At 32.6% G+C, this 111,500-nt stretch overlaps 1 protein-coding gene across 1 annotated transcript; it reads left to right on the forward strand.

The window, feature by feature from the left end:
* The first annotated feature begins 333 nt into the window (after positions 1-333).
* On the forward strand, positions 334-110,985 carry LOC126887990 (cytochrome P450 6k1-like). Its single transcript, XM_050655964.1, has 7 exons — positions 334-450; positions 46,856-47,233; positions 48,815-49,010; positions 72,784-73,071; positions 83,527-83,733; positions 101,135-101,383; positions 110,797-110,985. The coding sequence occupies exons 2-7, from the start codon at positions 46,856-46,858 to the stop codon at positions 110,958-110,960; spliced, it is 1,482 nt and encodes a 493-aa protein (XP_050511921.1). The 5' UTR covers positions 334-450; the 3' UTR covers positions 110,961-110,985.
* Positions 110,986-111,500: the final 515 nt, after the last annotated feature.

Consider the following 111,500-nt stretch of genomic DNA (forward strand, 5'->3'; position numbering starts at 1 on the left):
CAATTATTATTACTGAAGGTGTCACCTAACTTTATGTGCAAAAATCCGAATGTCACCTCTCACATCCAAAAATAGACGTTTTTTCGCAGATCGTGACTGGTCTATTATAGCAAATAAATAATATCTGCTGATTTTATTATTGTAATAATTTCAAGACTTTTTGAACAAAGTCTGATTTTTTTTGTAAATATTGCGTCAAGGAAGTTAACGGTTCAAATTTAGAATTTAGATATTAAAAAATTACCACATATGAAATCTAAAAAAAGTCATCTGTAATAAATCTCTACTCTCTGCAAGGTCATCCAAATTCCATTTTGAAGATTTTGTAATTATTATCTTGTTAGTATACAATCGGATATTTGTTGAAGAAGTTGACATTCGTTTTTTGTTAGAAATATACAAATTTTTTAAATATTTTTGAAAATAATTTGGTGATAATAATACTTAAAGGTAAGTTAAAGGAATTAACTGAGTATTCATGCATTTTTACTATAAGTTGTGTAATATTAGGAAGTGGATTATTAATAATTTTAAAACAACTATACTTATTGCTATGAACTACGCTTGTTAGGCTTGACTAGCTGACAGGTGCTTCGGATATTGAATTTTTAGATCTACCATTTAATACCACACTCGAACCCACTTATTGGAATAGCGCTCGTGCCAAGCAAGAGTATTTCTATAACCGGGATATTCTAATAACCGATTATTGGTGGTTAGTAAAGACGTTTCTGGACCTCAAATTTTTATTCCTTTAACCGGGATCCGTGATATTCTTATAATCGGTATTCTAATAAACGACTTTGACTGTATATCCAATACAGGGTAGGCAGATGAACCAGAACAGAATCGTGAAAATCGGAATTGGGATTTTGAAGAGTTCATCTATTTGTTACTTCCGGTTATACCGGAAGTTGCCTATAATCGTTATTTTAAATGGGACACCCTGTATATTTTTACATTTTTGGATTCTCATCGATGGATTCTTTCTTAAAATATGAGATTTTGTAATATAGAGGGTAGTTTAAAAGAAAATTACGTTTTATATTAATTTCATAGCAATATTCACACCCTGTAGAATTGTACTGATTTGGCATCAAACTCTCGATTTATGTTCAAATGATTGTTAGTTTAATATTGTTAAAAATTATTAATATAGCGAAATAATATTTAATTAGTGTGCACAGAGTTGTCGAAACTCCGAATGAATATTTTCTTAAATGAGTAATTTATTATTGTAACAAAATGATATTTTATGGTACTTTTTTATTTCATAAGGGGAACCGAGCAAAATGCAAAATTTTGACGCATGTTAAAATTTTCAATGTGTTTTAAATCTATTCATTTTTTTCGAATCATGAGAAAACTAATCAGTATTTTTTTAAAATTTAAACGCAGAATTAAAGACTACTTTATTATCGAGGGCCGAAAGTTCCTTAGAATAAATAAAAAGTTTCTTTTGAATAAAACATTTGCAATTAAAAATAACAGTAAATTTTCTTTTTTATTTTTACCCCTGTAGTTTATTAAAATAAACATTATAGAAGTTTCCAGGGACTTTCGAACCTCGGCAATAATGAAATCTTTCATTCTGCGTTTATATTTTTCAAAAATATTTATTATGCCTCAGGATTTAGTTTTATGAGGATTCAAAAAAGTTAGTACATTTAAAACACATTGAAAATTTTGACATGCGTCAAAATTTTGCATTTTGCTCCGTTCCTTTTAAGCATTCCCTCTACCTAACTGCTTTAATTTGTGAGTTATTCATGATCATTTAAGCCAAACATTAATTTCAAATTACGTTAAATTTTATTAGGTTGGTCAAAAATAAGCTTACGAACATAAATAGGTACATATTAATCCAGATTGAACCCTAACTTATTAATATTATATATCAAAATGCCTAGGCTATTGAGGTGGTTGGTGCGTAAAATATTAATAAAAACATGCGATATTCTACATTGTTCGTAGGTAATGCCTTTGATACTAAACTTGCTTACACACTCGACGTTATATTATTTTTATAGTTCCAGTTGCTTTGTTACCATTACTAATATAAATTTTTGTAATGGGGAACTGATTAGTAAAGTTTTTGTTCTAGGAGAGTATCATAAAAATGTGCTACTCGCAATAAGAATTTACCATCAGCAATTAGCTGATAGACAACCAAGAAGAGAAACTTTTCAACGTTTTCTAGAACGGTTTCGACGGACTAGATACTTAGATTACGAGAACGTTCTTACTAATATGCAGATTCTGATTGACACTAATTATTACATTAAATTTATTTCAATCATCTATAATAGTTTACGTTTGATAAAATTTCTCGTAATCTAATTGTTCAGTCCGTTGAAACGGTTCTAGTAAACTAAGAAAAGTTTTTCTTATTGGTTGTAGTTTGTCACGGAATTGCTGATGATCAATTCTCATTGCTAGTATGGATGGCGGTTGTTGACAAAACATCGGTTTCCCGTTTACAGGTTTTTTTACCTACGGTTTAACCTACAGGTTATGACCGGTCAAAAAAACCGGTTGTTTCAAAAACCAGTGTTCGGTTTTTTTAGTCACAGCCAATACCCAATAGGTTACATTTACATTGCGCTTCAGTTTGCGATACTCCATTCGAATGGATATCAGTCCATATCGGTATAGCAATCAGTCATCAATGTTGTAAAATCGGTTTAAGTCAGCTTAAAATTTCTCATTATTTTAGCGCGGTGGGTGAAAATTTTTCACATTTTTTCTCTGAATTCAGTATTTTTTCCACTTACCCGGTTTTCACCGGTTATTACTTTAAAAAGAAAAAACCGGTTATAACCGTGACAAAAAACAACCGGAAAAACCGATTATTGCAGAAGAAAAAAAAGCGGTTTTAGGTTATAACCGGTAGGTTTTCCCATCCCGAATTGCTAGTAGCACGTTTTTGTTATATCTTCCTAGCAGGAAAACCATATGCATCAGATCCTCATTAGAAAAATTCATATTAGTGATGGTAAAAAAGCAACTGGAACTACAAAAAATAAGACAATGTCAAATGTTTAAGGGCATAGGCGCCAAATGTCACCTGACAATATATTCAATGTGTTTTAAAAGTATTAATTTTTTTCGAATCCTGAAAAAACTAATAAATATTTCTGAAAAATATAAACGCAAAATGAAAGATTACAATATTAGATACTTAGGGCAAAAGTTCCTGAAAACTTCTATGTTTATTTTAATAAGTTACAGGGGTGAAAATAATAGAGAAAATTTAGTGTGATTTTTAATTGCAAATATTTCATTCAAAAGAAATTTTTTATTTATTCTAAGGGACTTTCGGCATTCGATAATAATGTAATCTTCCATTAGGTTTTTAAATTATTTAAAAGTACTTATTAGTTTTCTCAGGATTCCAAAACATTGAATACAAAACACATTGAAAATTGTATGTGTTTATTAATATTTTACGCACCAACAATTTGAACAACGTAGGTATTTTGATATATTATCCAATATTAATAAATTAAGGATAAGTCTAGACTAATATGTATTTATTTTCATAAAATTATTTTTGATTGAACATTTTCACGGCCAACCTAATAAAATTTCAGGTAATTTTTGTTCCAATTAATTATAAATGTTTGGATTAGGCAATCACAAATAACTCATAAATTAAAGCAACTAGGTATACGAGATGCTTAAGGAATAAAAAAGTACCATAACATATTATTTCATTACAATGCGAAAATGCAGGGTGATTTAAGAAAACTGAGAAAATACCCATTCCGAGTTTCGACCAACCCTGTATACTAAAATTAAACATTTAGTTGTATTAATAATTTTTAACAATAGCAGACTATATTAAAAATTAGTTGAACATAAATAGAGTTTTTGATGTCAAATCAGTACTATTTTCCCTTAGACCAGTGCTTTTCAATCTTTTTGATTTTGCGACCCCTTTACAGGTTGAAATATTCTGGCGACCCCCTGGTGTCATAAAAAGCCAAAGAAATAATTTAATTAAAAACTACATACGTTAGGTAATCATTTTTTCCTATTTTGGTATATTTATCTTTATTCACGCGGGCCGAAAATTAAAGAACAGCCAATATTTTGCTTTGCAGTTTGACAAATCTACAGGTGTTTCCGACTGTGCACAGTTTGCAGTATTTGTGCGCTTTGAAGCAGATGACAATATAATGGAAGAAATCTTATTTTGCAAAGCACTTCCTGCAAACACTACTGATATGACCAATGTTTATACGATATGTTTTTAGAAAGCACTTGCAACTACAATATTGATTGGGAAAATATATCGGTATTTGTAGCGATGGCGTTAAAACTATGAATGGCAAAAATAGCGGATATTGCAAAATAAAATCGATAATGCCAAACATATCCTGGATAAACTGTTTTCTTCATCGACAGGCTCTAAGGTAGTACTTTTGGATATAAATAACGTCCTGCAAACACTACTGATATGACCAATGTTTGTACGATATGTTTTTAGAAAGCACTTGCAACTACAATATTGATTGGGAAAATATATCGGTATTTGTAGCGATGGCGTTAAAACTATGAATGGCAAAAATAGCGGATATTGCAAAATAAAATCGATAATGCCAAACATATCCTGGATAAACTGTTTTCTTCATCGACAGGCTCTAAGGTAGTACCTTTGGATATAAATAACGTGCTCAATGAGGTAATAAAAATTGTTAATTCTATCAAAGATAAAGCTTTGCAAACCCGGCTATTCAGAATCGTTTGTGGAAATATATCGACTCGCCTCATCAAAATCTCCTTTATCACACAGAGGTCAGTTGGCTATCCAAAAGAAAGTTGTTGACAAGGGCTCTGGAACTGAGAACTGAATTGTTAATATTCTCACAAGATGCAAAATCTAAATATGCTTACGGTTTTTCTGACCAAATTGGCTCTTCAATTTAGCATTTTGGCAGATCTTTTTAGCCACCTTAACAATTTGAACAAGAACCTTCAAGGAAGAGAACAGAATATTTTAACAGCTAAAGATAAAGTAAAAGCACTTTACGTAAAACTTCGTTTGTGGTCAACCTCTCTGCAAAACAAAATTTTTGAGTCTTTTCCATGTGTTCAGAAGATTGATGAAGATAATGCAACAGACCAAAATTTTGCAGAATATGCTCACATTCCTTGCATTATACAGAATTTACAAGAGCAACAACTTTTGACATACTTTCCAGAGTTGCACTCTGAAGCTGACAATAGGCATAGATGGATTTTAAACCCTTTGTTGGACACATCAATAGATCTGACTGATGTCAACAAAAAAATTAAATAATGTTGATCTTTTAGATTTAGCTGCTGATGGCATGGTAAAAATGAAATTTTTTTGGATAAAAATAAAACACCAATATTCACAGCTGGCAAGGGAAGCTTTTAAATTATTAGTGCAATTTGCCACTTCATACCTGTGTGACATTTTCTTCAATAGTAGACATTAACTAAAAAGAAAAATAGACTGCAATTAGAAAATTATTTGATTAGTAACCTTTCAAAAATAGTACCATAATTCGATAAACTCTTGAAAACCAAACAAGCACCTCCTCCCACTAAAATTGTATTTTAAGAACCTCAACTTTTTCTTTCAGTCGACGGCTCCCCGAGTAAGGCTTCGTGACTCCTCTGGGGGTCGCGACCCACAGATTGAAAAACACTGCCTTAGACAATTTTTCCTGCCAGGGTCAGGCAAGAGAAGACACTCGAGGCTCCAAAATCTGTGGAAGTGGTTAGTACCATGTGCCCATACCATATAAATTGTCAATATTCTTTCAGTTGCCCTCTGTAGTCGAGTGGTGTGTCGCGGGTTTTATTTTTCGGTATGTGCTCTAGTTAAGATATTCGACACAGATATTCCGCATATGGATTCATATGCATATGGATAAAAAATTCATTTCAACTGCGTCTACTTTTTTCTTTGCCTTTTCCGTCATCTGCCAGTATTATGATCTGGCCCTATAACTGCTCTGTAGATTGTCAATTTTGTATTAATGGAAATTAGATTAAACTAAAATAAATAATTAAAATATATATTTATACTTTTTTGTGCCTGTCGAAATCTGCGTCACATATCACAATTAGATGAATTTTGATTTTAATATTGCCCAAATATACAGGGTGTCCCGAAAAGATTGGTTATAAATTGTACCACACAGTCTGGGGTCAAAAATAGTTCGATTGAACCTAACTTACATTAGTATAAATGTGCTCATAAAAAAAGTTACAGCCCTTTGAAGTTACAAAATGAAAATCGATTTTTTTCAATATATCGAAAACTATTAGAGATTTTTTATTGAAAATGGACATGGGGCATTTTTATGGCAGCAACATCTTAAAACAAAATTATAGTGAAATTTACCCACCCCATAAAAAATTTATGGGGGTTTAGTTCCCTTAAAGCCCCCCCCCCCCCCCAAACTTTTGTGTACGTTCCAATTAATTCATTATTGCGGTACCATTAGTTAAACAACGTTTCTAAAACTTTTTTTTCCTTGGTATTTTTTAGATAAGTCAGTTTTTATCGGGATGCGGCTTCATTTTTAATATGTTTTCATAAAAAATTTATAGAGTTTTGTTCCTTTAAACCCCCCAAATGTTTGTGTACGTTCCAATTAAACTATTATTGTGGTACCATGAGGTAAACACAGTGTTTTTAAAACTTTTTGCCTCTTAGTCTTCTTTTGATAAGTCACCTTTTATCGAGATGTGGCTTCTTTTTCAAAATATACCTAAAAATGTAAATTATAAATAAATTTTCAAATATTAACAGATCTCTATAATCGTACTTAACCATATACAAAAATATGTGGTGGATTCGACAAATATTCAAAATATCTCGATAAACACTGGCTTATCGGAAAAGTACTGAGAGGCAAAAAAGTTTTAAAATATTGTGTTTACCTAATAATGCAACAGTAATAATCTAATTGGAACGTACACAAAAGTTTGGGGGGGTTTAAGGGAACAAAACCCCCATAAAATTTTCATGGGGTGAAGAAATTTCACTTTAATTTTTTTTAAGATGTTACTACTATAAGAATGCCACATGTCCATTTAAAATAAAAAATAATGATAAAAAATAATAAATAATAAATAAAAAATAAGTGAATTAATGTATGATAGAAATTGGTCAAGTTGTCTGTTATTTCCTGTATATTGGTGGAGATACGTGGATGATATACTAGTATGCTTTACAGGAACTAACAGACAACTTGACCAATTTCTATCATACATTAATTCACTTCATAGTAATATTGAGTTTACAATAGAAACAGAACAGAATACTTCCATAAACTTTCTAAATGTAACGAATACCAGACTACACAACAAACATGAGTTCTCCGTATATCATAAACCTACCCATACTGACACAACTATACACAATTCATCATCCCATCCTACACAACACAAATTAGCAGCCTACCATAGCATGATACAACATAGACTGACAGAAATTCCTATGACAAAAAATAACTTCGAGATAGAACTAAACATAATTAAACAAATAGCAGTAAACAACGGCTATAACGAACAAACAGTTAACAAAATTTTAAATCAAAAACTCCATAAGAAAGCCCTAAAATTAGTGTATCCACCACCACAGAAAGAACCCACTACCTTCTGCTCTCTCACATATACTGGCAAGATAACAACAAACATAGTACTCTGGGCTAATTAGCAAAATACAAGGAAAAGTTATTTACCAGTAATTTTATTGCTGGAATCGAATCTTATTATTGTATGTATTAATAATATAGGTATGCAAAGTCTGCAGATAGTGTGCTACTTTTTTTATAAACAATATGGCGCCCGAAAATCGTGTTTTTTTTTCAATTTTTGCTCTATAACTCCAAAGATTTTAACTTTACACCAAAAATACCCAAATAAAAATTCACCGCAATTAAATTCTGCATAGAGACGTGTTTCTCCCGATTCACTTCGACGAAAACTTTCCCCGGAAAAAGCGGGTTTTTCCAACAAAATCTTTAATTTTGAACTAAAATTTTAGATAAGTAATAATTAATCAATAATTAAGGCAGCCACAAAATATAACAATAGGAGAATACAACATTGAGGGGGTAAAAAACTTTACATACTTGGGATCCCTAGTCACATCTGATAATAACGTAGCAGAGGAAGTGAAGAGGCGAATATTTATTGCCAATAAAAGTTATCATGGCTTAATTCGGCAACTAAGATCAGACAACGTCGCAAGGAAAACAAAATGCCAAATATACAAAACCCTAATAAGACCGGTACTCACATACGGCTCAGAAACCTGGACACTCACTAAAAGAGAGGAAACATTGCTAGCCACCTTTGAAAGAAAAATCTTGCGACACATATATAAGGGCACAAAAGAAAATGGAATTTGGCGAAGAAGGTACAACTTTGAACTATACGAAATATACCAGGATCCAGATATCATAACATTCATTAAAATAGGACGGCTGCGTTGGATGGGACATGTAGAAAGAATGGAAGAAGGCGAAATACCAAACAAAATATTCAAACAGATGCCAGTAGGAAAAAGAACAAGAGGAAGACCGAAGCTGAGATATTTAGAACAAATAGAAAATGATATAAAAACCTTAAAAATAAAAAAACTGGAGAAAAAAAGCACGAAACAGATCAGAGTGGAGAAGAATCCTGGAACAGGCCAAGACCCAGAAAGGGCTGTCGAGCCAATGATGATGATGAATCAATAATTAAATAACTTGGTAGTGTAAAAAAACTTTTCATATAGACTATAATTCCAGAAGCCGATGGAAATTGAATAAACAGTTTAGCAACAATTGAATTTTTAATTAAAAATTTACGGTCGCTATAATAACGACAATAATTATGATGCACAAGAATAACTATGATTTTTTCATAAAAAAAAAACACTATACCTATTTAATGTACTTTACAGAATTGAAATTGGACTATTTAAGCGGCCTCAGGAATATTTTAAAATTATAAACAATTTTTTGGCTTATAAACAAATAGAATATCTCGGGAAATATTAAACTAAGTTAAATTGTGAAAACGGTATTTGAAAAACAGTAGCAGGACGCTTCTTTTAAAAGAAAAAACGTTTAATTACGACGAGTGATTCTTGAGATACAACCGGTGAAAGTTGACCGGAATTTACGGCAAAGATATAAACAATAGGATTATAATTTTCAAACCATCACCTTTTTATTTTTGTCCTCTTTCTGCACACCAATTTTCATATCCTTAAAATACTCATAACATATATTATTATAATAAAAACTATCGATAATACGTGTGAAAATTGCCAAAAATAGCAAAATTCCAATCAAAAATTAGGTTGGAGAAAATGTAACCCTCAAAGTTCAAAATCGGTATACGTTAAAAAAATGCATTTTCTCGGCTTCCCATGGAGCAATTTCCTTCATTCTTTTTTTGTTCCCTAATAGCTCGAGTAGAGCCATCGAACTAACTCATTATTAAATGTCAAACTTGCTTTTGTTTTGTTATAATAGATTAATTTATTTAGAAGAACAGATAAATACATATTTTTCCAGTTGTAGGCTTTTTTTTAGATAAACTTACTACAAGTGTACCTTTTAAAGTTAAAAATATAAATATTCTCATTTGAAAGCTGTATAATTATTAAACAATTTTTATTTAAACAAATTAAAATTTTGTGTTATAATAAATAAATTAACTTATTATAACAAAACAAAAGCAAGTCTGACATTTAATAATGCATTAGTTCCATGGCTCTACTCGAGTTACTTGGGAACAAAAAAAGAATGAAGGAAATTGCTCCATGGGAAGCCGAGAAAATGCATTTTTTTAAAGTATACCGATTTTGATCTTTGAGGGTTACATTATCTCCAACCTAATTTTTGATTGGAATTTTGCTATTTTTGGCAATTTTCACACGTATTATCGATAGTTTTTATTATAATAATATATGTTATAAGTATTTTAAGGATATGAAAATTGGTGAGGAGAAAGAGGACAAAAATAAAAAGGTGATGGTTTGAAAATTATGATCCTATTGTTTATATCTTTGCCGTAAATTCCGATCAACTTTCACCGGTTGTATCTCAGGAATCACTCATCGTAGTTAAACGTTTTTTCTTTCAGAAGAAGCGTCCTGCTGCTGTTTTTCGAATACCGTTTTCATAATTTAATTTAGTTTAATATTTCCCGAGATATTCTATTTGTTTATAAGCCAAAAAATTGTTTATAATTTTAAAATATTCCTGAGGCCGCCTAAATAGTCCAATTTCAATTCTGTAAAGTACATTAGATAGGTATAGTGTCTTTTTATGAAAAAATCATAGTTATTATTATGCATCATAATTATTGTCGTTATTATAGCGACCGTAAAGTTTTAATTAAAAATTCAATTGTTGCTAAACTGTTCATTCAATTTCCATCGGCTTCTGGAATTATAATCTATATGAAAAAGTCTTTTACACTTCGAAGTTATTTAATTATTGATTAACAATTACTTATCTAAAATTTTAGTTGAAAATTAAAGATTTTGTTGGAAAAACCCACTTTTTCCGGGGAAAGTTTTCGTCAAAGTGAATCGGGAAAAATACGTCTCTATGCAGTATTTAATTGCGGTGAATTTTTATTTGGGTATTTTTGGTGTAAAGTTAAAATGTTTGGAGTTATAGAGCAAAAATTGAAAAAAACACGATTTTCGGGCGCCATTTTGTTTATAAAAAAAGTAGCACACTATCTGCAGACTTTGCATACCTATATTATTAATACATACAATAATAAGATTCGATTCCAGCAATAAAATTGCTGGTAAATAACTTTTCCCAAAAATGGCCTCTTCTCCGATAATCAACCCAGACTATAGCCAGATACATAAAAAAGAAAGGAATAATACCAGCTCTAAGAACTAACAACAACTTAAGCAAATATATTAAGAACAATAAAAGTCGAAAGAGAAAGCAACTACAGAGTGGGGTGTACAAATTAACTTGCGGTGACTGTCCGAAAACGTACATCGGTCAAACTGGCAGAACTTTTAACAAACGGAAAGCAGAACACAAAAGGGCTTTCAACTATAGAAAAACAGACACTTCTACATACGCACTTCACCTTCTAGATCATAATCATTCTTTCAGTGAAGAGTTTCAAATTCTGCATATCCAAAATAAAGGCCTTAAGCTATCTTTTTTAGAATCTATGGAAATTAATAAACTGAAAAATACAGATATAATTCTGAATGACCAACTCGAGACAAACAGCTCCCCACTCCTCAACCTCTTCAGTTAGAGACTTAAAAAGGCAAACACATTGTAAATTATATCACTTGAGAAAGGCACTCTGCCGAAACAGCTGTAGTCACATAGTTGTAAATAATAAATTTTGTGTAAGTATAGAAAACAAAAGTTTTCAGTGATTTATTGTGAAACAGTTGTACATTTTTATTTGTATTAGTTTTACTTACTGAGTACGGGGATCAATCTTTCGTTGGAACTTTTCGCGCTGAGCAGTTGGGACGTGAATTGCAAATTTTAGAATTCCCTCGATTTCTTTAGTTTCAGTACCTATATAAAATGATATTTTAAATTTTGTTTCAAGTGCTATTAGATTAAAACTTATAGTTTTTGTATTAAAATAAAACTTCTATTGAGACAAATTTTCGAATAACGCCCTCGCGGTTTTTATAATTTGCAAACCATACTAATTCTGAGGCACAGAAGGTTAGGGGAGATCTATGAATTACATCTCACTTCCTGCCTGCTTAGAGTACCACATATAGTCCAAGCTGTGGGTGAAAAATAGGTCGATTTCAGGATATAATTCAGGAATTTTTGAAACCTATCAGTTGTTGTAAAGGACGATGCCAGGAATAACTTCTACTAAAATGTAACCAAAAATTTTGTGCGGTTTTTTATTTATGACGATTTTCATTTGATAAATTTGCAATTTTTCAAGATTTTTAATTTTGCAGCTTAGGATATTCACTTTAGAGAAAAAGTTTTAAATAGAAAATTGTAGTAAATTAAAAACCTACAATTTAAGATATTGCAAGTTGTTTTGACTTTTAGGAAAACCAAATGGAAAAAATTTAATAATAATAACTTACCGAGATTTTCTTAGATTTTCTTCGTGTTGTTAAATGTTGAAGCACTATTTTCGGTGGCATTAAGGAAAATGAAGGATGGGATAAAAGAAGGGAACTTACCGAAAATATGTTGTCTGGTATCGTCAATTTGTCTCACGGAAAACACACACAAAATCAAATTAAAATTGTCAAAGTGTACTATATGTTCCGACCGTATGTCTGTTAACGACTGACTGACTTAACATAAAGGACAGAAGATTATGCTTACTTAGAACTGTGTTGCCAAGACATTCCCAAATTAAAATAAATTAAATATATATTCATATTGGCGCAAACATAGCCCCCGCCCTGAAAAACCCATTTTTCAGCCAAATCTGTATGCAATTTGTGCCGAAAACACAATAAAAAAAACTAGTTCCAAATAAATACTCAAAGGACCAGGCATAAATTAATATACCAAAATTTTCAGAGTTAATTACCGTAACTCAAAAAAAATAATCGAAAAAAATAAATAAATTCTAATGAAAAATACCTATAACTATATACAAAAGATATTACTGTAAATTTATTGATTCGGAAGAGGGCATAACTTCAAAACTGGTCGTGTAAATGTCCCTTTCGAAGTTTTTACAGTAACATTTCTAACAACTCCGTCTTTACCCGGATGAACCTCAGTAACAATGGCCAACGGCCAACAAAGTGTAGGTACATTGTCTACCTTTAAAATAACAACCGTTCCGATTTTAACATTAGGCAAATCTATATTCCATTTTTCTCTAGTTTGTAAGGTAGTCAAATATTCCAAACGCCACCTTTTCCAGAAATCTTGCACCATTCGATCGATTAACTGGAACCTATCTAACCGGTTTATATTTAAATCTGTTAAATCGTCGGCCGGCAAACTTCCTAACGGTGTTAAATTTAAAAAATGTGATGGAGTTAATACCGATATTTGAGATGAATCAGTTGGTCGACGACAAAGAGGTCTCGAATTTAAGATTGCCTCTATTTGAATTAATAGAGTATTTAACTCTTCATATGTTAACAACTGATCCCCTATGACCTTATAGAGATGCGACTTAGCGCTGTTTACATTACTTTCCCAAAGACCCCCGTGACTCGGACTTTGTGGACTTATAAATTTCCATTCCACACCGTTCAAATTTAATTCACATAACAGTGCATTTTGATATTCTTCCGAACTAGCAAACCGATTAATTTCACTTAAAACCGTTTTCGCACAAACAAAAGATGATCCCTGATCAGAATACAAAACCTTGCATGGGCCCCTTCTTGCTAAAAGTCTTTTAAATGCTTGCATAAAATGTGGTGTGCTTAAAGAACTCACCAATTCTAAATGAACCGCTTTTGTGCTTAAACAAACCGCTAATAAACAATACGATTTATGAACCGCCGCATTACGTTTTTTACCTAATGTAATATTTATTGGCCCAAAATAGTCAACCCCTACGTGTAAAAAGGGTTTAGTAGCAGTAACCCTCGATACCGGTAAATCTGCCATGAGCGGTGTCAAAATTTTCGGTTTATTTCTAAAACAACGATTGCATTTAAAAACCCGATTTCTTATAAGATTTCTTGCCCCAAGAATCCAATACTTTTGACGCAATAAAGCTTCAAGCAAATATGCCCCCGTATGCATATAAATTATATGATAAAAATCAACAATCCGTTCAACTAACGTTTCTTTTCCCGATAAAATTAGTGGATGTTTTCCCGAAAAACTAAGGGATGAATTATTAAGTCGTCCCCCCACCATAAGTAAACCGTCTTGTAAAAATGGCCGTAATTTCTTAAGCTGTGTTTTACATTGTTTGTTTTCTTTTATCATTTTTATTTCAGTTTCAAAATGTTTTAACTGAATTAACTGAATTAAATAACATTCTGCTGTTCTTAGCGCAGTAGCCGTAATTAATTTTTGCACAGGAATTAATTTTAACAACATTAAAACCCGAACCGTAATCCGTAAAATTTTATGCCAGCTAGAATGACGTTCAACCAATTCAAGTAAGGGATGCATTTTTTCACCCTGCTTCTCCTCCTCAATAACCAAAACCTTAACCTCCGAAATATCCGATTCTAATATTGAAGAAGGCCAGTCCGATTCCCGTAATTTTATCCAACTAGGACCTTGTAACCAAAGTTCATGATTTATTAATTGTGAGGGTGTCAACCCTCTTGACAAGCAGTCCGCGGGATTATTTTTACCTTCAATATGTTGCCATGAAATATTAGGAAGGTTTTCTTTAATTTGCTGCACTCGATTAGCTACAAAAATATCTTTGGTATTTGCCGAAGTTAACCAACTCACCACCGTGGTCGAATCAGAATACGCAACTAGTTGTGAAATATGAGTAAGTTTGCTATAATTTTCAAATATTAATTTCAGCAAAGATGATAACAACAAAGCCGCGCATAATTCTAGCTTCGGAATGGTCATGGTCTTTTTTAAAGGTGCACATCTCGATTTTGCAGCAACCAGTCTCACACTCACTTCAGCGCTAGAATTTACAACCCTTAAATAAACTACCCCACAGTAACCGTCTTGACTTGCATCCGCAAACCCCAAAATCATAATCGGAACATCCCTCATGGCTCCTACATGTCTAGGGACCTCAAATTTTGAAAAATCTTGCCATTCATTGCATACCTTTTCCCATGATTTTTTAATCGTATCCGGGGGTGAGTCATCCCAACCCAATTTTAGTTGCCATAACTCCCTGATCATTAACTTTAAATGCAAAATAAATGGAGCAATCAGACCAATAGGATCATAACATTTTGCAGTAAGAGATAAAATCTTACGTTTTGTACAATTTTTATCGGGGGTGGTTAACCTATAGTTCAAAACATCCCTCTGCGGATCCCATTGCATCCCTAAAACTTTAGTCTCCGATTTAAGTGTAACCGAATTTTGTAAACGTTTTCCCAGCGGAATTTCTGATAACAAATTGTCCAAATTAGTCGACCATTTAACTAAGTCAAAACAACCACCTTTGAAGAGCTTTACCGATTGATTATATAATTCTTTAGCTTCAATTTCGTCCGGAACACTCGTTAAAAAATCATCCATATATAGCCCCGAAGAAATATATTTTTTAGCTAAAGGATAATCTTTGCCATCTTCATTTATCAATTGCTGAACCGTCCGTAGCGCTAAAAAAGGTGACGACCTTAAACCGAACGCAACCACCGTAAATTCATACGTTTTTATTTCCTCGTTTGGATCAAATCTCCATAATATTCTTTGAAACCGCCAGTGATCTTGTACTAATTTTATTTGTAAAAACATCTTTTTTAAATCCGAACTCAATGCTACTGGAAAAAGCCGAAAATTTATTAATAAAGTGCATATGTCCGCCTGCAGTTTAGGCCCGCTATGCAATAAATCATTCAAGGAGACATCAGTGTCTGAAGGGCAAGATGCATCCAATACGATACGTATAGGTGTACTTAAACTCTCTAATTTTATTACAGGGTGATGACTAATATAATAGGATAAGTCACAATCTTCTTTTTCCAATAATTTTAAGTATCCTTGATCCAAAAAATCCTGCATAATTTTATTGTAATCCGCACGCAAGCTGTCCGATTTTGTTAACCGTTTTTCCAAGGTTTTTAACCGATTTTCCGCCGAAACCCTTGAATTTCCCAAATTTTTTGGTGAACTTTTAAAAGGTAATGCAACAGTAAACCGGCCCGATATATCCCTGGAAACCGTGGTTTTATAAATATTTTCACATTCTATAGCGTCTAAATCCGGAATTTCCCGTTTTGGAACCTGCTCTAATTCCCAAAATTTTGTCAAAATTTGTTCAATCGATGTTTCTTCCCTTAAAGTGAGCAAATTTATGGGAGTGGAATATTCCGTATCCACCTGACCCATAATAACATACCCGAACGTTGTTTCTAAAGCCGCCCCTAAACCTGAAGAACTCAAAATCCGATTACCGCCGAAAAGAATAGGAAAAAACTGCGCACCGATTATGCCATCGATTGATTTAGGTTCAAAAAACTTATCGTCCGCTAATTGTAAATTTTTAAATTCCGATAAAGTTTGCAAATTTAATTTCGTTTTTGGCAATTTATCTGTAATATGATCAATAACTAAAGCTTGAACATCGTATTTTTTAGTCTGATCAAAACGCGAAGCGATAATAATGTCCGTTACTCCCCTTACCGACTGAGAGTTTTGTCCCAAACCTTGTACCGAAGAATTAATTTTTGTATATCTAAGACCTAGTTTTTTACAACATTCCGTGGTCAAAAGATTACACTGACTACCGTTGTCCAAAATAAACCGCGCCGTTGCATTTTGTAAAGGACTATTTAACACACATACCGTTACCGTTGCTAATAGAACCGTTTTTTCCTGATTTCTACTCAAAAAACTAGAATTTTGAAACGCACAATTAACTGAACCCGAATTGTGGTTATTGGAACCCGTTTCTGGAATACCGACACCAGAATTTGGTTGATTATTTTGATTATTTTCCTTCGCACCCCTTATTTCCGGTTTTCCTGCGCATAAAAGAAAATGATGATTCTTGGCACACTGGGCACACGGTCTTTTTAAGCACTGTCTTACACCATGTGACTGGGAAAAACACAGAAAGCATTAATTATTATTTTTTACCAAATCGTACCTTTGTGTAGGATTCATAGCCTTAAATTTATCACACCTACCCAAAAAATGTGACGATTTTTTACATAAAACACAAAAAGGCATTCTGTTATTGTTTTTATTCTCATGCTGGCTTACAAACAATGATTTCGAATTTTTATTTTTATGATAGCCACCGGAGCTAGCCTCTTGTGAGTCACTATTATGCAAAATTTTTGTTTGATCCTTAACAAATTTAATTAAATCCGTGTAAGTAGGAATAACCGTTCCGCGCATGTGATTTTCAAAAGATTTTACCGTTTCCCTGTCCAGTTTTGAGAGTGCATGATAAAGTAAAATAAAATCCGTTAAATCCGGGACATCCAACTTTTTTAAGGCATTAACCGAGGCGTCAAAGATTTCTAAAAAACTGTTTAGATTTTTTTCAGATTCCGATTGCAAGGATTTAAAATTAAAAATTTGTTGTGAATAAGTGTTTGCTAACAACCTTTTATTATGATATTTTTCTAAAAGTTCTTTCCATAACGTGTCATAATTATCCCCAGAAGTAGCTATTCCCGCACAAATACTAAGGGCCGATCCCTTTAAATGTGAAACCAAAAGCCGAGCCTTATCTGCATCCGTCAGCTGGAAATTATCGTGTACCAATGGTTTGTAAATCGAATAAAAAGTTTCCCATTCCTTTGGTTCTCCGTGGAAATCTGGAATAGTGATTTTTGGCAAAAGACTGTGTACATTACACTGTTGTTGTGTACTTTGCTGTAAAGTTGGATTTACAATATTGGTGCTTGGTTTTAATTTTGTATAAGCCGCCCTTGCTTCACAACACATTTCGTTAATAACAGACATCACCTGAAAATCTGGTTTATAGTTTTCATCAACGTCAAACCCGACTGCGTTGATTTCATCCAAAATTTTGAGAATTTCTGTCCTTGTCGAATCCATCGACTGATACAAGTTTGTGAATTTTTTAATGGTGTTATCCGTAGTTAAGTTTTTCGATAAGTCATATAAAGTCTGAATGATTGTATAAGGCGTTTCTTTTTTAGCCGTTAATATTTTAAATTGCCTTTCGTAAGTAGTCATTGTTACTGAAATCAATCCGCAAAATCAGAAAAAAAACAAAGTCTACTTTAAGAAAACTGTAGCATATAACAAACCAGGTCTGAGTATAAATTTTGAATAAAATTAATTAATTATAGAGATTTGTTAAAAACAAGCCTTCCGGGCAGTTATTATGCAAACTCTTTATTTTGTTTAGAACCGTGAATCAAATTTAGTATTTGTTTACAAAATAATTTTTATTCATACATCCGAATTTTTCCGTAACCGATTGAGTCGAAAAATATTCACGTTTGACAACACCGCAAATATTTAAAAACCTAACTTCTTTCACGCCCGAAGCCCAAGTTGTTCCGAGAAACAAAAACGATACAAATACAAAATCAGCAAAAAGTTATCACAGAGTTTTTTTTTCCGATACGTGCCGACATTAAATTTTACCGAACAATTTGTTTCTAAATAAGAATATTATTATTTAATAATACAAAACTAAGCAAAGCAAACTGTAAACCTACGCTGAATATCCGAGCTCGAAATTGACCAATTATGTTTTGGCTTTTAGGAAAACCAAATGGAAAAAATTTAATAATAATAACTTACCGAGATTTTCTTAGATTTTCTTCGTGTTGTTAAATGTTGAAGCACTATTTTCGGTGGCATTAAGGAAAATGAAGGATGGGATAAAAGAAGGGAACTTACCGAAAATATGTTGTCTGGTATCGTCAATTTGTCTCACGGAAAACACACACAAAATCAAATTAAAATTGTCAAAGTGTACTATATGTTCCGACCGTATGTCTGTTAACGACTGACTGACTTAACATAAAGGACAGAAGATTATGCTTACTTAGAACTGTGTTGCCAAGACATTCCCGAATTAAAATAAATGAAATGTATATTCATATTGGCGCAAACACAAGTTTAATTTCGTTAATAAGTTATTGCAAAACAGCCTGCGAAATGTCCAAAATGGCCGTTTTTTGCAATTGCGTTATTTATTGTAAAAATAACTTTTATGTATTTTTTTAAGGCTTTAAAATAAAGATCTTTCAATACTAAATATAAAAAAAATTTGTAGTGCCCGATTTGTGAACTTGTTGCTTAGATATTATAATTTGTTTATCCCAAGAGGCCAAATGTCCAAGGCTATAACTTTTTGAAAAAAAAATCGTACAGTGTTATTCCAACGTCCACTCTCCTTCTTTAGACTTACATTTTCATATTCTGATGTAAATAAATGCGTAAACATTTTTCAACCTCTTATTTCGGGTTCGAAAATAAGGGGGCAAATTTCGTTATAAACATTTAGAACTGAAGCCGCCCCTGTACATCCTATGAGCTTCTAACTGCGTATTATAGTTGCTGAAGCCAAAATAACGATTAAAAACTAAATAAAAATATTCTACGACCAACTGAAGCCGAGATAATTGTTTTTGTTTTCTTAAATCGTAGTGACTTTATTTATAACAATTAAGAAATTGTTTCACAGTCATTGATTAAAGAAAAACTGATATTATCTTAAAACAAAAATTATTTTGACCGAAAGTTACATTTAATTATTAAAAATGATTTTTAAAATGTAGTGGAGATTTATTTTTCGTTTCGACTGTGAGTTATTGTGTCGGTTGCCCTCAGCAACGGCTAGCAACTTATAATACATTGAATCACGGTTTTCGCTTTAAATTTTAAAGCACCGCTTGGATTGACATGAAATTTGGCAAACACATAGATAATATGTTAAAGAATAAAAATGATATTGGGCCTCTGTGTGCTTTTGTCCTAGGGGAGAGTTTCACCCCTTATAATGGGTGAAAAATTATATGTTCAAAATAAGTTCGGAAATGGATAAAACGTCTAATTCTAAGCACCTTTTGTTCTATAGTTCACCAAGTTAATGCCTTTCGAGTTATTTTCGAGTAAATACCTTCATTTTTCAACAACAACAAAAAACACGTTTTTAGGCGGTTTTTGACAAATAAGTCAAAAAGTAAGTATTTTATTGAAAAAAAGCGTTTTAACAAAAATATAGAAAATTAAAAATTGAAAAAAATTGTGTAAGCGTGAAATCTCTAGACCCAGTAGAAACAAAGTTCTAGCTAATGAAAGAGGTTCATATCCGTCAAATTTCAAAGTCAATTATTTCAACGTGAAATGACCGAAAAATCATGCACTTTTTGGAGAAAAATCATTAAAACTTTTTTAAAGTGTATAAAAAAATATGTATATCTGTTTTAAAAAAAAGTTTATAGTATCAAAAGTAAGCAAGTTACGCTGAAAATAAAGTTGATCTCTTTTTTTTTATCAAAAAACTCAGGAAAATCACCCCCTAATTAGCATCAAAAATTAAATTAATCAATTTTACTCCAATGTTGTTTTACTCGTGTATGTCTCGTTTATGTCTGTAAGTTTCATCGGTTCAAAGTGCTCATTTTTGAAGGGGCAGTAGTTAAAAGGACTTGAACTAGTCAATAATCACGAGTGTATGCAAATTTAGAACAGTCATATCTTCTCAAATTTTTGCCTTCCAAAAAAAGCAGAAAATCCAAAATATTCATAACAGCAAAAACTAAATTTTTTTAACATTTTTTTTAAATAAAAATTAAAACAGATTTACTTTAAAACCATTTTTTTTAAATAAGCCCTTTGAACCGCTGATACTTACAGATAATATAAATAATACATGAGCAAAGTAACTTGTGAAGCGGTAATGATTAATTTGACTTAAGATGCTAATTTGGGGTTGACTTTCGAGTTTTTTGACCAATAAAAAGAGATCAACTTTATTTTCAGAGTAACTTGCTTACTTTTGATGCTATAAACAATTTTTAAAAACAGATATACATATTTTTTAAATACATACTTTAATAAATAATTTTTTTCCAAGAAGTGATTTTTTGATTATTTCACGTTGAAATAATTCACTTTAAAATTTGACGGATATGAACCTATTTTTCATTAGCTAGAACTTTGTTTATACTGGGTCTAGAGATTTCATGCATACATCATTTTTTTCAATTTTTAATTTGCTATATTTTTGTTAAAACCCATTTTTTCAATAAAACACTTATTTTTTGAGTTATTTGTCAAAAACCGCCTAAAAACGTGTTTTTTTGTTGTTTAAAAATTAAGGTATTTACTCGAAAGGTATTAACTTGGTGAAAAAATGCTATAGAACGAAAAGTGCTTAGAATTAGACGTTTTATCCATTTCTGAACTTATTTTGAACATATATTTTTTCACCCCTCATAAGGGATGAAATTCACCCCCAGGACAAAAGCACACAGAGGCCCAATATCATTTTTATTCTTCAACATGTTATCTATGTGTTAGCCAAATTTCATGTCAATCCAAGCGGTGCTTTAAAATTTAAAGCAAAAACCGTGATACAATGTATTATAAGTTGCTAGCCGTTGCTAAGGGCAACCGACACAATAAATCATAGTCGTAACGAAAAATAAATCTCCGTTATATTTTAAAAATCATTTTTAATAATTAAGTGTAATTTTCGGTTAAAAAAATTTTTATTTTAAGATAATATAAGTCTTTCTCTAGTCAATGACTGTGAAATAATTTCTTAATTGTTATAAATAAAGTCACTACGATTTAAGAAAACAAAAACAATTATCTCGGATTCAGTTGGTTGTAGAAAATTTTTATTTAGTTTTGAATCTTTATTTTGTCTTCAGCAATAATAACCTGCAAGTTAAAAACTCATAGGATGTACAAGGGCGGCTTCAGTTCTAAATGTTTATAACGAAATTTGCCCCCTTATTTTCAAACCCGAAATAATAGGTTGAAAAATGTTACACGCATTTATTTACATCAGAGTATGAAAATATAAGTCTTTAAAAGGAGAATGGATCTTGGATTAACTCTGTACGATTTTTTTTCAAAAAGTTATAGCCTTGGACATTTGACCTTTTAGGATAAACAAATTATAATATCTAAACAACAAATTCACCAATCGGGCACTACAAATTTTTTTTATGTTTAGTATTGAAATATTTTCATTCTAAAGGCTTAAAAAATACATAAAAGTTATTTTTACAATAAATAAGGCAATTGCAAAAAACGGCCATTTTGGAAATTTCGCAGGCTGTTTTGCAATAAAGTATTAACTAAATTATACTTGCCATAGCTCAAATTGTAGGTTTTTTAATTTACTACAATTTTCTATTTAAAAGTTTTTCTCTAAAATGGATATCCTAAGCTGCAAAATTAAAAATCTTTAAAAATTGTAAATTTAACAAATGAAAATCGTCATAAATAAAAAACCGCACAAAATTTTTGGTTACATTTTAGTATAAGTTATTGCTGGCATCGTCCTTTACAACACCTGATAGGTTTCAAAAATTCCTAAATTATATCACGTTTTTTCACCCACAGCCTTGAATAATACTCTGTTAGGAGTAAACTAATAGAAATAAATAATAATTTTGCTGTAAAATGAAAACTGGAAACGTCTTGTATTTCTATTCATTCAGAAAGTGCCATAAACACCCTAACCGGTTTCAAGCTCCTTAGCTATCATCAGAGAGTGTATATGTTACCGGCCAAACCCGATTTCAGCGCGTTAGGATAAACTAGTATGGCCTAGGCCAAACCAGTTTCTCCTATCGCGCGTAGGCCAAACTAGTTTATCCTAATATAATAAAGACTCACATTTCAGGATAAACTATTACGGCCTAGTCTAAACCAATTTAGCCGAGTCGAAAGTAATTTAGCGAACATGTAAGGACTATTACATGCGGGGAATTCCCAAATCACGTCCCAACAGGGATGGGAAAAAAATTACACGTCGATATATTGTATCATATGATACATCGAATGAAGATATTGATATGCTATAAATCAATATATTCTTGTATAATTAAATAATATAAAAAATTATAAATAAAAGGATGAGATTTTCTCCAAAAATTAAAAGAAAAGATACACTTACGAATAAAATCGAGTACGAATTAATATTGTTTTTACCAATTTTGAAAAAATTTGAAAACGTTGAATTATCCACGTCCGTCTGTCCGTCTGTCTGTCCGTGAACTCAAGTCCTCCGTCATTATACCAGGTAGAATAATAAATGAGGTGTAAAATGAAAGCTTATAATCCAAGGATGGTACTAAAGGTGAGAAATTTGACCTAGGCTGTCTGTCCGTCTGACCGCGAATATAACTCAATATTATTGGTTGTTTGTTACGAATAATTATAATGTTAATAAAAATGATTATTTTTACAAGAACTAAGTATTTTCTCAATTTATTTTTTTTATTAAGCCGTACTAGTTCGCGGAATTACTTTCTTCTTCTTGGCTTTTTCCCATTATGAGTTTGCCGTTTTCGTCTTCCATATCACTCTATTCTCCCAGTTGCCATCTCTGAGGTCTCTATCTATCATAGCATTTCTTATGTGAGTTTTCCATCTGACAGCAGGTCTTCCTCTCCATCTTCCTCCCCCAAGGGTCCCAGTCCAGTAATCTTTTCAGCCACCTGTGCTCCGGCATTCTTTGTACATGCCCGTACCAGTTCACCATTTCAGGATACCTTCTCATAAACCCCAATTAACATGTTCGTATCTTATTTCGTGTTATTGTTGTCACTGGCCATTCTTCCGCTCTTGCAGGGTAATATTCAGCACTATGCCCTGAAAAATCCTTTTTTGTTTTTTTCTAGTTAGAGTGTTCTTCCATATCACTCCATGGAGTGCTTTCGTAGCTTACAACTCTTACAACTCTTAATAGTGTCTTCTAAACTTACGTTTAAATCAGCAACCAATCTGTAATCAATTATGTACTTTCGATTAGATTAAATTCGTTTAGACTAGGCTAAACTAATTTATCCTGATATAAAAACATACACTTCAAGATAAACTAGTTTGGCCTGAAGTGTGGGTATTTATATCAGGATAAACTAGTTTGGTCTAGGACAAACTAGTGTGGCCCACGCGCGATAGGACAAACTAGTTTGGCCTAGGCCAAACTAGTTTGTTCTAAAATCGGGTTTGGCCGGTAACATATACAGTATGTCCCTGTAAGTTGGAACCATATGGAAGACTTTTTTATCATTCAGTTTACAAAAAAAAGTTATTCTTCATAAAAAGCTCTGCATGGTCTAAAACCGAAGATTCAACCATTAGATATCAAATTTTATGAATATTATACGAGGTATGTCAAAAAATATGAATTTCGCTTAACAGTAAAGTAGCTTTATTGTTCACAATATTGAAAATTGCTATTAGGAAAAGTTGTTAGGAATTAAGAACTATATTCTAATATGCAATTACATATTTCTAATTATTTTTTTTTTAATTTATGGATAACCAATAGTAATATTTTCAGTTATTTCAATTCTGATATCTCTCTTATTATTAATTTTACGAAAAAAAGTGATTCTTCATAAAAAGTTCTGCATGGTATAAAACCTAAAATACGACCATCTTATATAAAATTTTATGAATTTTATACGAGGTATGTCAAAAAAAGATGAATTTCGATCAAGAGTAAAGTACCCCTTTTACCCCTTTTAATCCGGTACACTCTTTGGTACTCTTTGGAGACTCCAAACAAAATTTTGAAAAGCGTGGGTAATTTTTCAACTGCTGCTACAAAATAGTCGGTGGCGCCCAAAATCCCGACAGCCAAAATCCCGACAGTCAAAATCCCGACGGTCAAAACACCAACACGGCAGAATCTCGACAGGCCAAAATCCCGACATACAACAATCCTCGCATATGTAAAAATTCCGACCACTACATTTTTAATATTTATTGTTTCCTTTTCAAATGCAATACCAAATCATACTATAGAGTATTGAAATTGAAAAATTATTACTTACTAATAAGTACGAGTACTAATTATTATGTATTTTAAAAGAAAAAATTTTTTAACATTTCATTTTATAATATAAAAGCTATACTTACTGAAATGGAAGGTTGTAAGTGACATAATAAAAAATTTATTATATGAAAGTAAACTTGAATTCAGGATTTGATTATACATATATTATTGGACTATAATAAATTGGCAAAAAAATTAATTCATATACCTACCCATGTTAGAAATTATATTTAGAAAATTAGTTCATATTAAATGGTAAATACTTTTGTTTAGTAACAAAAAATAAAAAACACATGACCATAAACAAAAACAAGAAATAAATGTAATTATATGTTAAAAAGAAACTTATCAAACCTGTCGGAATTCTGACCTGTCGGGATTTTGGCCTGTCGGGATTCTGGCGTGTCGGGATTGTGGATGTCGGGATTTTGGCTGTCGGGATTTTGGGATAGACCCCAAAATAATATACTAGTACTACTACTACTACTACTACTACTACTACTACTACTACTACTACTACTACTACTATCGGTTTACAGTGTTCTCAGACGCCTTCCGACTCCTAACCGCCATTCTTATCTGTTTAGCCGTAGACCTGGAGGGATTTCTCTTTCCTCTTGTCTCTATTCTTTTTCAACTCCCTCTCTAGAGCTTCTTCTCTGGCTTTCTCTTTTCCCTCTCCCTTGTGGAGTCCACAGCAACATCTGTTTAGGGATCCTGTTATATGAAATTTTCTGTACATGACCGTACCATATTAGTTGTTTTGGTTTTATGTCATCAACTGTTGTATATTTGGCTCTTTTAATTTCTCGTATTCTCTCATTTGGTATCCGATATCTTCTTGATTTGGCTGCTGCTTTTCTCCAGAAGTCCATTTCTGTTACTAGTATCATTTTCTCTGTTCTTTGTTTCAGTGGAGAAACTTCATTGTATATGTATGGTCACTGAAATATATGTATATACTGAATATATATGTATATGTATATACTTCACTTTTAAGTATGGTATTGTATATGAGCTGTTTGTTCCGCTTAGATATTGTTTGGTCCAACAGAATGAAGTTCATCATGTATATGGCTTTTTTAGCCTGTATGTTTCTGTCTTTTATATAACAGCATCGATTTTTCAATCTAGAGTTATCTTCATGCCCAGGTACTTGCATTTATGTCCAGGTACTTGCATGTTTAATTTATACCCCAGCATCTAATGTAATGGACTGCTTTGTTCCTTCAATGTACGTGACTTCAGTTTTCTTATTGTTGACTGCGAGGACCCATTGATTATACTCTTCTATTAGCTTCCGCGTTATGTAACTCGAGTCGTCATGATACTGAGGAATCAGAATTTGGTCATCAGCGAAACATAAAGTGTATAACGTTGTCTCATCATTGAGAGGGATTCCCATGCCATTACATTATCTTTTCCACAGCTTGAAAGCTTGTTACAGATAAATTTTGAAAATGGTAGGCGAAATACTGCAACCCTGCTTCAATACTTTCATAACCATAAATGCCTCAGACATCCTTGATCCAGTTGTGATCCAAAATGCGCCCGAAGATTTTCGAGGGCGCCACGTGTCGTATCTAAGCTACTAACACAAAACTCTGGGTGCCATTTTCGAGCTATTTATGCTGGTCTTTGATTATCTGACACCTGATACGAGTTGTATTTTATTGCTTCTACTGGCTTCGTTATGTAGGATTATAGGGCGCAACAATCCTGCATATACGTATATAATGTAGTTAGGGAGCGCAGAAAACAGCACCTGTATATTTTAAGCCAATTGTGAGATGTAACACTCTTATAACAGAAACGGCGGATATTGATACCTATGAAAGGCGCCTAAACCGTAAAACTGGTATTCGAGGGCGCCGCGCGTCGCATCTAGGCTATTTAATTATCTGATACATATACAAATTGTATTTTGTTGCACCCACTGGATTTGCTATGTATGATTATGAGGCGCAACAATCCTGTATTTATAATGTAGTCAGGCGAAAGGCTCCCGAAGGTCTTCGAGGGCACCGCGCGTCGCATCTAAGCTATTAACACGAAACCCTGAATGCTATTTTCGAGCTATGGATGCAGAAAACTGTACCTGTATATTTTAAGCCAATTGTGAATGTAACACTCTTATATCATTATAAGAGAAACGGCGGATATTGATACCTATAAACGGCGCCCGATAGTTTTCGAGGGTGCCCCGGTCGTATCTAAGCTATAAACTTAATACCCAGGGTGCTATTTTCGAGCTATGTCTGCTGGCCTTTGATTATTCGATACCTGATACAAGTTGTATTTTATGGTACCACTGGCTTCTGGAGCGCCACAATCCTGTATGTATATATTCAGGCGAAAGGCGCCCGAAGGTCTTCGAGGGCGCTGCGCGTCGCATCTAAGCTATTAACACAAAACCCTGGATGTCATTTTCGAGCTATGTATGCTAGAATTTGATTATATGATTCCTGATACGAGTTGTATTTTGCAACCACATTATGCTCAATTAATCTTTGCTTCAACGAATCTTTGTGTAAAGTTTAAAAAAAAATTTCAACGTTTAATTTTTTAATGGAATATGAACGAAAGCAAAAGGCGCACCGGCCCGCGGACCGGTGGGCGGGCGGCCCAGTCCGTGCTTGAATCTGACTAAAACAAATCGGACTGCTGGTACCAAATTACATCAAAATAACGCGAATTATTATCGAAATTATTATATATCGAATATTATCGAAAGATAAAATAAATTAGTGGCATTCACAAAATAATACTTTTGTAATTCTTTTTGTGTGTACCTACCAAAACAAATTCTATAATAACCATCAAAAACTCAAATCTAAGTATCTAAAAATAAACCTAAAACCAATTAAATATATTAACCTTCTAACATAATATGCAAGAGTTCTACAAACATATTACTAAAATATTAATTTATAAAAACATATTTCTTCTTCATGTCTTAACATATCTATTAATATTTAACAAAATATAGGAAGGTTTTTTTTAAGTAGTCACGGCCAACTGGTATCTACTTAAAAACAACGTGAATACGACGGTGACTACAGAAATTAATACAATAAAAAATAATAAATTATTATAGAATAGTAGAGGATCCGGTACGCATATTTACAGATGCTCCTATACCACGGCACCAGAGTGCTGAAATCGGTTAGCCTTTGAAATACACTATTACACGCTATTACGCTATAAACCCTCATTGATTTAGGCACCTATTAAATTATAAGACATCTATTAAATTATGGTGCCTAAATTTCTATTGCAATTAATATTATTGTAAGTATTGTATATTTCAATTTATTGTATTCAAATAGAAATGTCGAATCTGCAATAAACCTAGCATACATAAGAATGTGTTTTTTGACCCTAACCCGAGAAACAAATAAAACAAAAATTAAAAAAAAAAACAACGCCAATGAATAAAACACAAATAAATATTTTTTAGTTTTATTTATTTATAAGTAGAGATATAATTACTCGTATACAGTGCGTCCATAAAGTAACGCATAAATTCATCATTAAATTAAACGCATAAAAATTAGATAAAGAACATTATTAGAAGGTCGATTTTTGATCTTAATTTATGATTTTTTGGCATACATATCACACTAGTGACGTCATCCGTCTGGACGTGATGACGTAATCGATTATTTTTTTAATAAGAATAAGGGTCACGTAATTGCTCATTTGAAAGACAATTCAATTCTCTATTCAGTAATATAAACATTAACATATTTATACATACAGGGTGTCCAAAAACAATTTTTAAATTAAATTAATTGACACAAAAAGAAGATTTTGCGTAGTTTATTTAATTCAAAATAAATTTTACTGCTGCCAGAAAACAGAAATTAAATGTTTATTTTAAATATAAACATTACTTTTTCTTAAATTCAATGTTTAAGCTGCCACCACCTGCCTCTTGACAGTTTGAACATTTAATTTAAGCGAAAAGCAATGTTTTTCTGTCAAATAAAAATTCTATTTCTTTTTTATGGCAGCAGTAAAATGTATTTTGAATTAAATAAATTACGCACATTATTTTTGTGTCAATTAATTTATTATAAAAAAATTGGACACCCTGTATAAATAATAATGTTAATGTTTATATTATTGAATAGAGAATTGAACTACCTTTCAAATGAGCTAGCACACGACCACTATTCTCTTTTAAAAAATTAATTATTACGTCATCACGTCCAGACGGATGACGTCACTAGTATGATATATATGACAAAAAATCATAAATTAAAATCAAAAGTCGACCTCTTTCGGTAATTTCTAATAATGTTGTTTATTTAGCTAATAATGAATTTAGGCGACATTTTATGGACGCGCTGTATACGAGTAATTATATCTGTACTTATAAATAAATAAAAATAAAAAATATTTATTTCTTTTTTATTCAATGGCGTTTTTTTATAATTTTTGTTTTATTTGTTTCTCGGATTAGAGCCAAAAAGCATATTCTTAAGTATGCTAGGTTTATTGCGGTTTAGACATTTCTAGTAAAAATTTCGACATTTTTATTCAAAAAAATAAAAGTTAAGCAACAAAATGTATCTACGTATCTATAAAAATAATATTGTAATACTTATGTTATGACATTTATGACTAAGAATGTGCAATCAATCACAAACCAGTCTGGTTAATTGGCTCCGCCAAAGACATTTTTCAGAAAAGAAAAGACATTTCTATTCCCGTTTTTCAAGCAATAAATTGAAATATGAATATACAATACTGACAATAATATTAATTGCAATAAAACCTTAGACACCATAATTTAATAGATGTCTTATAATTTAATAGGTGCCGAAATCAAGGAGGGTTTGTAGCGTAATAGCATTGTGTAATAGTGTATTTCAAAGGCTAAGGCTAACCGATTTCAGCACTCTGGTACCGTAATATAGGAGCATCTGTAAATATGCATCCGGCATAAAGTCGAACTGCACCGATCTGTTTAAGGATAAAAATTATTTAGTGTGTAATTTAGTATATCACCAATAATAAAAAACCAGGTGTGCCCGATATAATTTTGTTCTGACTATAAATTAATCAATAATTAAAAAAATAATTTTTTTTTATAACCTTAATAGTTCTTTATGATATAAGTGTTAAAAGTACACGTTTAAGGCACGCATGTGAAAGTTTGCAGAATGAGCGATAGCGAGTTCTGCAATTCACATAAGTGCCTTAAAAATGTACTTTTTAAGACGCATATCATACAATATTTTTTCTACAAACGTAATTACAGGACAATATCTACAAAAACTTTTACTTGAATTTGACTGACATGCCATTTTTATATTATTTGATATTACATCAAAATTGCCTACACGGTCAATACGAACTGCAGTGCTTTAAAATGTTTAAAGCACTAGTGCCTTAAAGTAGCATTTTTAACTCTCGTATGGAGTGCTAAAAATTGTATTTTTAACAAGGTTGTAGAAAAAAAATTTTCGGCACGGTCAGATATTATTTTAGATTTCTTGGATCATTCGAAACATCTTTTGTAATTTTATCCTTAAATTGATCGTTTTTGAGTTATATACAATTGTAACACTAAAAAAAAAAGAAAAATAACGATTTTAAGGCTTAAAAGCACAAGTAAAAAATATTATTTTTGGAACCATCAAGTACTTAAATTCAAGCTCAAATATTCTTCTATCAGGTCCCAATAAGAATTTTTGCCATGTTTTATTCTAAAATATATTTTTTAATTGATAATGAGGAAGGTTCCTTACGGGAAGACGGGCGATAGGGCTGCATGCTGCATTAACCATGGTTTAAAATAAAATAAGTAATCTTATTCTTCTAATGGCGCTGCAACCCTTTATGAGTCTTGGCCTGCTTAATAATGTTCTTCCATTCTGCCCTGTTGGATACTTTCCTTCACCACTGCTTGATGTTCATGGTTTTAAGATCCATCTCTACATCGTCTATCCAATTTTTACTGGTTCATCCTCTTGTTCTGGTTCCTTGGGTCTCTGGATTAGTTTTACAGCTAAAATAAGTAATAAATAAATAAAATACTCATCAAGACCTGATAGAATAAGGTTTGATCTTGAATGTAGGTAGGTACTTCGTAATTTCTAAAATGATATTTTTTACATGCTTTTGAGAATTGAAAATCGACATCTTTTGTTTTTTTCTCAGTTTGAAATTGTTGGTAACTCGGGAACGACCAACTTAAGAGAAAAATTGCAAAAGGCCATTTTCGTTTCGCATGGTCCAAAAAATCTAAAATAATATCTGTCCGTGCCAATTTTTTTTATTTAAAAAAAAAGTTATTTTTAATTATTATTATCTCTGTGTCAATATAGTTACTTTTTTCTAAAGTAAAATTTCTGTTATCTGTTTTGTATATAAGGGCCTTTTTCTATTTACTTTGATATTATGGCCGTATTAGATAGTGGGGATTGTAGCTGTGCTTGAAATAATTAATTTTAAATGAACCTATACCAAGATTTACTTGTGAGTATCTTAATGAGGTCGGTATTCAGGTCTTTCAGGAAGCCATTCCCGATCCTAATATAATTAAGCATATTCGGGGTAACCTCAAAATATGGGTAAGACCAAGACTACCACCTCGACGTACATCCTTCGGAGAGCTCAAGACGGCTGCGGAGTAGCACCGTATCCCCAATCTGATATCCAGGATATCATGAATGAATTGCCGAATCGGCTCCAAGAAGTCCTAAGGGCTAGAGCCGGCAAAACCCATTATTAATTCACATATTTTTTTTAAATTAGGCTATGATTTTAAAAATTACGTTTTTGTGTGAATTTTCTTCGAAGATTTTTAAACATTGGATTTTGGCTAAGCTACCCTTGATAAACAACTTTTTTATCAAAAATGTTATTGTTTCCTTTTCCCCATAGGTAGTTTTTACCGTATCTGTAAAACGTCCAAGATTTATCATTTTTGCAAGTTGAAAGAAATATGAAACAACACACGGGATAATATGAAAAATCCTGAGATAGTACAAGATGTTCGACAGTCCTTTATCAATTGTTTACTAATTACTGACTCTTGAAGATAATGGAATTTTTTTTAACATTTATTACAACACACATTTATTTTAACAAATTTATTTATGAATATAGGTAATCGGTTAGTATTGAAGTCACTGAAAGTTTTCACCCCTGATTTTGTTGAACCTCAATCTATTTTCATGAAAATTGGTGAACGGTCAGAGGATATCTCAAGAAACAAAAGTGACATGGTGCAAACTTGCGCTTTTAACCTGGAGATGGATGCTACCAGTTATCGGGGGTGAAAATTATTTTATTAAAAATAACTCCATAGGGAACGCCAATCTTAAACATAGGAAAAACGAAGCATTTTATAAAATATACTTACTGAAACATATACTTAATAAAATTTATATAAGTACTCAGGAATACCTATAAGATGAGCTACAGAAGAAGTTGATAGCATCAAAATTAACAAACTAGGTATTATGAAAATAAAAGAACATGTCGAATTGTTTAGGACAGTGGTCGGCAAACTTTTTAGCCAAAGAGTCAAATATACAGGGTGTTTCAATAATAATTGTCCATATAGTAACTGGAGAGACCTTAGCACAAAATACGAAGATTTAACCTAAAACACTTAAATAAAATGTGGTTCCTTACTGAGTTACAGGGTGTTTTATCTAAAAATTTAAAAACTATTTTTGCTCAGAATTTTAAAACCATTAGACGTATCCTTTTCATACTTGGCAGGAAGTATAGGTATTGTACAAACTATTTAATTATGTTAAACAAACGTTTCTGGCTATTGCTAGAGGCGTACGATGGGGGAAAGTGAATGGTTTACCCTTTCCAAATTCTACGCCACTGGCGGAATTGCTATTTTAGTTCAATTTTTGGATTTTCCAATACATTCTATGAAAATAATATACCCTTCTTTCGTAACGATAAAGTCATTAATTTTCGAGATATTTGAAGTTAAAAATGAAACGACACGGTTATTTTGATTAATGTATTGTGTCGCTTCATTTTTAATTTCAAATATCTCGAAAACTAATTATTTTATCGTTACGAATGAACAGTATATTATTTATATAAAAAGTATTGTAAAATCAAAAAATTACACTAAAATACCAATTTCGTCAGTGGCGTAGAATTTGGGAAGGGTCAACCAGCCACTATCCCCTGCCGTACGCCTCTGGTAGTAGCTAGAAACGTTTGTTTATCTTAATTTAGTAGGGTGTACAGTACCTACACTTTCTGCCAAGTATGATAAGGATAAGCCAAATAGTTTTAAAGTACTGGGTACAAATAATTTTTAAATTTTAATCATATGAATCATATCGTAAATTAATCAAAATAACTGTGCCGTTTCATATTTAACTTCAAATATCTCGAAAACTAATGTCTTTATCGTTACCAATGAAGAGTATATTATGTACGTAGAAAGTATTGGAAAATCTAAAAATGGCACTAAAATAGTAATTCCTTCAGTGGCGTAGAATTTGAGAAGGGTTAACCATTCACTACCCCCTGTCGTACGCCTCTGGTAGTAGCTATAAACGTTTGTTTATCATAATTTAGTAGGGTGTATAGTAGTTGCATTTTTTGCCAAGTATTAAAAGGATACGTTGAATAATTTTAAAATGGTGAGCGAAAATAGTTTATAAATTTTTAGATAAAACACCCTGTAACTCAGTAAGGAACGACATTTTATTTAAGCGTTTTAGGTTAAATCTCCTTATTTTGTGCTAAGGTTTCTCTAGTTACTATATGGACAATTATTAATGAAACACCCTGTATATGAACATTACGACAAATAGAAAAAATTTGGGAGCCAAATCTGCTTGTTCAGCAAACTTTTATTACACGAAATAAAACTAAAGCTCTACTACCTAGCCCAATCCATAACCCCCAAAAAACTAAAACGTGTTTTTTTTTCGTTTTTTTTTTGGCGATATTTTCGTTTCTAATCATCGTAGAAACTTCTATTTTCTTTCGTTTTGTAAGGTTTTATTTCCTACAAAGCTGTATTTTTTACAAAAATTTAGGCGCAAAATCCATTTTTTTTAAATGTTTATATGTTGAACCAAAAAGGGAAAAACAGCAAACGTGAGCTTTTTCAGCTGATCATAAGAACCAGGAATACTATTCCAAGCGTTGAAAATGATCATGTCTTCCTTCTCCAGGTCATTCAAAGCAGACCACTTGTGTTGTGAACATTCTTGTCTTCTCTAATATTTCCAATTCAACACGAAGACGTTCGAATTTAGAGCGCCATAACTTCTTGTTCTTAAATACATATTTCAAAGCTATTAATACAAATGTTAAAAGGAGAAAATTTCAACTCGGTTATCGTAGCATTAAGAGGGATTTTGACGAATGCTAAAGTTTGTAAGTTTGATAAAAGCTAATTTATCAGAACATGATGTAGGTAACGTTTTTCCTACCAAGTTTTTTTTAATGAAAATATTATTGCGCTTTCCGTGGATATTTGTGCCAGAGCCGCACCTAAGGAGGCAAAGAGCCACATGCGGCTCCGGAGCCGCACTTTGCCGACCACTGGTTTAGGAAAAAGTGAAAAATAAAACATACGCCATTTTCAAAAAACGAACAAAATAGTCGATATATGTAAAAATGATGCAAAACCAAGTTATTTCTTAGCAAATATTTTTTTTATTATTTTTTTAATCTTAAATTCTACTACCAATATCATGTAACAGGTGCAATTTAACTTTATACCTTAGGTCTGGATCCCGCGTATGAAAAAAAGTTGATTAATAGCAAGCTGAAAATTTGTTAATAGCTTAAGGGTGTCTAGTCGGACAAACTTTGATGTATGGGAACACTGGAACAGGGGAAGTTTTAATTATGGAACAGGTTAAAAATTTGGAACGTGAGACCACGAAAACATCCCATGTATTTTGTCAGACAGAACTTCCAATTGATTTGTTACCCTTTCACTAAACTCATGCAAAAATCAGACTGCTATTTGTCACCTGTCATAATTCCTGTCATTTGGCATGTTCTACGTGTTCCACTTATTAAAATGCCCAGTTGGTGATAAATAGCAGTCTGATTTTTGCAGGACAGTTTGATGAAAGGGTAACAAATTAATTGTAAGTTCTGTCCGACAAAATACATGGGACGTTTTCGTAGTCTGACGTTCCAAATTTTTAACCTCTTCCCCAATTAAAACTTCCCCTGTTCCAATGTTCCCATACATCAAAGTTTGTCCTACTAGACACCCTTAAGCTATTCAAAAATTTTCAGCTTGCTATTAATCAACTTTTTTTTCATACGCGGGATCCAGACAGAATTTTCTGTTGTCAGAAAACAGGAAAAAAGGTTTGTTTCATAAATAAATGTTGCTTTTCGCTCAAATTCAATATTAAAGCTGCCACCCACCTGCCTCTTCGCAGTTTGAACATTTAATTTAAGCGAAAAGCAATGTATATTTTTCAAATTAACATTTTTTTTTTATGACAGCAGTAACATATATTTTGCAATAAATAAATTACATACATTCTTTTCTTTGTCTCAATTAATTTAAATATAAAAATTTGTTTTTGGCACCCAGTATAAATTATTATGTTAATATTTATATTACTCAATAGATAATTGAATTACCTTCCGAATGCGCTATCAAACGACCCTTATTATCATTTAAAAAATCATAGATTGCGTCATCACGCCCAGATGGATGACGTCACTAGTATGATATATCTTCTTCTACGGCACTACAGCTCAAATTGAGCCTTGGCCTTCTTTATTTTTTGCCTCCACCCTTGCTTGACTGTGGTTGCTCTTCTCCATACACGGACTCCTAAAAGGGCTTGTGCGTCGCTGTTTACTGTGTCTTCCCAGCGCTTTCTTGGCTTTTCAACCGGTCTCTTTCCCTGCATTCTAGAATTCAGTGCTCTTTTTGGTAGCCTATCCTCTCCCATTCTTATCACATGTCCGGCCCATTGCAATCTTTGTATTATAATGAAATCTGACAGGGTGCTTCCTTATAAAGTTGATAAAGTTCGTTGGTTTATCGACTTCTGAAGATTCCGTTTTCCCTCACAGGTCCTAGTACTTTCCTTTCGAATGTGTCGAGTTTGTTTTTGGATGTTTCTTTCAGGACCCAGACTTCACTGCCATAGCATGTTATTGGCCGAATTAAAGTTTTATAGATTCTCATCTTTGTATTTCGGTGGACACTTTTAGACCGAAATATATGAGAGAGGGCAAAATAAGTTCTGTTTGCCTGCGTTATTGTCTTCAAAAGTGGCAAGAAACCAGATCCGACACAGATGTTCAAAACGAAAAAGGAAGCGAAAGTAGCAGTAGCAAAAGCCAAAGCAGAAGCGTATTCAAACCTATACGATCAACTTGATACCAGGGAAGGCGAAACGAAGATATATAAAATAGCCAAACAGAGAGCAAAGAAAGCAAAAGATTTTAATCAGATTAGATGTATCCGAGATGAAAATAATAAAATACTAGTTCACGAAAGGGATGTCAAAAAGAGATGGGGAAAGTACTTTGACAGCTTATTAAATGAAGAAATTGACAGACAGCCTGTAGAGTCAACGGAGACAGTAGCAGCAATGGTCACCAAAATAACCAACGAGAAAGTGGCTCAAGCGCTTTAAAAAATAAAGAAAGGAAAAGCGGTAGAACAAGAAAATATTCCTGGGGAAGTATGGAGAGCATTGGGAGAGACAGGAACAAGGTAGCTAGCAGGTATATTTCATAGAATTATGGAAGTTGGACAAATGCCAGACGAATGGAGAAGCAGTATACTGATACCTGTTTACAAAAACAAGGGAGATATACAACAATGTACAAACTACAGGGCTATAAAACTGCTTAGCCACAGCATGAAAATATGGGAAAGAGTAATTATTGATAGACGGATACGTGAAGAGACCGAAATATCCGAGAATCAATTTGGCTTTATGCCGGGTAGATCAACAACAGATGCAATTTTCATTATAAGGCAGTTGATGGATAAATACAGGAGTAAAGAAACAAACGCTCATATGGTATTTATTGATCTTGAGAAAGCATATGATAAAGTTCCTCGAGAGATTCTGTGGTGGGCACTCAATAAGGAAGGAGTCCCAGGTGAATATGTAAAGATTGTGAGGGATATGTATGAGGGAGTAACGACTAGTGTTAGGACATGTGTGGGAGAGACTGATAAATTTCATGTGAAAGTAGGATTGCACCAAGGCTCTGTGCTTAGTCCGTATTTATTCTCATTCGTTTTGGACCAGATAACAGCGAAACTACATGGTAACATTCCATGGTGCTTAATGTATGCTGATGATGTCGTGTTAGTAGGAAATAGTGAAAGAGACTTAGAACAAAAACTGGAACAGTGGATACAAGCTCTGGAGGAAAAAGGTTTAAAACTTAGTAGGACAAAAACAGGGTATTTGGAATGTTCATTTAAAGATGGAGCTACTACAAATAAAATGGTGTCTTTGGATGGTGAAATGATTGTGAAAAGCAATAGTTTTAAGTACCTAGGATCGGTATTACAGAGTAATGGAGAAATAGATGGAGATGCGTGCAGTAGAATTATGGCTGGATGGATGAAGTGGAAAGAAGCGAGTGGTGTGTTGTGTGACAGAAAAATTCCAATGAAGCTGAAGGGAAAATTCTATAAAACAGCCATAAGACCGGCTATGATGTACGGAACTGAATGTTGGGCAGTGAAAAAGAAAGAGGAACAACGAATGCATGTGGCGGAAATGAGAATGCTTAGATGGATGAGTGAAGTGACAAAGAAGGATAAAATTAGAAATGAGTATATTAGGGGAAGTCTAGGTGTGGCACCAATTGATGCCAAAATGAGAGAGCATAGGTTAAGATGGTTTGGTCATGTTCAACGGTGAGACGTTAATCACCCAATACGAAGAATAGCTGAAGTGCGGATTCCTGAAAGGAGTAGGAGAGGAAGACCAAAGAAGACCTGGGGGGAGACGATAAGGCAGGACATGTTGGTAAAGGGGATTAACATTGATATGACCCAAGATAGAATTGTGTGGAGAAATGCAATTAGGGAAGCCGACCCCGCATAGGGATAAGCCAAAGAGAATGATGATGATTAATAATTTTTTTTGGTACGTGGGATCCAGACCTATAGGTACACAAAATTTATTAGTAAAAAATCGGCAACAACAAAAATCAATAGTTTGTCTCTAAATATCTACAAAATGAAGCATGCTAGATATGTAATACCAAATGAAAATTAGAGACTTGTAAGACTGGTATGGGAGGAGATCCCTACAGGCAAAAGGCCACTCGGACGTCCCAGAATGCGATGGAGAGATAACATCCAAGCAGATCTCCGAAAAATGAACATCCCATTAGACGCTAGGTTGATGGAAGACCAAACAAATTGAAAGAAAGTTTTACAGTCAGCCAGGACCCACCCAGGGTTGTAGCGCTACGTGATGCGTGATGATGATGATGATGAAATGAAAAGTAGTAATATTTTCTACGAATATAGAGTAGTAATATACATGTTGTTCCATAACCAATAAGAAAATTTAGTAATTGAAAATAGTGATCACACTATATTGTCTGGCTAGATTGTATTTAGTTTTATTATGTGTCTACATTACTTGGGAAGGCCTGTGCCAAAATTAGTGCAGTCACTGAAGGTTTTTAACTCCGATTTCGTTGAATCTCCATCGATCCTTATGAAAATTGGTAAGTAGTTAGAAGATACCTCAAGAAACAAAGGTGGCATGGTGCCAATTTGCGCTTTTGCACTGAGGGGGGCACTTAAAATCCATTAAAACGCAGGATGTTACAATTATAATGGCAGATTTTAACGCAAAGGTTGGAGACGAAAAAGTAGAAGAATGTACAGAAGGATATGGTCTGGGCAACAGAAACGAAAGAGGTGACAGGCTTATCGTATTTTGCCAAAACAATAATTTTGTCATAACTAATACATTGTTTAAAATGCCAAAGAGAAGACTATATACCTGGAAGTCACCAGCAGATCAAGAAGGGAGAATTGTAAGAAATCAAATAGATTATGTATTGATTAGACAAAGATACAAGAACGCAATTATATCTTCAAAAACCTATCCAGGTGCCGACATAGGATCAGATTACAATCCAGTAGTGACCAAAATTAGGCTCAAAATGAAAATAATAAAACGCAGAACAACAGATGTAAAAATCGATACAAGTAAACTAAGAAACCCACTCATAAAACAACGCCTGACAGATGAAATTAATAACCGTTTAATGAATGTTAAAGAACAAATCCACCAAAATACTGAAACAGAGACAAAATGGTTATTAATAAAGACAGAAGTAGATAAATGTCAAAAAGAAATTCTTACACCAACCAGATACAAAAAGAAACAATGGATGACGGAGGAAATCTTAGATTTAATGGAAGAAAGACGTCAGCATAAAAACAAAGATAATCAGATGTACAAAAATGTGGATAAACAAATAAAATCCAAAATTAAACAGGCTAAAGAACAGTGGTTAAAAGAACAATGCGCAGAAATAGAAGAACACCAGAAAAGACATGATAATTTTAACACACATAAAAAAATTAAGGAATTAACGCAGATCAACAGAAAAAGAAAACAGGGAATACTAAAAGATACAGATGGGAAACTTGTGTTGAGTACTAACGAAAAATTAAAGAGATGGACAGAATACATAAATGAATTGTTCAAAGACAATAGAACAGAGCAGATGGAAGTCGAAGTAGAAGATGATACGGTTTTGAAGATATTAAAAGAAGAAATTAAATCGGCATTAAAAAACAGCAAAAATGGTAAAGCAGTAGGTCCAGACCAAATCCCAGTAGAAAGCTTAAAATGTATAAATGATGAAACCTTAGACATTATCGTAGACTTGTTTAACACAGTGTACAAAACATACCAAAACAATGGTTACTCTCAACCTTTTGTGCTATCCCTAAAAATACAAACGCTAAAGATTGCAGTGAATACAGAACAATATCATTAATAAGTCACATTCTCAAATTATTCTTGAAAATAATACATGGTCGTATAAACAAAAAACTAGAAGAAGGAATAGATGATAGTCAGTTTGGGTTCAGAAACGGACTAGGAACCAGAGAGGCGTTATTTGCTTTTAATGTGTTAGCTCAAAGATGCATGGACATGAATGTGGATGTGCATGTCTGTTACGTTGATTTTGAGAAGGCTTTTGACAAAGTAAGACATGAAAAATTAGTCCAAATTCTAAAGACAAAAAACATAGACAAAAGGGACTTACGAATAATAACAAACCTTTACTGGAATCAAAGAGCACAAATTGTAATAGATAACGAACCCAGTCCAGAAATTGAAATCAGGAGAGGAGTTCGGCAGGGATGTATTATGTCTCCATTACTCTTTAATGCATATAGTGAAGCCATTTTTGAAGAAGCATTGCTATCTCAAAGTGAAGGAATAATAATTAACGGAAGATCTATTAACAACATAAGATATGCAGATGACACCGTGATTATAGCAAGCTCTGCTGAACAACTCCAACTACTACTGAACAAAACAAACAATTTCTGTAAAGAATATGGACTAAAAATGAATATAAAAAAGACCAAATACATGATAATAACTAAGAAAACAAACATACAAACAAGCATACATTTGGGAAATGTACCGATAGAAAGGGTTGATAAATACAAATACCTAGGAACCTGGATTTCAGAGAAAAATGATCAAACAACAGAAATAAGGACCAGGATAGAAATAGCAAGAAATGCGTTTGTAAAAATGAAAAAAGTTCTCTGCAACAAAGACCTTAGCTTAGAACTGAGAGCAAGAGCTTTGAGATGCTACGTGTTCCCGATACTACAATATGGACTTGAAAGCTGGACATTAAAGCAAGAACACATAAATAAGCTAGAGTCATTTGAAATGTGGTGTTACAGAAGAATGCTTAGAATAGCATGGACACAGAGGAAAACGAACACGGAAGTACTGCGAGAAATGGGTAAAGAATGCGAAATAATAAACACAATAAAAATAAGAAAGTTACAATATCTGGGACACGTAATGAGGGGACCGCGATATGAAATGCTAAGACTGATAAAACAGGGAAAGATAAGAGGCGGAAGGAGTATAGGAAGAAGGAGAGTGTCATGGTTAAAGAATTTAAGGGACTGGTTTAGATGCAGTTCTATAGAACTCTTTAGAGCAGCGGTGGATAGAGTAAAGATAGTGATGATGATATCCAACCTCCGATTAGGAGACGGCACTTGAAAAAGAAGAAGACTGAGGGGGGATGCCTCCCGTTTTCGTGGGTGGAAATTAATTTATTAAAAATACCCCCAGAAATCGATAGAAGGTCCAATTTTAAGTAAAATTTTTATATAAAGTTATTTAAAGAAATCAATAGTTTTTTAGTTATTGAAGATCAAAGATATTGATTTTTCCTGATAAAAATGCATGTTTTAACACGGATTTTCGTAAATAACTCAAAAACAGTTTTCTAGAAAATTTCTCATTACTAAAATTGGAGCTAATAAAAAAATAAAATATGTACACACCGTACTATAAAAACCTTTATTATCTGCATGCAGTGAGTTATAGGTAACTAAATGTATATTTTGTTTCGGCGAGTACCCAAATCTAAGTATTCAAGCTTAAACAACAAGAAAAAAGTTATATGGTGCCAACTTGCGCTTTTTGCATTTTATGGGTGAAATGCAAAAAATGAAACTATGTTTTTAAATCGATTTTCATGAAAATTGGTGAGTAGTTAGAGGATATCTCAAAAAACAAATTTATATGACGTTAGCTTGCGCTTTTTGCATTTTAAGGGTGATATCCCCCCTTTTTTTAAAAATTGAAAATCGAAAATCTAGTCATCGAAGGTTTCTACTTCCGATTTCGTTGAACCTCCATCGATTTTTAGAGGTGATATCTACCCTTTTTTAATGGTAAAAATGCGTATTTCTGCGTTCTGTCGAAAGTAATCTCGTTTTTCAATAAAATAAATATATATTAACATTTATATGCATGACTTATAATTTTAATTAATTGTTCAGCTCTTTTAGCAACCACCCTTTTTTATTGAGTATTTCCACAGGCAAACTAATAAAATTTCGCTAAACATATTTCTGTTGCAATTATTAATGTTGGTCAAGAATCCACAATAACTCACAAATAAAAGCAGTTGGTATGAGGAATACTTGGAATACACGGTGCGAATATTGCTATGAAATTAACATAAAAACGTTATCTTTTAAACTACTTCGTATAACAATGCAAAACCTTATATTTTAAGAAAGAGAATATCGAGGAGAATCCAAAAATGTAAAAATGTACAGGGTGTTCCTTAAAAAAAAAACATAAGTTTGTTTCAACGTTTGAATACGGGTGGCCCTGTATATTTGGATATATGAGCCCCTTCCCATTTCAGTTGGCCCACCTTTGGAATTTGTGGAAATTGCCACAAACAAAATCTACATATTTTTATAAGTTCGCATATTAGTGATTATTGCCTTTTTTATTATTATTTATTGAAAATATTTCTCCTGTGATATTTTTATTTAGTTCAAACACTAATAATAAAAAATCGCTAAATCGTGGCCTTTGATCACTTACATCAACATACATTGATTTTTGTCAATTAATGCCAAATAGATTTTGTGAGCCTACTAAAGCCTACTACAGTTTGTCGACATAAAATTTTCAATGGGAATCGGTGGAGATAAAGTGGTGGATGAGAACATTTTTGTTCAATCATCAATAGATTTTTGAATTCTGGAAAATCCAATTCGGAAATCGCGAATATGCTTCAATTGTCACAGTGTAGTGTAAGAAATATTAGAAGATACAAAACCTCAGGTTTTGGCATTAACAAACCTATAAATGCAGGAAAAAGTAAAATAAACGAAGCAGATCGAAGGGAATTAAGACGCATTATAGTGAAAAAACGACGTGCAACTTATCTAGATTTAAGTGTTTTTTGAAGTAACCTCGTTGGAAGGCACGTTTCTAGATCAACATATCACCGAGAAGCCCACAAATTATTATTTGCTTACTAAACAAATTAATTGAATAAAGTTGAAAAAATCAATATGAATTGTTTTTGAAAAATTTCATTTTATCTCAGACTAATGACAATCCTGTCTTTGGATTATTACAACACCATTAATTGGAAACATTATAACACCAGAAAAATAGGTTAAAATGGTCAAAAAAGCGAGCCTTGAGGTTGGACAGATTCACTAATGGATGCAATACAATGGAGTGATGAATCCAGATTTGAAGTGTGTGTGGTGGAGTCGAATTGGAGACAGTAGAAGTAGAGTTATTTGCAGAAAAAATAAAGATTTTCAGCCTTACTCTCACAAGAGAAAAGTCAAATTTCCTACGTTTATCGTGGTCTGGGGCAGCATGTCGGCGAAAGGTGTGGAAAAGTTGAATTTTATCGATAGAATTTTAAATACGGGCAAGTAATATTTGAAGGTTTTAAATAATCTTTTACCGATTTTAGAACAAAGTCATTTAAATAAGTTAAAATCAACGAAACATTTTGTCTTCCAACGGGATGGCTTAGGATGCCATACCTCAAAATAGTAAACTGGATTGGAGACCATGACATACTACTTCTGGAATAAGTTTCTAACAGTCCCGACTTGTCCCTGAGAGAAACTTTCGCGTCTCTTTGTGGCGCGAAATAAAAAAACATCCTTAGTCCAGAGAAATAAGGTTTTTCTCGTGACACATCCCCCTCCAGGCCGAAACCAAATTTTTTGAGTAGTATGGACATCTATATTATTAACCTATATGTTTCCTGCAGCCGATTTTGATGATATACATAGTTATAAACAAATGAAGATCGAAAAACGGTAAATTATCGCTTTTTTCGTCTATTACCAAAAAGTTAAGCACTTTAAACAAATTTGAGAGTAAGAAACTCATAAATCGTATAAAAAACTTCAATATGGCATTCGCTGAATATGTCCAACCTTATTGGTTGCTTAGAAAATTGCAAAATAAATCATAAATATTGAGTTTTTATAAATATTCGTAACTTAGGTAAAAATTAACTTAGAATCTTCTTATTACACGGAATGCCGAGACTTCTTGTACTTAAATTATATTTTAAATTTCATAGCAATTGGTCAAATAGTTTAAAAGTTATTTAATTTATTTTTCCCAAATTCATTTTTTTTGCAACACTATAAGTCAGAAAATTATGAGGTTACAATAATACTTCTGACAGTTTATGAAAGAAGAACATTTATACTATTACCTTAATTAAAAATAAATGACAAACAATAATTTTAAACAGTGTAAAATTATTTTGCAAAAACATGTCCATTCTTTGCTTACTTATAAACAATTAGAATAACTTTTTAACCGTTACCCGTAGAAAAATTATTTTTTCATATTTAGAAAGACTGAATTTTTATACACATTTAGAAAGAAAAACAACTGTTCTAGGACATTTAGGGACAAAGTTAGCCCCCCCATTTTTTTAATTCACATGTTTTTGCAAAATTATTTTGCAATATCTATAATTATTTTTTGTCATTTTTTTTAAATTAAATTAATACTGTAAATTTTCTTCTTTCATAAACTATCCAAAATATTACTGTAACTTCATCATTTTCTGACTTACAGTGTTGCAAAAAAAATTTATTTTGGATAAACAAATTAAATAACTTTTAAACTATTTGACCAATTACTTTGGAATTTAGGGTATAATTTAAGCACTATAAGCTCAGCATTCCGTGTTATAAGAAGGTTCTAAGTTAATTTTTACATAAGTTATGAATATTTATAAAAACTCAAAATATATTATTTATTTGGCAATTTTCTAAGTAACCAATAAGGATAGACATATTCAGCGAACGCCATATTGAAGTTTTTTATACGGTTTATGAGCTTATTACTCTCAAATTTGTTTAAAATACTTAACTTTTTGGTTATAGACGAAAAAAGCGAAAATTTACTGTTTTTTGATCTTCATTTGTTTATAACTATGTATATCATCAAAATCGGCTGCAGGAAACATATAGGTTATTATCATAGATGACCATATTACTCGAAAAATTTGGTTTCAGCCTGGAGGGGGATGTGTCACCAACATGATATTTTTTTTCCTTATTTCTCTGAACTACCTGCTAAGGTCCGTCAAAGAATTGAAGCAAAACTTGCAAAATATATGGGATTCATTTGCACCAGAGTGTCGTCAGAACTTTGTAAAAACTATGCCTCGAAGAATCTTAAATCTAATTAAAAATAAAAGTGATGTCACTGAGTTGTAAACTTTCACATTTATTTTGTTAAAATTAGATATTGTTTACGTTTTTTTTTTAATTTGTTGTTATTCGGTTTAATTAATCGTTTTTATTAATTTAAAACATATTTTGTATACTTCTGGAAATCCACAAATTATCGATGATATAAAACTTTCAAAGTTTAGGTTGCTTGACTTTTGTATTTGTTCTACAAAATTGGATTTTCTTTTCAATATGAATTGGGCCAACTGATATGGGAACGGACTCGTATTTTTAAATTCTGATCCTATTTATGCCCAAGTCTTATCTAAATAAACTTTTTTCTACGAGCGTGCAAAAATGTCTACTTTCGCGAACGCATTTTAGTTTAGAAAGTTTCACTTTTCCGCAAGCGTGTTACTTTTCAGCACGCGTGTTACTTTTCCGCACGCGGTTTTTACTTTTCCGCACGCGTGTTAATTTAGATATGTTAATATGGCCTTAAAGTAATTATAATACATGCAATAAACTAATATTTAGATATTATTTACTAATTTATTTCAAATAGAGTAGACTCGCGATTATCCGAGTCTCGGTTATCCGAGCCTCTCGGTTAACCGAGGCAAAAGTCATAGCTGGTGAGTTTACTCCCGCTTCGCGTCGTTCGGCAAACTGCAGTGGCGTGCGGAAAAGAATGACTTTCTGCACTTGTTAGGAAAATAACTATTTTCGCATCTCTTACTAATTGGACTTTACTCCGCTCATTTTATACAAATAAAATCAGTGCTACAAAACTTTTTCCAAAAAAAATGCTATTGGTTTTTTTAGAATAACTTCGTTAATTTTTATGATATCAGGTTTATCCGACAACCAGCTTAAAGATAATTGTAGTTAAAATATAAGTAAAAGCTTTAACAAACGGAAAATCAAAATTTAGTTCTGTATCATTTCTTACGTGTATCGAGTATTTTTGGAGTTATTTTCAAAAGAAAATGAAATTTACGAAAATTTTAAAAATTCTGATTTTATTATATCATATTTTTTTTTTTCAAAAATATGCATTCCAAACCAATCACAATTTTTAAGGTAATTACACATGTTAAAATTAAGAAATTTTGTTGAAATATCGTATGTTTAATTTTTCATTTTGGATCCTTTTATTTTCAGAACTTGCTTAATTTTAATGCCATCGACTTCTTCCATAGCTTTTTTGATAGACATTTATAAGTACTTTAAGATATATTTAGTAGCCATATTTAATAAAATGCATCGGAGGTTCAACGAAATCGGAGGTAAAAACCTTCAGTGACTGCACTTTCAGACATATAAAAAATAATTAAAAAAAAAGGGGTGGATATTACCCCTAAAATGCAAAAAGTCCAAGTTAACACCATATAACTTTTGTTTTTTGAGGTATCCTTTATTAACTACTCGCAAATTTTCATGAAAATCGATGAAGTTTCGACGAAATCGGAGGTGAAAATCTGCAAAGACTGCACGTTCAGACATAAAAAACTAATTTAAAAAAAAGGGGTGGATTTCACCCCTAAAATGCAAAAAGCGCAAGTTGGCACCATACAACTTTTATTTCTTGAGGCATCCTCTAACTACTTACCAATTTTTATGACAATCGATGGAGGTTCATCGAAGGCGGAGGTAAAAACCTTTAGTGACTGCACTTTCAGACATAAAAAAATAATTTTAAAAAAGGGGTGGATTTCACCACTTAAATGCAAAAAGCGTAAGTTCGCACTATGCCACCTTTGTTCCTTGAGGTATCCTCTAACCACTCACCAATTTTCATAAAAATCGATGAAGGTTCAACGAAATCGGAGGTAATAGCTCATAACCACCTTCAGTGACTGCACTAATTTGTAATAAAGAGTAAAAAACAAAGTTTTCAGTGTCTTAAATAAAATGAGCTTCCATCAAGTAACAGTTGCATTAATCACTTATTTAAATATTGTTGAAATTTAATATGCATAATATATAATCGAACTATTTTTTTTTCAGATGCTGATTACCTCTTCCATTATTTTAGATTTAGTATTGATTCTTCTAGTAGGCATATACTTTCTCTTTAGATATACGTCTAAAAAGCACAAGTATTTTGAAAAAATTAGTGTGTATACACCAAAGATTCAACCCATCTTTGGTCATTTTCTAGACATAGTATTATTAAGAACAACCTTAGCAGAATGGCTAAAATATTATTACGATCGCGTAGATAAGCCATTTTTCGGATTATACGTTTTCGATGATCCGTATTTTGTAATTAAGGATGCTGACATTGTTAAAACTATATTGGTTAAGGATTTTAATAGTTTTGTCGATCGAAATATTGCTGCTCCAGATTTTACCCCGCTTACAAAGAACATGATGTTTTTACAAGTAAGTTAAATATTAAAAATAAATTAAACCTTAAAAGTAAAGGAAAATATACTGATAATTAACGCATTACCTTAAAGATATGACATTTTTGATGTCTCGAATTTCCTAAACTTGTTTCCCAATTTCAGTGATTTTTTTATAGCCTTATTCTTTAAAAATATCGATGTAATATGTAATATTGTTTCTAGACATGTAAATGTCATTGTATACCGGGTATTACAATCATACTATGTTTATTCCCAAAGTTCGGAACACCCTGTGGAATATTCTAGTATATTATGTATAACATATTAAAATTAAAACCCAATTATAGCTTTAGGCTTTCTTAAAATTTCGTTTTTTTATTCACTAGCTTATATTGGATAATAAAAAAGTTAGGTACGTTAACAACTAGTCATGCATTCCATCATGGCAATAAATTCTCATTTTCTGCTTAGTTTAATAAAAGAGCCTAAAGTAGGCTACGAGAGATTAACATTTATAGAGGCCAAATCTGGATTCACCTGTAAAGAGAACGTTTTCTCAGTCGCCATTATTCCAATTTACATGTGATTTAGAAAATTGCAATCTAGCTCGGCGGTGTCATCAAATCCGCAAGTCATGTTCCACAAAATTTCTCCTCACGGTATCAACGCTGAGTTGGGTATTATGAACCATACTAAGTTCCGTTAAAAGGTTGCTTGATGTGGTAAATCGTTCTCTTAAAGCTGATAATTTAATAAAACGGTCTTGAACAATCCTAGTGACTCGAGGTCTATATTGTCCGGGATGTCTGCTGTAGTCGTCCATTTCTTTAAATCGTTGGACAATACGGAAAATTGATGTATAAAATAATATGTGTAACTCACAACCTCCGATAGATAGTATGGTAGTCCTTCGCTGTGTAAGGTCACAGCTTGAACCCGCTCATCACGGGTAAAATTCCTTCTGGCACGTTTAATTTCCACGAAACTAGAAAAAAATTACGGACTTAAATAAAACTTTAAATAATAAATCTACTAATTTTCACAATAATCCAGACACTTTTTGACTGTTTAAAATTTGACACCTATTAAATTGTTAATTTATCACAGCCTACTTTAAGCTTGTTTAGTAAACTAAGTTAATCTAAAGATTTATTAATGAAAAACATGGCTAGTTGTTAACGTCTGTAACTTTTTATTATTAAACACAAGTGAATTAATCAAAAAACAAAATATTGAGAAAGCCTAACGCTACAGTCGAGTTTTAATTTTAATATTTTATATTGAATCTAGCATATTATGCTAAAATTTTCCACAGGATGTTCCGAACTTTGCGGAAAGTACACAGTATGATTGTTATATATACACCCGGTATGCAATGACATCCACCAGTCTAGCAACAATATTATTAAATCGATATTTTTAAAGAATACGGCCATAACATAATATATAAAAATCACTAGAATTGAACAACAGGTTTACGACATTCGAGATATCAAATTTATCCAATTTTTAAGGTGGTCCGTTAATTTTGTTTCTTAGTGTATTTTTGACGTAGTAAATCTAAAAACAAATAACTTTATGTTTCTTAAATAATCACAAAAGTAATATTTTGTAGAAAAGTCCGGCTTGGAAAAATGACAGAGCCAAAATGACAGTTGTGTTTTCTTCAGGTAAACTGAAAGGAATGTTTCCATTAATCAAAAAATCTGTACGGGACATGACCAACTTTTTACAGAAAAACAGGAAAGTTATGGAGGCAAAAGAACTGGCAGCAAAATTTAGTACTGACGTCATATCTCAATGTGCTTTTGGTAAGTTAATAAGTAGTAAGTAAAAAAAAGCAGATGTAGAACTACTAATAGTCCAATCAACAGCCACTTTCTCATGGAATCTTGAGAATCAAGGTTGATTTCCTTGATTATTTCATTCATAGGAGATTCTGACCAATAGAAAGTTACAGAAATCTGAATTAAATCGATAATTTTTGATAATCTCCCGTCGTTAAGTATATTACGTCAGATGCCCTTCGTTGCTACGAAAAAATACATTCAGTGACATTAATGTCAATTAATGTTTTAAAAATTATAAAAGTGATTACTTTCAATCGTCAAATATTTATAAAAACTGTGTGTTTAATGGTACTTACATAAATAAATTACAATAAAATTTTGGTTTTGAACAGTTTTATTCATGAAATAATCGGAACAAATTGCACTCGACCTCTGAATTAAATATAGAATTTTTGCTCTCGTGACACTTTGACATAATTTCACTCGCCTTCGGCTCGTGAAATTAAAACTGTCAAAGTGTCACTCGGAAAAAATTCAATAATTTCAGAGCTCTTGTGCAATTACTACTGATTATTTCATTCACAGGAGGTTCTGACCAATAGAAAGCTACAGAAATCTGAATTAAATCGATAATTTTTGATAATCTCCCGTCGTTAAGTATATTACGTCAGATGCCCTTCGTGGCTACGAAAAAATACATTCAGTGACATTAATGACAATTAATGTTTTAAAAATTATAAAACTGATGACTCTCAATCGTCAAATATTTATAAAAACTGTGTGTTTAATGGTACTTACATAAATAAATTACAATAAAATTTTGGTTTTGAACAGTTTTATTCATGAAATAATCGCAACAAATTGCACTCGACCTCTGAAATTAATACAGAATTTTTGCTCTCGTGACACTTTGACATAATTTCACTCGCCTTCGGCTCGTGAAATTAAAACTGTCAAAGTGTCACTCAGGAAAAATTCAATAATTTCAGAGCTCTTGTGCAATTACTACTGAAAATTTGGATTTAGGTAATATTTATAACCTATGTCAAAGTCCTTGTCATAGACCTGTCGAAGACCTATGAAATTTTTTGCAATCAAAATAAATATGGAAGTCGATAGACTGACCAATTCTGAGTAAATTTTATTTTAAAAATTTTTTTGCAAAGTTGATACTTTACAAGTTATTAGCTATTGAAACTATGCATGTTTGATTGAAAAACTCACGTTTAATAACCGTTTTTCATGAATAAATTAAACAAATTTAATTTTATAGAAAAATCAGTCGGATCATAATTGTAACCAATAAAAAAACAAAGAGATTCGTGTCACAAAGAACTAAGTAAACCCAATAACGACTGAGTTATTGCTCTTTAAAATAGATATTTTCGACAAACCTCGAAATGGAGAACTTTCAATCTCAAATTACTGTGTGTGTGTGTTTATGTTTTATTGGCACTGGTTTAAGCAACCAACTGGCCAGTCAATGTGTTTTGAATTCTCTCTTTTACAAAATATATGCTTAGTATCTAAATTTAAAACTATTAGTACTACTGTTTTTTTTTACTCTGTTTTTTTTATTTTTTTTTATTATATTTTTTTTTAACATTTTTTTTTATTACATTTTTTATTTTTTTTTTAGTTTTTTTTTTTTTTTTTTTTTTTTTTTTTTTTTTTTTTTTTTTTTTGTATATTTTTTTTATCGCGCTAAGACCTAAACCCGATTCAACCTCGCGGAGGTTTAGATCTTAGTAACTTTTTATTTTATTTAATTATTTTTTTTTTTATTTTTTTTTTTTTCTTTTTTTTTTCTTTTTTTTTTTTCTTTTTTTTTTCTCAGAGCTTTAATTTTAAACAATTAACATGGTTGTACAAAATTTTATAAACATCTAGATTGTTTGATTGTAAAAGGTATATAAGATTAAAAGGAAATTGTACATTAACTTGGACTAGATTGGCAAAAAAGTTTGATATTTCAATAAAATGTAAAGGACATTCTAACAGCATATGTTGTAGATCAGCTAGCTCTCCACATAAACATTCATCATTATCTACAAGTCCTATTTCTCTTTTGTAGACTGGAGTCAGACAGTGATTACTTCTTATTCGACAAATAGTTTTGATAAAGCCTTTGTTGGAAACTTGATTAAACCATGTCTTGATGGGAAGTGTAGGCTGGATTTTTTTGTAATAATTTCCTTTGTCTGAATTATTGTATTGTTCCTGCCATTTCGTCCGTTTGATAGATCTCATAATAGAAATTATGTCTCCCATAGGAAGTTGATAAGTATGCAGAGTGGATTCCTTCGTTGTTGCTTTTTTAGCCAGATCATCTACTATTTCGTTGTTTTTTATACCAATGTGTGCTTTTATCCAACACAATATTATATTTTTGCCCGATTTCAAAGCTTCACTGTTCATTGCTATGATGTCACTGATGATATAATTTTCTGCAAAATTATGTACATTATATTTCAATGTCTTTACAATGCTTTGGCAGTCTGTAAATATAACATAATTGAGTTCTTTTTGATTAATACATATTTTGTATGCTTCTTTGATTGCAATGAGTTCAGCTGTGAAAATTGTCATTTTATCAGGTAATCTGTTGTTTATTTTTATACTTTTTTGTGGGTAATATATAGCATATCCAACTTTTCCTTCCATTTTTGAACCATCCGTATATAATTTCTGATAACTCCCCCAGTTTTTTTGTACACACTGAAGGTGGTATATTTTAGTAAGGAAGTCTGTCGCACGAATATTACTTAAATGACACTTAACTGGAGATAAATAATCTTCATAATTTAGCTTTCGAGACGAGCTTTGTTCAATTTGGTGTATGTCGCCAATGGAATTAGAAACGTTGAGGAAGCTTTCCACAACTAAAAGCAGTTTCTTTTTTTCCCAGTAATAATGAGTTAGGTATGAGGTGGTTAAATGAACAATTTTATTTAATAGCAGTTTATCGTTAACCGCTGTTTTAACTATAAATTTCTCACTTAGGTATTCCCTGCGTAATGAAAGTGGAGGTTCATTAAGCTCACATTCCATGACCAATATAGGTGTGCTACGAAGATAACCAGTGCATAACCTAAGTGCCTTATTTTTGATCCTCTCGATTTTTTGGAGTACAGAGTTTGATGCTGAGCCATAAAAAATAGATCCATAGTCTAAGATTGATCTTATCAAATTTCTGTATAGTAATATTGATATGTTTGGATCAGCTCCCCAGTTACTGACACTTACAGTCTTCATGATATTCATTGCATTTTCCATTCTTCGTAATATGTAATTTGTGTGTTCTTTCCAATTTAATTTGGAGTCTAAAAATACGCCAAGAAATTTTATTGAAGTTTTATAAGGAATACTAGTATTATCAAATTGTAGATGGCTTTGAGGAACATATCGTTTTTTAGTAAAGGTAACAATGGTTGATTTACTCTCTGATATTGTTAAGTTATTATCGGTAGCCCATTTTTTTATAATATTCAATGTCGATTTAAGGTAGTTATTACATCTATCTATTGACTTATTTTCTGCATATATCGCAACATCATCAGCGTACTGTAGGATTTTTATGTGTTGAGGAAGTTTAGTTTCTAAGTCAGCAGTATACAGTATATATAATATAGGACTTAGGATGCTACCCTGAGGTAGTCCCAAAGATGTGTATCGGGAGTTAGATTGATCTCCATTTAATCTAACGTGAACTGCTCGATTAATGTATAAGTTAATGATGTTCCATGTTACTATCTCGGGTATTCCTATTTCCAACATTTTCGCGTATAGTATGTGAAGATTAACGTTGTCGTAAGCCCCTTTTATATCTAAGAACAAAGCACTAACTGCTTTCTTATAAGTAAAGGAACTATAAATGTCTATTAAAAAGTGGCAGAGGCTATCTTGTGTGGATTTACCTTTTCTAAAACCAAACTGACTTCTTGGTAATAGGTCGTTCTTTTCTAGCCAAAATTGCAGACGGTTTTTAATAAGTCTCTCATATGTTTTTAGTATACAGGAAGCCAGACCGATTGGACGGTAAGAATCCCAATTCTTTGATGATTTTCCTGGCTTTAAAACCGGGATAATAGTGTAAACGTGCCAATCGTCAGGAATCTTTATGCGGCGCATCCAAATTTCATTATATATATTTAGTAGTGCAGCCTTACCAATTCTTGAAAGATTTGATAGCATCGAGTAATGGATATTATCGGCACCTGGTGCTGAATTTGAGTTTTTCTTCAACGCAAAGTTTAGTTCAGTGGCAGAAAATGGTTTGACTAGGAAACGGATTGGTTCTGGATAGTCGTACAGAGCATTTAGTTGTAAATCAGGAATTACTAATTCTGCAGACGGCGGTGTGATATTTTGATGGAACTCTTCTATCCACGAAGCTTCCGACAGAATAACAGGGACTTTGTTCTTTGTTTTTCTATTTTTTATTCGGTTAACTTTTGACCATACATCTTTAATAGGGACTGACCTATTTAGGGATCCGACATAATCTCTCCAGCTATTTCTTTTAGTTTGTTTAGTGATCTTCTTGACATGTGCATCGTCTTTTTTATACTTAAGTAGGTTTTCATGGTTTGGATTTTCTTTGAATATACAAAAACTTTCCTGTCTTCTTCTGACTGCTTCTTCACATTCTAAATCCCACCAGTATTTTCCTCTGGAAGTCGGTTTTTTTATTTTAAATTTGGGGATGCAGTAGGATGCAGTTGTATTTATATTGTGCAAAATTTGTTCATAAGAATTTATATCTTTAAATTGAGAGAATACATCTTCCGAATACTGTTCATATAATTTCCAGTCGGCATTCTTTAAATTCCACTTTTGTGAATATGGATTATATGTATGAGTTGGTTGATCCTCTAACTCTACTCTTATAGGTGTATGGTCTGAACCAAATAGGTCTTGAAGTGTTTTCCAAGTGATCAGGTGGTTTAAGTCAGGAGTACAAATGGTCAGGTCTATTGCCGATTTCGAGAAGTTCCTAAAGAAAGTAGGAGAGCCATCATTTTTGAATATTAAATTATTATCGTCTATACAGTCCATCAAGATTTTACCTTTCATATCTGTTTGGTTGTCTAGGCCCCAGGCAATGTGGTGAGCATTAAGGTCACCTCCTATTATAAATGGTCTTTCTATAGATGTTATGAAATTGTTCCATTGTTGTAACAATAACTTGGTTCCTGGGGGAACATACATAGATATAAATGTGACAGTATATGACTTAAACTTTATTTTTATTGCTACTTTATTGACGTTTATTAAATCTACTTTCATGGTGACTTCCTCGTAATATAGGTTTGAATTTATTAAAATTGCTGAGCCACCGCCAACAGTTACTGAAAAGCGGTCGTCTCTGACAATATTGTACCCGTGAAAGTTATAATACTTTTCTGGTTTAAATCTAGTTTCTGATAATAATGCGATATCAACTTTCTGGTCTTCTAATAGGTGGATAAGGTTTTCTCTATTAGAGTTAGCCGATCTACAATTCCATTGACAAATTACCAATCTATTCATTATTATATAAGAGAGAACTTAAAACTGATTGAATTGAATTTACTAGAACTGATTTTTCTGGAATTTCAAAATTTTTGTGATTTATATTAGAGATAATACTTGTAACTATATTTGATATTAATTCTGTTAATTCTTTTGATGGTTCATGTATTTTAGATCCTTGTTCTGGATTAAATGTAGATTGATACGAAGAAGAGGTGATAATACCACCAGGTCTGTTGGACATGGGGTTTAACTTTATTATTTTTTGATGTTCCATTGTTACTTGGTCTGGTGAGGAAGAGATAGGTCGTTTGTATTTTGGTGGTTTTATTATTGTATATCTATTTGAAACTGAAGGTAGAGCGAACTGATTGGAAGATGTTTGAGACGTGGACAATTGAGTAAAGGAATATGAAGAGGATGGTGCATTCATATTTGGAGTTTGATGAGAATTTATTGAGGAATTATTGGCTGCTATAGATGCATAAGTTATCTTAGGAAAGAGTTTAATTGTTTCCTTAAAAGATAAGCTGTTTTCAGACATATAATGTTTTATTTTCTTTTGGCGATCAAATTCTGGGCATATCTCCCATTCATTAGTGAAGTGTTCACCTTCACAGGATAGACATTTTTTGTTAAACGATGATAAAGAACAAGAATCGGAAAGGTGAGATTCATGACACTTAAAACAGCGAGGATTACTTTTACACTGCTTACTCATGTGCCCATACCTATAGCAGTGGTAACAGATAATTACCTTTTGCTGGTATTTTTCAACAGTGTGTAAGACATGATTAATTACTACATACTTTGGTATATTCTGGCATTTAAAAGACACAATAACTGATTTTGTTGGATTAAATATTACTTTGTCATCTGCTACTATTTTTCTTGTTATTCGTTTCACATACTCAACCGAGAATTTGCAATGGTGATCAAATTCCTTTATTCTATTTTTAAGATATTCTTCCGATATATCTGAATCTATATCCCTTACTACACCTAGTTTAAACAATTGAAATTTTGGAATGTATGCGGTCAGATTTTTTTGAATAAGGAATTTGGAAGTAACTAAAGCATTTGCGCTACTATAATTTTTAAATGAGACCCTAACTCGGTTGCGTCCGATTGAGTCAATTTTTTTATATAATTGTCAATTTCTGGATGTAACGTAAATAGGATCTCGCCTATTTTAACAGCGTTTAATTTTCCTGTAAAATTTAAACTGGAGTTTTCAATGAAAATGTAAAAAGGTCCTAAATCAATTTTTTCGTATAAATAAACAGGCCTGGTTTTTTCTGGTTGATCTGAGTTTACTAAAGTATTTTGTTTTTCATTAATATTGTTAAGATTAATACTACTACTTATCTTATTTTGAGGCTGGTTGGGTAGAAATCCATTTAAATCTTGTAAATCACAGCTACTATCCATCGAATTCTCAATATCAGGCGGTTCGCCTCCACTAGATGACTCCATAGAGGAGTTTTCAAGTAACGTTTAACTTATGAACACTTTCAAAATGTAAACTAAATAAGGAAAAGTTTAACAAAACTAAACAAACTAAATTAGAACGGTATAAATCAAATAATCCGCCAAAAATTAATATTTTTCGGAGAGATTTCCAAATTTAAATTAACTTTGACAATTATTTTGACGTATGTGAATCTCAAATTACTCGAATGTGGTGCATTTTTTTGGGAAAACTTAAAAGACATATTTTAAAGTTGATTTAAAAACCCTTTAAATGAGCTCTACTAAAATTTATTGTATAAGAACTGACTGAGCTAAGACGAAAATAATGTCGCTCACTGCTTCTTTTTGAAATGTAAAAAATCAAAATAATGAAACCGTCGTCATTACAATCCTAAGGCAGGCCGCACATCAAAGAAACATGAAACGTGAAACATTAAACGTGAAACATGAAACTAATAGATTGTAAAAAAATTAACCGTTTCATGTGATAAGCTAATCGATAAAACAAAAATAAAATTTGTATAGTCGGCAATGGGTAGTGACGTGGTCGTTGCTGTCGGCGCCGCTCTTTAATTGCTTTTTAATATCAAAGAAACGTGAAACGTGAAACAGGAAACAAAAATAAATTGTGAAGACCGAAACCGTTTCATGTTATATAGTGTAGGAAACAAAGGTTGAACTTCGCAAATAAGTCCGGTTATATTTTTTTTTCAGTATATCCAGGGGTGCTTTTATTGAGACTAACTTTTTCTTAAAAGATTTCGCCCCGGAACACCCATTTTCATCCCTTTAAAGGGGGTAGTTTGTCGTTTTTGCAAAACGTAGCCCTTCCTGTACGTCATTACAAAGATTCCTCAATAGAAATATGAAGAGGACTATACTTCCTACAATTTATTCCGCGACAGCATATATCTGTCACACACCGTTTAGCGGAGGTGGCGCCCCAAAGTTGGCAAGTTTTTAAAAAAGATGTTTAAAAAAAAAATATTTTTCCCTAACCGTAACGGGAATCAAGAAGCAACCCAGCGGCAATTAATCTCAAATAAATGTCTGATTTTTTGGTATAGGTTTCATTTAAGGGCAATTGTCCATTATTTAATTACAGGGTATTAAATTTTAAAAAGCCCCGTTTTATATATACCATCTGAACCGCTTATGCTAGCGAAAAAAACTTTCAGCGATTACCCATGTACAAGTATTACTTACAAATTTGTATAATTCACCTCCTTATTTTCCCTGGAACCACCCCAAAAAAAAGGAAAATGAATAAAGGAAATATGCAAAAATTGATTCTGGGCCACCACTGTGGCTTTAAGGCGCAAAGAAAGTTAAATATATATATAGGACATAATATGTAGCAGACAGTGTGTTCTTTTATTTGTCATAATTATATCATTAATAACATGAATAGGTGACGAAAAAAAAAAACAAAAACTGGAGCCTGCCAAAGCACTTCTGAGATTTGCGGCGCCACTCTGCCGTAACTTTTGCTCATACGAAAAAAATGCATAGGAACTTATTTGTAGAGCAAATAGTGGTCTTTAATTCTGTATAAGCGTTGTTTCAAAAAAATATATAGGTAATGAGAAAATCGTAAAAACATGCTCGCCAAACTTATTTTCAGGGATAGGGGGAGTTTCCGCAGGGATTTTGCAATAACCATAATATATAAATGTATATATAAATATATTTATAGAAAACCGTACTAATGTAGTAGGATTTTTCCCTACGCCCTTTAAAGGATTGAAAATATGTGTAGCGGGACAAATCTTTAGAAAAAGTTAGTCTCATAATAAGCACCCCTTGATATACCAGAAAAAAAATAATACCGGCCTTGTGTCGAGTTTGCGTAGTTTAATCCCTGTTTCCTACACTAAGATACTATTCAAAGAAACAAAAATAAAATTTGTATAGTAAATACTGGAAAGTGATGATGACGAGGTCGTTGCTGTTGTGGCCACTATTTTTATTACTCTCCAAAAATCATAAGCATAGTACATAATATTTGGTTCCAAACGAATTAAATAATCATCTTGCTAAATTTAAATCATTTTATAGAATGAGTATTCAACATTTACAATGTTTTAATGTGGGTCCTGGTTTAAAAAAACGATATTTTCTTGTTATTGTCTCTTCGAGTACCACTTCAGGTTATAATTATTGTACAACTCTTCGTTCTGCTCCACCACAGAATCCAATACAATATTAAATTCTTGGTCGCATTCATTTTACGCATGTAATAAATTAGTTAAAACAATGAAACTGATATCGAAAAATAGAACACGTCCTATTTCATGAAACAGGTTTCAAGAAGATAAAAATGTTTCATGGGCATCAATCACACTCGTTTCATAGATATGCGGACGTCTATTTGTTTAGCAGCGTTTTATTTCCATGAAACGTGTTTCACGTTTCATGTTTCTTTGATGTGCACCTTCGGAAGATAAAAATGTTTCACACGCATGAATCACACTCGTTTCATTGGTATGCGGACTTCTATTTGTTTAGCATTGTTTTATTTTCATGAAATGTGTTTCACGTTTTATGTTTCATGTTTTACGTTTCATGTTTCTTTGATGTGTGGCATGCCTAATAGAAATAAATTGGGATCATGCAAGTTCGGAAAAGCGACACCTGCTTTCATAGCTCGGTAACTTTTTTCGCGCTTTAAATTATATTTTCCAATCATATTGGTCAAGGTTGCTGGATAATTGTCAAGGCCGTAGCCCAACAAAAATTATAAGAAGAAAAAGTAAGATTTAGGTTGTTATTAAAAGGTAAACAATTGTATGTAGTAAATAAAATTAGTTATTAAAATGCAGTACTGCAAGCAAAATACAATTAATTAAATATACTTTTATACAAGATGTCCCAAAAGTAGGGGAACGGTCGAATATTTCGCGAACTAAACATCCGATCGAAAAACTGAAAAATACTTGTTCAATCATGTTTAAAAATCTATCCAATGACACCAAACACCAATCCCCACTACACCCCTGGAGGAGGGGTGGGGGGTAACTTTAAAATCTTAAATGGAAGCACCCAGTTTTTCTTACAGATTTGGATTGGTTACGTAAAAGTAAGCAACTTTTATTCAAAACATTTTTTCGAACTGGGGATAGATGGCGCTATAATTGGGAAAAACGATTTATCCTGATACCATAGTTAAATTATAGAAACGCTCTAATATCTCGAGAAATACACTTCGACATGAGAAACCAAAAAATAGGTTTTTATTATTTTTCGAAAACCTATCGAATAACATCAAACATAACCCTCCAACCCACCCCCTGGTAGGGATCGGAAAAACCTACCGGTTTAAACCTAAAACCGGTTTTTTACTTCGCAATAACCGGTTTTACCGGTTGTTTTTTGTCCCGGTTATAACCGGTTTTTTCTTTTTAAAGTAAAAACCGGTTATTAGGTTTTCACGGTGATTAGGATTAGGTTAGGTATTATTTTGGATCCCAATCATAATTATTATTCTCAAGTAATTATTCCAAACAAAACCATAATTCAAATTTTATTTTGTTTTATAAATACAGACGCAAATTGAAAGTGCAATCTCACATCAGCCAGAAACAATTTATAAGTTTTATTATAATATTTCCTTAAAAAGGTATTTGTAATCATAATATTTACATAAGAAGTGATCTGGTTGAAGACGCAAATATGATCTATTTTTCACACTTAACTCTTGACAATGAAAGTGGGTGAATTACTTTTTCTGATTACCAAAAATAATGATCTGACTATGAATATCAAATAACTGATTACGAATACGAATCTCCAAGAATTTCCCTACGTTTTCAAAACGATACACCCATACAGGAAGTATTAAATGAGTTAAAATGTACCAATTCTACAAATATACAAACGTGTTAAAAGTAATACATAATAATTTTTTTTTGATGGTAGTAAAAATAAAAGATAAATTGCATTATCCAACTTATTTTTAAAGAAAATATTTATGTCGATATTATTTTTTTTAAATCCCATTTCAAAGAGTCTGGGAAATTTTTTATAATTTGCAATGGTTGGGGATTTTTTTAAGTTTGGGAGGAAAGGAAAATTGGTGGGTATTTTAGAGGATTATATTTTTAAATGGCAAATTAAATTTGCATCATTAATTGAATACAATAATTGCATATTATATTCTACTCTCATAATATATAATGACTATAGAACCTGAATTATTTCAGCGATCTCTGTTGAGCAGTAGTATAATAATAATAATTTTGGTTTACTGTTCTCTACATCTGACTACTGAAATTCACAAATCTTTGGGATTCACACAAATCAAATTTTATTTCGATCCAATGTATGTATTAATATTACGCTATATTATATTTAATAATAATCAATAAATATATAATAATAATAAAATAATAAATAAATATATTAATTAATAGAATAAAATGGTTTTATTAAAAATTGTGTTTTATTTATATTGATATTTATGTTCTTTCGATAGTACTAACATAGGCGCCCATACCCATGGGCAGGGGGGGCCGTGGCTCCCCCCTAACTTTTCGAGTGCTGTAACCTATATATGGCTATCCAAAGTGTACAAAATATAATGTGCAACATCTTCACGTCTGCCCCCCCCCCCTGAAAATTTTTATATGGGCGCCCGTGAGTACTAATTTTGATCATATTGATATCGAGTCGAATGGAGTATCGCAAACTAAAGTGCATTGTAAATATAACTTTGTAGCCTATTGGATTAAAAAAACCGAAAATCGGTTTTTCCAAAAACCGGTTTTTTTTTGGCCGGTTAAAACCGCCAGGTTAAACCGTAAGCAAAAAAAACCGGTATAACCGAAAACCAGTGTTTTGTCAAAAACCGCCATCCCTACCCCCTGGAGGTGGGGTGGGGGGTAACTTTAAAATCTTAACTAGCAACCCCCACTTTTTATTACAGACTCGGATTCGTCATGAAAAATTAAGCAACATTTATTTGAAACATTTTTTAAAATTGTTGATAGATGGCGCTTTAATTGGAAAAATACGATTTATTAGCGCCATCTATCGGCAATTTAAAAAAAAATTTCGAATAAATGTTGCTTAATTTTTCATGATCAATGCGAATCAGCAATAAAAAGTGGGGATTGCTATTTAAGATTTTAAAGTTACCCCCCACCCCACCTCTAGGGGGTAGGTTGGAGGGTTATGTTTGGTGCTATTCGATAGGTTTTTGAAAAATATTAAATACCTGTTTTTTCGTCTTTCATTTGGAAGTGTATTTCTCGAGATATTAAACCGTTTCTATAATTTACCTATGTTATCAGGATAAATGGTTTCTCCCAATTATAGCGCCATCTATCCACAGTTTGAAAAAATGTCTCGAAGAAAAGTTGCTTACTTTTACGTGAGGAATCCAAATATGCAATAAAAACTGGGGGTTTCTATTTAAGATTTTAAAGTTATTCCCCACTCTACCTCTAGGGGGTGGAGATGGGGATCGCGTTTAGTGTTATTTGATAGATTTTTGAAAATTATTGATTACGTATTTTTCAGTTTTTCGATCCGATGTTTATTTTGCGAAATATTCGACCGTTCCGCTACTTTTGAGACACCCTATATAATAATTGCATATCATATCAATATTGTGAGCAACATATAATTTTTCTTCTAACTTAAAAAGTTCAATAACTTTTCTTCTATAGAAGACAGTCTGTCTTCTATAATTACAGTAGATATGAAATATACGCCAATTTGACAATTTCAATTGATTATATGAATTATGTAAGAAAATTCAAGATTTCTCCGCTATTCGTGCACGGTCGTTTCTCGTATCCCCTCCAAGTACTTGCAGACCGCGAATAGCTTTCCACATGAAATTAATTTTATTCGGGTATAATTGATACGATCCATGTGATTTGACCGATTTGGAAGGCTTAATTTAGATAAAATAGTTGATTAAATCGAAAAGGACATTTTTATAATGTAAAAAAAAGTGCAGTTTTTTAAATAAATCTAATATATTCATAATTTGAAAAAATAGTAGGTATAAATATTAATTGTAGATTTTTTTTACTGAAAATTTTGATTTTTGTTTGTTTTTGTATCATGAATACTTTTAGGTTTATTTAAGAAAAATTATAAAAAATCATTTTCGATTTAATCAACTATTTTTTCTAAACTGAACACTCCAATTGTTCCATACTTATAGTGAACGGAAATATCGAGGTAAAGAGAGGACTAGGAAGGAAAATACTATCGTGGCTGAGAATCATCCGACAATGAACAGGGCTAATTTTGAACAGCTAATAAGGATAGCTGGAGACAGAGAAGAGTTTGCAATTATAGTAGCCAACCTCCATTGAGGAAACGGCACATTATGAAGATGAAGAAGATCATTCCAAACCGGTCAAATCACATGGATCGTATCAATTATACCTAAATAAAGTAAATTTAAAGTAGGAAGCTATTTATTTCTATTGGGATTGTAATAACGAGGGTTTAATTGTTACATTTAAGAAAAAGCAGGAAGCGATGACCATATTTTCATCATAAATCAGTCAGTTCTTATCCAAAAAACTTTTAATGGGCTTTAAAAGATACCTTTTAAGTTTTTCCAAAAAATTGCACCACATTCGAGTTATTTGAGATTAATGGTTCTCCATTTCGAGGTTCTTCGGAAATAACCATCCTTTAAAGAACAATAACTCAGTCGTTATGGGATTTACGTAGGTCTTTCCGACGCCAGTCTCTTTGTTTTTTTATTAGTTATAATTTTGTTCTCAATGATTAATTTAAGTTATTCATGAAAAATGGCTATAAAAAGTGAGTTTTCTCAATGAAAAACGATTTTTTCAATGGAAAACGACTAGTTTTAATCGCTAATGGCTTGGAAAGTATCAACTTTGCAAAAAAAAAATTATACGACAAAATTTACTCAGAATTGGTAAATCTATCGACTTCCATATTTATTTTGATTTAAAAAATTTTCATTCCCTAGATGGGGTTGTTTTCACCCCCAGGACAAAAGCCCTGTTCAGCATAAGGTAGATTTTGAAGAAGAGGGCAATCGAGCTTAAATCCGACTATTCATTAAAAGCGGTGTTGATTCTCAAAATTCCACTATTTTACAGTTTTTTACCGCTGGATCGTATCAATTATATCTAAATAAAGTTAATTCCAAGTGGCAAGCTATTTATTTCTATTAGAACTGTAATAACGAGGGTTTAATTGTTAGATAGTTAAAAAAAAAAGCAGGGAGCGACTTTATTTTTGTGATAAGTCAGTTCTTATGGAAAAACGTTTGTCAAAAGTCATTTGAAAGGTTTATAAATAAACTTTAAAACATATGTCTTAATAGACTGGGAGATATTATAGGTACAGAAGTTCAGCCACGATTTTCTAAGTCCTGCCTTTTGCAATACTGGAAGGGTAGACGATGAACTTACAATCTGTGGAAACATCCACAAATTTCCTGTGACATTTTCCTGTAAAAATTAGATTTTCCCAAAAAATAAAAATAGGGTTTTGCGATGAATTTCTAAGTCCTGCCATATCCGCAGATAGACAGGATTTTATGAAGAAAATTTTTTGGGCAGGAGGGTTGCAAACGGGGTAACGGAGTATATATGTATACAAACATGTAAGGAAAATAATGAAATTTTCATGATTTTCTAGGTCCTGCCAACTAAATAAACTAAACCTATTTATCTCAAAATGATCAAAAAAAATATTGGCATGACGTCTCCTAATGTTTAACCCGCCATTACACGCGCTATGAGGAAATCCCTCACCATATTTGTTTATAACCAATGAAATTGTGTAAACTAATACGATAACCTTAAGCACCCAGGAATGCCTTTAGCATGGTTTATGACAGGATATGAAAAAGTTATAGAATATTTCAGGCGGCCAGTGTGCTGTGTGCTAGTTGAAAGAAGAGACATCCCTCTTCAAGTGAGGGAATTCCTCACTGCGCGTGCAATCACAGTGAAATCACGTTTCTATTATCTCAAAGAAACTTTTAGGTTTTTATTTAATTTTTAGGTAGGTTTAATTAAAATATTATTGTTTGGATTAGGTTAGGAACAGTGGCACACCGAGGGGGGGGTTTGGGGGTTAAACTCCCACCCAGAGCATATAGAAATATATATATAAAAGAAAGTAGGAAAATGTAACTTGTCTTTCACAAATAATACAAAAAACTTTCGGTGCCCAAGCAAACCCCCCCAGAGGAAAATTCTAGGTGCGCCACTGGTTAAGAACCCATTTTTAAATTTACCTATTCTAATTGGGAAATAAGCCAAAATTTAACTTGAAAAATTGATTTTATTGACGTTTCGAATTCCACCTCGGACGTCGTTATCAAAATACAAAATATTAATAGTTAGTTACATAAATGCCACAAAGAAATAACTTCAGAACAGTTTTTAATTTTAATTTGTATTTTTAGTAAAATTAATTCGCGTAAAGAACGTTAATTTCTTCAGTGGCTTGCTGAAATTGAAAATTAAGAAAACTTGCTTTTGATCTATATTATTTTTACTTTTGTTTTGTTAAATTAATAAAAAAAAATTGGTTTACGAGACTTTCTATAATATGTGAGTACAACCCATTTTATATTCTTACATGTTGACATTCATTCTTCCTCGAAATAAGTCGAATTTATGTAGGTGAGGGCGACGCTCATACGCGTGCAACCACGTCACAATAGAAGACGCGTGTAACGGCGGGTTAAGTATACTTGTCCCTTGGAAAATTCTGAGGAAAATTTTCACCATGATTCCGTGATTTTCTTAGTCCTGCCTTTAAAAAGTTATAATACTCAAATACAATCAATACCTTTTCGGTACTCGGCAGGAAGGTTAAACGGTTCTTGTAAGACGGCAGGAGTCCTAGATTTGTAAGAAAATTCGTGAAAAAGTCAACGATTTCCTGAGTCATGCCATTTTGCACATGTTTCAAGAATCTTAATATAAGTCTATTTACAAAGAGGCAGGATGGTTTTATGGTTATTTTGTATACAGGGTGGGGCATTAGTGTGACAAAGTTCAATTACTCGTTTGTCGTAAGATATACGAAAAAAGTTATTTAGGTAAAACATGGGCCACAGATAGGACTATGATTTAACAGTATTTTCTAATATACAGGGCTACCCGTTTTCACAGGGTGACACAAATTTATGTTTTTTTAAATGGAATACCCCGTATATTTTAACATTTTTGGATTCTACTCGATGTTATCTTTAATAAAATATAGTATTTTGAAATATTATACGAGGTAGTTTAAAATATAATTACGTTTTGTTGTTAATTTTGTAGGAACATTCACCCCCTATACATATTGTTCAATTATTTGATATCCAAACTTCTATTAATTTATGTTTATACGATTTTTAATATAGTCTACTATGGTCAGTTATTAATAGTATACCAAAATGTTTAATTTTAGTATACGGGCTTGGTTGAAACTCGGAATGAGTATTTTCTTAATTGGGACACCCTGTATTTTAGCATTATAATAAAATGATATTTTATGTACCATATTTATATATTAATTTCGGCAGTAAATTGATACAGACAGATTACTCAGGTGGTTTTTGGGGTTTCTGAACAAGAATGTCACATTAGAACAGATCTTTACCTAGTGCTCGGGGTGACTAATATACACGCCATATTCTTAAATTTCGAGGCTTTCAGACACTAAAGTGATGCAAGTAGATTACTCGAGGAGTTTTGTGGTTGCTGAACATGAATACGCCATCAGAATCGACCTCCAAAAACTCTCTAAATTCGAGATCAGTCACCCTGGGCACCAGGTGTTCCAAGGGTCGGTTGTAATGTCATATTCGTGTTCGGCCATCCCAAAAACCCTCGAATAATCTATTTTATTTAATTTATTGCCGATATCCCACGAAACTCCAGATGACGTGCCTTAGCCGCAACTCCGGGCAATAGGTGATTCGGAGGTCGGTTCTGCTTGCGTATTCGTAACTCCATAAACCTCCCAAATAACAAATTTTTGCCCTCAATACATTGATTTTGACAGGTTTATGCACTTTTGGATGCATGTTATTCACTAAAATGCAATTTCCACCCATTTTTATATTGTACACCTTTTGCTGATGTTATCCTGAACACAATGCAAAAAGTTGCAAGTAGATTTATTCTGGTGTTGTTAGTGTTAGTACATTTTGCTATCAAATATAGGAAACAATATCAGGACAATATCTACAATCCTACAATATCAGGAAAACCAGTTGTGTGCGGCAACTTAGCACCTGTTACATGCGTGTGTATTTTGTGTTAGAACAAGTAAGAAGGCGGGATAAAATTGCTATGCAACAAAAATATATTGATAACAACAAATAGACAGGCGGCATAAAATTGCTATGCAACAAAAATTTATTGATAACAACAGAAAAACCGACTCCACATTTTTATATTAGATTTGAATTTTGTTGGCTAAAATATTGGTAAGTGTAATATTGTAAGCCTGCCTAAGGCAGCTAAAGCTCTTTACAGATGGCGCGTTGTAATTAGTTTTTTATATCTCCAGAACGCTTCCAATTCGAAAGACAAAAACTGGTCCGCCTTTTTTTCTTCCAGAGCTAAATCGATTCCATCAATTGCGAATCTCTAGTACCGGTCATAGGAATCTTTTTTGTCTTTCCCTTTTAGGTATTTTTGACACTAGATTATTAAATTGTGAGGTATTCTAGTACTAAAAGGTACTCCTGCTTTAAGTCAGTAGGATGCACGGTTTTCTGGAAAAATCCATTTTAAAATTTTTCGTTTGTTGAATTTGAAAAATTTTTTTAAAAATTAAAAAAACGGTGTATTTACCGACTTAAAGCAAGAGTAATTTTTAGTACTAGAATACCTCATAATTTAATACTCTACTCTCAAAAATGTCTAAAAATTTAAAGACCAATAAGTTATGAGATAAAATATCCGTTGATCTACCCAAGACTGATGCCTATGACCAGTACCAGAAATTCACAATTGATAAAATCGATTCAACTCTGGAAGAGAAATAAACGTAGCAGTTTTCGTTTTCCTAAATAGAATTTTTCTAAATTCTTTTAAACCCAAAAAACTAAAAAACGAAAAATGTTTCAAATCAATTTTTCTAGAACACTGCGTATTCTTCTAAGTTAAAGCAAAAATACCTTTTAGTACAAAACTATCCCAGAATTTAATAATCCAGTGTCAGAAATGCTTAAAAGTTAGACAGAAAAGTTATTCGATAAAATATCCGTTTCCGTACCCAAACCGGACCCCTATGACCGGTACTAAAAATTGACAATTGATAATTGACATTTGACAATTGACCTCTGGAAGATAAATAAGTGTACCAGTTTTCGTTTTTCCAAATAAAAGCGTTCTGCAGCTATTTTAAAGAAACTAATTACAAGACTTAGATATGCTTCTTCTAGACGAAGCATATCGAAGTAGAGGTCGTCCGCCACCCAGATGGTCTGATGACATCAAACGGATCGACAGAAACTTGATGCAGACAGCACAGGACAGAAATGCATGGAGAAGACTGAGGGAGACCTATATCCAGCATTGGATAGATCCGGGTTGAATTATGACGATGATGAATTACAAGACGCCATCTTTAAAGAGCTCTAGCTTTTCACGGAAGCATTTTTGAACTAGGTGAATTGAACTAGAGTTTTTTTTAAATTATCTGAGGAATCTCCGGTTTTCGTTTGTTATGAGAGCTTCTGGACACCCTGTATAATATAATGGGTAGGTAAATTCCCTACTAATAAATTGTAAAAAATGTTTATTTACTTTGGACGTGAATTGTAAATTGTGGAGTTCCCCCATCTTCCTTAGTCTCAGCATCCGTATGGCTTGCAAATTGTAGAAGCCTCGGAGGTGTAACCAGAGAAGGTTCCCATTGTTTTCATTCTGGTGGGATGTAGAATAGCATTATGTTGTTTTATATGCCATTAGAGTGAAAACTTAGTATTTTTGCTAGCAGTTGCCGCTAGGGCATCTATGCCATTTCGTTCGTTGCAATCCGGGACTACATGCTGGGGTTTGTTTTGGTTGGGGTTGGGATGATGGTTGGGGTTTGTTTGGGCTCATCTCCTGATGAGAGACTAATAAGTTTCGAAACCGGTAGGGGTGCTTGCAGCACTCTCTGATTGGACTAGAATATGGTTCGGCTGTGTTTTCGTTTTGCAACGAAATTGAAAATGGTTATTCATTTTTGATTTACATTTACTCTGTGTGGAGTATGAAGGGAACCATTCTCGTTGGAACTTTACCGCGCTGAGCAGATGGGACGTGAATTGTAAATTGTGGAGTTCCCTCATCTTCCTTAGTGTCAGCATCCGTATGGCTTGCAAATTGTAGAAGCCTCGGAGGTGTAACCAGAGAAGGTTGCCATTGTTTTCATTCTGGTGGGATGTAGAAGAGCATTATGTTGTTTTATATGCCATTAGAGTGAAAACTTAGTCTTTTTACTTTTATTGCGTTTACTTAGATAAAAATATGATCTAATCACTTAAAATAAAGATGTTACAGTTTGCTATTAGATTTGAAAAGTGTGTAAAAATTCCGAGACATTATTCAGGAAAATAATATTTAATAGGATACGATTGTTTTATGATATACAAATTAATTTTTTGTATTATTCATCTTTGCGGTTATCCTGCCAAGTTATAAACGGTTTTAGATTAGTGTTTTTTAAGCATACTCGACATGGTATGACTCAGAAAATTGTGGTGATATGAATATGTTTGTATAACACCCTGAAACAATTTTACAGACACACAATTTCATTTTTTTATACGAAATAACTATACAACCATCCTGCCTCTTTGAAAATAGATATACAGGGTGTAACGAAAATACAGGTCATACATTTTATCACATATTCTGGGACCAAAAATAGTTTGATTGAAGCTAATTTACCTTAGTACAAATGTGCATATAAAAAAAGTTACAACCCTTTGAATTTACAAAATGAAAATCGATTTTTTTCAATATATCGAAAACTATTAAAGATTTTTTATTGAAAATGGACATATGGCATTCTTATGAAAAGCATCTTAAGAAAAAATTATAGTGAAATTTGGATACCCTATAAAAATTTTATGGGGGTTTAGTTCCTTTAAAGTCCCCCAAACTTTTATGTACGTTCCAATTAAATTATTATTGTAGTACCATTAAACACAATATTTCTAAAACTTTTTTGGCTCTTAGTACTTTTTCGAAAAGACAGTTTTTATCGAGATATTTTGAATATTTGTCAAATCCACCACATATTTGTATATGGTTAAGTACGATTATGGAGACTTGGTAATAATATGAAAATTTATGTATGATTTACATTTTTAGGTATATTTTGAACCGTATTAAAAAAGAAGCCATATCTCGATAAAAGGTGCCTTCTCGAAAAAATACAAAGAGGCAAAAAAGTTTTAGAAACATTTTGTTTAACTAATGGTATCGCAGTAATAGTTTAATTGGAGCGTACACAAACATTTGGGGGGTTTAAAGGAACAATACCCCCATAAAATATTTATGTAAACATATTAAAAAAGAAGCTGCAACTCGATAAAAACTGCCTTATTGAAAAAATACTGAGAGCCAAAAAAGTTTTAAAAATATAGAATTTAACTAATGGTATTACAATAATAATTTAATTGGAACGTATAGAAAAGTTTGGGGGGGTTTAAGGGAACAAAACCCCCATAAAATTTTTATGGAAGCACAAATTTCACTATAATTTTTCGATAAGGTGCTCCTTTCATAAGAATGCCACATATCCATTTTCAATAAAAAATCTCTAATAGTTTTCGATATATTCGCAAAAATCGATTTTCATTTTGTAACTTCAAAGGGCTATAACTTTTTTTCTGTGCATATTTGTACTGAGGTAAATTAGGTTCATTCGAAGTATTTTTGGTCCCAGAATATGTGATTTAATTTATGACCTGTATTTTTGTTACACCCTGTATATTAACCTTCTTGAGATATGTGCGAAATGGCATGACTTTTCTTTTTTTCGAATTTTCTTACAAATTTTTTAACTATAGTTAAAGTGTAACTAAACATCCTGCCATTTTTTTGAATAATGTCTACTGAAATCTATTTTATGACTTAGAAACAAAATTTATTTTATGACTTAGAAAATCACGGAACCAGAGTGAAAATTTTATACAGAATTTGCCAAGAAACAAGTACAGTTAAACATTAGGTGACGTCATGCCAACATTTTTTTTTGGTCATTATGAAATAAATATGATTAATTTATTAAGTTGGCAGGACTTAGAAAATTATGAAAATTTCATTATTTTTATTACATGTTTGTATATCTGTATACTCCCTTAGTCCTTTTGCAACCGTCCTGCCCAAAAAGTTTTTTTTTCATGGAAAATCTAATTTTCACAGGAAAATGTCACAGGAAACCCGTGGATTTTTCCACAAATTGTAAGTACCTTCTCTAACCATCCAGTATTGCAAAGGGCAGGACTTAGAAAATCGTGGTTGAACTTCTGTTAATATCTCCCGGTCCAAGAAATTTCACCACATTCGAGTTATTTGAGATTGAAGGTTCTCCATTTCGAGGTTCTTCGAAAATAACCATCTTTTAAAGAGCAATATCTCAGTCGTTGTTGGGTTTACATAAGTATTTCGGACCCGAATCTCTTTGTTTTTAGCTACTATTTTGGTTTTAAGGATATTTTCTATAAACTTAATTTTTTTAAGTTATCCACAAAAACTGGTTATAAAACGTGAGTTTTTTCAATGAAAAATGCACAGTTTCAATTGCAAGTAACTTGGAAAGTATCAACTTCGCAAAAAAAAATTATAGAACAAAATTCACTCAAAATTGGTCAGTCTATCGACTTCTGACTATCCGACTATAATTATTATTTTGACTGAAAAATTTTCATCCCTACATGGGGTTGTTTTCACCCGCAGGGCAAAAGTTCGGTTCGGTATAGGGTAGATTTTAAAGAAGAGGGTCAACCGAGTTTCCATCCAAATTTTTATTAAAAGTGGTGTTAATTCTCAAAATTTTACGGTTTTACAGTTTTTTACCGCTGATGACTGGTCTGTAAGTAGGATCAGGAATTTATTTGGCTTTTGGTCTCGTGATCTAGAAGACATGGGTTCAACGTTCCATCTTTTCATTGCCGGATTTATACTCAACCATTGCCACTGCTGCTGCTGCTGCCGGCAATATTGCCCAAAATACGATATCGACGCGAGTAAGGTGTTCACATCAGTTCCTAGCCAATCTCCTACAACTCATTTTTACCGAATGACTTATAAGATTGGAATGTGACGACAGCATCGTCTTGCTCCCTTACTCACTTGCCGCTTTGCTGGCGGCAAGTGAGAGAGAGAGTAGTTGAGTGTGAATACCCACTCGTGCTCGCGCTGCCTCTCCTTTGAGTTCCGCCACGAAAACGTCGAACAGAACTGAGTGTAAATCCGGTAATATTGTTTATTTTTTCTTTGTTTACAAAATGTAGTCGTACCCAATGGTATCTAAACACACTGGTACACAAAACGATAATAAACACTCATGATATGGGCCTATTTCGCACTCGTTCGTTAAATAATATAGTTCACACGTTCGATAGGAACCTGATTGTTATTTTCTCACTCTTGCTTAAGAAGCTGTTTATAACGCTCTTTATACAGAGTTGGGATAAAGTATGGAACCAAGCAAATATCTTTGAAACGAAAAGAACAATATTTATGAAACTTTGCATGCAAGTACAGTGACGCAAAAGGCATCTGATGCCATATTTTTTGTTATTACTCCACTTCCGGTTTCGCCGGAAATACCCTTAACTTATTTACTTTAAATGGGACACCCTGTCTATTTTTGCAGATTTTAAAAGAACTTGTTATTTTTAATTCATACGTACCAATTTGGAGGAAAAAACTATTAAAACAAGAAATAAATCTCTTTACAGTTAAAAAATAGGTTAATTTATTTACGTTAGACCAATGATATTAAAAATAAAAAAAAATAATTTCAAATGTTGAAAATGTTTGCTGTTCACCTCCTGACAACGTGCAAGGCTATAAATAAATTTGTGAGTCCCTTTTTGCAAGATTTATCCACGTATTAGTTCACATTCATCAATTATTATTCTTTGTCTCAAATCCTGCAAGCATGTTGGTCGCGTAACGTAAACACGTAATTTTAGATAAACCCAAGAAAAAAAACCCTAACAGGTTGAGGTCAGAAGAACGAGCGGGCCACTCTATAAATCCTCTACGTCCAATTCATGGATTTGAAAAATTCACTTCCAAAAAATGAAAATTCACCATAACGTATTATCGTTAATATTTCAATATGATCTTTTTCACTTAAATGAATCATTTTTAATACAACTTATTTCTGTCAATTAGTTCAGTAACAATTTTACCTACTATACTAAATTCAAATAAGTCATGCAGTGCATGTAAACAACAATTTTAGTTTACAGTATAGATGGTACTCGTTTATTTCCTATTACGTTGTATAAATACAAAAAATTATCTACAGACACTTTTTAACAAATTTTCTCTACCAAATTTGGTATGTATGAATTAAAAATAACAGGTTCTTTTAAAATCCCCAAAAATATATAGGGTGTCCCATTTAAGTTAAATAAGTTAAGGGTTTTTCCGGTGAAACCGGAAGTGGAATAGTAACAAAAAATATGGCAACAGATGCCTTTTGCGTCACTGTACTTGCATGCAAAGTTTCATAAATATTTTTCTTTTCGTTTAAAAGATATTTGCTTGGTTCCATACTTTATCCCAACCCAGTATAACATAGTATTAAGTATGAAGTTATAATTGATTAATTTTAGGGATTGATTCTCATTGTTTCGACGAAAGACCTTCATTATTCAGAAATTATGGTAGACAATGCTTCGAGTTTTCTCTAAGGAACGCTTTTGCCCAAACGATATATTTTTTTAAACCAAGTTGGGTTGAACGAATGAAACTAGAATTTATACCGAAAGATGCAATGACCTATTTTGCTGAAGCCTTCACCAAAACGATGAAATCTCGTACAAATAACTCTACTTTCAACGATTTAATTGATATCCTGAACGACTTAAAAGAGAAAAAAGAGCTAAGTCAAGAAGATGATGGTAAGTAAACAATTCTTCTTTTTCTTCTAATGGCGCTATAACCATTGATATATTAAGCCTAGACTCGGCATACTTACCAAAAAAGCATGACGCGGAAACAGCATGTAAACAGTCGATCGGTGGTCTATCTATCTCTTTTAACCAAGCGACCCCGCGCATGTGACCGACAAAGATGGCTAGACCGCTCAATCCTATGTGGGCGTTACACCTCGATGCATTGAGTGGCATATCCCTAGCCAAGTCTATTCTCTTTACATGTCTCTGGCTATAATCCTTTGAGTCTTGGCTTGCTTAACAATTTTCTTCTATTCTGTCCTGTCGGATACTTTCCTTCGCCACTGCCTGATATTCATGGTTTTAAGACCCCCTCTACGTCGTCTATCCATCTTTTACGGGGCCTTCCTCTTGTTCTATTTTCTTTGGGTTTCCATCTCTGGATTACTTTTACAGCTCGGTTATCTGGCATTGTTTTTAAGTTACCAAGTCAAATTCATAGCTATTAATTATGATAAAACGATATTTCCTATGTACGTGATGCTTTCTATTTAAAGACGAACTATCAGGTCTTTACTCTCATGCAATTCCAAGTATAGTCCGTCCAATATACATACCGTTGCGCGTCATCCGCGTCATAGCCCGTGACGTCACATGATACCAATACGAAATATTTAGGCAGTTGGTCTGTTCCTTTTTAGAATCATTTAGCCGAGTAAATTGGAATTACACCCTCATATTAATTATACACTAGACATTTCTATTAAGCGGTTTTATAAAGTACACTTGTTCGTATTACACCCTAACTGTGATCGAAGAAAGGTGATATTTTGGAATAGATTGGTAACATTTATTTGACAATTGCGGTGATGACACTTCATATTAAATTTGTTCTTATTTTTTACTACATATACCTAAGTATTTTTTTTATTATATTTACTGTTTTTATTATTTATTTTAACGTAAGATTATAACTTAATTCTTGTTTTCTATTTATAAAGTTTTTATTTATTTACATTGAATATTAATTTATTTTGTTGTATAAAAAAAATTATTTGATTATTTGATTATTTGATTATTACACTTCTGCAAAAATTATTTGATACATTTGATTTAAAATGAATTCAAGAATTTTTTGAAATTGGGCAACAATGTCAACTTAGATCTCTGACGTAGATAATGACGTGCAACGGTGAGTGTATTGGATGGACTGTGTTTTCAGCTTGCTATTAATTAATTTTGTTTTTGGTACGAAAGATCCAGGTCTATATCACATTGAGATGCCCATTTAATTCATATACACATTATCCTAATTTGATAATAATTGTAAGCAATGTTAATTTAAACTTAATGAGAAATTATAAAATGTGTATTAATAATTAAATAACAACCAGGAAAACGATACAATATCCGTGAGTTTTTTATGACAAAATAATAAGCACAAACAGTTCAATTATTCCAACTAATTCACATATAGTTTCAAAAGTTATGCATCCCCTATTGTGCTCATTTTCATAATTGAATTTTTCGTGAACAGATGAACGGATTCCTCTAATTTTTTTTCATTATTTTAGATTTTTCTTTAGTATTTCCACACTTGGGCAAAGGTTTACTCAAACTTCTCTTTTGAACTTATACCGGGTAAAAGAAAAGATATGTTTTGTCTGATAGATACGTCTTTTGCCTAAGTTTGAGACACCCTGTAGGGAGGACGAGGTATAAGTGTGAGTATACACGGAAATCATATTATAGTCTTATATTTTAAAAACATTTTGTTTTTTGAATGTCCCTAATATCTTAAGAAACAAAGAAACTAGAAAGTTTTATTCTTTAATATGGCGTGTTTTAACTGAAAAAAAAACTAAATTAACAATAAAAAATAACAGTTCATAAACCTTTAAAACAGAAAGGAACATAACGTTGCCAATTCTTGTCGACACCGTAAGAGTTTAGTTGTCAACCACGTGAGCGGTGTCCACAGCGCAAAAAAGAGATGATATTGTTTAATGGAGACTAGAGACTATGTGCTGTTTTTGGGGTGGAATAATTTCCTTGAGAGTAAGTAAGGATTTAGTGTTTACGTGGAGGCTCTTTTAGGAACGAGAGGTACATTGCACGGAGAATTTCTGTGGACACTTTGTTCCTTTCGCAGTGTATATAGGAAAGAATTTCAATTAAGTGTATGATAAGACATGACCTCCTCACGTATCGCATGTCGTTAGTTAAAACACATATTACCGATTAAAACCGTGCAATTTCTTTGTTATTAAAGGTATCCGAGAAGCTATTAAAATAGAATATTCACAAAATATGAGGCTACAAGATAATTTTGAGGTATATCCTCCTTTGTAGCCTTTCCTCCTTACAGGGTGTCTCAAACTTTTGTTTCAGTTAAAACACATGGTTAAGAATAAAACCGTATAGTTTCTATGTTTCTAAAGATACGACAGAATTGTACAGAAACGTGTCACACAAAAAGCGCAAGAACTAAAAAAGGAAGGGAGAATAGTGAAAGTAGGGTATAAGAAAATATATGCCGATCATGAAATATGGCGCTGGAATGGAATGAACCAAACGTTGGTGTTAGAAACCAAAGCAAAAAACTAAGCAATAGCAATGAAAGGAAACAAATGACGACGAAAAATGCAAAAAAGAGGATTACGAACTATGGAAATAAGACAAATAAAGACAGCAATAAAAAAGAAAAGCCGAAAAATGACAAGATACAGTTTTCAACAGAGATAAAGAAGACGGAAACGACGCAGGTAATGGAAAAAGCAAGAAGCAAAAATAACAAAAAGGAAACTAAAGTTAACTTGGGTACATGGAATGTAAGAAGCACATACGAAACGGGAAAACTCAAAGAATTAATTAGAGAAATTAAAAGATGTAATGTAGAAATAATAGCTTTACAAGAGACAAAACAATTGGAGACCGAGGTAGTAGAAATAGAAGACGTGGTATTTTTTAAAAGCGGGGGAGAAACCCGAAGGTTAGGAACAGGTTTTATAATACAGCGGAAATGGAAGGAAAGAGTAATGGCATTCAAACCAATATCAGATAGATTATGCACAATAAGATTAAAAGGGGACAAACGAAACATAAGTATAATAAATGTACACGCACCGATTGCGAAGATGCCACAGAAGAAGAAAAAGATGAATTCTACGAGCAATTGGAAAGAGAATGTGATAAATTACCAGGGTTTGACATCAAAATAATAATGGGCGACTGCAACGCCAAAGTCGGAAGAGAGAATAATATATACGAACACATAATAGGGAAATATAGTAAGCATGAGGTGTCGAACGATAATGGCCAAAGAATAATAGGCTTTGCAACATAAAGGCAAATGGTGATAAGAAGCACACAATTACGCCGAAGAGATATATATAAAGGAACGTGGATTTCCCCTGATAAAAAGACAGTAAATCAGATAGACCATATTTTAATAGAGAAGAAACATGCAAACAATGTAATAAATGTAAAGAGCATGAGAGGGGCGGACTGTAACTCTGACCACTACTTGGTGAGAGCAGAATACAAAATCGAGCATAACATAAAGAAAAACAATAAAACAAAAGAAAAAAATTCAACATATGACTACTAAAAGATAACAACACACAGAAGAAATATGAACAGGGAATAACCAACAGACTAATCAGGGAACAAGAAACGTCAAACCCAGACAAGCAATAGGAAAATATCAAAGAAGCAATCTTGAATACAAGTAAAGCAATCCTAGCGAAAACCAAAAGAAGACACAAAACAAAAGATTGGTATGATGAAGAATATCAAGAAGTAGCAGAAGCAATAATAAAGGTAAGACGCAAAAATCTCACAAATGACGAAGAAAGCACTAGAGAAGAATACAGAGAATTGAGAAAAATCATGAAAAGAAAATCTAGAAGCAAAAAGAGAAAATATAACGAGAACAAACTGAAAGAAATAGAAGAAAAATTTCAAAAAAGAAGAAATAAGATCATTCTACCAGGAAGCAAAAAAAATGGAAAGAGGATATCAAAAAAACAACCCATATATGAGAGATGATAAAGGGCTGTTGCTAAATGAGCCGGAAAAAATAATGGAAAACTGGCAAAACTATTTCACAGAACTGCTAAATAAGAGCGAAGTACAAAAGGAAACAAACCATGAAATTGAAGATGATCAGATAGCAATAGAAATGCCCACAGAACAAGAAATAAAGAACGAAATAAAGAGCTTGAAAAATAACAAAAGCCCAGGAATAACAGAAATATCGACCGAAATGATAAAATTAGGAGGAAAAAGATTACAGAGAGAGATACATGACCTGATAAAAAAAATACGGGAAGCAGAAAAAATGCCAGAAGAGTGGACCATAGCAAGGATATGCCCTATACATAAAAAAGGTGATAGAATGCTATGCGAAAACTACAGAGGCGTCGCACTATTAGAAATAGTTTACAAAATCTTGGCACAAAGTATAAGAAAAAGGCTAAGTCAATATTCGGAAAAAATACTGGGAGAATACCAGGCAGGTTTTAGAAACAACAGATCAACGACTGACCAAATATTTGCCTTAAAAGAAATACAGACTACCTGTTACGAACATAAAACAGTACTATATGCTTTGTTCATAGACTTTAAGCAGGCTTACGACACAGTAAATAGACAGCAGATGTACGAACTGATGAAAGAATTGGGGATACCAAGTAAAATTGTCAGGATGATAAAGATGACGATGGAAAACACAACAAACGAAATAGCTTGGAAAGGGTATACATCCAAAAAGTTTGAAACCAAGGAAGGATTACGACAAGGAGACCCACTATCAACAACGGCATTCAATCTAACATTGGAAGGAATAATCAGGAAAAGCAGAATAAACATGGAAGGAACGATATTTAAAAACGGCCACCAATGCATAGCATTTGTAGATGATCTGACGCTATTAGCAACAAGCAAAAAAGAACTACAAAAGTTATTGAAAAACATAATAGAAGCCAAAAAATTCGGACTTAAAATAAATGAAGAAAAGACAAAGTATATGATAATGGGAGAGATCCAAAAAGAAAAAGAGAATAACATCATAGTACAAATAGATGGAGAAAAAACATACTCGTTCAAAAGAGCCAAAGAAATTATTTACCTGGGAGCCAGAATAGATGAAAATGGCCATGAAGAAGGGGAGATAAAGGCAAGAATAGCTAAAGGAAATAAAAAATATGGAGCATTACGCACATTATTGAAATCCAAATACGTATCAAGAAAAACAAAAATAAGAATTTATAAGACTGTTATCAGACCTACAGTAACATAGGTATGCGAAACATGGGTGCTCAAAAAGTCAGAAACAGACCTTTTAGAAAGATGGTAGAGAAAGATGGAAAGAGAAATATATGGAGGTGTGAAAATAGAAGGTCAGTGGAGAAGAAGAACCAATAAAGAATTAGAAGAACTATATCAAGGGCCAACGATCACGACGACGATCAAAGCACAGAGAATACGATACTTGGGGCACATCGAGAGAATGGGAAGTAAACGAATGCCAAAAATGGTACTCTCACGAAGACCAATACAAAAGAGGAGGAAAGGCAGGCCAAGGAAAAGATGGAAGGACAGTGTTTATGAAGACTTGAAGAAAAGTAACTTTGAGAGATAGAAAGAACTAGCATTGGACAGGAGGATATGGAGACAGGTGGTGAAGGAGTGTATAAAAAGACTGAAGTGTAATTAAATAAAATGTATATGTTTTATAAGTGATGTAAGTTATATTAAGTTATTTATTATATTACTTATTTATGTAATCATAAATGTAAACGTGTTTAAACTGAAAAAAAAATTAACAATAAAAAATAACAGTTCATAAACCTTTAAAACAGAAAGGAACATAACGTTGCCAATTCTTGTCGACACCGTAAGAGTTTAGTTGTCAACCACGTGAGCGGTGTCCACAGCGCAAAAAAGAGATGATATTGTTTAATGGAGACTAGAGACTATGTGCTGTTTTTGGGGTGGAATAATTTCCTTGAGAGTAAATAAGGATTTGGTGTCTACGTGGAGGCTCTTTTAGGAACGAGAGGTACATTGCACGGAGAGTTTCTGTGAACACTTTGTTCCTTTCGCAGTGTATATAGGAAATAATTTCACCTTAGTGTATGATAAGACATGGCCTCCACACTAGGGTGCATCGAAAAAGGCGAAAAAAATTTTTTTTTTGCGATGGAAAAGTAATACCTCACAAAAGTTGCCCAATCAACTGTTAAGTATTTTGGTAAAATTTTTTCGAAATTGAAAAATATCTTGTGTTTCCCCAAGACAATTAAAAATTTTGAAAAAATGTTAACATACGAAAAAAATTTTTACTTCGAAACGAAAATGTAATAGCTCACAAAAGTTGCCTAACACACTATTTAGTATTTTAGTAAAATTGCGTTAAATTAAAAAAATTGTCTGCCCCCCACGGCAACTAAAAATTAGAAAAAATGCATTAATATGCGAATTTATTTTGTAAGGGAAATGTAATAGCTTATAGAACTTGAATAAATGAATTCGGTTTAAATTGGAAAATATGTATTTTCTGGTTTCACAAGGCTATTAAAAATTTAACTTAAGAAAAGTATACTAAAATATTCTTTTTATAACAAAATAGCCTAATTTATCCGTCTCCCTGACGTCACCCAAGTTTTTTAATACTAAAATAAATATAAAGGAAAGTACAAAATTAGGTACATAAATATTACAAAAAGATATGGTAAAAGCATTCTATTCGAAGATGTCTTCCAATTTAGCATAGTTAGGCATAGTTTTTCTGGAATCAATTCGAGTTTTTATAAATCCATCCCTCGAATACGCTCCATATACTGCTAGAGAAGCTTGTGTCACAAGCTTGACACATCGTTCTACACATTGTTTGTGGTAGTGATATTTCTCAATCTCAATGTTACAAGGGTCTAAGTTAGGGTTCTTAATAAAATCTCGCAGATTGTCACTCGAAAATCTAGAGATATAGGTGGTTCTGTAAGATGATATTCTTGTTAGTTAATTAACTCAAAGTAGTCGTTTGAATAAAAATTTTTATAGGAGAAAGTTTGAAGACCCTCACGTTTTTTGATTTGGTCACTGGTAAATTTCTTTTGATGTCCAAGGGCCCAAGGGGTAGATCATTTGAATGTCGCAGACATACAAACCACTGAAGCGGTTTTTTAAGATGTTCTTCTAACAGCTGTATTACATCACCCTTAACGCCAGTATTTACGATTGTTTCGTCACATGCAATAACTGGATTTGATACTTTCTGGATGTACCAGACAGGGGATACCCATATCCGAAATGTTTGCACCCTGGCTCATGCACAAGTGTTATGTGTTCTTCCATGATCGATTGACAATAAAACTTGGTACTGCTTTTTACTTGAGCTAAAGTTTTGTCTTTGCGTCGGTAACTTTCTTCTTTTACCGTTGTTATCTCTGATTATATTTGTTATTGTTCTCCCTATCAATCGAGCTTAACACCATTTTTATGGGACCTCTTTGATTGATTGATAAAAATTCACGCTCATTCAGAGGCACTTTTTGCGATTTGCTACAAAGACAATTAGGTAATCAGAGTGTCACATTTGCATGCTGCAAGATCGAAACCTGTAGTTTTACTTTTGTTCTTAAAGCATTGAATTTTATTTTTGTAAAATTCACTGTTTTGCCTGTTCTTAAATGGTTTCATAAGTTTCATATATTTGTCATGATAGGCTTTTAAAAGCTGAATAATTCTTGTATGTTAAATTATTGGAATTAAAGCCTTTTTCCATATTTCCTCCAACTTAATTGCAACCTGTTCGGCAATACCAGAAAATTTTGGCTCTTTCTTACTGAGTTTTTTATCCGCTTGCAACCACAAAACTTTATCGCTTGTTTGTATTTCGGTAAAACATTTTCAGGTATATTTGGTGGTTGCCCAAAAATGGGGCGGTCCACAGCACATCTTGATTTTATTCCCCATGGTCCTGGTTTATCTATTTTAAAAATCTTTAATTTACAAACAACAATAATAACCAAGTAAGGCATCGCACCAAAACATAAGTGAAAATTACACGCACTGACTCACGAAGCGGGACATTTCAAGGGGGTTGGGGAGACTGAAAAAACAAATAAAACTTTAAATATCGTTTAAATTTGTAATTGAAAACATTTTAAGTTTTCTTTAATTGACCTTAGATCGAGTTAGCACATATTTTATTCCAAATAATATAAATTTAAATTTCCGTAAAAATCAGATGTTTAATAAAATTCAAGGTCGTTGGGGGAGCAGAAGATTCGCTTAGAAAAAAAAATTAAAATACTAATATGTTGAAAAATAACACTAGCAACTTTTTCACACTATTAGATATAACATTTCCAACTTTTATTTTTTCGATGCACCCTACTCCACACGTATCGCATGTCGTTAGTTAAAACACATATTACAGATTAAAACCGTGCAGTTTCTTTGTTATTAAAAGTATCCGAGAAACTATTAAAATAGAATATTCACAAAATATGAGGCTACAAGATAATTTAGAAGTATTAGCCTTTGTAGCCTTTCCTCCTTACAGGGTGTCTCAAACTTTTGTTTCAGTTAAAACACATGGTTAAGAATAAAACCGTATATTTTCTATGTTTCTAAAGATATCGGGGATATTTAAAAAAGAAAATGTTCATAAATCATAAGCATAAGACTATATTACAATTTCAATGATAACTCACACTTTTACCTGGTTCCTTCCTACAGGTTGTCTCAAACTTTACATAGGAAAAACATTTGTTTTGTTTCACTTAGTATAAACACAAAAATTAGTTTGGTATAGTTAGACCCAAACCCAGACATCCAAAGTGAAAGTTATCCTCCAACACCAAGTTGTTCTATATGGTCCACATATTGTTCACTAAAAAGTTACACTATTTTGAGCGTCCGGTTTGGGGGGGAGGTGGGGGAGAAGTCGGTAAATTAGTAGTTTTTTTTAAGTTTTTCGTCAATATTTCTAAAACTATGCTTTAGCGTAAGGAATGTTCCATAGAAAAATGTTCTACATACAATTTAAAACAAAAAAGGTTCCATACATAATTGTTATAAAATCAACGGTTCCAGAGTTACGAAGGGTGAAAAGTGGAGGATGTCGATACTTTTTATATTTACCGAATTCTCCCCCCTGTCTCCCCCCAAACCCGACGCTCAAAATACCGTGACCTTTTTCTGAACATTATGTGGACCATATAGAACAATTTATTGTTGGAGGATAACTTTCACTTTGAATGTCTGGGTTTTTGGTATAGTTATATCATAAATATTGCCCAAAAAATATAAAAAGTATCGAAAACCTCGACTTTTCACCCTCCGTAACTCTGGAACCGTTGATTTCTTAACAATTATGTATAGAACATTTTTTGTTTTAAATTTCATGTAGAATATTTTTTTGTGTTACATTGTTTACGGTAAAGCATAGTTTAAGAAATATTGACGAAAAACTTAAAAAAACTACTAATTTACCGGCTTCTCTCCCATTTCCCTCCCAAACCGGACGCTCAAAATGGTGTAACTTTTTAGTGAACTTTTTACTATGTGGACCATATAGAACATTTTGGTGTTGGAGGAAAACTTTTACTTTGGATGTTTGGGTTAGGCCTTTTTTTGGACCAGTTATACTATACTACCTCCATAACTTTGGAACCATTCATTTTAGAAAGATGCCTTTTTAGGGCCTTTTTTATTTCAAATTTAATGTACAACAATTTTGTATAGAGGTTTGTTCATGCTAAACCGCATAGTTTTAGAAATATTGGCGAAAAACTTTAAAAACTACGAATTTACCGATTTCTCCCCCACCCCCCCGCAAACCCGACGCTCAAAATGGTGTGACTTTTTTCTGGACATTGTGTGGACCATATAGAACAATTTGGTGTTGAAGGATAACTTTCACTTTGGATGTCTGGGTTATGCCATTTTTTGGATCAACTATACTATACTAAAATAAGTTTGAGTAAACCTTTGCTCAACTGTGTAAATTCCATAAAAAAAATCTAAAATAAAAAAAAATAGCAGCATCTGTTAATGTTCATGAAAAAATCAACTATGAAAATGACCATAAATTTAGGTGATGCGTAACTTTTGAAACTATTTTTATATTAAATTAAGATTTAAACATATGTAATGTATTGTATGGTTCTTCATTAAGAACTTTTTGTATTCACGATCAATTCTCAACCCGGAAGAACTCACAAGTAGTAAGGTTCTGAAACTGGTTTCTTGTGCCATGTTTAATTTAGTATTATTGTATGTTTATATGGGATTGAGCCACTATTGTTAGTGTTATGAAAATTACATTCCTTAAGTAACTATTGTTCCTTGTATTTGTCGCTTATATAACTATTATTATTCTGTGTATAAAATCATTTTTAATTATAGTTTTATAACAATACAAATATTTAAAACATTTATCAATTTTAGTCGTGCTTTCTGCTATATCAATACAATTTTTCCTTGCTGGATATGAAACAACTAGCAGCGCAATTTCTTTTACTCTTTATGAGTTAGCTAAACACCCACATATTCAAGAAAAGTTAAGAGAAGAAATAAAGTCAGTTTTAAAAAAATATGGAGATATTACTTATGAAGCTATTCAAGAAATGTCGTTTTTGGAGATGTGCCTTCTCGGTAAGGAAAATTTTAGTATTTGTTTTTAATTACTCATGACTTATTTATTAAATAATATTTTGGTAAGAATTTACTATGAAAAAAAAACACGAAATTCAAATATGCTAAAAACACGATAAAGGTAAAAATTAAGTTTTTTAAGCTGCACATTACAACAAACATAGATACGGAAAATATAGAAAAATAAATATTTGTACAAAAGGTGCAAAAATTGGCAATAAGAATTTATTGTTGGACCTCAGACCGTTGTGACGACCTATCAAACTAGATATACTCAGAGGATTTTTGTGGTAGGTTTCTGATTCTGTTGTTTTTCTTTTGTGGGGATAAAATTGTAATCTGCTATGAATTCTAGTACAGCATGCGGCAAAATAAATAGTACTGATATGAATATTGGAATGGTTATTATTATTTATATATTTAGTATACATGATACAGTCTTGCAAACATTATTCACGCGATAAAACAGATGTTCAAGATGCCTTCCGTTCAGTTTCAAGAATTTTTCTTAGCGTTGACGAAGGTTCTCGATCATGTTTGAGAACGAAGGCTGTTGAATGGCACGCAAAAAATCTTGAATTTTAGTCGTCAATTATGGAATGACGGACGATAGATCGGTACGAAAAACAGTCTCCTTCAGCATTCCCCAAATGTACACATAAGGTAGCGTTAGGTCCGTTAGTGCTATGGGAAATCTATGTGCGCTATGCTATGGTCCGGTATGGAAAATCACACCAAATTATTCGAAAAGATACCCTGGCCCTGTGGCACTTTGCCCCATCCTACTAAATATATTCTTGATTAAGTGGTAGACTCCTGGCACGTCAAAAATTGCTGACGATTGAATAAATAGAGTGATAGTCTGTCCTCTGTAGCGCTCCTGATTAACAGTTAATGGCGGTCCATCGTTTGCTTCAATGACATAAGGGACCAATATGCCTTGTGCGGCTACAGCACACCAAATGGTAACACGGTCACTGTGAAGGGGTTGCTCGACGATTACGTCGGGGCGTTCCAGTCCAAGAAATAGGGGTTGCCAACTTCTTGAAAATTTCAAGATCTTGTCTTGATCTTGTCTTGATTTCAAGACAAGATCAAGACAAGAAGTAATTTTAGATTTCAAGACATGACAAGAAATTTTATATCAATACCAAGATTTCTTGTCAAGAAAACAAGAAATCTTGAAATATCTTGACTAATAATGAATACTCTAAAGCGTATTTATTTGTGAAAAAGATAACATTATTTTAACATAACCTATTTTAATTTATTGAACACTTTTTTGCTAAAACGATTTACAAAAATGTAAATTAAAAATAATAATTAATGATACTTACCTAATCCTGCTGAAAATACAATTGCAAACTAGATTTTATTTTAAATAACAAATTTAGCACATTTTTAAATCGGAATTGATATGCCATGATAAGGCAGATAACATTTTTCATGAAGTAAACGCCTCGCAGATTTCTTGGCTTTGTTATTGTTAAAGCTGCTCTTGAAATTAGCCTTTCCGCAGGTACAGATTTTGCTGGCGTTCCGAGAAAATCCTTGGCCATTTTCGATAATGACGGGTAGATATTTTCGTGTCTTCTCCACCAATCAAATATATTCTCAGACCAGTACATTCTGACCTAGGCTCATGTATGTATTTTTCAATTTCATACTTCCAAGACTATAAGTTATCATTGTTGTTGTTTGTTTGGGTTTATATGACTGCGGACACTAAATAAGTTATCATTGTCAGCTTTCTTAAATAGATAAGTAATATCTAAATCAAATTCGTTATCTTCTTTTTTCAGACTAAGTGCTGTCTCCGGTATTGGATTCTGTAGATCATTCTGGGATTTATTAAAATAGTAAGCTTTAAATATTTATTCAAATTTTTGTACTGCCTCTGATTGTAGAAGCTTTCCCCAAGATGAAGAGGAAAATGCCTCTACTTTATGCCGAGGATGCTAAATAAGAGCTACACAGTATATATACAATTACTTTTGTTATAGTGTTTCAGTATTTTATCTCTCGCAGCTTGAATGAAGTAAATTAATTACTCGTCGGTAGTGTCTCTATCAATTTAATTATCAAGTTAATGAGCCCAATATTTCCAGTTCGTCTAAAAGTAAGTTTACTCCAATTACCACCAATGGGAGTGTGCAATATTTTCCCCCTTCGAGCCTTCGAGTATTGAAGAAAGTGTTTTAAAGCTTCTCAGATACTGACAAAATTTACTGATCAGAACCCATTCTTTATCTAATATTTTGCATTTATTTCGATTTTCGATCGGGACTCCCCCCAGTGGCCGTGTTAGCACGCAACGCAATAAAAAGGTCGCCGGGGAATCACCGGACCAGGTAATCAAGAAATTTCAAGATCTTGAAATTTCTTGAGTCAAGATAAATTATAAAATGTCAAGAAAACGTCAAGACAAGATTTTTTAAATTTCTTGATTTTTTCTCAAGACAAGACAAGAAGTTGTTGTCAAGACAAGAATTCTTGTCTTGTCGACCCCTACCAAGAAACCGTGTTGTCTACTTGTTAATGGATCCGTTTAAATGAATATGGCTTTCATCGGGAAACTAAATATTCGTTAAGGATGACGCGTTCTCACAATCCATAACAGTCACACGTAAGCAGTATTCGACTGCGTAATCACACGTAGGCAGTATTCGACTCTTATATACATGCTTATAAGCTGCACTCTGACGCTTCTAACTCTGAATTTTGTATGCAAGTCCACCAATATTCTTGAAAATTCGACGGAACGATCGATCACTGATCATAAATTTTAATGATGTAATTCTGAGGATTTATTTTGGAGATTGCAGCACTTGATTAAGAAAACGCTAGTGATTTTTGTTGGTGGTAACTGTCACTGGGCGACTCACGTGACGTTTACGTAGGCAAAGCAAACTTACTCTATGTACTTCGAAACTTCTCAACCTGCTAACATAACGCTGTTATTCGGAGACTATTTCATAAACTTCAGCCTAAATACTTTGGTAACTGATTTTAAGCTTGGACCGTTTTCGCGACCTTTTTCGTATGACCGAAAATAGTACTCCACGATAAAAACTTTTTCTGCAACACCGAGAACCATATAGTGGAGTCACTGAAGGTTTTCACCTCCGATTTCGTTGAACCTTCATAGATTTTCATGAAAATTGGTGAGTAGTTAGAAGATACCTCAAGGAACAAAGGTGACATGATGCCACTTTGCGCTTTTACCCTGGGGGTGGATGCCACCCCTTCTCGTGGGTGAAATTTTTTTATTAAAAATAATACCAGAAATCGATATAGGGGCAACTTCCAAGCAAAATTTGTTATATACAGTTATTATAATAGATCAATACTTTTTGAGTTAATAAATATCAAAGATTTTATTTTTTCTTAAAAAAATGCATGTTTTAAAGCTGTTTTTCACGTATTATTCAAAAACTATAAGCTTCTGTAAAAAAGCTATTATTACCAAAATAAAAGATAACAAAAAGTTTAATACACTCCCTACTTAAATAACTAAACTAATGTTATTTCAAAGTAAGTTATGGGTAATTGAATGTATATTTTTTTCGATGAGTACTCAAATCTAAGTATTCAAGCTTACATAACGGGAAAACGATGCATTTTATAGAATATACATGTTAAGTACTTATGAAAGTACTTCGGAATACCTATCAAATGAGCTCCAGTAAAAGTTAATAGCATCAAAATTAAGCAAGTTATGATAAAATGAGAGAACGCTTTCGATTTTTTTAGGAAAGTGAATAATAAAACATACGCCATTTCCACAAAAATTAAAATTTGTAGTAATCTTCACAAGAATTTCTATACGTTACGTTAACATAGTTAATGATTTCAACAATTTTGACCGGTTTATAATGCATATTTTTGAAAAAGAAAATATAATTTAAAAAAATCAGAATTTTTAAAATTATCGTACTTTTCATTTTCTATTGATAATACTCCAAAAATACTCAATATACGCCAAAAATGATATGTAACTGAATTTTAGTTTTTTTAATTCCAAATACTTTACTCATTTTACTATTTCCGTAGAATAAAAAATAACCGAGATAGAAACGTTTAAAATTTAAATTTTGCTGCGAGAACCATGTAACCGGGGCCATTTAATCTTTTATTTTTAAAAAAGTAAGAGGTTTAAAAGACTAATTTTGACGATTTTTAATATCTTTTCGAATAAACTTTTAACTAATTTTTAGGTGTACCTGATATCTTAAAAATTGACGGAGTTATTTACAAAAAAACACCAACATTTTTTGGAAAATTTTTTAAAAGATACCTTTTGAAACATTTTTGGTGCATAAATTTTAATGCAATCAACTTGTTCGAGGGCTTATTTGATAGATATTTCTATGGACTTTGACAAATATTTAATAAGTTTATGTTATAAAATGCATCATTTTCCCGGTATTTAAGCTTGAATACTTAGATTTGGGTACTCGACGAAAGAAATATACATTCAATTACCTATAACTCACTTTTTTTAACATTGAAAGGTTTTTCTGGTAAGGAGTTTATTTATCTTTTTATTAGCCTCAATTTTGATAATAATAACTTTTTTGTAAAAACTTATAGTTTTTGAGTTATTTATGAAAAATCGATTAAAAACATGCATTTTTCTCAGGAAATCAAAATCTTTGATCTTTAATAACTCAAAAAGTTTTGATTTATTTTAATAACTTTATATAACAAATTCTGCTTATAGTTTGTCCCTCTATCGTATTGTAGGGTTATTTTTAATAAAATAATTTTCACCCTCGAGGAGGGGTGGCATCCACCCCCAGGGTAAAAGAGCAAGTTGGCACCATGTCACCTTTATTCCTTGAGATATCCTCTAACCACTCTGTAGCTGACGCTTGAAGTGTTCTGTATTTACTGAATAACTATTGAAAAACACTATAAATGCTAATGTATTTATTGCTATAGTGACAAAATTGTATGTAGTGTACTACCCTGAAGACGAATGAGTACTGGTCGTTCCCCTCAGTCGGGGTGATGATCGCACGCATACACGATGCGCTCTGACTCAAATTAAAATTGGGGGTGAGTGGCGCGTACATGCTCCCCGCCTTGAAATACATTTCAAATATGTCAAGACCAATTATGCAAGTACATATACAACATAAATATATAAAGTATACAAATGAATGAAGGAAATACATATAAATAAGATAAAATACATAAATGAGATAAAAAAAATGGTTATGAGAATAACGCAAAGTGTTCAATATAAGTGAAAACTTAAATGTTCGGTAGTGAAAATAACGAAAAGTCTTCAATATAAGTAAAGCTTAAATGTTCGGTAGTGAAAATAACGAAAAGTCTTCAATATAAGTAAAGCTTAAATGTTCGGTAGTGGTGAAATGTTCTTAACCGCGCGTTTGTATTCGCCGCGAGCTGTTTTCACTGACACTACGCGAGTCACACCATCTTGTCCTGGATGAATGGCAGTCACACGGCCTAATGGCCAACACAGAGGTGGAAACCGCATGTCCTTGATTAAAACTAATTGTCCCATTTGTATGTTAGGTGAAGGGTCAGAAAACCATTTCTGACGTTGCTGCAACTCTCCCATGTATTCTTTGGACCAGCGATACCATAGGTGCTGGTGCATCATCTGAAGATGTTGATAACGAGACAATCGGTTTGTAGATACGTCCGTCAGGTCTGGTTCAGGCAATGCAGTGAATGGTCTGCCGATAATAAAATGAGCTGGTGTAATGGGATTTAAATCATTGGGATTGGAGCTAAGAGGTGAGAGTGGTCGGGAATTTAATACTGACTCTACTTGAATTAAAAGTGTTTGAAATTCCTCAAAAGTGAGTATGTTGTTTTCCATTGTTCGGCGTAAATGCACTTTCATTGATTTAACGCCCGCCTTCCAAATTCTCCCGAAATGTGGAGAATTTGCCGGAATGAATTCCCAAACTATTTGATCGTTAGCGCAGCATGAAGCTAGCTCAGCCTCATTATTGAGTAAAAAATTTGAAATTGCATCCAACTCACTCTTGGCTCCTGTGAAATTAGTGCCATTATCCGAAAATAATTGCAAGGGCCGGCCTCTTCTAGCTATAAAGCTCTTGAGGCAGGCAATGAATGCTTCGGAAGTAAGACTTGTGGCTATCTCCAGATGAATAGCCTTGGTTGTAAGGCATATAAAGAGGCAAACCCAAGCCTTAAACGTCTTGCACCCCTGACCCTTCCCATCCTTTAGGAGAAAGGGCCCAGCGTAATCCACGCCAGTTGAATGGAAGGGAAACGTTTGAGTAACCCGCTCCTTGGGAAGATCACCCATTACAGGGGTTTGAAAAGAGGGTTTTGCCCTGAAACATGTTATGCAACTATGCACTGTTTTGCGAGCAATGTTGCGGCCGGAAATGGGCCAAAACCTGTCCCTAACAGAAGAAAGTAAATGGTTGGGACCTGAATGAAGAAGCCTTTTATGTTCATCAATGAAAAGTAATTTTGCAAAATGTGAATATTTGGGAAGTAGAATAGGATGGCGTTTTTCGAATGACCATGAGGCATGTTTGAGTCTACCTCCAACTCGCAAAATACCCATGTCGGCCAAAAACGGCGAAAGAAACTTAAGAGTACCCTTTTTTATTGGGCATGATTCTCTCAACAATTTTATTTCTGAACTGAAATATTCAGTTTCAATTATCTTTGAAAGAATGTTCAACGCATTTGACAGTTCTTCACTGCTCAATGGCCCATGGCACTTATCGTTACCTGGTTTGAGGTTATGAATAAAACGTAAACAAAATGCCATAGAGCGATGAAATCTTGAGAAATTTGAAAATCGTTCAATATCTATTATTGCAGTACCTCTTATTGTAGTTTGTAGCACTTGATGGGTTTTTATTTCAGGAAGTTCCGTTTCCTTGAAAACGGAAGCAATGGGCCAATTCACTGAGGGAAGAGAAAGCCAGTCTGGACCATGCCACCATAAAGAAGATGCAAATAATGAAGTTGGAGTGACACCTCGTGACAATAGATCTGCAGGGTTCGAAGATGAATTGACGTGGTACCAATTTTCACATGAAGTTTTGCTCTGAATTTCAGATATCCTGTTTGCAACAAATGTTTTTAGTGAAGAAGAGGATATGTTTATCCAGCCCAAGACTATTGTAGAATCCGTCCAATGAAATATGCCACTGAAAGATATGGTGAGCGCCCTCTGAATATGATGGGACAATTTGGCGGCTACAAGAGCACCGCACAATTCCAATGGAGGAATTGTAAGAGCCTTGATTGGACTCACCTTGGATTTGGCACAAAGTAGATGAACATGAACATTGCCTTGAATGTCAATTGTGCGAATATATGCGCAGGCACCATAAGCCTTCTCACTTGCATCGCAAAAAGTGTGGAGTTCAGTTACAACAGGGTTGTTACATCTTATATGTCTAGGAATCGTAAAGGTATTAATATGATTGAGCTCATCACGAAGATTTACCCACACTGTGTGGTTATATGCTGGGACGGACTCATCCCAAGATAACCGTTCCGTCCATAGTTTTTGAAGAAGAATTTTTGCTATTATGACACAAGGACTTAGTAAACCTAATGGATCAAAGATCTGTGAGACACTGGATAAAATTAGGCGTTTTGTAACGGTTTTGGAAGAGTTGCCTAATAAAACCTCTGAATTGTAGGTTAGGACATCTGACGAAGATGACCAAAATATGCCCAAAAGAGATACTGGATCAATAGGAGCTTCGGGTACAACATCGCATATTTCTGGAGCTACCAAACAGACTAAAGGAGCAGTAAATGGAGTGTTTTTAGACACAATTTGAATTTGACAAACAGCCTGAATTTTGGATTCCACCTTGAATGCCCCTGAAATCGTAATATTTGTAGGCTTTCTTGGTAGTGCAAGTTTATGGCATAAATGTGAACTAATGAAATTAGACTGGCTCCCTGGATCTAAAAGTGCTCTGCAATCATGGCGATTTCCCTTTGAATCAACTACCTCTAACAAGACAGTGGATAGAAGTACCTGTTTTGAACTTAAATTAAATGTAAATAGAGACTGTTGCGTATTGGTGTTAGATGTAGGAGGTTCGGAAACGTGCAACAGAGAATGATGCTTAACAGTACAATTTTTGCAATGACCAAAGTTACAATTGTTTACTTGATGCCCCCGATTTAGACAGTTAATGCACAAATTGGATTTTTTGACTAAATCGGTTCGTTCGGGCACAGATAACCTTAGAAACTTTGTACATGTATAAATTTTATGATTTGGAGCATCGCATGATGCACAAGTACGATTTGAGATGTGATAACTTCTCTGAACATGAGAATTAGATCTATTACTAGACTCTGCTGGTGGTTTAGAAGTTTGTCCCTTTACGTTTTGGCTTGAATTTGCCTCTGTAGGTTTTTCCTCCATTCTTTTGAGCATTTTTGACTTTTGTTTCAAAAATGTGAGAAAAGCTTCCAACTTAGGAGTATCATTCATGAAATCCTTTGATTCCCATTCTCTAATTGTCACTGGATCAAGTTTAGTGAATACCAAATATATAATTAAAGTATCCCATGATTCTGTAGGCTGTCCTAATGACTTTAAAGACCTTAAGTGCATCCTCACATGATCTACCAAGTGGCTTAAACTCTTTGAAGATTCCTTTTTTACAGGATGGATATCGAATAAGGCCTTGGTATGTACATGCAACAATGCCCTCTTGTCAGTATATTGGTCACACAATAAATCCCAAGCTATCGGAAAATTGTCATGTGTGGCCTGGATATTGGCGATAACTTCAAATGCTTCACCCTTCAAAGCTCTCTTTAGATAGTGAAATTTCTGTACATTGCTAATGGAAAGGTTGCTATTTATCAAGCTATCAAAGCTATCGCGAAACTGGAGCCATTCACCTGCCTCTCCTGAATATATTGGCAGATTTAGGGCCGGTAATCCTACTTCTGATGAGCTAGGGAATCTGATATTTTCTGGATTGGAAACCGAAGCTGAACCTACATTATCTGTACTATTTTCCTTGACAAGACCTTGCGCTTTTGAAATAATTGAATAAAAGTCGTTTTCAAATGCCTTGCGCTTGTCATACTCGCCTTGTAAGTCTTCTTCTTTCACCGAGCATTCAATGCCTACCTGAAGCTCCGAAAATTCCGCGAGTAGACTTTCAATATCCGAAAGTCTGTTTTTTAAGACTCTATAGTCTATTGAATCGATTTGTGTCATGCATTTTTCAACGTATATCTGAAAATTTGCTAGTCGCGCTTCTAAGCTACCTCGCTTGACACGTAATATTTTTAAATGTTCCATTTTATTTATTAACAAAACAAAAACAACAAGATTTATTTAAAAGTGCAAATAGAATTTAACTAAAATAAAACCGAATACTAAATATGACTGTACTATATAAATATGCGATATAATGATATTGTGTAATTATTTTTATAATATAATAAATATTATATTTAATAATATATGTAATATTATTATTTAATAGATAAGTATAGCGTAAGATAAATAAAATGAAATATGTAATTGAATTAAAATTAAAACATGTTAAAATGTCTTTAAATTGCTTTCTTTCATTGAATAATTGAAAAATATTATGGGAAAACGGTAAATAAGGATTATATTAGCTCTGAATATTTGTAGAATAGGTACCTGACCTGAGAATCTTTGTCTGTTCTCGCCTCGATGTGGTGGTTGCGATCGGCCAGTTGAAGAATCGAAGAATCCTACAAGCAACGCTCTTCTCATGAATGATGATGAATTGTTGGCTTGGCTTGGCGTCACTTCCACGAAACACAATGCTTTTAAATGAACTAATCTTATTATTATTAACTGAACTGTAGATCTGGTTTATTACGAAGGACCAAAATTGTAGCTGACGCTTGAAGTGTTCTGTATTTACTGAATAACTATTGAAAAACACTATAAATGCTAATGTATTTATTGCTATAGTGACAAAATTGTATGTAGTGTACTACCCTGAAGGCGAATGAGTACTGGTCTTTCCCCTCAGTCGGGGTGATGATCGCACGCATACACGACGCGCTCTGACTCAAATTAAAATTGGGGGTGAGTGGCGCGTACACACTCACCAATTTTCATGGAAATCGATGGAGGTTCAACGAAATCGGAGGTAATAGCTCATATCCACCTTCAGTGACTGAACTAATAAGGAAGCACCTAAAAATAGCAAGATACTCACAAACGTTAATATCGAGGGGTTCGAGCGAAAACCCGATAACTAACAAAACCATTGTTTAGAGATAATCGCGATTAAAGATTTTACGAAGTTTGAAAAAGATTTAAAATCGTCATATTCGTAATCGTTATAATCGTCATAATCGTTTTATCAAATATTTGTTATAGCCAAATGGTAGAGAATTTAATTAGTTCAGAGAAATAAGGAAAAAAATAGCCTGTTGGTGACACAACCCCCTCCAGGCCGAAACCAAATTTTTTGAGTAATATGCACATCTATAATAATAACCTATATATTTCCTGCAGCCGATTTTGATGATATACATAGTTATAAACAAATGAAGATCAAAAAACGGTAAATTTTGGCTTTTTTCGTCTATTACTAAGAAAATAGTCATTTCAAACAAATTTGAGAATAAGAAACTCATAAACGGTATAAAAAACTTCAATATGGCGTTTGCTTAATATGTCTATCCTTATTGGTTGCTTAGAAAATTGCAAAATAAATCATAAATTTCGAGTTTTTATAAATATTTATAACTTATGTAAAAATTAACTTAGAACCTTCTTATTACACGGAATACTGAGACTTAGTGTGCTTAATTTATACCCTAAATTTCGAAGAAATTGATCAAATAGTTTAAAAGTTTTTTAATTTGTTTATCCCAAATTTATTTTTTTTGCAACACTGTAAGTCAGAAAATGATGAAGTTACAGTAATACTTTGGATAGTTTATGGAAGAAGGAAATTTACAGTATTAATTTAATTAAAAAAAATTACAAAAAATAATTATAAACATTGCAAAATTATTTTGCAAAAACATGTGAATTAAATAAATGGGGGGGCTAACTTTGTCCCTAATTGTCCTAGGACAGTTGTTTTTCTTTCTAAATATGTATAAAAATTCATTCTTTCTAAATATGAAAAAATAATTTTTCTACAGGTAACGGTTAAAAAGTTATTCTAATTGTTTATAAGTAAGCAAAAATTCGACATGTTTTTCAAAATAATTTTACACTGTTTAAAATTATGTTTTGTCATTTATTTTTAATAATGGTAATAGTATAAATGTTCTTCTTTCATAAACTGTCCGAAGTATGATTGTAGCCTCATAATTTTCTGACTTGTAGTGTTGCAAAAAAAATGAATTTGGGATAAACAAATTAAATAACTTTTAAACTATTTGACCAATTGCTTTGAAATTTAAAATATAATTTAAGTACAAGAAGTATCAGCATTTCGTGTAATAAGAAGGTTCTAAATTAATTTTTACATGAGTTATGAATATTTTTAAAAACTCAAAATTTATGATTTATTTTGCAATTTTTTAAGCAACCAATAAGGATGGACATATTCAGCGAACGCCATATTGAAGTTTTCTATACGATTTATGAGTTTCTTACACTCAAATTTGTTTAAAGTGCTTAACTTTTTGGTAATAGACGAAAAAAGCGAAAATTTAGCGTTTTTTGATCTTCATTTGTTTATAACTATGTATATCATCAAAATCGGCTGCAGGAAACATATAGGTTAATGATATAGATGTTCATACTACTCAAAAAATTTGGTTTCGGCCTGGAGGGGGATGTGTCACGAGAAAAATCTTATTTCTCTGGACTAAATATTTAGTTTGAATAATTTAGTTTAAGTTTAACCTATAAAAACGTATTTACAAAAAAAGTTAAACGTGATATTTATTGGGTTTTACCTCGTTGAATGAGTATAACATTTGATTTTATTGGTTTTTATTTTTAATTTTTTTACTCTATATAAATAAAAATGAATGTTTGTATGTATGTATGTATATATGTTCCTTATAGACTCGCAAACTATGCATTTGATCGTATGATGGATGATCTTAATCGAAGTTGTTGTACATGAACCCGGGATGGTTTCTGGGTTTGTACGACCAATCTAAGTAAAAAGGGGGCTTGCTCCCCCCCCCCCATAATTATTTTTTATTTTTTTGGACAAACTGTTCTTTGTTATTTTTATATGATATAGAATCAAACGATACATAAAACCCTAAATTTTCACTTTTCTATCACCAACCGTTATTTTTTAATAGCTATCTAAATATTACCTCTTCTATATAAATAAAAATAAATGTATGTATGTATGTATGTATCTATATATGTATGTTCCTTATAGACTGGCAAACTATGCATTTGATCGTATGATGATCTTAATTAAAGTCATGAACCTAAATGCCAACTCCGCGAGTATCGAGAATCGGCGAAATTAATGAATTCAATGGAGGGTATGATACTCTAAAATTTGTGAGAAGTGAAAGACTGTTATGGCTGGTATATGTCTAGAGACAAGAAGATACAAAATCAATAACGAAAATATTACAATAGATGTCGACATGAAAACGAAATAAATGAAGGCCTAGAACCATATGTTTGTTTGACGTTGAAGACGACCTGAAAACTATGAATGTACGACAATGGACAAGGACATAACTATGCAGGCAGATACCAATCCAGGTTTATGGTGTCAAAGGAACAAGAATAATTAAAAAATACATACACCACTGAATTTTTGCCCTTTTATGACCTACTCTTATTTGTAAATAGCCAGATTAGTAACTTAATAATTTATAACCGAGTTCGATAACTGACCAGTAATAATTATCAGTTGAAAACCAGTCATCCCACCAGGCGTCTAACGGTGTCACTTCTTACTCAGTAAACAGCAATATAGTTGTTTATGTATCGAAAGTAGTAGTGGCGATTATTTGGTAGTTTACTTTCTCAATGTAACTCCCAAGTAAATTTATTATTAATTTGCTGGGCCACAATCACCAAGGAGAAATGCAAAGGACAGGATGTCTTTGTCCCGCGTATTCCGATGATTCCAACAGATTTGTCATTTGATTTCAGATATCTACAATGTGCCGTGCCCTTGGCTTTTACCATGACGATAAACAAAGCCCAATTTTTTGGAACTAAAAAGCTTGTGAACTTTAGTAAATTTTATATATTTCTAAGGTGGTACGAAGTTCGCCGGGTCAGCTAGTTATAAAATAAAATTTAAGTGTATATTATTTCAACAAAAAAAATTAATCTACATTCTTTTTAAAAAATTAAAAGGTAAAATGTCTTCTTCTTTCAACTCTTCTCCCATCATTACATCTGGAATTCGATCTATAATATTATTACCGGTTTTTAAATTAGTTATCCAAGCATGCACCTCTTCTGGAAAAAAAATTTCTTGGCACTTCTTCATCAAATCCGTTTTCTTTGCTTCACTTAATGAAAGTGTACTTTTATATAACTTTGGAAAATTCCCTGGAGTTGGCAAGTCTATGGTTGCTTTTTGGGATGAAATTTGTTTTTGCCGTTTAGGGCGTAGAGTATTTTTTTTAATTCAAACTAATATCTTCTGATATTTTTATTAACTGGTTACCGTTTTCCGCGTTTGTCTTCTTTAGAATATCATCCAGTAGATTCACAGTTAGCTACAGCATCCATTATATCATCTGAGGATATATACATCGTTTTTGTAAAAAACTTTTGGCACACAGGAATTCATTCATGGTAAGCTAGTGGAAAGAAACGTTTCTTACTAAACGTCGTTGCTTTCTTTGGGAAATTTTGGGGATAAGTCTAGACCTAATTAGTTTGACAGTTGTTATAGTGTACAAAATAAAAAATTTTCACAGGCTGCTACTAATAGACTTCAGTAATTTCTACAGAGTTTATTTCTATAGTCTTCAGACAACTTTTCAGTACACTTAAATATAATGTACTACAATTGATTTGCTGTGGTACTTTGCAAGTTCTGACTTTGTTTTTCGTTATAAATATGGGCCCCGTTCTAACCGCCTTTTTTTTCGTAATATTCAATTTTTAATTTACGCCATCTTTTATTGGGTTTTCGCAGGAAAACAGTGTGCTGAAATATAATAAACTATCATAGTCTAAAATTATTTATTGGATTTTCGCATGAATATATTTTGTCAAAATTAACAATTTGATAATCTTCATCCCCGATAAAATTAATTATCAGTTTTTAACTCAGAAATATTTCTAATATAATTAGTAACTTTACATAGGAAAAAGAAAATAAATGATTCCACCGGAATCTCATATTATAAAAATATGTTTAAAACAAAAAGTATTTTTATTAGTAAAGTTACATTTCGGTTTGCTGTTATTTAAAAATGGGAGTTAACGGTTTTTACCATGTTTGGTTTTTATTAGTTATTGTGCTTAAAAATGTTAATATCAAATAATAACATTTATCAGTGGTAGGAGACGTGTTTTTAATACAGTAGAAATAAAAACATCGTCGATAAAATTGTACAATTTTTCATGACAATAAAGCATATTTCTCGGGTTTTCGCTCGAACCCCTCGATATGTTATAACGACATTCGGAGATCACTCAGTACGTTTCGGTGCATCACACATACAATTTTGATGCATATGCATTTCAGCACTGTTTACATTGCCGCATATCGTATAATCTAATTACGATGGAATTGGGAATTGTGATTGTGGGTGGGGATATTTAAATGCGTCCAGGAAAAATAAGTACATATTTGTATTCAGGATTGGTGGTTTCTATTCACAAAAATGACATTGATGAAGTTAGTTTTAGCTCTAAAGTTAAAAGTTCTTTCTCTATTATCTGAGAGTAATTAGTCTATGTACTTAAATTTGTTTATTGTTTTTAGTGATGAAACCTGCACTGTTTGAAAAAGAAGTATTTTATCGAAAAAAACATTCCTAGCAAAAATATAGCCGGTAAAAAAGTGAAAAAAAAAATGGTGTATGCGCGAGGTGTCTGGATCTAGTAGAAGCAGAGTTATACCTAGCTCATGAAAAATAGGTTCACATTCGCCAAATTCCAAATAGAATATTTCAACGTAAAATATCCAAAAAACCAAGTACTTCTTGGGGAAAACTCATTACAACTTTTGTAGTGTTTAAAGGAAGCTTTATTTCTGTTTTTATAAAAAAAGTTTCTAGCATCAAACGTAAGCAAGTTACGCTCAAAATAAGGTTGTTCCCTTTTGTTTTGGCAAAACAAAAATCGGGAAAATCACTACCTAATTGGCAACTTAAATGTAATTAATCGTTACTGCTTCACAAGTTACTTTACTTATTTTGTGTTTATCTGATCTGTAAATTTCATCGATTCAAAGTGCTTATTTCTTAAAAAATTTGGTTTTAGAATATTGCTTTTAAAAATATAAAAGTTGTTTTTTTTTTCTAAGTAACTTAAAAATTACTAGTGATACCAAAAATCCCAAACAGTAAAAAAGGCGGCTTTGCTTTTCCGAATATTCTGTTTTTTTTTTGTTTTTCTGTAGGACACAAATTGGTTAAGATTTGGTGTTTCTAAATTTGCATACACTTGTGATTAGTGACTCTTTTAACTACAGCAAGTACAAACTCGTTTAACTACAGCAATTTCGACTTTGAACCTACGAAACTTACAGATCATATAAACAATACATGCACTAGTAGAGAAACTTGTGAAGTGACCAACTGTTTGAGAGTAACTTGTTTACTTTTGATGCTAGATTTTATTTTATAAAACCAAAATAAATCTTATTTTAGACACTTTTTAAAAGAGTTGTCATGAGTTTTCCCCAAAAAGTGCTTCATTTTTTGATTATTTCAGGTTAACATAGTCGATTTCAAGTTTGACCAATATGAACCTATTTTTGATTAGCTATAACTCTGCTTCTGCTAGGTCTAGGGACCCGTCTAAAAACGTGATTATTTTGTTGAGAAATGAACATATTCACTCGCAAATAACTCAAAATTTTTAACTTGGTGAAAAAACTCTATAGAGCAAGAGTGGCTTAAAATTAGTCAGTTTATGCACTTCCAGATTTATTTTGGAAGTACATTTTTTCACATCTGAGAAGGGGTGAATCTCACCCCCGTGGCGCAAAAGCACAGATCGGCACAATATAGTCGAACCCACTTATTAGAATAGTCTTCTTACCAAGGCAACGTATTCATATAGCCGGGATTATAGATATTCTAATAACGGATAATTGATGACTAGCTGAAACGTTTCGGGACATAAAATTTTTTTTCATATACCGGGATATTCCTATAACCGGTATTCTAATAAGCGAGTTCGACTGTATCACTTTTTTTCTTTGACTTGATAGCTTTTTGTATGCCAAATTTTTGTATCAATCCAAGCGGTTCTTTAAAATTTAGAGGTTTTGCAATATTTTACCGTTAGCCAACGTAGAGGAAAGTAACCAAATATGGAATAGTGCCCTAATATGGAATTCCTTGATTTCTCCGAAAATATAAGTTGGAAGCGCACTACAAGACCATCCTCTATTTCAGTCGCACTCTTTATTATCGTATTCACATTTATGTGTCAGATGCGCAAACGACACGTGTCTGACAGACGCGTTTTGTTTTATCATCTCGCAGAAAATTTCAAAGGTAAATATATTCAACGAGTATTATTGGTTATTTTGCATGAATACAGACTTGTTATGCCATTGCGTATATTAATAGTACCTTAATTTTGATATTTTATGACCTTCTGTAATTAAAACATTACGACTTGAAAAAATGTTGATACTAGTTTGAACTAATGTACAAATTCAAATATGGACAGTCGTTTGTGCCTAATTATGGAATAGTGGATTAAGTGTAAGTGGGCTCATTATGATTGTTCTGGTCCAGACTTTCATACATGGATCTGTGACGTCTGCAAGTGAATTAAGCAGCTACTTCTTTCATTTTTCACAATTTTCGTATTTAAATTTATTTGATCTCAGATGTTTATGTCTATTTTTGTTATTGATATGTTGGTTTATGCCTATATTCCATATATGGGTACCTGTTCCATATTTGGTTACTCATTTGTGATTTTGTTTTTTTGTTCGATTTTTTTTTGTTCATTAAACTATTTAATAGAAGGCTTTTAATTACTATATAAAAATGTATGACTGATGTGTCATAACATTAAATTGTTTTCATTTCTATAAAGGTATTATTTTATTTCCTCAAAACAAAATGGTATTCCATAATTGGCGACGCTCCTCTACTATTTGAGAAAAGTGTATTAAAACTTTGACCGTTTTTTGACGTTTTTACATATTATTGTTTTTGATACGTATAATTTTGATTTATGGAAAATAAATTAGTAATTTTATCCATTTTATTATATTTGTGAATTGTTATATTAATTTCTTTTTAGAAACATTAAGAATGTATCCGGTGCTTCCATTTTTGGAAAGGAAATGCAACTCTGATTATACCATACCAAATACGAATGTGGTAATAGAGAATGGTACATGTGTGCTATTTCCAATTTATGGTCTACAAACGGATGAATCTATTTTTCCAAACCCATTAACTTACACACCAGAAAGGTTTAAGGACAACTATTATAACTTACGTGGTTCATATTTTCTTCCTTTTGGAGAAGGCCCTCGAGGATGTATAGGTATGAAATGTTATACAGACAGATTGGAACTATTACACGGGGAATGCTCCTAGACACTTTAGTTTATTATTTTATTGTAGTTTTGGACAAACTAAACTGATTGAAGTAAATATTTTTACTTGTTCTAAAAGTACATGACGCTTCTCTCTAGAGTTTAACAATCAATTTAACTTTTTACAATGGCGATGTGATATGAACAGTGGCGTGTTCTATACATTTTAATAAATACTTAACATACCGGCCTTGAAAGATACACCTTTCAAATAATAATTATGAAATTACACTAAATTAACATAAGCAAAATAATAAATGACATAAGCAAACATAATCAAATAAAACTATTAAAAACTAAACATTTGAATCAGTTCAAAAAATAGTACACACTTTAATATTGTTCATCAGTTATCACTGCACTGTGTCTATAGGAAGCGGGCATATCGTATTAATTGCTCTCTTGGTAAGACCATTTGAGGTGCGAAAAGTAACCACTCTGGTTACACCATCTGGACCACGATGAAGTGAATGAACACGACCCATCAACCAATTTAACGGGTGCTGTCCCTTATCCTTTATCAGGACTAAATCTCCAAGCTGAATGTTTGACATATGTATTTTCCATTTTTGTCGACTCTGCAGTTCGGATATATATTCCAAAGACCATCGTCGCCAAAAGTGCTGCCGGATCTGCTGGAGTCTTTGAAATTGATGAAATTTTCCGGGATTTATTTCTGTAAGGTAAACTTCTGGAATTGATTCTATTGAGCGTCCAATCAAGAAGTGGGCAGGAGTGATTGGGGTAAAGTCAGAAGGATCAGCTGACATTGGAGTCAAAGGTCGAGAGTTTAATATACCCTCTATCTGAACAAGAACAGTGTTGAAATTCTCATAAGTAAGATGTGAATTTGAAATGACTCTTTTCAAATGAGATTTCATCGACTTAATACCCGATTCATAAATTCCTCCGTAATGGGGTGAATATACTGGTAAAAATTGCCAATTTATTTGGTTATTTGCACAAACATCTGATATGTTGGATTGATTGATCTTTAGAAGGTTGCCTAAATCCTTTAATATTCATTATAAGATCCAATGTTTGTACCATTGTCAGACAAAATCTGAACTGGATTTCCACGTCTTGATATAAAACGTTTTAACGTAGATAAATATAAATGATTGAGCAGTAAGATCGGTTACTAGTTCCAAGTGAATTGCTTTGGTAGAAAGACAAATAAATAAACTTACGTATGCTTTATAAAAGGATGGATTACGGCCCTTTTTGGTTTTTAATGTAAAGGGTCTAGCGTAATCAACACCCGTAACGGAAAATGGGAATGAAGGAGTAACACGAGCTTTGGGTAAGTTGCCCATTATCGGATAGACGTGTTTAGGATTGAAACTAAAGCAATGAATTCATTCTCTTACTATTTTGTTTGCTGTGTTTCTGCCATTAATAGGCCAGAAATTTTCTCTAAAAACTACCTGCTAAAAGATGTTGAGCACCTGAATGAAATAATAGTTGATGCTTCAAACGAAATATCAATATTGTTAAATGATGCTTAGCTGAAAACAAGATAGGATGTTTCTTATCAAATTCAAAACTAGAATTACATATTTTTGCAACAACTATAATTATACCTATGTCGTCAGGAAAAGGGCTGAGAGAAAGAACTTTACTCTTGGTGGAAATTACTTTTCCTTTTGAAAGATCAGATAATTCAGTGGAAAATCCTTCACCTTGAGCTAACTTGATTAAAGTATGAAGAGATTGATCTAACTCGTCAGCACAAAGGCGACCTGACTTTCTTTGAGTTTTATCGCGTGTTAAAAATTATGAAAAAAACGTAACCAATAAGCAACGAGTCTTTTTATTTTAATAAGACAGGAGAAATCATTAAATGAAAACTTGAAGGAATTGAATGCAATTAAAGATTGAATTGAATTCTTCATTTCGGGAAGAGACATTTGGGGATCAGTACTAGATACTTCCCATGACTCTTCAGGAAGAGACAAGAATTGCCACCAAATCCACGTCACTCCATGCCACCAAAGATCACAAGTTTTAAGAATAGAGGGGCTTAAAGCAAATCACCTGGATTTTGACTTGATAAAACATGTCTTCAATTGTGAGCTGCTGTCATTGATTGAATCTCACTGACACGATTGGCAACAAATGTTTTGAGTAAATGAGATGACGTATTTATCCAACCAAGAACTATTGTAGAATCGGTCCAATTGTATGAGTTTCGAAATTAAAGTTTTAAAGAATTATTTACTTTATTAACAAGCTGAGCCAATATGAGGACTGCGCATAGTTCGAGACGAGGTATTGAAACTCGTTTGAGGGGAGCTACCTTTGATTTGGCAACTAAAAGGTTTACGGATATTTCACCTTGTTTATTGATACTACGAACATAGATAAAAGAAACATACGCTAATTCACTAGCATCAGAAAACACGTGCATTTCTAACACAACAGAATTCTTCACATGTCTAAGGAATTTTTAGTTCATTTAAATGGAATAATTGATCGTAAAATGTTAACCAATGAGTATAAATATCTGGAAAAACAGATTGATTTCAATCAATTTTCTGTAACCATAATTGCTGCAAGAGAATTTTGGCTTTAATCACTGCTGTACTGACTAGTCCCAACGGGTTGAATATTTGGGATATACTTGATAATATCGTACGTTTCGTAACCTTTGATATAGGTAGATAAATAACCTCGTAAGAAAGTGTGTCCGATTGAGAGCACCACTGCCTAAGGTTTTCGTATTTTCATTTGAGCCCAATGCAACTGGAACATCTAACGAAGATAAGTATATAATCATGTAATTTATGAAAAATATTAGGATTGTTTGAAATCCATTTCCGTAAAATAAACACCCTGATTTCAGAATGGGTATTATTTCTGAACACAACCGCGATAGATCGTTTGCCGATTCGGAACTAGTTAGAATGTCATCTCATCTACGTACATGTTATTAGACATAATTTGAGAAACTTCTGGAAATTCAGTTGCAAAATCTAATGAAAGCTGACGTATGCATCTAACAGATAAGAAGCTGGCCGAAGCGGTTCCATACGTAGCCATATTTAATTCGTAAGAATTTAAAGGTTGAGTCGGATCAGATCTCCAAATTATTTTCTGTAGACATCTTTGAGAAGGTTCGATGAGAATTTGCCAATACATTTTTGCTATGTCGGCAGATATGACATATGAATGCTGTCTGAAGCGTAATAAGATGGAAATTAGTATGACTGGTCCTATCATCTGTAAATCATTAATGGAAATACCTGAGGATGATTGGAAAGCACCATTAAAAACAACTCTAACTTAAGTGGTTAGACTTTCCTTAATAACTCCATGATGAGGAAGATGAAATTCTACTTTATTTGAAATGTTATCGGTTGGTTCACATTGCGTCATGTGTCCCATTGGCAAGTATTCAGATATGAATTGAGGGTAGCTTTGCCTTAACTTATCGTCTAATTAAAGCTTGCGTTATAAAGTGTAAAACCGTTTAGTAGCAATTGTTTTAGAATCACCTAGTTTGGAAACAGAATCCTTGAGAGGCAACGATACACCAAATCTACCATCTGCTAGCTGATAAGTATTTTGGAAATGTGATTCGCAATCCTTTTCTTCTTGAGACAGAGATTTGGGGCTAGAAGCATTGCATTCTTCTAGTTCCCAGAATCGATTAAGATCAGAACACATTTCACCATGCAAATAATTGCACTGAGTAATCGTAGAAGATGATTGAAGAATAGGACCCAAGATTATCCAACCAAACTTGGTTTTTTGTAGAATTGGGTTTTGCGGACCTAACTTTACTTGACCTATACATAGAAGTTCCCAGAAATGACTTGCATCAATCAAGATATCTATATGTGATGGAACATTGAATTATGAGTCACTCAATGTAATGTTAGAAGGTATTTGAAACGATGAAGTATCTATTTTGTGACTAGCCATTTTATCACAAATGTTATCTGTAACTAAACACATTAGAGATGTTTCATATGTAGAAAATAGAGATTTAACTTTAAGGTTGTTAAGAAAATTTATATTTGAAGATATATGATTAATTCCAATTACAGAAATATTGGTATTAATCTTAGGGAGACCTAGTTTACCTAGAAGGTTAGAACTCAAAAAAATTTGATTGACGTCCGCTATCAAGAATCGCTTTGCAAGTATGAGCTTTATTATGTTGATCAAAAACTTGAACTTTAACTGTTGAAAGTAAAACTCCTTTGTTTTGTACATTAGTATAATTTAAAAGAGAGGTTTTTGAATTAATATGGCTGGTTGAAGGAATAGAAACTTCTGATATTTCTATGTGTAAAATTGAATGATGTTTCCTTCTGCAATCTCATTTCAGGTCTTTTGTAGCTGGAATATTTTATGCGCCACTCATTTTTACGGCGTTTGGCGGTTTTTTATTCTTGTGTCATGAGATTTTCAAAGTTTTTTATAAATTAAATGTATGCAATTGAATGTAATTTTCTCGATTACACGTTAAGCGTTATAAATGGTCGCCTTTGTCGCATTCTCTCCCAAATTATCTAGTAGTTACGACACCAGACTTGTGGTGAGACAATCCGAGTTCATATCCCAGCCATCCTAATAATTATGGCAGGCAAATTAACTCGGATTGCACGATCAATCTTAGCGTCGTAACCACTACATAAACCATTTCGGCGTTAATGGTTAAATGGATTATACCTTTGGAGCTCGATTACTTCTGAACGGATTAACCGATTTTGATCATTAAACATGAGTTTGAAACGTATTGACAAGTAGTATCTGATGCATCCAAGGTTAAGTATGATAACTAAAGGTATTAGAGGAATTATTGAACTTGAAAAACCGTTTCCCCAATAAGAACTAGATTTGATCATATTTATGAAGCCTATAACTTAAAAATTCGAATCTTCCCATATATGAGGTATACACCGTTATACGCGTCTAGAGACCTCCTACAAACTTTCATTTATTGACATAATTCGTAGGTTGAAATTTCGAGTAATCGTCAAAAACCAAAATTTTCAAAGTATACTTTTTCAGTTTTTTGGATATACTGAGCCGTGTGTACGTCTGATCCAAACCGCTTAGGCACCATTTGAAAGATAAACTCAACGTTACTGATTTGCTGTATTTGCTGTTTTCCTGTCTCTTCTTAAATCTAAGATATATACGCCCAAAAAATATGCAGTTTTGTATCTACCAAGCCGTATAGCTGGCTTATAGGTGGTCAAAAGTCACAGACTACACCGGTTCTGAATCGGCCCTGACCCCCTCTTGAAACACAGAAAAATAAATTCAGATCGGTGTAAATTTTCCACATACATACATACATATCCACAAATATTTTCCCCTTTTTAAATAAATATTGAGCGATATTTCTAAGTTCGGTAACTTTTGAATGGTATAGCCGATTTTCAAAATTAGATATGCGTTGGAAAGATAATGATCAGTACTATCAGAAACCGCAAAGGCCGGACTTAAATTATTGAAATTTTTGGGACTTTTGGGGACGAGAACGAAAAACAGACCCTAAATGGGAAGGGCCGTAAAATCCACACCCTTGGACCAAAATAGAGATTTGACATATGGGTGGGCGAGTCTTTTCCTAAACTTTAAGATGGGATTTGGTCCGATTTTCAATTCAGTCAGAATTAGAAAATCGAAAATTTCGTCGCATGTAGGGGTATTGTGCGTCACTGACGAGAACTGCCGTCCTCTGGTAATTTACCGTATATATTAAATAGAATGTGGGATATTATACTTCCCTGCCGAACTCCAGATTATAATTTGATGTTTTTCGAAACCACGTCATCAAAGCTGCGTTTACACGATGACAATTGGCAAGACAATTGTCATTGGACAATTGTCATCACGTGGTTGCGGATTGTCGGAGGCCAGTCCAGTTGAACGAGAAGATGTTTATACGGGGCCAACTATTGCCATGGCAGTAGACAGCTAAGGGCCAATTTCTCATATCGAGTTCAACTCCAGTTTAACCTGAACTTCTAGTAAACGTCACTTTAAAGTCAAAATCGTCTTTCTCAATTCACGTTCAATCGATGGCAGTTTAAACTTGAACGATGCTTGAACGGTGGAATTCGGCCGTTCAAAGATTTCAGAACTCAGTTCAGATAATTTCATGGACTACGTACGCGTTGTATTAACATGAAACGCTGTCATAATATAAATATATCCTATTTTATTATATTAAGCCTAATGATAAACGATAACATTATTTTTGTTTTTATAATATTTATTTATAATTATTAAAATGACTATTTGACTATAAATACTTAAATTTAACTTTATTCAAAAACAGCATAAAAAATGTTGTTCAAAATGGCGACAGTTTTTTACCTTTTGCCATCTATTGGCATTTCTCGAAAGCTGTAGAACGAGCACTGACATGAACGTGCAATGAGAAATGCATTCCAAACAAAACCTAAGATCACCGGTAAACCTGGTTCAACTAAACCATAGATTAGCGCAGGTGTGAGAAATCGACGCTAAAACATGGCCGACTGCTCGTCAACTGTTGTGTCCGGTGAGGACTTAAAACTAATGTTAAATCAGCTTTACCGGCCTACACCGTTCACATGGCGCCAATTGAGATTTCCGGTGGTGGAAGGGCTCACTTCGCGCAGCTCATTGTCCTCAGTCTACTCCCGGAGACAACTGAATTTTGGGCCAATTGTAAGGGCAGTTGGCAAGAGAATTGGCCTGAAGTGTTTAGACGAAGACAATAATTTCATGCGAGTCAGTTGTCTTCTGAAAATTGTCTCGCCAATTGTCATCGTGTAAACGCGGCTTAACTCTTACATTAGCAGTATTATTTACAAACAGTATTTGAAATAAATTTATTAGATGTTCTGTTGTACTCATTTCTCTAAGTATATGCCACATTTTATCCCATTTTACGTTATCTGCCTCGGATTAAGTATACTCTGGGCTAATTAGCAAGATACAAGAAAAAGTTATTTATCAGCAATTTTATTGCTGGAGTCGAACTTTATGATTGTATGTATTAATAATATAGGTATGCAAAGTCCGCAGATGCTGTGCTAATTTTTTTATAAACAAAATGGCGCCCGAAAATCGTGTTTTTTTTTTAATTCTTGGTCTTTTAACTTTACAACAAAAACACCCAAATAAAAATTCACCATAATTAAATTCTGCATAAATTCTGCAGACGCGTTTTTCCCGATTTACTTCGATAAAAATTTTGCCCAGAAAATGCGGGTTTTTCCAACAAAATATACAACTACAATTTTAGATAAGTAATTGTTTATCAATAATTAAATACCTTGGTAATATAAAAGCTCTTTTTGCATAGATTATAATTCCATAAGCCGATGGAAATGAAATGAACAGTGTAGCAACAATTAAATTGTAAATTAAAATTTTACGGTCGCTATAATAACCACAATGATTACGATACATAAGAATACCTATCATTTTTGTATAAAAAGACACTGTACCTATCTAATGTACTTCACAGAATTGAAATTGGACTATTTAAGCGGCCTCCGCAATATTTTAAAATTATAAACAATTTTTGGCTTATAAACAAATAGAATATCTCGGGAAATAGGACACTTCTTTAAAAAGAAAAAACGTTTAATTGTGATGAGTGGTTCCTGAGATAAAACCGGTCAAATTTGACCGGCATTTACGGCAAAGATATAAACAATAGGATCATAATTTTCAAACCATCGCCTTTTTATTTTTGTCCTCTTTCCTCACACCAATTTTCATACCTTTAAAGTACTTATAACATATATTATTATAATAAAAACTATCGTTATTACGAGTGAAAATTGCCAAAAATAGCAAAATTACAATCAAAACTTAGCTTGGAGGAAATGCAGTGTCAAAGTTCAAAATCGGTATACGTTAAAAAATGCATTTTCTCGGCTTCCCATGGAGCAATTGTCTTCATTCTTTTTTTGTTACCAAGTAACTCGAGTAGAGTCTTCTAACTAATGCGTTATTAAATGTCAAATTTGCTTTTCTTTTGTTATAATAAATTAATTTATTTATAAGAAAAGAGGACGACTACATATTTTTTCCAGTTGTAGACTTTTTTCAGATAAACTTACTACAAGTGTACCTTTCAACGTTAAAAACACAAATATTTTCATTTGAAAGCTGCATAATTATTTAAACAATCTTTTTTTAAACACATTAAAATTTTTTGCTATAATAAATAAATTAATCTATTACAGCAAAACAAAAGAAAGTTTGACATTTAATAACGCGTTAGTTAGCTGGCTCTAATCGAGTTACTTGAAAACAAAAGAAGAATGAAGAAAATTGCTCCATAGTAGGCCGAGAAAATGCATTTTTTTAACGTATACCGATTTTGAACTTACATTTTCTCCAAACTAATTTTTCATAGGAATTTTGCTATTTTTGGCAATTTTCACTCGTAATATGAATAGTTTTTATTATAATAATATATGTTATGAGTATTTTAAAGACACGAAAATTGGTGTGGAGAATGAAAACCAAAATAAAAAGGTGATAGTTCGAAAATCATGATCCCATTGTTTATATCTTTGCCGTAAATGCCGGTCAAATTTGACCGATTGTATCTCAGGAACCAGGAACCACTCATCACAATTAAACGTTTCTTCTTTTAGATAAAGTGCCCTGCCGCTTTTTTCCAATACCGTTTATATGACTAAACTTAATTTAATATTTCCTGAGATATTCTATTTGTTTATAAGCCAAAAAATTGTTTATAATTTTAAAATATTCCTGAGGCCGCTTAAATAGTCCAGTTTCAATTCTGTGAAGGAGCTTAGATAGGTACAGTGTCTTTTTATGCAAAAATCATAGTAATTCTTATGTATCTTAATTATTGTAGTTATTATAGCTGCTGAAGTTTTTAATTAATAATTCATATGTTGCTAAATTGCTCATGTAATTTCCATCGGCTTCTGGAATTTTAATCTACACGAAAAGAGCTTTTATATTACCAACTTATTTAATTATTGATAAACAATTACTTATCTAAAATTTTAGTTGAAAATTCAAGATTTTGTTGAAAAAACCCGCATTGTGCGGGCAAAATTTTCGTCGAAATAAATCGGGAAAAACACGTCTCTATGCAGATTTTAATTACGGTGAATTTTTATTTGGGTTACTCCTAGTTTTACCCAACGTACTCATTTTATTCAGGTTGAGTTGACCAGGGGCTTATAGATATAGACATTTTAAAAAATGTCTAGATGTTCTCGCCGGCACTGAGATTCGATCCCCTTTCTAACTCCGTGGAAGTCAGACATTCTACCGGCTGAGCTATCCGGCCCGTTTAATTATTATAAATTTAAGATTTAAAAGTTTTAAATTCTAAGACATTTTTGTTTATTTTTAGGGGAACGATTCGGAAAAATTAGCGCTAAGATGGCCATCATCACGGCTTTATTAAATAGTAACGTGACACTTTGTAAGCAGTCACCGAATCCTGTTCGATTCGAACCTAAAAGTTTCCTGTTGCAGTCTACTGTTGGTTTACCATTAATGTTTAATCCCATATAATTTAAGCAATAAACTAAAAATTATTTATGTATATTTTTATTTCATATTCATCTGATTGATCCTTTTAACGTATGTTTTTTCTTTTTCTGTAGATTTTAACTCTATACGTTGATCCGGTCCTGAAATTTCAGGTAGTAAATTCGAAATACTTTGAGCTCCACAACTTTTATAGTTTTGAGAAGAAACATTGTAAATTTAAATAATAAACCGAAATATATTAAAGCAGTGTACAGTGGTCTGTTAATAGCTGTAAGTACAGTTTCCAAATTTGCAGTAGTTTGATTACAAACATTGTTTTTATATACATACGAAGAACATTATTTATATTTCGTAATTATTAATTATATTTAAAAACTAGTTTCAACTCTTGGCATTATCTTGCTAATTGCTAGATCGACTGTTTACTTTTAAATAAACAGAGTCGGACCTACCCAAATTAAAATTATTGAAATAAAAGTTCAATTTAAATTAAAAAAAAAAGAAGATTAAATTTGACAAAATGGCAGGTGGTACTTCTGACTACAGGGGCCCATCAATTAA

Source organism: Diabrotica virgifera, chromosome 7 (genome assembly GCF_917563875.1).
Source record: "Diabrotica virgifera virgifera chromosome 7, PGI_DIABVI_V3a".
Lineage (NCBI taxonomy): Eukaryota > Metazoa > Arthropoda > Insecta > Coleoptera > Chrysomelidae > Diabrotica > Diabrotica virgifera.

What these genes read in the sequence shown, in the direction of transcription:
- LOC126887990 (XM_050655964.1), top strand. Translation starts at nt 46,856, where the DNA reads ATGCTGATTACCTCTTCCATTATTTTAGATTTAGTATTGATTCTTCTA. An exon ending in CATATCTCAATGTGCTTTTG is followed by an intron (nt 49,011 to 72,783) that starts GTAAGTTAATAA and finishes GATTAATTTTAG; the next exon opens with GGATTGATTCTCATTGTTTC. An exon ending in AGGCCCTCGAGGATGTATAG is followed by an intron (nt 101,384 to 110,796) that starts GTATGAAATGTT and finishes GTTTATTTTTAG; the next exon opens with GGGAACGATTCGGAAAAATT.